A 135310-nucleotide genomic window follows, 5' to 3' on the forward strand; every position below is an offset into this window, starting at 1 on the left:
TCCAGGGCCACCTTCCTGGCAACCTTGGATCCTTTAAGCTTGGATACTGCTCCAGATCAGGGCTTCTCTGATGCAGAAGAGATTTTTTATTTTCAAAATCTTACTGTTGCAGGAAGCTGAAACAGAAACCCAAGCAAAAATATTGGGAAACTTCATTGGTTCTTTGCATTTGGTGGAGGGAGGGGATTTAGAAAGGGCTTTGGGGAAACTGAGGCCTGTGACTGTTAAATATGGATGGTGATGAAGAAAAGAGGCATTTGAGGAGCGTCAAGCAGAGGCAAAAGAGCTGAAACCCTCCTGAATGCTGATCAGCTTTCTGTCCCATCCATGGGATGGGTTTCTCTCTTTTCTTTTGCCACAATGAATGACAGTTTCAGTCAACTGGGAGCCAGCTAATTCTTAGTCCTTATTTGGACGTGTTTCTTGCTTTGAGCTTTGGAAAGAGGAAGATTGACTTGGCACAAAATCTCGTTCCACTGGATTGGATTCCTTTAGGGCTTGAGAGAGGACGAGGAGACACGAGAAATGAAGAAGGGTTGGCAGATAGTGCTGCAAACTAAGTAAACAGAGGACCTGCTTCTCACCCTAACGCTGGCAGGCTCTGTGTATATCGACCAAGCAGTGCCCTGGCCCCTGATTTGCTGCAACCAGTTTGGCCCTGTGCCACTGGGGAAAGGGGCAGATTTCCTCAAAACGAGTCTCACACAATGCTGCAGCCAGAAATGCTGCTCCAGAGAGCTAGTGGAGGCCCAGAGTCTGTCGGACCCCAACAAGTATGGCCAACGACCTCAGAATGCTCAGGCAGAAATGTCATTAACAAGCCTGAGGTCAAGTGTGGCCATCTACTAGGGACACAACCGATGGAAACTTACTATTTCATGAGGAGATAGATTTGAAGTACTGGATTAGTATAAAACTTTAATTGGACAATGATTTTCACATTCTTATTTTTATACAAGAATCTGAGCTTATTAATATGATAATGCAAAGACAGCCACCAGCAATCCAGCTGATATTGAGCATTTTGGTTTTGTTGATTTCAGTGACATGTCAAAATATAAATACTTAGGTATAATGCTTTATTTAAGCTGGTGCACTTCCTCTCTCTCCCCCCCTTAAATATAAACAGTATGTATTGCATTAAAGCAAAATAACATGGAGAGAACAAACACAAATGTATCAAGCAGATTAGGGAGAAGAGGCAAAGAAGAGGGCAGAGCGATCTTCCAAGGTCTATATGCTCGTCTCTGAAAGTAAAAAGGTCTCTCCTGCATAGTTGCTCACTGCAAGGAGGGTGTCCTGAGAGATGGTGATCACCCATTGTGGCTGACTGAGTGATGTTTCTTTCTGAGTAAGGAGAGACTGTAAGAAGAATATAAGGCAGATAGTGGCTCATTGAATGAGACAGCAAGCAGGAGTTTGGCTAACACATTTTTGTTCTGAGTCAAAAGTTTATACTTGGCTAATCTGAAAACTGGAGAAGTGAACAAGAAGAAATGACAGTGATCCCTTAGTGCTTAAAGAAAGAAAAGTGAAGCAAAATGGAGAGAAATTTGCAATCCTGAACGCTTATACATGTTTTGGTTTTGTCTGAAAACTACTTGGCATATGCTTGCAACAATTGCAAGCCTGTCGGAATGCTTGAAGGAAAAAAGAGGATTTGAGCATAGAGTGGCCACAGCTGATGAAAGAGGATGATTTATCAGAACAAACAAAGCTGATGCTTTGCTGGGAACTGGCAGAAAAAGCAACTCTCTAGAGCAGGGTTCCTCAACCTCAGCAACTTTAAAATGAGTGGACTTCAACTCCCAGAATTCCCCAGCTAGGAATTCTGGGAGTTGAAATCCACCCATTTTAAAGTTGCTGAGGTTGAGGAACCCTGCTCTAGAGGTAGGCAGTCAAATAAAGGAGCAAGTCTAGTGGACAAATGTAACCAGAAACTAAAGATATAGAAGGACAACTGAGAAATGGCATTCAGGCCCTCACAGAAAAAAACAAGCTGTAACCCTTCAGGTAAAGAATGGGGACAGGATGGTGGGTCCCTGAAGAGCAAAGGGGATGCATTTGCACCCTGCAAGAAGATATAGAAAAGAGTTGTGGTAATGGATGACTTGCTATGATGAGGATTAGGGTTAGTGTGTGCTGCCAGACCTATCAGCCCATGAACTGGATTACACAGGATAGAAGAATCAGGGATATGGCAAAACAAAGGCTAATCAAGTCAATTGTTAATTATGACTTCATTATCTATACCCTAATGCTCAGAATATGGGAAATAACCATGATACCCTTAAACATTAATACAAAAAAGCAAGAATAATTTAATATGTGTATATGGTAGGCTTCCTCCGTGATTAGAATATAGTAATGAAATGTCCAAAAGTAACAGAAGCAATAGAAAGGAAGGATGCTATATTAATAGTATCCATACCTGCTCAGAAATCCAAATGAATTAACTTGGCGAATCTGTAGATGGCATCTGGATTAAAATAAGTTAGGAACAGATAAAATCCATACTGCTGTTGATGTTTGCTATTGCCCAGCCAGTTAAGACGATGTGAATGCTGCTTTCCGAAAGCAAATTTCAGATCTTTCAAAATAGCATGAAATTGTAGTGTCTTCAGTTAGCTCAAATCTGTGGGAAATGGGAGATGAATACCGCCAGGCACGTCCTTCAGGAAATTCCTGCCATGTCTTGATGATAACCGTCTCTTTCTGAGAGGGGGGGAAGGCACGAGAGAACCAGCCCTCTTGAGTACCATGTCTCGTTCTAGGCACCATATTTTAAGAAGGATTCTGAGAAACTGGAGGAGCTAAACACCCAACAATCCCTCCTTAACTGGAATGAGGCTAGGCCTGGGAAGGAGACTAGTTTTGACAGATGGGTAGACTGGGGGGTTGAACCATCTGCCAACATTTCCTTGGGTTTTGCACAACGTTTTGTGCAAATGAGCTCATGGATCCGCTGATATTCTGGAATGGTGCTGAATCGGTTTTCAAATGCAGCCTGAACAGCAGCTGACAGGCATGGGAAGGGTTGCCCCACGAAGTAGCCAAAAGAGACCCGTTCTCCTTCTCTCCCATTTCACCATGCAGTATCCAGTTTCTGTTCCGGCAGAGGCACCAAAGCAGAATGGCCTGGGAGACAGTCCCTATGGCCTGAAGGGGAGGAACTTGCCTACACCAGCTTAGAGTGGCCAATAGATGCTGCACTGACCCCACCCTTTAGGGATCGCCGGACTTTACCACTGACCGAAGGATCAGGGAAACATGCCGAAACGTACCTTTGGCAAAACCTGCTTTGGGATAAGAGGGAAAACACAAGTTTACCACCTGTCAAAGGATGACAGCTAAGGATGACATGAAGTTGCCTCAAGAATAGGCTTGGGATCAGTTGACCAAGATAAGCAGCACAAAGAGTTTGCTGGGACTCCTTCTATGTACATAAGCATCTGGTGTCTCTCATTCCAGAGTGCAGGGAGATGTAATAATGGATTCCAACTGACAGAAGGGCAGATTCTGGTTAAATGTTAGAAGAAACTTTCTCATAGTAAGAGCTGGTTACCAGTGGAACCAATGGTACAGAGGGGTAGTAGGCTCTCCTTCACTGGTAGGGCACACACAAAGGCTGGTCTGGGAAGCTTGAATTTGGATTCTGTACTGGGCAAGGGAGTGAACCAAGTGGCCCCATGAGCCTCTTCCAAGGGTCTATCATTCCAATGCCATGTATTTATGTTATGTAGAGTCCAGGTTGCTCAAAATATCCATTCCATTAGGCCAGATTCATTACTCAGAAGTCCATGCATGGAATGCTCTGGAGATGATGGTCTTCAGCCGGGAGCCAGCAGGCACTGGGTGGGTGAGAACAGTCTGAGGTCCTGCTGCTCTCACCTAACCTCAAGATGGTTTGATCCAGTAGGTGAAGGCAGAATGAGGACAGTTAGGTGATAAGGAGATCAGTATCACTCAGTCTCCTCTATGTTCTGAATTCCCGTGGCAAGCTGGGTATAAACAGCATGAAAAGATTAGCTTTCTTTTCTTTCTTTCCTCTTTTCCAGGAATGTAGAAGGAAATTAAACTGGTCCACTGGAAGGAGTCTGGCAGAAACTGAATGTCCTCATCCAAGAGGATACGAGCCACCAAGCTGACGTGTTACAAAGTACCAACAATTCAGAAAGTAGTATTTTGATAAGTTCACCAAAGAGGAGGAAAAATACTGAAAAATATTATCACGTCAAAGAGGCACAAGCTAGATTTATAGAAGTACTTAATGTCCTCTAGATTGTTGAATTTAAAAGTCTGCAGTTCTCCCATTTGCCCATATGTGGGGATGTCTAAATGTTGAGGTGAACTGATTTGGTCCCCACTGCAACTTGGTACAGTAAACAAAATGTCAGCCCAGCATGACCTAACTAGGCCTAACGGATTAATATTTGTTCAGATAGTTATAAAACTTTTCCTAGAACAACGTCAGCTGTGAAAATATGAATTCTGAAGACAATCAGAACTGTGGTAAATTTTGAAAGGTAGTTGATGATTGGCTATTAGAACCATCACTCACAGCATGGTAACTCAGGGTACCTCCTCCCAGTTTAAATTCTGGAAGGAGGGGGAACTGGGGGGGATTTGGGAGGGTAGGTGGAAGGAAGGAGCCGGAGGTCTGACCCCAAGCAAAGCTATTTGCATTACCTCAGGTATATAAAAGAGGAAAACATAATCCAAATCAGAATAGGATTTGGGGTTAGCAGAAAAACTAGTAGATAAGTTTCATTATCTTCTTTCTTTTCTCCTGTCCTTTTTTGTTTTTATTTTATTGTTATATGGTCTGTAGACACAAACAAGGAAGGGAAAAAGGAAATACAAAAATCCATATGGAACTTAAATATTAAAGATACGGAAGCCCTATTTATAAGGCTATCATGTAGGAACACTATTACGTTATCAACATTAAATAAGCTCACTTCTTTTTAAAAGTTACTTTTATATAAATATTGAATATTTATTGATATTTAAATTCTCAATAATTAATCATACTTACGATATTAGGGTAGGAAGAACAACCATCAACAATTAAATGAGTTCACTTAGCAATGTAAACAAAAATTAAGTGAATAAATAAACATGGACAGTCCACATTTCTCAGCATTTCTGCAAACGGGATAGAATGCTTTTTCAGCTCTAGGAGAGCAGGGTCTTCAGACCAGGAGAGCAATGTCCTTGCAGATCCATTTGCCTCAACGCTCCCCTTAGTGCCCACCTGGCTTCTTTTTAATAAGATACTTTTCATTAAAAAAGAAAAGAATAAAGAGAAAGCTGACATTCTGCAAAGCAAGGGAGCAGACCGCAGCATCCTATTTATCTGCAGCCACTCCTTTAGGCTCCTAGAAGATTCTACTTGTTCACGGGGGAGTGGGCAGTTTTGTCTCCTGGTGTAGAGAGCCAGGAAGGTGACCTTCCAGAAATATGCAAGAACCCTTGCCTATGGACTGACGTGTTTTTAAGTCCTGAGAAACGAGATAATGAGCATGCTGGCTGGGGAATTCTGGGAGTTGGAGTCCATGCTTCTTAAAGTGGCCAAGGTTGAGAACCCCTGCCCTAGAGTAGAAGGGGGGGGGGAGGTCCAGCACCATCAGACTTGCAAGATTCTGTTATTGCAGCTAATTTCAGTAAAGATAGTTTTAACCTCCCTGTGGAGTTGATTTGTTCGTCTGGTCTACCTGGCGGGGCTGGCGACTAGTAAATAGTCCTGGCCCACCACAGCAGCCACAAGCAAATCTCCCATGACAAAATGATTCCCATTTTGTGAATGCACCACCAAATACTTTCAAATTCAGATGTGTTCCCAGCCAAGCGCCACAGAGTGTATCTGAAGGAAATACTTGCAGTGCTGTAATACCATTTGATTTGTGAAGAACTTGTTAGGATTTTCTGGATTCAGAAAAACTCAGGCTGTTTGCATGTCACCGCTGTGACATGGAGGGGCCTGAGCCAGAACTCAAGCTGTTACCACAGCTACCGCATGTACCTGATATGAATGAGGAAGAGAAATAAAAATGGCCACATTGAATGATATCCCCTGTCTTGGAGAAGAACTGCTCTGCTGGGAACCGGGAAGGAGTCCTCTTCAGACACAGCACCAGGAATGTCTGCAGGAGCGGGTTGGGGGGTGGACAAAGTCCACAAGATGGCAGCCATACTATTGTGATCACCACCTTGAGGATTTTGCCCGGAAGCCCCCTACTTGGAGGTCCCTCTTGATGTTCTCCAATCTTCCTTTGGTCTATATTTCTGCTAGCCCTCAAAACTACCTGAAAAGAGCAAAGAGTGATTTCCACTTTGGTCCTGGACTGAGAATACCCACGTTCAAGTCCTGTCTCTGCTGCAAAAGCTCCCTCTGAAAACTTGGCAGTGCTGTTGTGTAGACTTTTTGTGACTCTTTGAAAACTGAAGGAAAAGCAGATATTTAAGCAACTCTTTTTGCTTTAAAACAACAGGTTCATTTCAAAAGCAGCCTGTTGCCTCCGAGGACAAATAGCAAGAAGAACAAGTCCAGTTTCGAATAAAGGAGGTGAGAAGTCACCCAGGCCCTTTCTCTTAGCAGACCCTCAGGCCTGGGTCCAACAGTGGGGAGGGGACAGCTCTCAAGTCACAAGTTGGAAATGCAAAGCACAGCACACCTTCCACACCAGCAACTATTTATTCAATGTCACCTCCCCAACACACCGTAGAGTTTTCTCTCTAGCCCACCTTAATGTCTTGGAGGGAAGATAGAATAATATTCCTTTTGCAGATTGAACTTGTCCCTGTGCTCTGGAGGAACCTGAGACCCCAGCCCACCTGTTCCTTTCAAGTCCTCTCTAGAGTAACGTACGCTCCACCCTTATACCTTCATCTGCCAGCAGAAGTCCCTTCGGCCTGGAGGACAATCTTATTTGTTCATTGCTAGACCAGGACCTCAACACCACCAGGAAAGTCGCAAAATTTCTCTCAGCTGTCATTGCCCTATGCAATTTTCTTAATTTGTTGATTTTATTAATGCACAATTTTACTTTGTTCTTCTATGTTTCTTACATCATATCTAGGTCTTCTCTCCCATCATATCTTATTTGTCACTGACTAATATATGATTTTACTCAAACATGAGTCCCTACTCAAACTTATATACTCAAGTTTACACACTCAATACCATAATACTCAATGGGTAGAATTCTACAATTTTATTCTTCAAATATTTTTATTCATTAATTTAGTCATTTTGTTTTCAGCATTTAGGTTCTAATTTTAATATCCTGCTATCCATATGCAGTCCTGTTGATGTCTTAGAAATTTTTCAGATTTTAAGGCATTTTATTGTTTTAGATAAAGTCTATGCTTTCTTCCCTAGGTCACAGCTTCCCACACTTTGTTTTCTATTCTTTTATGATGTCGACTGTTTAATTTGCTGGTCAGTGATTGTAATAAAGATCATATGGCTGGTATGTGAGACACTACTATGCAAAGGAGCTCCTCCTGACCTTGGCCTTTCTGCCCAGCATTGCCCAGATCCAAGTTCAGAGCAAGAGCCACCCAGCTTATGGGTGCCAGTGGACTAAATGAAGTCCACTGAGTCAGAGCAGCTTGTAAGGGAGACTGCCTGGGACTGAAGGTATATTCCAGAGTAGCCTGGATGATTTTGCCACGTGGCCAGGTTGGCTGAGTACCAGGTAAGTAAGTGCAGAATATGTCTAGTATAACATTCTCTGCCTCACACAAGCAGTGCCCAGTATTTGTAAATCTGATTGCCGTTGTGATTTGAAAGACTACTCCAGAGTAACCTGAAGGACTACCTGGGATACTGACTCTTTGCTGTGCAGTCCTTAACTTTTGGTCTCTTGCCTCCATCCTCTAGAACCATAACCTGGGCTTGAGCTGGGCTGGCTTTGGACTTCAAATACTTTTCTATGGGTCTCCCTGGCTGCAAGAAACCCATTTTGGAATTTGATCTTGGAGTGTGTAACTCCCTCTCCTGGACATTCACTCCTCCTTTGGACCCTTCATCCTGGACATTCACTCTTCTCCCTCCCTTCTACTCACCTATTTGCCTCTAATCTTTCAGCCACCATACAGTGGGCACCTCTCCTCTCTTGCCCTCATGCCCTGGACAGAGACTGCGCTTTTCTAGAAGTTCTCTACTTCCCTCCTTCTGCCTCCATAATGGCTGCTAGGATTGGTTCCCATCATATGAAAATCTAAAACTTGGATTTACAAAATTCGGTTGTTGCATTTACGTACGTACTATGCTAAACTCAAACCAATAAAGCATATTATGGCTTAATATAATGGTTCACATAACCCACTGAAACAATGGTTGGGCTTCCCACATTTTGAACCAGATTATGACCCAGGGCCATTTTTGGCTAGTCTAAAATATTATGTGATCCAATCCCCAGTCTTTGTCCTTCTAGCCCAACCTTTTCTCAGACTCCCTCCCAACCCCTTCCCTTCCCCTGCTCTTGCAGGTATTTGAAAGTTGGAGGCAGGTTCACCAGATCAGTCAATAAACCTTTTCTCTTTAGCACTGGCATCAAAATCAAATTCATATGATCAAAAGTGTGGCCCCTCCCAAGGCACCTCTGCAGAGTGACCTCTATAACTGATGCATTTTAGGAAGAGGTCCCTTGACGATCCCAGCACTGCCTTACAAAATACACATGTCCTCCTTTGGCCATTCGTTCAGGCACTCACTCAAGCCCATTCCAGTCAGCCTGGCCTCGGACCTTTGGATAAGGCAGCCCACACAAGGCCAAGTGTGACTGTTTAGCAAACTGGGGGATGAGGGTGGAAGAGGACTTGACTACTGTTTGCAGAACCATACCCCTGCTGCCCCCCACCCCCCCAGTGATCCTTAGGCTTCAGCTCAGCCAGGTACAGAGAGGCAAGAATTAAATTTTAAAGAAAAAATAATGCTCATTTCTAGATGAAGACCATAGTTTGATGGCTCAATTCAACAGAGCATCTTGGGAACACTAACGTAAACAGTACCAAGAAAGATTTATTTAATCTTCTTTAGTGAACTGTAAAGTGCCTTGCTATGGCAAAAAATGTTGATCTGATGGGTAAACATTGTCAAATATAAATGCTGCACTCAAAAATAAGTGTTTAGTCCAGAATGTAGTATTTGATTACTAAACATTGCCAGTGGCATCAAGCTGTAGAGAAGACAGCCACTTTGATGTCCCGTCAATCTCTTACACTATCCAAATCTCTGCATGTTTTTTATTTATCAAATCTATAGGGCTACCCATCTCATTAAAGGTGACTCTTTTAAGTTGAAGGAGTTTTTAAAAAATTCTGATTAGTTACTGTGAGAAACAATTAGCCTGGCAACTAGCAAGCCTGAACAGCAGCTGACGTTTCTCAGAGATGCTTCTAAAGTGCTTCTGATACGGTTCAAGTATTAGATTTGGTACATGGTGTACATTTACCATATATAGAGTTTCATATTACATAGTTTCACGGGAGTGGAGAGAAAGTCCTGACATTTGTAACTCGTTGAAATTACTATTTTATGCTTGTGTCATTTACTCAGTGGGGAGCTTTGATTGCCTTCCCAGTTTGTATAGATATTCACCTATAGAAAGTTATATCTGATAATTTGACAATTGCTAGTTATCTTTTTTGCTTTGAAAGTTTTTATTTCTACCTTTCTAACAGAATAGTATTTGGCATGGGTAGCAGTAAAGGGGAAATTCTTCAAAATACACTTTGTGAAAAATGCACAATAACAATCGCACTCCAGAGAAATAATCAGCAGTAAAAACCAGGACAATGGTCTTCATAGCCAGGAATGATCCTAATCATTCACTGCATCTCTCTAACTTCACATCTATGGAACTAAGGATTTGTCCTCTCCAAGGGATTGGTTCAAATGTGAATTGGCCTACCAGTCTAGAAGAGCCAAGGTTGGGCTTGGAAGTTAAGCAGGACTGGACTTGGTGTTATCACTTGGAAGGAAAATCATCAGGGCCAGATTGCAGAGATGTGTCCCTGTAGTCATCACCAGTTGAGCTCGACTTTGTTTTACTAGATGAGATAAGTCTTGCTCGTTCTCTGGCTCATGGTATGGCCACCGGGTGTGCCTTTCCTTGTTACATATGTGGGTTCCAAATCAGAGCACATCACAGCCCGGTGTAATGGGATAAACACAGCCACCAACTGATAGATTTGGAATAGGCTGCTACTCTGGGATTTCACAATCTTTCCCCCATCAGTTCTATCAAGCAGTGAAGAGTTTTCCTTGGAAGCAACAAACATACAGTAGTCTTCCTAAGTCTTCTAAGGCGAGCTCCACAGATAACAATTTTTTCATCCCAATTCAGGTTTGTTGCTTGAAGCTGCAGATTTTGAACACAGAATACCTTTCAGGGACCAGTTTTATACAACAACCTAAACTAGGGCTAAAATGAAGCTGTGTTGTGCATGGTTAAGTGGGTTGTGATGACCCAGTGATTCTTTCCACGTATTGTGTGAACTAAACTGTCATATTAAGCCACAGTATCCTTGAATTCGTTGGGCGCAGCAAGTTATGTGAACCTGGAAATGGGGTTTGGTTGGTCTAGGGTGAGCTCGTTTTCAATACGGAAAGCAAGGACCATCCCACTTTTGACAGGATCAGGATAATATTTGCGTGGCATGTCATGCACTTTGGCTACTGTGTGTTTTGCTTTTCCACTTCCAGTTCTCTCCTGACATCTGAGACCTCCGTGGGCACCTGGACGGTCAGGCCATCCATCCATTTCTTCACACACACCTGGCAGCCAAGACGAGACCTGAAAGCAGATGCAAATATCTGAATTTTGGTGTCACTTTCCTAGCATGTAACAGCCTAACCTGTTGCCAGGGTTTACCCCCTGCAGCAGGGCAGAAGGCAGGGCCTTTGGCTTCCCTTATGAACTCAGCCTGTAAATGCAGCTCAAAATGTCGCTTGAGGTGAGGGACATCCCTCTGTTCCATCTTCAGAAGCCATGTGAGCTGAGGATTACAATCAAAATAAAAATCCAGAAGACTCTAAAAAGGAATGCACAGGCCAAAATGGTCCAGAAAATAGCTGGTTAAGCAAGCTTTTCTTTTCTCTAGACAACTATGCTTCCACTTGTGCAAGGTTGGGCAGGAGACCGTATGATACCTTCTAGACCTCTCTTCCTAGATGTCGCAAAGCTGACTGAGCTCTCCAACAGCCTGGGCAGCTGGTCCGGCATTGCTCCCCATTAAGGCTGTCTCTGGAATCGTGGAGATGAGCAACTTGCATTCTTGTTTTAATTTAAAAAATGGCCAGAGCGCAGAGTTGGAAGTGGCTGTATTTGTCATGAGCCACGAGTCTGGCTCTCACCCTGATTCTCACAATGTTGCTCCACAGGCCGCTCCAGATCAGCTGGAGCAGTCAGATGAGGAGGCGCGACCCCCAAGCCCCAGATCCAGACGCCCGCAGAGGCGAGCGGAGCAGCGTCAATAAGGAGACTCCGCGCAAGGCAAAGGGGGAGGCCTGAATCCTGGCAACCAGCTGCCAGCCCAGAGGTTTACGTAGCTTGCTTTGCCTTTGCTCTCTGTTGGAAAACAACTGTCTGAAAACCTAGCTCGTGTCCTGTGGGTTTCCTGAATTCCCGACTTCTGGACTGGCTGACTACCCAATGTGGCTTCGTGACTTTTGGCAACGTAACTAGACTACTCTTTCGCTTCTCGGTACTTTACTTTGCTAAGTCTTCGATTTACAACTTGTCTGCTGTTATCTGCTTCTGCTCCTTGGCAACTGCATCTGCTCCCATGACACAGAACAGAATTGCCCGCCCGTCCCCTTTCCAATGAACCCAGAATCACAGGGGAAGCAGGACCGGGGAAGGGGCGCCACGGATGCTCACGTGTCAGTCAGTCCGTAGGCCAAGTCTAGCATGTCCAGCTCATCGTCACTGATCTCATCCAGCTGTTGAAATGCAGCTTTCTCGAAGATAAGGTGGCAAGTGGAGCAGGCCAGTGTGCCCTCGCAGGCCCCTGTGGGAGAAAAGAGGCAACCGTCACCAGAAGCTATTCGGTGCTCATTTTGTGTGCTGGCTGCAGTCAGAAACAGAAGCATCTCCTCTCCACGCGCTGAATTTTAGAAAGCACTGAAGAAAGCAAGTGGTGCCAATACTGCAAGGAAATACAGGACACATCACAGGATCGGTTGGATGGAGCTACGTAACATATTCCAGTTATGAAAGTTAGAATAAATTCAGAAACAAACTAGGGTTTGGTTACTGCTCCTTCCAAGTTTTCCTGGCCACCTGGGTGTCCAAATGCTGAGGAATGTTTCTGCTTTGTCTTTTATGCTTCCTGCAGAAGGAGTAGACAGGTGAAGCAAACTTAAGTAAGCCCTTGAATGCTTAGATGTGGGCGTACGTCTTGCGGCGGAGGCACATTGAGAATATCGGAAGTATGTGGTGGGTGCACTCACAAAATGGCAGCCAGAGGAGACGACCTATTCACCAGATGGCTCCCTCGCCCTAGCAGGCTAATGAGAAGCACTCTTTTACCAGAAGAAGAAGGAGCTCCTAATATACAGTATTTCAACCACCCGAGTTGAAGATTTGTGGGACCTACAGGCGTTCCTGTAGATGAACATGAGGGCAGAGGCTGGGGCTCTCTTCGTTTCACAGCATGTTCGATTCCCGTTTATTTATTGATTCCGGCCTCTTTGCTGAGGTGCCTTATTGCCTAAGAAGGGCGCTTTTGCCATCTGCTTTTTGTAACCCCCTTAGAAGTGGGAGGATCTGTTTTGCTCATTTTTTTCCTTAGGAAAAGAAAACCCAAACAATTGTAGGAATCAGTTTGCTGCCATCTCCCGGTGAGTCTTTTTTGCTGTAATGTGATACATCTATTTATTTATTTATTTATTTGTTTGTTTATTTATTTGTTTATTTATTTATTTATTTATTTTTGCATCCTAGCAGGAAAAGAGAAAGATGCTCAGCACATCTTTAATCTTTATCTGTTAAGGAATTGATTGTAATTTCCTTGTTTAATTGTTGTGAGCTGCCCAGAGTCATTGAGAGTCAGGTGGCATATAAGTTTAATAAATAATAATAGTAAAAATCATCACCATCAGTCCCAAAACATCTGGAGCACCCCTTGAACACCATCGGCATTGACAAAATCGCCACCGATCAATTGCAAAAGGCGGCTTTACTTGGAACAGCTCACATCCTGCGATGATGCCTTTAACACCATCAGACAGCAACATCTGCCTCTCCCAGGTCCTTGGGAAGGACTCGATACGTGGATAAAAAGGCCAAACCCAGTCTAAACATCTGGCTGACTGTGTGACCCGCAATTTACTGAATTTGGTTTTACTTTGAGTAACACCAAAGAGCATAGACTTTCACAGGTATATCTAGGCTTAGGAAAAAAATGCAGAATGTTCAAACTGTGGGTGTTAAATGGATTTGTTTAAGCAATTTTGTGTGTTTCTAAATTTGATCCAGTACTCTTAGTTCACATTGCTGGGAAGTCCAAGAGAAAAGAGAAGAGGTATAGATCTCAGGATGTGGGTGTTTTTTTTTACAGAATGGTCTGGATAACAACGTTGCTGACTCCTAAAATAAAAGATTATTGGTAACCAATAAAGTCTGAAGAGAGAAAGACAATGTCTCACCACTGACCAAAGCCATCGATGTTAATATTGTGATTTATCACCACCTCCAGCAGACTTTCTCCTTCTTTGGCTGCGACTGAGTATTTCTCTCCATCCCGGTTAATAAAATGTAGCCTCACTTTGTCTGTAGAACTGCACAGGGAAAGAAGAAACACAGCACACGTTCGGAGGAAGCTCAGGTGCTTCCAAATGCCAGGTGACCACTGGTCAAACTTGACAGTCAAAGCAGTTGCATGTAAAAATGGCCATTCCCATTTGGTCAAAAGTTGAAAGCGTTCCTATATTTTCTGTTAGTTGGTTGGAACATAGCCACTTCCTAAAGATAGTGGGGCAGTAAGTTAGCCATGGACCCAGAGCCATTAAGGTATCTATAAGGTAGGAGTTGCGCAGCCACAAGGAAGAAGAGGTCTCCAGTTTTCCTCACCTCTGAGCAAAACATGGAACAAAATTCAAACTTGGGCCATCAGAAAGAATGGAATAGTTTCCCATGTCCCACACCCCACATCTATGACTTTTAGTCAGTTTGGGCCAAAGAATCCATCCTTTAAACTACTTATATATTGGACTTTGGGGTAGTCCACTAGGGAATTTGGCAGGTCAGATTTCTAGTGAATTACATTGCACAATATCAACCATGATGTATCAGGAGAACTGCAGGATGGTGACACGGTCTGCATGAGCAAATCCTGATTTTCTGACCGTTTCTTCAAATATCTCCATGGAGAGTTCAGCTGGGGTCCCTCAGAACTTGCTATTTGACCTCTGCTATTCTCAGCTCTTTATCCATCTCTATATTTCCAATGACCTGGATATTTCTGCTTGGAAACTTCAGGGTCATCAGATGTGACTCATCTCCCTTTTCTTCTGTCAGCAACAGCACTCTCTGGCTGATTCTTCCTGTTCACTGCTATCACTGTCATTCAACCTGCTGAATGAGCATAGACCCTTCGCTTTTGTATCGCTAGCTTTAGTTTCCTATTTTTTCCTTTACAGCGCTACGAAAATAACGTCCTTCCTCTCTGTCTCTTCAGCTGCCCCTTCTTCTGACCATTTCCGCAATAGTTGCATAAGGATTGCATCACAGAACTCGTCAGGAGTGATGTGGGGTTTTTCACTTGTTTTTGCTCCCAGCATATCCATAGGAGAATGAACCCCTGTTGGAACAGCCCAGTTAATTTCTGTTTTTCCCCAGGGGGTGGAGTGGGAGGAAATGTAACTTGTTTTCGAAAATGTACATGGTAGCCAGAGGGTTTGAATTTTCCTTCCTTTTCACAGCAAGAATGTTCAGCTGTTCATAGAAAAGTGAATCCTGATCAGAAGCTGATTCTTGTTGGCACACATTCTTGGAATGACTATGTAACCACACAACATTGCATGGACATCGGAACATTCCAGGAAGTGCTGGAAGAAGTTCCCTCTGGGGAGAGCTCTGCATCGCTGTCAATATAGGTTATATTTTGCCTGTGAAAAGGAAGAAAATACTAAATTTTCAGAAGTAATAAAACTTTCCCTATCTCCAACCATGCATCTTGCTGGGTATCTTTTTTTTTAAAAATCTGAATCTGTACCTGCTGGAACCTATACCTGGTCTGCAAATAAAAGGGGTCACATTTGCACATGTCCACATATCTTCTGTATCACGCCTTTCTGGTCATCAACCGTCAAATTTAAATTCCGTTACCAGTGCCCAGCTCTTCAAATCTGAGCTTTGGCTACTAGAACTTGTAAAGCTTCCCTGACCAAGTCAAGCCCTCCCACCACACCCCACAGCTGTCTGATCTGAAATCGTGACACGTTCCTACACCTGAATTCTCTCCTCCATCACCCGTCCAACATCATCATTGCCTGGACATTGCTTCCAACAACTTGCTTCCAACTTGGCTTTCTGAGGCCTCCATAAGTTTAGTTCAACTGAACTTCTGTCTGTAGCTCACTCCCATAAGGAGAGGAATGACATTTTGTGAACCATTTAATTCCCCTCTAAAGCCACCTCTCTTGCTTTCTCCAAACCCTCTGAAAACCCTGTGTCCTCCTGCAGTTTCTTATCAAGTGTGCACCATGTACCTTCCCTCTGCCTTGATTTCTCCCACTCCCTCAATAGTCTCATGCAGAGACATTGGGAGTAGAGAAACTAAGTGCATACACTGCACAGGTTATGGCCAATGGACACTACCAAGCCATGGGTTTGCTATATGTGAAGAACCTCCAAGTCAAGGAACCATTCTCCTCTCACAGTTTTGCAATTTCCTTATGTCCATGGAACACATCTCCTCCCAGCTCCCAAAATGGCAACAGTGTTCAGTGGCTGCCTGCTGGCTGGGATATAGTAATCGTTTAGGGTATAAAAGCAATTAGGGTATAAAAGCAATTTCATTGCAAATCATTAATAAAGAAGCTCAGAACGTTGTTATCATCAGTTCCATCCATACATACATTACAATGTAGGATGCTTTAATGGAGTGATTCTGGACTCTGGCATTGCCTCTGAAGTACAATGGTTTTTCTGTAATAACTCTCTTTATGGGACACGTCGATCCCTCTGTTTGCCAGGCAGTCCTGCTCCTTTGTGCTTAGGTCATCCCACTCCCTGACCTGTCCTCTTCGGGGACGGACTTCCTTGACCCTTGCCCGTTGTTTCAGCACAGCAGGGCTTTCTCTATCTTACATTTTTCAGCCCAAGCACTTAAAGAGAAGAGAGGAAGACCTGTTCAAGCCAGGGCATGTCATGGGAATAGCTCAGGTTCCCACTGTTTCTGCTGTACAGTTATCGAACGTTTTTTTCTTTATTTCCATATACACATATTTCCTCCTCTATATCTCATCCAAATGTGTTGGGCTACAACTCCCAGCAATCACATCTGGTGGAGCAATTGGCAGGATGGAGTATGTTTGGGAAGGTTGCTGCAAACAACAGCCACATGATTCTCATTCTAATGACATTATAGATGCTTCCAGAGTTTTTCTCAGTGGTCAAAGACAAATTCCCAATAATCTACTTCTTCAAGAACTCTCATATCTAGTCAGCAAAACATTCTGGATGACCACCGGATGGCAGCAAAGGATTGGAGTTTTCTATATCTCTTTGCTGCCATCTAGTGGTCATTAGATCCAGGCAGCCCAAATCTGGTAGTCCTGAATGTCCAAAATTGCCTTCCTTGCTCCAGGGAGTCCTGGGAGAAGCAGACGTGCTATGGAAATGGATTGTGGTGCCTTATAGCCTTGATTTATCATTTCTGGCAGGAAGAAAAGGACTTGGTATGGGAGGAAGCAACGTTGACTTAAGCAGGAGCTGAAACTGCCACATCACCTCTGCTTACGAGCAACGTCTTTGATGACTCAAATAATGACCTTTACAATTGATTAAAAATCGTCCTTGGAGTCAGGCTATATAAAATACTTGGACATATGGGGGATTATTACCCACGAGAAAAGGGAAGAGCCAAAGCTCACAGACGAAAGCTTATTCTTTACATGCAGAAGGTCCCAATCTGGGTCAGGCAAAGCCCTGTTGGGTTGCCACAGGTTGGAGGTCCGCATCCTGAGCTGAGAGGGCTACAATCTGCAGCTCCATCAAGTTCTCTTCGACCATCCTTCTGCAGAGGAGTGGACCACAGCCAAGCTGTGCAACAATCCTCTTCCAGATTTAATGCGCGCAGGATTGTAACAGACTCTCTTGTGAGAAGATGCCTGGGAATTAGCATAGAATGAAGAAGAATAAAAAATCATTGCAAGCCCTTGTAGAGCTTCCCCACCTCTTGCCCTTTGGAATGGTTAGACTGCAACTCCCAGAATGCCAAGCCAGCTGGGAGTTGGAATTCTGGGAGTTGTGGTCTCTTCACAGCTGCAGTCTAGGGGAGATTGGCCACAGCCTGCTGCACTTTGACTATAGTTTCCAACTGTGCCATTTGAGATCATTATGTGCTGACACCGAATTCATTTTTCTTCATTACAGTTTCGCCTGTCAAAAATGGTTCCAGCTGCTGTCCCAGCGTTCAAATTTCAGTCAGCACAATTTAATGTTTGCACATTTGAAAGTTCCTGTTTGGGCACTGCTGCATTTGAGAGACTTGGCCGCTGAGCAGGATCTAATTAAAAAAAAACAAAGGAATGGAAGCGACTATCTAGCGCCTGCAAATAATTTAGCTCTGAGAGATTAAAAAAACAGTATTTACACGGGGGCAAAAATAGTTCAGACCCAAGGACGGACCAGCTGAGCTCCGAGAGGAAACAGTTTCTCCAAGGAGGGGCCTAAACTAGAAACACCTTTGCTGCTGGTTTTGTTGGGGGGGCATGAGCAGATGGAAGAGGACCCCTTTAATCTGTTAACATTTGTAAACTTTAACCTAGTATCCCACTTACATTTTCTTTATTGTCAGAGGACTCTAAATTTGGGGTTCCAAACAGACACCCAAGGTCAAAAGTGGCCATCCAAAGGCTGAAAGCGGGTGGGGGTCCCCTCCCCATGTCCCCAACCTCTCATTTGAAATCTGACAGAAGGATAAAAGCCTGAAATATATGGACAGTAATAATATTACCTGTGTCTAATTAAACTGATTTAAATTAACAATGGTGAAGCTGTCGTGGCAGGCTGGCTTGCCACTCAGAGGCCATTGCACTCCCCCATTGCTAAGTGTATACATCTTCCTAAGCCATTATTTTTTAACCATGGTTTACTTAAAATAACCCACATTGGGCTGGCATCACACAACATGCTAAGCCAACCCAAGTAACCCATAATTATGACTTTATGCAACTGCAAATTAGGCCATCATGCAGTTTGTAAATTGTAGTTTATTCATTAAACCATGATTAAAACAATCCAACACTATTCCAGACTAGCAGCCACAGATGGAGAGTGTGGAAAGATCAAGTGTGGTCCAATTTGGGAAGGCAAATCGTTGCTCCCCAAAGTGGAAATGGAAGCCATGGTTTAAAAGATGTTGACATCAGCTGCTGTTCTGATGGCACTTTAGAAGGATTCCCTTCAAGGTTTGTTTTCAAGATAAATCGCATAGCCTTGGCATGGCCTCTGCGCTGCTTCCTCGGTTCCTCAGGAATTGCAGCCTTGGGAAAGCCCGCCCTGTGCAGCGAAAGGAGGCCCCTTCTCGGGTGCTCACCCAGAAGTCCTCGCATGTTCTGGAGTTACTTCGCTGCCCTTTCAGTCATAGCCTAGGTCTGGGTGGTTTGTGAACTGCCAAGCCAACATAGTTCTAACCCCCCATCAGGGCTTCTGTGCCCTCAGCAAGCGCTGAAGAAATCCCACAGGGGCTTTTCCAGGCTCTTGGTAAGCCCCATTTATCAGTTGCGCAGGTTTGTATCTCTTGAATTATATCCCACCTTTCTTCAGAAGGTCCAGGTGGTGCACGTGGCCCTCCCTCCTTCCCTCCTCCTATTTTTCCCCAGAACAACAACCCTCTGAGGTTAATTGGGCTGAGAGTGAGGGTCTGGCTCAAAGTCATCCCAGGAGCTTCTGTGGCTAAGGCTACACTTAAACCGGGTTCTCCCTGTTCCTAGTCCAACATTTTCATCACTGCACCACCTTTGTTCTCCATGATGTTGCCAGCAATGAACAAAGGACTTTGAACATCTGAGCCTGATGGAGCTGGAAATCTAGGTCTGGAGCAAGGAGATGCTGAAGAAGGAAGAAATCCCTCTGGGGATGCAACACACATAGTTGCTTGTACTTTAGATTGGGAAGAAGGTGCAGGTGTTGAGCAAAGCCAGCCAAGGGAGTATCACCATTTACTCCATGTTTCAAGGAATTAATCCTTATTTAGATGTAAATGCAATGTTCCTTTTCAGGTTAAAGAGGATATTTTTCTTAGGGTTTTTTTTTTCCTGTTTGCCCTGTGTAGCAATGAACATAAGGCAAATAACAGCTTTAATTTGACCATCTTTTTGATGGGGCACTACTTAAGCTAGGTTGTTCATGATGAGAAGCATCACTGAAGAAATCAATTAGGAAATTGGTCATAATTAATCCCTTAAGGCCCATTCATTTGAATGTGACTTTGGACAAAGTTCATCTCAATGCTACCTGTGAATTCTAGAAATCACTAGTGAAGAAAAGCCATTTATAAAGATATTAAATAAAAGAACATGATGCATCATGATACAGTCCAATGGGGTCCACATTCTGGCAGAGGTAATACATGACTTTCTTCAGGCCTTCCAATGGGCTCTGTATGAGCTGTAGTTTGTTAAATAGGGCGGGTAAGAGGATGGGAATACAGCGAGGCAAAGTCTTCCCCCCTCCTGCTCTTGATGTCCTTGTTTTAGGATTCTGCTACTACTTGTTACGTAACATGATGATCTCCAATCCTTACTTTGACGATTCTGTGGTTAATTTGGCCCAGAAGGTTAATGTGGCCCATTTCTCAGAGGTATCTCTTGGCTGGCTGCTACCGGCACCCCACCTTAAAAGGCCTTTGCTGTAGCACAGTTGGACGAAGCATCTCATCTCAGGTAAAGAGAGCTCTGTGATGAGCCCCCACAGATTTGTTTGGGTGGCCAGAGAAAGACTCTTTCCAAGTTTTAGTGGGCAGTTATCAATGAACTATGATTTACATGGTGTGATTTTTCTTCCAAAAATATTCCTTATGGCATTTTCATAGCTCTCGGCTTTATAGCATCCTTACAGGTTTTTAATTGCCTTAGTCAGGTCAGTGGAAGGCCAGTGGAATCAGGGGGTAGGAAAGTTTCTTGTAACTAAAGCAAGAAGCAGCTGTGGAGGGTAGGACCTTTCGCCAGAACGACCAGTACTGACGTTCATTTCGGGTCCTCCGGCAGAGTCTGGAGCACAGGGGGGCCGTCCGGTTTGCTGCAGCCTCAGGCCCCGCTGGGTTCAAGACACCCAACACTGAAGAAGTGCCTGAACATCTTCCCACCCACCCGTTTTGCAGAGCCTCCAGAAAGCGAAAATGAGTAAGACGTTCCTTACCCCTTCTCCGCAGGGACGTTGTGAAGCTTCTGGGTGTAACCGAAGCATCTCCCCGGCTGCAAGCTGCCCGGCGCCAACCCGGGATTACCCCTCCCCAGGGCTCCGTGTCCAGAGGCTCCAAGGCGAACTAGCTTGGCAATGCGCTGAGCCAGCATGTTGCAGAAGCCTTGGCTGTCCTGAGGCTTCAAGGTTTGCAAAGCAGGCACTGGCTGCTGAAGAAATATAAGGAGAGGGGGCTGAGGGTGGGAGGGAGCCCATCAGCCCAGCCCACCAGGGAGGGGAGGCTGCTGGGACTGGAGGAGAGGAGGGAAGCCACCTTCAGCCCCCTTGAGCATCACTGCTTTTGGGTTATTGGCTGCAGCATCTCTTCTCTTCTGTTGCCTCTCTCTGGGCATTAAAATCACAGCAACAGGCCTATTTCAGCCTAGAAGGGTCATACAGAAAGAGGGAATGTGCTTGGTCTAACAGAAGGGTTTTAGGAATTTTCTTTCTTACTCAGCCGGGTAGAGGGGTGCCAGTGAGCGTATGCAGAATGCATTCCGTTTACCACGGCCAATCAATAGTAAACGTACACGAGAAGGAACTTGCCTGTGGATACCGAGAAAGTCAAGAAAGTATTTCAGTATGGAAGGAATTATTGGAGTGCTGTTGTCGGGGGCACTAAGCAGCCACTGAAACTTGCCAGATGTAGTGTTCCAGCTGATGCATTAGGACTTGCCAGCAGCTCCGCACACACAATCGTTACTACTGCTTATTTGTGTAACTCCGTCCCTATAGATGCAGGGGTTGAGATGGGAAGCAAAGAAGGCTTCCTGCTTGGGGATCTTAGACCTGGTACTTTCTGCATTCCCACGCACGCAAGCAGCAAATGCAGGAAGGGTATCAAACATCTGGTGGGCTGCTTGGTCCACCTTGGTGGCCTTGCCTGGGACAGAAATCTGGACACGGAGATGCAGTGCTTCCCCAGCTGTGCTTTCTCCTCCGCTTCTGCAGTCCTTCCGAAGCATTTCTTGGAACGGTTGGTGTGGCGGAAGGACGAGGTCACTTTCACGGGTTCTTAAGTTCCCAACAAGGATGCCCAGAACCCAAGACAGAGAAGCAGCTTTGCCTGAAGGCCACATCAGTGCGCATTGCTCCTGTCCTTGAGTTGCCAGAAAAGTATGTCAGCATGACCTATGCTACTCCCATGGCTGAGCTTTCCTGGGCCTCAACAACAAGGCCAAGGGGGGCGGGGAGGGGGCAAAAAAGCCAAGATTTCAGCAGCAGCCATGTGATCAAAGCTCCACTCCGTTTTTGCGTGGGTTACAAGTGGTGCTGCCCTTACAGGCTTAATCGGGACAGTCTCCGGCCAGCAACTGGTGCATTCCCTGCTTTCTGGGTTCCCTGCCGCCCAGCACCACCTGCTGCCCAGAGGTACAACCACCAGTCTTGCTGCCTCAGGTGTGGTGGGCAGGCTGGTCTAAAGCAGTTACCCCAGCAGGAAGTGTCAGTCTGGCAGAGCTTAATCGCACATCACAGACCATCCCCTTGTTCATCCCGTGCCCCTCCAGTGCGCCTTTTACACCCCACTGAACAGTCAGCAGAACTTTTTCCCATAGGACTCTTGCTCTGTGGAGGAGTCCAGCTGAACTTCTGCCATGGGTCGAAGGCTGTAGGATGAAGCAGGAGAGAGCTTTGTCAAGTTGTGTTCCTGCTCTAGGTAGAAGACAGCTCCCTCCCCCTCCTTCTCCTCCTCCTCCTCCTCCTCCCACCAATTAATCAGTAGGAATGAAATTTATTTATTTATTTATTTATTTGTTTGTTTATTTATTTCCTAAGATTTATTACCTATTTCTTTCTTTATTACCTCCTGGGAGAATAATAGTCATATGTCAATTTAAAAAAAAAAACTCTGGTTGACAATTCTACTGCATGCAAGTCAGCTTTTGGCGTGTCTCACAGCCCAAGACCACATGGAGAGAGAAGCCAATGTCCAGGGACCAAATGGGGGGTGGGGGGCGGGCAGGGGGTGCCCACAGCAACTGAAATGGCTGCTAGGAGCTTAGGAGATTCCAACCTCTGACCAGGTCAGCCATGATATCATTGGTGAGGCTTCACTGATCGCACATATGGCCAGATTTTTTTCAGGAGAAGATGGGAAATAGATTGAGGTGAAGACAAACAACTTCAGCCGTTTTTGATTGGGAGGGGATGAAATGGATGCCACAACATGAGGACCTCTCCCTTAAGAATAGGCCGTGGGGCAGGATGAAGGTGAGCCCAGAAATCTGGTGGGCGAGTTACATCATCAGAGAAACATTAGTATTTTCTAGCAATAAAAGTTTTCCTTCTAGAAGACAGATTTTGCATCCTTCCTACGTGGAGGCTGGGGGGCAGCCAGAGCCACATCTACCTGCAAACCACTTTGGTGGCCCCTAGAGCCCTTTTAGAGCCCAATTCCCCCCCCCCAAAAGTGAAGTTTTTCCTCACCATGTTGCAAAGGAAGCATTTGAAAACTACTGGATACTGCAAAGCCTAAAATAACAGCAGTTCAGAAAAACGAAGGTGAGCGCAGGAGCCAAATTCCTTTCAAAGCCCAGGAAAACACCCCGGTCTGGTCAACAGGTGCTTCGTGGCTCACTCCACTTTGTGTCATCAACCTCTTCCTCTCAGATGTGTTCAGCACCATGTTTGCGTGCCCAAGGATGCTCCCCATCTTGCTGGTTCAGAAAGTGAACGGAGGACATGCTGGACGGGGGCTGGCGGGGACATTGGGAATTCTGAAATGACATCCCTGACACGCATTTACAAAAAGGCCCCCTTGGGAAGGTTGCCTAGTATAAAAGAGCCATCGCAGAGCACGTGGCCCATCGTTGATCTGAAGACAAGCTGGCAGGGTTGCTTCCTGCCCTCCCTCCAATCCAGGGTTCCTCAACCTCAGCAACTTTAAGATGGGTGGACTTCAACTCCCAGAATTCCCCAGCCAGCCACGCTAGCTGGGGAATTCTGGGAGTTGAAGTCCACCCATCTTAAAGTTGCTGAGGTTGGGGAACCCTGCTCTAATCCACTCATCACCTGAAGAGGACTCATGTGAGAAGGCAGATACTCACCTAAATTAATGCAGAAAAGAACATCTTTCCAATCAAAGCTATCGGACCATGAAGAAATCTGGACCAGTGTAATGGCTCCATTTGTTATCTTTCATATGTGAAACATGTAAACACCTAAACGCAAATGTTGCAGATGCCGAAACCAGTGGGGTTCACACAACCTGCTAAGGCATGAACCGTGGTTAACAAACCATGATGGCAGAGGACAAACAGGGCTAAAGGCTGCCTGAGGTGATGAAGCCAGCCAGCGATAGCCGATAATGTCCTTAGGAGAAGACAGAGAAAAATACAACCGCCCGTAAACATGACAAGAATTCCATCTGTCAGGCCCGCAGTGCAGCGACCTTATCATGCGATGCAAAGGTTAAGAGGGCATGCATTTTTTGTGCAAAGACAGCTTGGCAGCCTTGGCCCTGGGGCTTGTCAGTGCAATTTACGGCTCGGACTTCCCACTTCACATGCCTCCTCCTGCTGTGAGGGCGGGAGAAGCTGCTGCGTTTTCTTCTGGACACACCGAGGTCTTTGAGGCAATCCGGATTTCTTGGTTTGGAAGAGAGTGAGATTGGGGTGGGGGGCAGGTTCAAAGAGAGGAACGGTGGGTAATGTGCGTGCCCCCACGCACACATGCAATCTGTATCGCCCAGAAGATGCGGAATATGCCATTTTAGAAGGGGAAGTTAGACCCCGGAGGTCCCTGGTGATGTGGCTACATCGCTTTAGACTTTGAATGGCTGTTCTGCACTGCCTTTGATCTCTGCATTACTGTCAGAAATAAGATGCCACCCGTGTCTGAGAAGCACCAACTCCCCCTTGTGCTCCTCCGTGCCCGGCACCACCATCAACCCAACCTAGCCTGGGTTCGGGGACATGAAGCCCGGGATCTTCTTCCAGTTCAGCCTAACTCCCCGGGTTGCTCTTTCTTGAGTATCCCCCCATTAACAGCTTTTTCCCACCCTTGAAACAGGTAAACGAGAACTCGGGGCTGATTCGAGGTTCTGAATAAAGTCAGCCTTTAACTTCCTGGCCAGCTTTTCAAGGGTTTGGTTCCCCAGCTGCCCTGAGCAGAGGGATGAATTCCTTCCACATTGTGTGCAGGCCTGGACAATCGCGTCAGCCTATAGAAAGGGGTGTGTCGGGGAGCACTAAACTGCTCATCTCGTGGCAAGCCTTGAGCGGAGAGATACGGGAGACAAATGCGGCATGGAGCCTGCGCCAAGGACGCTGGCAGGCGAGCCGCGTCCTCTCTCCATCCTGGAATGTGGGGATAGCGGTAGCCGGTCAGGGATGACCGCCAGAAGGAGGGTGCCGTGTTAGGGTGTGTTCTTCAAGAGCTGTGGAGTAGGGGGAACGTATATCCTTACCCGCTCCCCCCATCGGTTTCCCACAGCCCTGGAAGAATTTCCCAGGACCCCTCATGCCATTGGAAGTGTTTGTGTTTCTAGGCTTCATGGCCATGTGGGGGGGGGGGGAGTGGGATCTCCTGAACAGGGAAGTGCCAGAACTGAAGCTCTTTAAGGATTCGGTCCAGGCAGGAAACACCCCCGTTTAAATTCCCTTTGGCAATGACATTTGGGGACTTGAAGCCCGGGATCTTCTTCCAGTTCAGCCTAACTCCCCGAGTTGCTCTTTTTGAGTATCCCCCCAGTTAACAGCTTTTTCCCACTCTTGAAATAGGTAAACGAGAACTCGGGGCTGATTCGAGGTTTTGAATAATTTTAAGTTATCCTGAGACAAGAGGTGGAGGCGATGTACTTGCTAATAACGTACATTGTCACAGGCGTGTATTTCCCAGAGGAAATCATCTGATCGTTGGTTTTCCTTTAGTCTATTTCCATCAATAAAAAAATAAATATTTCCAGGCCAGTTTGTGTGCATGGAAAACTAGCCCCCTCGCCCCGCTCGCCCCGGCTGCTAAGGCTGAAAAGCAAACCGGCCGGGCCTTCTGCCAGGCTGGGGATGCCGTGAGTAACAAGAGAGATGCTGAATGGAGGCCAGGAGGGTTGGGGAAGGACTCTCTTGTCACGTGCAGCCGCTGTTCATTTTCTTCATGCCAGTGAAATCCTTGGCCAACAGGCTTGAATTATGGAATGTCTTGCGTGGAGGTGGAGTTGAAGGCTGGTCGCTCAGTGTGATCAGGGAGTATACGCATGCATGAGAATAAAAGGAAAGCGTAGTGAATAATTGAACGCTGAGCGAGGAGTAGGGACCAGGATGGGTGATGTCGCCTCGGTTTTTTTTACTGTATTTACAGATCAGTGTATAAGGATGCTTGTGGTGATGCTAGAGGCATTGGGGACTTGAATGTACATATATTTTTGTATGCAAACGATACCGCCTCCCTGGCTGAGAACCAGAAACATTTGCAGTCACCATTAGGTAGACCGTACGATGCAGCGAAGAGAATGGAGCTGAAAATTAATGTTATCGAGACAAGATTGTTGTGTTTGACGGGGAAACTGGGATGACCATAGCATTAATACATGAATTTGTGAACCCTGGTTGAACTTTTACCCCAAATAATTACAGCAGCAGCGCTCAGCCACTTGCTGTGTGGGTAGACCGGGTGCTAGTAGCCCCATAGCCAAAATGGGAGTGAGGAAGCCAAGCCACGCTGAGAGCAAGCAGAGGAAATCAGTGGGACAGAAGCCGGTCCCAGAAGAAGGTCTCAGCGTGAGCAAGAAAACTGCTGTGTGTCACCGGGGCGGTGGGGGGGGGCAGATTTCAGGATTTTGCTCCAGCCCAGGCCTTTCCTATCTAAGATAGGATAGGAACTGCATCTAAAAAGAAGGCAATGAAAAAATGTCGGAGATTTAAGGGACACATCCAGGCAGTTTTCCCATCCCACTGCTTTTCTCCAACTTTGCAGTCTAGCAAGCAGACCTGGAATTCCTGGTGGCCTCCTATCCATGCCCTAGAGATCAGCCCAGATCTTAGCTTATCTGACCAGATAAGGCACAGAACCAGTGATGGCTTTGGAATGAGCTTACATCAGGAAAATCTATGTGATGAAGGAGAGCAGCGTTTTTCAAAAGATTCATGGGCACTTTTGACAGCAACATAAAATATGGGAAGATGCAGAGACAGGTATTGTATAGAAAATGTTGGGAATGGATTTGCATGGACTTTGTAAACATTCCCACTTAACTGGGACATTGCCTATAGCACAAGCAGTAAAGCAGGCCAAATCCGCCCCGTTAGTGGTATCTGCATTATAGAAATAGAGCCAGGAAGAGATGGGTTGGTGTGGTTTGGTTAGGATAAACAGCATTTTGTATTCCACATCTCCTTCAGTATCCAAGTTAATTTTGTCCAAGTTGGGGCAGTTCAGATTTGGACACTCTGGTCTTGTATTTGCATGTATATATTTAGCGGCTGTCAGGAAATAAAAGCATTTTTTTTTTTATCCCACCTTTATTATTTTTATAAATAACCCAAGGCAGCGAGCATACCTAATGCTCCTCCCTCCTCCTATTTCCCCCACCACAACCCTGTGAGGTGGGTTGGGCTGGCCCAAAGTCGCCCAGCCGCCTTTCATGTCTCAGGTGGGACTAGAGCTCACAGCCTGGACCTTCACCGCTAGACCAAACTGGCTAGTCTTTCACCTATTTGGGCCGGCTCATTCCGAGATCTTGAATTCACTTTTCTGCTGATGTTCTAAATGGGGGATATTTAAATGTATCTCTGTTTTTTAAGAAGAAACATAATACAAAATTACAATAAAAGTACAGAAGAAAAAAAGTTCATTATCTTACGGAGCATGAAAGCACTGAAAAAATAAAACTTTAGGAAAAGACAGGCTGGTAGCATAAATCTGGAGTTTTGCCTGAAGAACTTGTGCTCCCTATGAGGGGAAGGAGAGTTTCCAAAATGCATCTGATAGCAGTCCAACAGTGGTGCAATTCACCTACAAAGAATCTTGATTTTGTATGAAAAATGCCCACGTAAAAGGTAATTTTAGAGTGCCCTCTAGTGGCCCAAGGTTGGATATTCTTAAAGAACCATTTTAAAGTTTCCTGTTCCTGAAAAACTGATGTGCTGTGCCTACCACCTTCTTTTCTCAACATTAAACGTGCCTGTCTTTCCTTAGAGAATTTTTTCTAGCCTTTTTTCTACTTTCATTTCTGCTTCTAACTACTATTAGATCTTTTTCCCTAGTGCAATTATTAAATCAGTTATCTCGCATCCTATAACAAGGCATTTGATTTCTATTTAACTTTGCCTGTGTCTTTTTAAAATGCCATCGTTGTTGTAGCTCTGTTCTCTAGCCTGTAAGACCATTTTGAATGTTTCTTGTCTCCTGGCTATCCCACATTCATTTCTTTTGCAAATTTGTTATCTGCCTCTCCATTACACATATTGAAGAATAAAGGGCCCAGGGACCAAGTCCAGTTTGATGAAGAACCTCTAATGGAGCCCCTTTGAACAGGCTGAGCCCACTACAGGCAGGGCAAGCAATGCCCAGTCCTGAGCCTCCTATGGCCTGGAGGCCTTTGCTGAAAATCTCTGCAGGTTACCGGCCTTTTTGGAGGAGAGGAAATATAGAAAAAGTGAAGTGTGGGCTCAAAAAATGGAAAAGAAACCAAATTACTCCCAACACTGGGGAAAAAATATCCTCATGCAGGACAGAGGCCCACTGACTGCGCCCCTGGCACCTCTCCAAAAGCTTTGTGGCCCCCAGCAATTAAAACTTGCCCACTTCTAACCAAAGCTTTACAACCCCCCAATGAAAAACTAAAGTCACATAATGCACAGTTAGCACCTTCTTCCATTCACTACCTACGATGCAGCCATGGCAGAGATACAGAGGCCTCCTCAGGTGAGGGCATGGCCACTCGAAAGCCCATGGGAGCGCCGAGCCCCTCACTTGGGTGCCTAAAGTTGGGATCACACCAGCCCCACCCGAATGGTCAGGTCAGCTGCACATTTGCTGAACGCCCCCACCCTCCCGCTCGGGTGCCTGGAGAACAGGATGCGCCGGTGCAATTTGTCCCGCCTCCTCCTCCTCCTCCTCCTCCTCCTCTGCAAGCGAGCTTGTGTGAACAGCTGGAGAACCAGATGTTGGTGATAAATAATCAAGTGCTTCCATGCCTTGCTCTATGACAGGAAGTGTGGGGGGAGGACATATGGTTCAGTGGGATTACTTTAGTGCAATACTCTTTGAAGAAGCGTCCCTCTGCCAAGTTCCATTCTGAGTTCTGGCAACCCAAGGCTGTCCCATCCAGCAGAGACGCTGCTCTGCTCGTGCAGCTTCCGGGAGGACGCCACGGCCCTGCAGGAGAAGCTTCGCATCAGGGCCCCGCTCTAGGCACACGGGGCTCCCCACCTTCTTGAAAGATCCGTCCCGCATTACGTGCAAGAGCTGCGAAATCCAGCCCTGGAGGAGGCTGACTCGGAAGCAAACGCTGAGAAGAGAAGAGGCCAGAGGAACACAGAGGCGCCTCCCTTGGTCTAAACTTTATTGGCACTGATACAAAGAACAGAGGGTGGATTTAATAAAACACCTCTGGACAGCAGGTGTCCAAACAGCAAGGGTCCGGGGGGTCTCCGCTTCCCTACACAGGCTACCTTGCAGGCCCCCTCCCCTGAGAAGGCTGGTGTTTTGACATAATATGTAAAAAGAATGGTCAAAAATGAAGACATAATTTACAGCAAAAATTCCAAAACACAAATATAAAGCCAGACAAAAAAAAGAAAGAAAAAGATTAATCGGGTAAACTCCCTCCCCCATAAGGATAGTATTTATCCAGGTATAGCAGTAAACAAATGGGGGAGCGGAGAGGGAGAAAGAACCTCCGTGTTTTCTAACCCAATAATTAAAAAAAAAATCTAAAAATCTCATTGTAATACTGAATGCATCTTACATTAATTTCCTGCAAAATATCTCTTTACAACACAGTATACATTTTCTATGAAGAAGGGAGAACACATTTACCTTCCCCCTCAACACTTCTGAGATTAATATTTTCTAATCATGCATAGCTAGAAAAGAGCATGAAATCAATACCATTAGATGTCACTGGAATACATAATACTGGTTAAGATCGGGGAAGAGCTGAACCAACTACGCAGGAGGCGAACTCGCGGCCAGCGGGTGGGCTTGTCCTGTTCCGGAAGGACTGGACAGAGGCACCCCGGAGCCCGAGGGCCGGGACGATGCAAGAGCAACCTCGGAGGCACTTTCGCAGGGGAAAAGGCCGTGACTCCAAGCATGCCGCTGGCAAGCTTAGGCTGGAAGGAGATAGCCCAGGAGCAAAGTCAGCACCACGAGTTCGAATGGTGACTCGGAGGAGCTCTTTGGGGCGTGGAAACCAGAAAATGGTTTCTTTAGAAAATGGCATTGTGTATTTTCAGGGGAGGGGGAGGAGGAGGAGGAGGAAGAGGAAGGGGTGATTGGCCACCTCCTCTCGTCCGTCACTTTCCAAAGGCACTCCCAGTCGGAAGGAGGGGAGAGAGGCAGAGGCAGAGAGGAGCAGCGCATTCTGCCTGGGTCTTCGGAAAAGGCGGCTGCTCGCACTGGGACGCCTCTCGCTGCAAGCGGCCTGGCTCCCCGGGCCAGGGTAAAGGTCCGGCACTTGACGGGGTGCTTCGGAACAAGTGTGGGAACCCTCGGGAACCCTGCACGTCTTCTCACCACCCTAGTGGAGTTGACTTCTGCCCGCTCTGCAGCCAGCACTATCTGGTGCTGTTTCAGAATAACACTTCTGGGATAAATGCAAGCAGAAACTGGGGTGTGTGTGTGTGTGCGTGCGTGCGTGTGTGTGCCGGAGGAAGGCAGAGAAAGGCCACAAGTGTGGGGGAAGATTTGAAGGAGCCCAAGAGTGCTAAGACAAGGGTGCCCCGGGGCAGAAGAGTAGAATGGCTTTCCTTTGAATGAACGTGACGTTCGGGAGAGGAGGCAGAAGACACAGTCCTCAACCCAAGTCCGACCCTTCCTCCATTAATGGGAACAGTCCCAGGACAGGAACTCCACAGCAGAGTCGGCCTAAAAAGGGAGCTACTTTGAACGGTCGCTAGCAAACCGGCAAGCAGCTGAACCACCGAGAGACAGCTGAACGGTCCTACGAGCAAAACCGCCTCTTTTCTCCAGATCCAAAGAGCTTAAGGCACTCCGAGGGAAGCGGTCTGGAAACAAGGACACACCGCCCTCTTCTCACAAGAAAGCAGCAGAAACGGCACCTTTTGAAAACCAAATCTAAACTTCCTAACAGTAGAAATGGCTGGCAACATGGAGATTCACACACAAAACACATCTTTGTGGGAGGTTTTTTTGGTTCTGCATCACTGGGACTAAGAAAATGAGAAAACGTTTCCTCGGCTGTTACGCTACTGGAAGGGGGGGTGTAAGTGTCATTAAGGCACCATAAGGTATGTCTGTGTGCACGCGCCTGTGGGAGATGCGCCCTAAAAAGCTTAGTGGTGTAGTTCTGCAGCCGTGCCTCGCTGCTTAGGGCTGGCACAAAACCTCTCTGAAATGCCTGACTACGTTGGCAAACTGAGTGGCAACAGGTCTGTGGCCAAATTTTTTCCTTTTGGGGAAGACGACAATTCTGTGGCAAATCCGCTCATAACATGGGAAGAAGGGAAGCGTCCAGTTTTGTTCAACCTCTTAGTAAGGAGTACTTGGAAAAATTTAGGAAGACCAGAGGGACTTGCTTGGTCTGCTGAACATTTTGCTCTTTGGTGCGAAGAGGGGGGAAAGGCACATTTGCAGTCGCCTTTCGGTGCTCTCTCTCTCCACAGGGACTTCTTCCCAAGCAGAGCATCAAAACCAGCCTATCTTTAAAAGCAGAGGCCCCTGCCTAGTTAGGACTGAGCCAGGCCCTGGCTCTCCGGCCTTGGCAAGTGAGGTTAGAGGTGGGGAGAGGCCCTCGGTTAGACATTGGCCCCACCGTAAACTCTGTTCTGGTGGCGGCGGCGGCAGCAGCACTAATGCACTTATTCTAAGCAATAGAAAGCGTATGATACTTAAGCTTGTCACCCGCCCTAAACAGAGGCAGGCCACAGCCGTCAGAAAACTGCAATAATAAGGCACAACTGACTTTTGCTTTTTCTTCCTGTTTGGTCCTATTTTGGAGATCAGCACAGGAGGCTGACCTGTTCACGCTCCTGTAGCGGTTCCAGCATCGCACATTTGCACACAGAGGGAGGGAGGGGGGGAGGGGGGAGGTACAGCAGAGGCTGGAATGACTACATGGACTCAAATTCGTCAATGCGCTGCTTGGTGTTGCCCTGCCGGATCTGGCGGAGTGTCTTGTACTTGTCACGGCCCTGCCGCATGTTCTCTGCGTGGATCATGTCGTTGGCCGTCTTCTTGGTGTCATCCCGCGCATTGGCCAATTCGGATGTGAGCGCCTGCAGGGGCAGCAAGGGAGAAGGAGGAACGTCAGCCACCCGATGCGTGAGCGCCATCCGGGTGAAACAAGTCCAGGACCTTTCTAGCCTGGGGCTGGTTCCTGTTTTCCTTTCGGCGTAAGGCCTCGCCTCATTTATGCTTTCCCTGGATCCTACCACAGTGCAATGATCAAGAGTTGTTTCCTGCTGTCAGAAACACGGTTGGCTAAAAGGGGATTGGCAGCCTGGGCGTCTAAAGGGACATGGCATCTCCCCTCCCCTTTTGCTAGAATAGAGCGGCGGGGAAATTAATTCAGGCAACTGAAGCGCAACAGAGGCCCAGTTGATGCTACCCGAGCTCAAGCGGGCAGAGCACACTACCTTGACCGCCTCCCATCTGACGACCTCCGGTTTCCACCGCCCCAGACAGAAACGGACATGAGAGTTAAAGTCCGGCGTATCTCAGGGATCCCAGGCTGAAGGAGGCTGGAGGAGGAGCAGACATCCCCCAAGACTCCCTGCCTTCCCTCCAAGCAGCCGCCTGGATGGTTTCTTCCTCCTTCCCATAACATCAAGGACATTGTGTAAATGCACAAGTGTGAGAAGGCGTCCCTGTGAGTGAGAACCTCGACCCCATGACCTACGGGGGGCAGCTGCTCACAGAAAGTGGGGTGGGCAGCATGTTGCTGCTGCAGTCCCACTGCCTAGACTGGGCAGGGCAATTCTTAGGCGCCCAGGTCCTACCCCCATGCCGAGGCTATGTTGGTGAAATTCAGCAGCCAATAGTATGACAATATGCTTTTCCCCCTTCTCTTTTCACAAAAAAAAACAAAAAAACCACCCTAAAACAGCATTTGACTTTTTTTTACAAAAAGGCTGAAAATCCCAACCAGCCTCTTTTGATAACGGCGCACGCAATTGCCATGCTTCCTGGGGATCCAGAACCAGAATGCTACTTTCCTTCTTCTTTTTCTTTTTCTTTTTTTCAAAAAGACCCAACTGCAAAAAAGCGGCCTGCCCCTGCCCTATGTTCACGGGGTGGACCCAGGGGTCTCCGAAGACCTGCGGCCTCCCTCCCACCTCTCGTCTCATTGATGGCCCGCCTTGCCCCGGCCCTTCCTGGGCTTTCTCCCCGGTCCCCCGGCTTCCCTGGGCAGGGAGGCCGCTCACCTTCAAGTGCTTCTGAACCCGCTCGTTCTTCTCGGCCTCGGTGGTACGCTGCTCCTCGCTGCGGTCCTTGGCCGAGGCGTGTGCGCGCAGCTCCGCGCTGGCCTCCGCTGCATTCTCGTCCTGCTCGTCGTCGTGCTCGTTCTCCGACTGCATGGGCTCAGGCACGTGCGGGGTGCTGGTGACGGACTTCAGCTCCTCTTTGGTCCTCTCCAGGTCCTCCTGAACCAACTGGGCCTGGAAGGGAGAGGGCAGCTGAGGACGGGCCTCCAGAAGCCTGCTCGGGCTGAGAGGGCAGAGGCTGGGGGGCGGCCGCTGCATCGGCCAGGAGGGGACGGAAATGCGCTGGAAGCGCTTTGCCTCGATGACTTACAAGATCCAAGAGAAAAAGGTGCCCAAGAAGGAGTCGGGATGCAAAGCAAAAATGCATCGGCTTCCCGTTTCCATATACACTTCGGCCTCCCAGGAGCAATGCCGGAAAACTCTTTGCTTGGCCAGAAAGTTCCAGAACAAATTAAGCCACGCGCACGTGGAACTTTGCGCCCAAAAGATACCTCGGATTCCTTTAAAAAACAGCGGGAGTCAACGGGCAAAATGAAGCGGTGCTTCCATGAGTACCTTTGGAATTCTACCGCCGGCCAAAATATTAAGGGCTCCCAGCTGCCCGTTTGATACCTCTTGCTAAGGTTCCCTCGGAAAAGGCTTATGCATCTGTAACAACTTGGCCTCGGGTCAAATTGTTTTCATTATTTACATTCTAATCCACCAAGAGCCAAATTTCTCTGCCTGATTTCAGGTTATTACAAACTGTTAAAAAAAAAAAAAGGCTACGCGTAAAAATGACCAAGATCTGGTAACAGTACTGTTTAATCGAATTAAAAGGGAACACATTTTTCCTGGCAATTAGAGATAAAACCACACTGCCAGGTTAATGGGTTTGTCTGCCCAAGAGAAACGTTGTGTTTTTCACCGTCCCAAACTCCTAGGACTGGAAGGGTCACGGAGGCCCTTCAGTTTCCCCCTCCGCCAGAGCAGGAATCCAAATTCAAGCATCCAGATTGGGTCCCACCTTAACTTGAAGATGTTCACCAAGAGGGAGCCCACCGCCTCTCCGGCCACGCCTTCTACTGGCAAACTGCGTTAGGAAGGTTTTCCCCTAACATTTCATTGCAATCTTGCCCTTTGGATGATGATGGGGCTTTTTCTAGCGCTATTCTCCAGGGTCCAAACAGAGCCAAGACAGAATGTTTGTACAAACTGGATACGGCTACTCTCTTTTTGCTTTGAGAATGCAACTTTCTGACCGCTACAGCTAGTACTTCGTGTGGGCAAGCGGGCTAAGTTCACCGGGGCCTGTAGGCCTCCGTGGGCTTTTGTGAGGTGTCCAGAGTCTTTGTTTGTGCTCCTCGCCCCAGAAGGACAAGCAAGTTTTTCCAGTGAATGAGTCAAAGCAACGCATGACTAGGAGAGAGAGCAGAGTCTGGAGAACATGAAGTGACCCTTGCGTGCGCAAACCACCAGCAACTGCTTGGGTTGGCTGGACACCCCCTAGAAACAGGGTTTGGTTCTCCCATTTCTCTGAAACAAAAACGGACATTCTTTGAAAGTTATTTCAACTAATCAGCACCCCTCCCCCAAGAGACATTTGGGCAGGCAAGCCAGACAGAGTGCAGAGGAGAGGGAAGGATTGCTGGAAGGGCAACGCTATATAAATATGATCAATAAATAAAATAAACAAATATATGAACACTCACTTTTTGCTGCCACAGCAGAGCCTCGCTCTCTTTTCTTTGTTGAGCAACTTCCAGCTGCGAGATCCTGGTGGTCAGTTCCAACATCTCGGTGGTCTGCAAAGTGAACAGAGCATCACCAGTCAAAAGTCTGTAAGCTTAGAAAGAATGTAGGAAGAGTCTTGTTGCATCAGGCCCGAGGCCATCTACTCCAGCCTTTGGTGTCACCAGCGTGCATCTGAGAAGTCCCTTCCTTGGTTGCTTCTCGACCTTCAGTATTTTCAGGCCATGATTCAGGAACTAGTCAGAGCCCTCCATATTTGCAGCCATGGAGAGCCTGACCTTCCATGAATCTGTCCGCTCCCATTTTAATGTCATCCAGATTAGCCGCTAAACCACAGCTGCCGGCAACGAGCTGTGAAAAAAAGCATTTCCTGCATCTCCCTTCATTTCATTTCACTGGTCTTACTTCCAAAGCTCTTTTGCTACGTTTGCTCAGCTGCAGAGTTCTAACCTCAGAATAGACCTGCCTTATAAGTCTACGAGAAGGCCAAAGTCTTGAGGAGAAGAGGGAGGGAGGGAGAGAGGCCCTAGCATGGCGCTCCCCAAGTACACGGGGATGAGAACTGGCAGGGATTTGGGGAGTTCCCTTCCCCATGTATCTGGTGGGAAGCAGGCTGAAAAAGGCCGTTGTAGCTTAGGCACCCCTTGCAGAACAATGGTTCTGAGGAATCCCCCAGAAAAGAAAGATTTTGGAAAGGTTCAGAACCTGCACTGCTCTCTGAGGTTGGAGGTCTGCTTTGCATGTGGATGGAGACGACACCCAATTCTGCAAAAGGGAAAGCCACACTCCCTCCCAAGGCAGGAGCACATCTGTCTGCAAGAGCAGAGTGCCATGGACCACAGACATGGCTTGCTTTGGTTTCACCCTAGCGGTGTCCAGAAAAGGCCTCCCACCCTGAGGGCCGGAGAGGAAGGGGCCGGGCCTTACAGTCAGCTGCAGCCTTTGGTGGGAGGAGATGGAGTGGGAAGCCTGAGCTGGCCCGAGGGAAAAGGGGGCCTCCTGCCTTTCCCGTGACTCACAACAGAGGGGCTCTATCCTTTTGGTCTTTGTGTGCCCCACGCCCGGGAAGTGCACCTTCTCCTGGGCTGTGGCCATCTGTGGAAGGCACGACAGGGGCTGCCCTCCAAAAGCTGGGAGGGGGCCTGGATGAAAACGGCATTTAAGCTTAAATTCAATGAGACAAATTAATGGTAGTATCATTAACATATGATAAAATGTACAGGAGGAATCATTTTCCATTTGCCTGATGCTGAAAATTCTACTATGGTGGCAACTTTTCAAGAGGTTTTGGGGATACCTTCCAGCCTTTCAAGGACACGCACAACCCTGGAGCCCCCCACTGCACCATTCTGCTCTACTCCATCAGGCCACCCTCGTCCCTGTCCTCCAAAGCACAGCAGCACTTCGCCTTTGGCCACCTTGGACTGCAGAGTTGACCTTCCTGTTGTCCACCACCAAATGCAGGTTGCTCTGCTGGCAGAGGCTTTTCTGGCATTTGGGCAGCTCGGAAGCACCACCAGAGTCACACGGTTGCCCGAGACAGAAGCTAAGCTTTCCCCAGAGCAACCTACCAGCTGCTCCTGGTTCTTCTTCTGATCATGGGAGGCTTTCAGCAAGGCTTCCTTCGCCTCCTCGGCTTCCTGCCGCTCCCTGGCCAGCTTCTCCGCTTCTTCCTGAGCTCGCTTCCTTTCCTGCTCCAACTCCAGGGCCCTGCGAGTCTGCTCCTCCAGTTCTAGAGAAAGAGGCCAAGAGAGTCACGTCTTCTCCCTGCCTGGAACAGCTTTCCTTCCCCACAGGCTCCATCCTGAAGCAAACATTCTTCCTACCTTGCTGAGCTTTCTTAGTCTGCTCCTCAATTTGCCGGAGCTTCTCCATCAGCTCTTCTTTCTCACGTTCAATCTTCTCCTTCTCCTTCTCCGCCATCTCCCTCTTCTTCTTCTCGTTCTCCAGCAAAGCCCTGAGAGGGAAAGAAACACACAGCAGGCTAATTTCAGTGCTCCTTTCCAAAAAATGGGCTGCTCAGCCTCCCTAAATCTTCAGGGCTTTTGGTTTACAATTTCTACATAGACCCAGTCACAGAATCACAGTCAGAAGGGGCCTCAGAGGCCATCTAGTCCAACCACCTGCTCAGTACGGGATCCACTACATGCTTCTGACAGGTGAGCCTCCAGCTTCTGCTTGAACACCTCTAGTGACTTCTAAGCAAACTGAAAGGAAGAAAGGGAGAACTTGCTTCATCCAAATTTTTCAAGCCAACAGCCTAATCTGCATACCTCAAACTAAAATATGGGTTGGAAGACTGTGTATCTGTGAGTTCCCCCAAGAGATTTTTTTCCACATTTTTAAGAGCTGAGGGAGTTTTTAAGGATCCTGCTTGGAAGAGGCGGATCACTTCCCTTCTTTAATCCCACTGCCCCATCATCTCCCCTGGCAGGGCCAGGAGAACTCTTCGCTGGTGATGGTGGGGCACCAAGGAAGAGTCCTTGGCTGAGTCTATTTAAGCTATATCAGGAGATCCCAGGAGTCCCTAAACCTTCGCTTGGCATAATGCCACCGCCAGGGTATACTGTGGGAAGGAAAGCAGCCCATGCTGCCTTGACCACACGTGCCTCAGACTGCAAGAGAGGGGAGGAGGGAAGAATGACTTTATCTGTCACAATTTGCTTGACATCCCTGAGAGGCAAGAATATGCTTTTGTACAGAATTATTCCAGTATGAGATAGAGCGCAGGTTGCCTTTACACAGAGGTTTTATTCAAACATACCTTGAAGAAACTTTGAAAACCCCCCGCTTAAGAAACAGGAGTACTTGAACCCTCCACCACAGAAAAGCCCACTGGGACATTCCCCTCCACACTTCATTGCTATCATCATTTGGACCCTGCGTCCAAACAGTTAGCAACCACTCTCCTTGCAGCATCACTAAGACAAGGGCTGATTCCTAAACCCATGACACTTCAACAACTTCTCTACCTGCAACTTGGGGGTCTGAGTCTTCTAACCACATCCCAGTTGCAGAATGTGCCCGTGAGAAGAATCTGCATCCCAGCCCATGACTCAGCCCTGGCCAGAGAGGCCCACCCAGAGGGCAGTTAAGGACCACCTGTGCTCAGCCAACCCACCTCTCCATCTGCTTCTGATGCTTCTCCTCGCGGGCCTGGGCCTTCATCTGCTGCACCTCGATGGTGTCCGGCTTGCGCCTGCGCATGTAGAGCTCATGGTTCCCCATGCATAGAGCCAGGATGCGCTTGTTAATCCTTAGCCGGGGGGCATAGAAGACAAAATCCTTTGCAAAAGGGAAAGGACAGGTTAGCCTTGAACGAACCCTTCCTGGGCCCTCTTCTTCTCCAGAAGTAGCAACACAACTTGATTACATTGACAGTAATTTCCAGGAAATTAAGCATGTCTCCAAACAAATCTTTCCTCTTGCAGACATATACAGCAAAGCCTTGATTTAGTGGACCTCCATTTAGATTTACAGATGAAATCTGGATCCAGATATTCCTCCATATCACGGACAAAGTCCACATGCTTCTAGGGGTAACAGACCACCTTTGGGCATGTGTAAAATTGTGGTTTATTGTGAAAATGATGTGAATGTACACAAATGATGTAAAATCACATTACGCGACCATGCCCATGATGCAATCTACAAAATAATGGGCATGATCGCCTAATGTGATTTTACATCATTTGTGTACATTCGCATCATTTTCACAATTCCATACACATGCACATGATATAAATGTACACAAATGACCCCTCAATTTAACAGACATTCCACAGGGTCCCTTTCCTCCCATCCAAGGTCTGTAAACAATCTAAGTTTTACTGTACTAAATCCCTTCTAATAACCCATAAGACAGCCAAGCCAGCAAAGGGCGCGTGCAAGTCTTGAACCAACTGTCTTGCATGTGGGGTAGCTGGTTTCGGGTAGCTTGCGCTTAAACCTGAAACAGGCATTTGGGTCAGCAGCCCCACAAGGCCTGAAGGGAGGCCGGGGGGAACCAGGGCAGGAGGGGAGATGCTGGGCCAGGAGCTGCCAAGAGAGCAACACGCATCAGCCTTGCTGCACTTGCTCCTCGAAACCCGGGACCCCCACAAGGTGTGTTTCGCACAGAAGAACAACAGTGACCCGAAGGGTTCAGGAGAGCTTTTGGAACAAAACCAAACGCATTTTTCATTCCACGCATACCCCTAGCCAGCAACTTACTAAATCTGCTAGAAATGAACATCTGCAACAACACGAATAGACTTTATCTGTGCTCGGGCTGAAGGATGCTATACTTCTGAACTTCTGAGTGTCACACAGAAAACAAAGGTATCGTTAAAAAAAAAGTCCAATAAAGCAATTCATGATCAGATTCTGTCATGAGCAGTAACTGAGCTGAATTAGTCAGCAAGGAAGCCTCCAAGGACAAGCAGAATTTTATATCACTCCAAAAGGTATAATATGGCGACAAGAGAACCCCACTGGGCGTGCTGCTCTACAGAGCAGGTGCCTCCATGGCAAAATCCTAGCTTACAACTTGCTAGCTGTTCCTTCAGGCCAAGGGGAGATTCACAGCAAGCCTTTCCTGATAGAAAGCATTTTATTTATTTATCTGTTTGTTTATATATTTATTTATTGGCTGCCCAACTCCAGTGGACTCTTGGCAGCGTACAAAACTAGGGGAAACATAAAAACAGACAATAACGTTGAATCACGCAGGCAGCCCAGGCTAAAATAATCTAATAGAGGCAAAAACAGCAACACAAAGCAGGGGCCATTGAACAAATAACAAAGATCAGCCCCAGGCCTGGGACCCAAGCCAGGCTTTCAAGGCGCTCCGGAACCCCGGGCGAGAGGGCGCCCTCCTTACCTCTGGGGGGAGGCTGTTCCAGAGGGTGGGGGCCGCAACAGAGAAGGCAGGCTTCCTAGATCCCCCAGACGGCAAAGTTTAATGGAGGGGACCGGAGCGCACCCACTCTGCAGGAACGTCCTAGGTGGGCAGAAAGAATGCAGGGAGGGGGATCTTCACCTCCACAAGGCTCAGATTTGGAGAGTCTTTAGCAGCACTCTCACCATGATTGGAAGCGAACATCCAGTGCATCTTAAACAAAATTCACATGCTGCACTAAGCCACAACCCCCTTTCCTCACCTGTAACTTAGCATTCTGCAAGATGCCTTCAGCCCTCAGCAGAGTCCCAAAGTCTGCCCTCCAAACAACAGTGAATGGGGCCATGTGATGGAATGGAATTATGAAGGCCAGGTTCAGGGAGATAAGCGTGTTCTTAGTTCGCCAGAGGAGTATGGGAAGTTCAAGAGGATGAAGCTGGCACCTCCCTGAGGAATTCACGGTGTTGTGGCTGGCTGGCTTGGGAGCTGGGGTTCAGTCTGGGGAGATTTCTGTCTAGAGGTTGTAGCTAATAAACACAGTGGAACTGAATTTGCATCGTCTCTTGGAGTTCTTTGGGCTAGACCTGACAGGCCAGGACAAAATTAGGTATCTTCCTAACTTAATTTACTTTTACTTTATTTTACCTAAATTAAATATATTTAACGTGAGCTGTTTCTTTCCTCAGTCACACTAAAATGTATAATTTGATAACAGCTGCAATGCATTGGGAGACAACATCTGGACCGAAGCCATCTCTGCAATACTAGGGGAACCCAGCCATTTGGCTCGGTAGAACATAGTTTGGTGCTCAGTGTAATCTGTGAACCTACCATTGAGGCTTAGCCACCAAAGATGATTGAACAAACCATGGCTTAGGATAATGCGTAAAACCAGCCACTGTGGTTTGTCTCATCAGCAAGAGCCACAGGCAGAATGGCTCTGCCATCCAAAATTGAAAACCAACGGGGACAAAATCACCAGTGATGGGTTTTGACCAGGTCATGTTAGCCTTAAGGCACCAGGTCTTGGACCTGGAACAGCAATTCAAGCAACCAACCCTTCTCGAGACAGTATTACAATATTAGACCACCAAGATATAAACATCAGACAGAAGATCTTATCATTAGCTTGATTGGTTGTTTAAGAAGGGATATGCATGGCAATCCTTTGTCCTGGTGCACTTAGAGCCATCAAAGGTACGGCTGGCTTTCTCTTCTCCCTTGGTCAAGTTCCCACAACATTCAGACTCAATTCTATTAACGTGACTTCCTGTCCAGCCAGAACGATACCATCTCCTTACATCTTGTTAAATTCTCTTTTATTGCCTGCAGAACTTGCCAAGAATTAACCTTTATTATCTTTACTGTTATTTGGTTTTGTGCTTTATTGTTTTATTCCATTGGCTAGCTTTACTGATTTGCTGATGTAGTCTTGCTATTCTTGGTGCTTATTTCTGGTTGGTGACCATAATAAATTCAAATTCAGAGACAAAATCCCTTGCAAGGAACAGCTCCACTGGCACTGAAGGCCCCAAGGCTTGGGTCCCAAGACTTCAACTTTGTTTGATCTGGACTTTCCATTCCTTTTTTATTAAGCTCTGCATAAATTAATATAGCAATTAAATTGTAAAACCTAACTTACTGGGGCTTTCTTGTCAATGGGCTTGATGACAAACTTCTTATCATTGAAGGAAATGTTTCTGATCTCACTCCAGGGGAATCCAATTTTGGGTGTTAACCTGTGAAAGATGAGCAAGAAGCTGATTTATTGTTTCAAAAATTAAACCCCAGTGAACAGCTGCAGCAATGCAAACACTTGTCTTCATTCACACAGTATGTGTGTGTGTGTGTGTGTGTATTTCCCACCAACGAAAATATTTGGATTTGGAATAGCAGAAGTGGAAATTCCAAATTTACCAAACTACATAACTGAACAGATGTACAAAATGAATGGCATATCAGCACAAAAAGGATGCTCACTCAAGTTTCTGGAATCCAATTACAGGGATCCAGTACAAGCCATGAGTGATGTCAAAATGATTACCAGTGTATAATCTGCATCATTTGTGTGATGACATCATGTTGGGCGTGTTGTTTCTTATCCCCCCTACAGATGCCTACAAATCCAACCTTGAACCCCAAAAGAGCAGAGATCATGAGTGAGGGGAGAAACGCCCAGTTTAGAATGCCATGCAGGTCCCACCCTACACACTCTCCCACCTCTGATTTGGTGCAAATCCTGCAGCACTGCCAATCCGCTACACAAAGGCCAGGGAAGATGTCCTCATATTGTATTTACCTAAAACTGTGCTTTCTACTTTAGATTATGTGCTGCCTAACAAGACAAGGATCATCTGCACCAATCAGTTTCAGAAGGAATAATTTTCCTACTAATTAAAATCTATGTGGACAGGAAGTCTCCTGATATATGAAACGAAAATTGTCCAGAACAATTCTTGCAGTCTAATGAAGATGCAGACCATACAGAGACAATTTAACCAATGAGCTTAGTTCCATATAATATGAAGGGGAAAAGCTTATTTAACCTGAGGAAGTTTCTCACTCCTGTTTCGAGGGTTGAATGAGGATGAGAGCAAAATGGGTCACAAAACAGCTATGAGTCTGGGGAAGTAATTTACTTTCTGGGAAATAATTATGTTGGATGGCAAGTTGCATCCAGTGAAAATCCGTTAGTAGATTCATAGAATTGTGTGAGAACTACACAAACAACCAATGACAAACCAATGTTGGTACAGGAAGTCTCTCTAGGTAAGACAGGGCTAGACAGAGTCAACATAACAACCTATCAGTAACAATGCCAAAACCTCACAAGATAAAAAAGAGAAGAAGGCTGCTTGTGGATAATATTCCCAACAGTATGGAAGTATCTACTTGATCAAAGCAGGAAGTGGCTGTTAACACAGGTGGAGACTTGGTCAGATCCAATTGTGCCCTGCACTTACAAACACTCCCCCTCTCTAAATTTCTCTCTCTCTCAGACACACACACACACACACCACACACTCTATAGGAAGAGTAAAGAGAATAGCTTTGTTACCGGTCATTCTGTTCATAAATGTTGAGTCCAAGAGCGTCTACTCCCAACCAGAGTTCTGAACCCTTCTTATTCTTAATACTGAAGTAGTTCACACCATACATCTCCAGATCTTGTGCAATTTTCAGATATTCTAAGATGGCATCTTCTCTGAAAGTACCAAGAAGACAAAACAGATGTTAACTTTGAAGACTAAGTCCTTGCAGAGTATTCTCAACCTTTTTCGAAGTGGATGTCATGGCATCCAAGAGGGCCACAGCCCATTTGACTGGAGTATCTGTGATGGTTAGGACACAGGGTTGTCTGCTTTGGAGTAGCAACTGACTGGGTCAGCCATGTCGTGGAAACACAGACACTTCATCAATCTTCCCATCTGTCTTAAGAGTAGGTGGGGTGACCACAAGTTATGGTAAAAAAAAAAAAAGTCAAGATGGCGGTTGCAATGGTGTGTAACTGTTTTTATGTGCAGCGCCATCTTAGACTTTCTTTACCACACCTTGCAGACGCCCCTGCCAGTAGAATAGCTTACAAGGGGACTTGTAAAAGTCACAAAGAATGCTCTATTTTGAGCCACAGATGTACCTGAGCATCCCCCGATGTTCCTCATGCCACACCTGGATTCTTTCTTCCCACTGATCCTTGTTAAGCTTATGCTGTTCCAAAACTCTAGGAGGCAAAGAGAGGAAGACATATTAGGATGCGTGGATGGCTCTGCCAGAAACTAACGCTTGAGCCGTATGTATTTCAGACATGACCATCTTTTAAAAACTGTCTCGAAGGCCTCCACTCCGTGGAAGAGGGTGGCATGAATGTGGATTGCAGATGATGTTGGAATTGCTTGTGGACTGTGATGGAATGGAATTATGAAGGCCAGGCTCAGGGAGATAAGCATTTTCTTAGCTCGCTGCAGGAGCGTGGGAACTACAAGAGGATGAGACTGGCACCTCCCTGAGGAATTCACACCGTTGTGGCTGGCTGACTTGGGAGATGGGGTTTCAGTCTGGGAAGATTCTTGCTAGAGGTTGTAGCTAATAAACATAGCTGAACTGATTTTGCATTGTCTCTTGGAGTTCCTTGGGCTAGGCCTGACATGGACACAGGCTTGAACCTCTCTTTGGTGTGCTTTTAAATATCTCATCTTCCAGAGATGTGCACTTCCCTATGCTTTCTCCTCCTGACACTGTTCTCCAATTTTTCAGAATAGCTCTTTTCCAGCCCTTAAAGCAACACTGCAAACATGGCTATAAAAGCAGTCCATGCAGTTTCCTAGTTGGCAACCTTTACTCCTGCTGCGGTGATAGAGAAGCCACGTTTGTGACCAGAGCAAAAGAGAAGAACCTGTTTTTCGGAGATGTATTCCAAAGAGATTATTTGCCTATCCCATGTCTTGCATCATATCAGACTAAGTTCCACATTTGATCATTTCAAGATGGTTGAACATAGCTCAACCTACCATTCAACCCTTGTAGGGCGTGCTGATTTAGCAGCCATAAGGTCCCACCAGCAGAGTCCACAAACAATGCTGCTGACTCATATGGGGCTTGTAGTCCCTCTCATCTGGCAGGCACAAAATTGACAGGTGGGGAGGATGTTGCATAGGCCATGAGCGCTCACAGGTGTTACTCAAATCTCCCAGATATTTTTAATTTCAGTCATTTTCTTTTTCCATATTTCCACATCTATAACTCTGATTGTGAAGTGTAAGGGACAAATGGGGCAAACACAAGCAAGCACTGAGAACCCATACCTCACCAAACTCAGTATGGGAGTTAAGCTGACAGCCAGAATTTCTCAGGGCAGAAATGTCAGTTATGTCAATAACCATCAGTCTCTCGCTTCAAGGCTGAGAAATGCAGGCCAGAAATGTCCACAGGGAGGGTAGGAGAAAGAAGCACTAGAATTAAACTGAAATGGGCAATCAACCGCTTTAACGGCTTCTTAGTACACAATAAGGATTCTTATCTAGCCATCCCGTGCCAGGTATCTGAGAGCCTTGCGCTGGGAATGAGCCCAGAGCCCTGTCAAACCACGCTGCACTGAGCATGTGGGGAAATTCCGCCAAGATCTTGCCAATGAGTCTAACAATACCATTAAGGCCGCTGGGAGGGTTCCCTTCAGCTGGCAGTCCATACGCCCATCAGAAGTATGTGCCCGCAAGAGAGCTGGTAAGGAGAGGTTGAATACACACACCTTTGTCTCCATCACACCATCTCTGCTTCTATTTTCCTCATGAGGGCTAACTGCCCCACATAACACCCAGATTTCTGTCTACTACAGATCAGGCTGTGTGTGTGTGGTGGCCCTGCTTGAAACTCACACACACAGGACCCCTGGAGGCATGGCGCTCAATCTGGGTAGTGAGAATTAAAGGTGCATTTCTGTCTTGCATCCAATCACATTTGGAGCTATCATCGGCCCATCCAGCGTCCTGAAAGTTCTCACAATGGAGTTGTGTCTCATGTTTCAAAAAGGACAGGATCTGAGCCTTGCAACCAGGGAGGGCCCCCTTAAAGCAAGGAACCCATATAAGTTTGGAAGAATCGAACCTTCAACAATTCCTACATTAGGATGTGTAAGTCCTGTTACGCTAGGCTTTGCAACTGTGGGAGGACCACACGCTAGATATAGATGGGGCAAGAGTCCAAAGCAGGCCCAATTTGGAGGTGAGCTTTTCCGAATGGCTGCTTTAGACATCTATAAGGCTTAAGTCTCCCACTCTGTCTCTTAAAATCTTCCTCAAGTTCCCCAAACACAAAATCAGCTAATATTTTAGTTTCTGGCCACTGTGGGGGCTCTGAAAGCCAGACATGACCAGCTTTCGGTACCCTTGTCGCACCTGAAAAATTCTGATCTGCACCTTTCCTACTGAATTGTCAACTGGAACCTGACTAAATCCAATATATTTCACACTTCTCTGACCATTGCGGCAGGTGGTAGTTCAAATGCAATTCAGCTTGGGATCTAAATATCAATTTACTGAGGAAAAGAAACAAATGAAAGAACACACACCAAAGGGATTTGGGCTGGATTCACACATTGTGCTGAGCACAACTTGACTTGTGTCTTAACACCATATGGCAACTCATTTAATTGTGGTTTATTCAGCAAACCACAATTGAGCACAATGTATGAACCCAACCAACCTCAAAACAGATAGGGTGAGGCTTACCCACTGAGGAATAACATCAAGACTGTACAAAAGAAAAGTGGGATAAAAACTGAATAATAAAATCAATAGCTACGCATTTAAAGAATTTAAAAAAAGCTTTGCCAGATTTTATTATACCTTTGAGGAAGCAGTTTGTCAGTAGCTAGATAGCCAGGCTTATGAACCTCCTTATTAAAGTCCCCATATTTGGACTGGACAGCATAAGAAGCCAGGAGAACAGCAGTCTCTGGGGGACAGTAGATGTCATCATTCAAGATGGCCTCCTTCACTTGGAGGAAGAAGAGGCGCTGGGTAATATCTTGTATCAATTCCTCTGCAACATCCTCTGGGTAGAACTTGGCCCGAAATTTGAAAAGCAATGGGCTCTCTTTGCGCACGTCCTGAGCCGTCACCTGCAGCACATTGTTGCAAAATCAAGTTGAGAGAACACACCTAGAATCATCACAACTGAGAGCTCTTGGGACACCTGCTAAGCCAGAGGGCCCTCTAAATCTGTTGACCGCAACCCCAGCAATGAGACCCAGGTTGGCATGCCTGCCATAAATCCAAGGACAGAGTTTGTGAAGCAGTTTGCTCATCTATCCCACTGGGTTGACTAACCCAGTATTTCCAGCCCAGCCTTGCACAACGTTGTAGACTTCCAGAACTCTCCAGCTGGTATGGTCATGGCTAAGAATATTGGGTGCTGAATGCCATACATCTAAAGCAGTGTTTCTCAACCTTGGCAACTTGAAGATGTGTGGACTTCAACTCCCAGAATTCCCCAGCTAGCATGGCTGGCTGGGGAATTCTGGGAATTGAAGTCCACACAACTTCGAGCTGCCAAGGTTGAGAAACACTGATCTAGAGGGTGCTCAAATGGATAAGACAGTAGACAGTAAATGCCACTTGCAACCTAGTATTCTGCACTATGGAAGGAAAGGTAGGAAGCTGCTCCAGATTCAGAGATAGTTAAGGTGGGACTGCACCCTAATCAGAAGAAGAATGAAGGGAGAGTCATCTACCTCAAAGCTCAGAGACCCCTGAAGGACACAGACTGATGGGGACCCAACCCCACAAAGGCACACATGTTCCATCCCTGCTCAAGAAAGCAAACTCTCCCTTTTAGGAGGGACAGAAGTAGAAAACAAAATGAAAGACACCTCCTTACCTTTTTATTTAATTTCAACCATGTTGAGAAGCCCTTGGTGTCCTGGTACTGGAGTCCAAAGAACCAAACTTCTCGCAGGCCAATTGTTTTCACAACCTATTCAGGAAAACCAGACATAAACTCATGAGCAAGAGGAAGCAGCTGATGGGCTCACTGCATCCCAGAAGGAGAAGGGCCACACAAACTCTCAGATAAAACCCCATCAGGGTTCCCTACAGAACAGCTGACAAGGAGGCCCAGAATCAAAACCAGGGGTGGATTTTCACTGGAAGCGCAAGATGGGAGGAAGTGTTAACCCTTCCAACTGGTCCCAATTATACGCAAGGGTGCATGCCAGTAGCAACTGAGGACTCTCTTCTTTCAGGGATTTCTGCATGGAACAAGGCTCGGCCAAACCTGGGTTCAGCCAGAGCATGGTGGGGAACAGTCGCACTGGACGTGCTTGTAATTAGAGGCCCACATCATCTTTCCCCAAAGGTGCCAAGAGAGATGCTGTGACTCCTCCTCCTAGAGTCACCCAGGCAGGTTCCGTCCATGCTGAGGAGGCATTCTGGGAGCAGCAGCACCAACGCATGCGCAAAGAATGCTCCCACACAAAGTTTGGCCTTTAAAACTCATCACTTCCCAGACTAGCTGCTAAACTGCCAGCAAGAAGTTGTCATAATTGTGACTGTAAGGAAAGACATTTTCTAGGAATAAGAGAGAACAATCTGGAAAAAAATTGGTAGGGAAAAATAGAAGCATCTGCAAAACATTCAACAAAGAATGACTAATACTCAGGTAAAGTTGAAAAAAATATTAACAGCTGTTTCCATAACTATATAGATCTCATTTCTTCATTTAGACTCAAATGCTGAATTTTTAAAAGAATACATTTCCTTACAAGCTCTACATATTCTTCCTTTTTTAGATGCCTGATGCCATTTTGGAAATGGTTCTGTTTATTGCCTGAAATCATGTCATTCAGAATAAATCACAGAAGCAGAGTGCACGCTTGTGGTTCCTTCTGCCTACTGATGGTCCTGGTGGCCAAGAGTTCACCCTGTGTGGCCTTATGAAAGGGGAAGAACATTTGCCCCCCATTACTGGGTCCCATTAAGGTCACAGCAGCTGGGGAGGCTCTGCTGCAAAACCAACCAACTGACCCCCCAACCAGCTTCTCTACACCATACAACACAACAGGGCTTTGCGCAGTGTGACTGAGTCAGCACAGAAAGCCAAAGGCAGCCTTACAGGAGGCAGCCGAGAAGGGGGAAGGATGCATGGGTGGGGGCGGAGGTCAAAAATCAAGATGGCACAACCACGTAAAACAGGAGCATGCAATTGCAGCAGCTATCTTGAGGTTTTTTGACCCCCATTCAGTGCTGGGTTATACACTGTTGCTGAAGTTTTATGTTGAAGATCACATGAAGTTTTACTTAGTTCAAAATATATGAAGGAGTCATTAACATGAGAGCACATCACTCTCATCCTGGCACTCTCACGCTTTTCAAAGAGCAGGCATCACGGCACAACTCATGCAATGCCACAGGCGCCTGTAGGAGACAAATATTCTGTATTCCATGTGAGAATGCAGAGGTTGTTCAAGATTTGGGCTACCTTGTAAGATATGGGACATCTTTTAAAAAAAAATAAAACAGGACTTCAACAGGCACTACTTAATGAAACCATGGTTGCTGAAACTTGTTCTAGCACAAGGTGGTACCGTTGAGGTGTTTGACTACAACCCCAAAATCCATGACCACTGATGTCCTAGCTTATGGAACCTGGATTCCACGACATCTGGAGGATACAAGGTTGCCCAACCTGGGCCACTGCCTAAAGATCACAGGAAGTGATAGTGCTGCCCTACGCTGCACTGGTCAGACCACACTGGAACGCTGGGTCCAGTTCTGGTCACTACAATGCAAGAAGGATGCTGAGGAACTGGAAACAGTGCAGAGAAGAACAACAAAGTTAGTAAGGGGCTTGGAGGCTGAATCCTACAAAGAGCAGTTGAAAGAACTGGGTCTGTTTAGCCCAAAGAAGAGAAGGCGAAGGGGAGACATGATAGCGATCTTCTGATATATGCAGGGATGTCACAGGGAAGAGGTTTATTCTCCCTAGCACCTGCGGGTAAGGCAAGAACCACTGGGTGGGAGTTTTACAGTGAGAGATCCAAACTTGAACTAAGTTTTAGTTGTGGCTGCTCCATCACTGGAGGCTTTCAAGAAAAGGCTGGACAGCCGTTTGTTCAGACTGGGATGAGGATTCCTGCCCTGGGCCTCCTAGGTCCAGCGCTAGGGTCGTATGACAGGCTCAGCTACGGATTCCTTCCCAAGCACAATTCCAGCCTCGGATAAGTACAGGCCTTGGATTCTGAAGGAACATTTGTTCGTACATTCTGCTATGTAAATTACATATCATGCCTGCTGTCTAATGTGCAGTCAAGTCCTCAGTTTTACTAGAAGATTACAGGTGGCTCGATTCCCATGTTAAAAGCAGCACCAATGTAACACTCTTACTCAGTGCTGACCAAAATGATAGTGGCCTTTCCTAAGGTTTATATTTTTTTCATTGGTGCCAACGGACAAAGAATAGCGAAGGGGAAAGACAATACAGAATGCTCTATCATCAAGAAATGCCAAAAAAGTACTGTAACATAAGTCAACTCATACTTTAAAAGCTGATCAAGGCATACCTTAAAAGTAATCAAATAGTTGTCTTTAGAAATTAGGCAGAATAGTTATTCTTTATTCTTTATAGACAGGTTTTTACATTGTCATTTTTTTTAAAAAAAACAAAGCATAAATGCAAGGGATTAAATTTAGACACTGACAGTCCAGCAGCTTGGCACTGTCTAGATGCTTTCTGAGCGATGGACAAACGCTCCCATTCACCACCCAACCGCGATGCAGATTAGATGTGGCACTGGGAGGAGATGGTCCAGATGGTGCGGAAGGGGGTGGCTGACCATCTCTTCACACAAAGAAGGTATCTCTGCAAGGCGCTGAAAGGCAAACAGCTGCCAAACGCAATCCAGAGGCCAGATAAGGAGCAGCCAGCAGCCCCGGCATGGCTTTTTCTAAGCTCAGGAACTGGCATACCAAGGACAGCAGAGGAATTTAACCTCATCCTCAAGAATCGGTATTCTCAATTTTCTTCTAAGGAGTATCTGGGCCAGCTGATAAATACAGACTTCCTGTAAGTTTCCCCATGCAGGATTTCAATTTATTAATGTGCCACCTGTATTAATAAAATGGCTGCAATTCCTATGTTACGTTAAACCAGGATTCTCAGCCAAGAGTTCCTGAATCAAGGCTTGATTCACATCAGCAACTATGCTTTCTTAATCCAAGTTTAAGTTGTGTGAACTCAGGTTTTGCTCACAGGTAGCTGGTTGGGCAGCTCCCTTTAACCACTCACGGGGCAGAAGAGAAGAAATGCAGCCGTCGCTCCCCCAGGCCAGAGCCAGCCGGCTCTTGGAATCCAGATTCCCGGAGGCTGCTGCGAGGATTGAGGGTTGCTCTTTGTGGCAGGGAGCAACAACACCGAACCCTTCTTCACCATGACCAGAGATAAGAAACCGGGCAAAATAAACTGAATAAAAGAACAGTCAAACAATCCTCAAAACAAGACACTGCCGATATCAGGCCATGGACCTTTTGCTTAAAGACTGATATGGCACAGCCTAACTGCAAAAACCCCAAAACTCTGCATAGGTAATTTCAGGGTTTCTGGTTGCTAGGATGTATCTACATAAAATTCATCGGTTTGGCTGGGCAATTTTTTAATGAAGTAGCTCAGAACAGAGATCTAAATAAAATGTACGCAACAAAAATACGCTTTCAAGAGCCCATGTCTCCAGATCCCCGTGGCGCTTCGTTGTATTTGCCTCCAAGGCTGCTGGAGTGCGAGCGCCGAAGCTCTGGAGAAGCACCTTTGCCAGTAAAGCCTCTGCCTTTCTCTGGCAGGTGGGTCAGCTTATTCTGAAGCTTATGCCCTCTGTCTAATAGCCCCCTTGGCCTTCTCTACCACTATGGATAGCCCGCTGGCACAGCACAGGAACCCAGCCTACTCGTGATGGCAATCCCCCTTTTGGTTTCAATGTGTCCCATAAAGTTAAGGACAGCAGCAAAATTAATCCTGAGTCGGAAGGACAGAGACAGTTGCCAGATTTGGCTTTGATTCTAGGCAGTCCGGCCTCTAGCCTCAGGGCCACATTAAGGACACATCTGGGAGTCCAGAAGCTGGTCTGCACTTTCTCAGAGAGAGCTAAGTTAAGGCAGGGGCCCAGCTGCAGCAGCAGCAGCAGCAGCAGGCCTGAACTCCCGGCTTGGTCCGCATCGCTACCTTCCCTGGCAACGCTGAAGGGCTGCTCTGATCTTGAGACATCCCCACTGCCCCACTTCTGGCCCAGATTAACTCTTCCTCAGCTGAACCTCAGCAAAGCCATCAAGAGGACGTCCACGGGAAACAACCAGAGAAAACTCTGCTCGCCCAGCCCGTCAATTCACCTGCATCTTTTTAACATGCGGAATCAGCCTGGACAGCGCAGCGGAGGAGGAAGCAGCGATGGGCGCAGCACCTTTGACGCCTGCCAGATGGATCGCAGAGGCTGCTCTGGTCCTGATTTCTTGGCGGCAGTTAGAGCACCACTTGCTTGCATGTTCCCTCAAGATCGAGCTTGGCCCCCATCAAAATTTTCCCATTCCAACAAGGAAGGAAGGTTTGTTTTTCCTTGCATGATTTTGCTTCTGTGTAACAGTCAGATCAGCACGAAGGGACAGTTTGGCACTTAACCCACTTCTGTGGAGCTACTATGACAGCAAAATCAAGAGCTCAGAACGGAGCCTGCAAATGACCTGAGCTGGAAGAACAAGTGCACCAGGCCCCGGAGACCATTCACCAGCTTGGGCTCTCTGCCCTCTTCTGCAGAGAAGGACCTTGCCTCATTTTTCACACTCTTGAAACATCCAAGCTGCACTGCTGTAAGGCGCACAACATGGCGCTGCTGGGAAGAGAAGGAGGGAGTCCCAAGGGTGGAATGCAGATAACCTGTTTTGCCCTCACTGCTGGTGACGTCTTGTCTTGCAAATCAGGCAATGTATGTGCCTTGAATCACTTGGAACAGTGCTATGAGATTTAGGATCTCTTTCCTCCCCCCTCCCCATTTGCAAGGATGTCCATTTGGGCAGCAGAAAGAGGGCAGAGGTCCACAAAGACAAAAGCCATGTGATTCCCAATGAACTTTGGAGAAGCAGTTTCTAAAAAAATGGCCCTCTTCTGCTTTGGCCACATTCCTGACAACCTTTTAATATCCTATTAGATTAGAGTTCTTGGAACAACGCATACCACTGCCTCCTGGAAAAATATAGGTGTCCAGGAATCTTAAGAATTCATAGCTGGGAAGGGGGAAAAGAGAAGAGACCATACAGATTAGATTTCTGAAGGCACATGAAACATATTGCTTTTAGTCCCCTTTATCTGAATTGACTGGCAACTTCGTTTCGCACATCACCGAGATGTAAAGGGATAGCCTTTTTTCCCCTCTAGCGTGTTCATTTCACTGGCAACCCTGTAATGACTTAATGCCTTTTGAAGCAGCAGCAGCCCTTCTGCTCCAGCCATCACACATCAGCATGTTAAAAGCAACTGCAGGGTCCAATTCAATACTTGAAATACATTGTCAATATCACTATCACCTCAGATGCAAAGCAACTTGAGTGATAAAGAGGGGTGGGATGGGATTATTATTGCAAGGAAATTGGAGAGACACTGCATTTTGACTGCTAAAAAAGATGCCTCGCTTGCTGACTCTAACTTTAAAAGAGCCGTTTTGATGGTTAGCCTTGCATAATATTATTAAAACCCTTGACAAGCAGAGTTGCAGAGTTAAAAACCAGGCTATGGCAAGCGTTGGCCTTTGGAGGGAGGGAGGGAGGGGGAGGAGAAAAGTCAGCCAAGCTGTTTTTCTTCTTCTTTTACAACAGGGCTGGGCAAGCTGGAACATTCAGTCAGGGCAACAAAAATAAAGTATGGGACAATTACTTCAATTTCCCATTGTGGCCAGAGCTGAATGGGTTATTTCCTTTGCAAATCAACTTCCTCCTCTTGCAATTGTCCAGAGACAGTTGTTGAATTCCAGGGTGACATTAGAAAAAGAGCAGATTAGATGTTTTATCTAAGGCCTGGTAAATGCAGCTTCCAGGATCCCTGGCCCTTCCTCTGAAGACGTCAACCGCCATCCTGAGGCCCAACTCTCTTCGCCCGCCATGCTTCCACCAGGGCCTCTCTTGAGCCAAGTGACGCTGTGCCCAGACTCAGGCCAGGGTCTCTTCCAGAAGGCAACCTGGCTCTTGAAAAGAGGGAGCCCCAGGGAGGAGCAGCCAACTGTTCCTAGTTCAGATCTTTCCTTTGCAGGAAACTGTCTTACACCGGAAGTGCTCCACGTCTGGGCAACAGTCTATGCAAATCAGGATCATCCTGACCGACCCAGAAAGGCACGCCAGGTTAGGCACCGGATCAAAAGCAGCAAGAGCTCCTTGGCATCTGTGGTTCCAAGCAGGCATCCCATCAACTCCAGCATTATGGTCTCCATAGAAATTTCCAACATTACTCTCTCCACTAACAAATTTAGGTGGCCCTTTTCCAGTGAAGCAAAACAGGATCACTTACAGACACAACAGAGCTTGCAACGGCTCTTTGTTTCCAAGTTAAGGCTGACGCTTGGGCCAAATGGGAAGGTTTTTAAAAAGGTAGGTATGTTTTTGGAGTCAAGCAAGCTTTCTTTGGTAGCGATGTGTATTGTTGGGGGGGGGGCGGCGGCAGCACTTTGAGCAACTCCTTGTGCTGGTCTCTGAGGCTCTGAAAAAAAGACACGACCAGCTGGACTTCTCTTGCAAAATGTCAGGGGAGAGGGGGACTTGAAGCTGCCAGTGACCGTGCCCAGCTATGAAAGCCAACTCTTAAACCCCCCAGGTATTATGCTTTATTATTTTTCTTTATCAATTGCATTTGTACCTGCTTTTTCACTCAAAATAATACACACACCGCAACCAATAAATGACAGGCCAAACAATAAAGCTAATATTGAAAACAACTGGGATAAAAGCAACCGTCCGATTAAAGCCTGCTCCAGAGGGAGGAAGCAGGGCTAAAGAACACACATCCACTGGGTGTCCTGAGATGCCGACAGCAGAGGCAGCAGTTCTTCTCTGGGCTTTAAAGCTAAGCAGGGTTGGGCCTGGTTACTGTTGGATGGGAGACACCAGGAAATTCCAGGGCTGGTGGCTAGACTGGAAAAGTTGAAATAACTTCCCAGTAGAAGGCAATGACACACCACTTCTGCACTGTTGCCAAGGAAACCCCAGAACATTTTCCATAAAGTCACCAGAGATGAGCTCAACTTGACAAAAACTTTACCTTTTATACATATCGAGGTATTTCCTTTATGGAAATGACAGATACTTAGGAAGCCCAAAATGAAGAGGCACTCGGTCAAAAATGCGAGCGTGAACAGCATTCCGCTGAAAGAGGCGATTAAATACCACAAAGCAAACCTTTTGGGTCTGCAGAAGGAAGACAAGCTCTTTGCTCCTTTGACCGGTTCCTATTCAGGACGTGTCCTTCCATGGGAAAGGGGCAAGTTCCGACTTCAGGTGCGTGAAGACGGACTCTCTTGGAGGCCCCGAAGGGCAGATCGCGCAGAGCTGCAATGACCGATTCTTTGGGATCGCAAGACTCTTAACACATTAACCGGTTTGCTTATACTTACTACAGCTCCCTTCAAAGGGAATGAATGAACACAGCCACCAAGACTGAGTATTTCTGACTCAGGTGGCTTTAAATCCAGCAAATTTTATTCAACATGCATACTAAATGTTATTGCTATTATACTATTAAAAACATACTTTTGCAATTAAGGATGTACTTATTACGGCAGGAGCCAACTAATCTGTGCCCTTCCAGGGCCCCTCAAATTGCATTACGGGTATTCCTCAGGTTAGGACCACCTGTTCAGCAACTGTTCAAAGTCACAATGGCGCTGTACAAGGGGGACTCACAACCAGTCCTCAAAGTTCTGGCCGTCGCACCACCCCCATGGTCATGCGATCGCGATCTGGGCACTTGGCAACCGGGTCGCACTTACGATGGTTGCAGTGCCCCGCAGTCATGCGATCGCCATTTGCGACCTTCCCTGCCGGCTTTCCATAAGCAAAGTCAACGGGGAAGCCGGCAGGGAAGATCGCAAGTCGCTCCTGCCACTTTTTCTCCTGAAGAGCCCCTGGGCGGCATTGGGGATGTTATACTCCATAGCACCTACCCACGGCACCCACCCACCTGCCCATACTCTGTAGTGCCTGCTTGCCTGGGACGTGGTTTCAGTGCCTCTTCCCACATGGCAGTCCCATGAGGTCCATGCTTAATGACCCACGCGGTCCTCACCCACTACAGTCAGTCCTCAAAGTTGCGGACTTCACAGCATCCCCGGGGTCACGTAGTCACAATTCAGGTGCTTGGCAACTGGCTCACAGTTATTACAGTTGCAACATCCTGAGGTCACATGATCACCATTTGCAACCTTTTCTGCTGACTTCCCACAAGCAACATCAATGGCTTCCCGACAGGGAAGGTCACAAGTTGCTCCTGTAAATCGCTCTCACTCCCGCTGCTTTTTATCCTGCGGAGCCCTCAGGTGGCATGGGCATCTCATACTCCACAGCGTCCACCCACCCGCACTCCATAGCACCTGCCCATCCGTATTCTGTAATTGCCTGGGACGCAATTTCAGTGCCTCTTCCCATGTCATGATCACGTGAGGTCCTTGCTTAACAGCCCATGCGGTCCTCACTTAATGGCAGCAAGCAGGACTGCCAGGATTGCTATTGCTAAGCAATACAGTCATGTGGCATCACGCTTTATGACCACGTTGCTTAGCAATGGAAATTCCGGTCCCATTTGCCATCATACCCCAAGGACTACCTGTACTCATATCCCGCTATGAACCCAAGAATCAGGGTGGTGTAGTGAGGAAGGTGTTGGACTAGGAGTAGGGAGACCCAGGTTCAAATCCCTCCTTGGCCACAGAAACTCTCTAAGGTGACTTTGGGCCAGTTCTTCAGCCCAAGAGCCAGGATGGTGTCCTGGTGAAGGTGATGGATTGGAGCAGAGAGACCCAGGCTCTCCACCCTCAGCCATGGAAGCTACTTGGGGGACTTTGGGTCAGTCCCATTCTCTCAGCCCAGCCTACCTCACAGGATTGTTGCTATGGAGAAGACTAGGGGGATGGAGTGCTATGTATGCTGCCTCCAAACAAAAACCAGAAATCTAACCAACACTTTTAGTATTATTTAAAGATGCCTATCTTGCTTTTCTGCCTAATAAGGGGGCTGACTGAAAGTGAGACAGAACACAGATACAAGGAGGTTCTTCTAAGCTGGCTTTGTACAACGTCAACTAAAATGTCTTTGGGAAGTTGTCGATCTTCCAGCCATTCTCTTGATAAGTTGCATGACTCAAGCCCTCCCATTCCACTGGCTGACAGGTCTTATAGTCAGGGTGTTCCTCCTGACGTCTAGCCTGAACCTCCTTCCTGTAATTGTAATCCACTGGCTCTGATCCTACCCGGGGGGGGGGGGGGGGGGCAACAGAGAACAAGTTCACTCCTTCTTCTACATGACAATGCTTCCAATATTTGAAGTCTGCTATCATCTCTCCTCTCGGCCTTCTCTCCTGTAGGCTAAACATATCCCAAACCTTTAACCATAGGATTGGGTTTCCAGATCCTCCACCATTTTGGCAGCCCTCCTCTGAACTCCCTTCCCTGCAGTTTCAGCTCCTTGGTTTTGATCCTGCCCTCTGGGGTGGCAGAGAATAAATCTGCTCCCTCTTCTGCATGAGAATCCTTCAGATATTTAGAGATTGCTATCATATCTCTCCTTAGCTATCTCTTCTGTAGGTACGCATACTCAGATCCTCCTAACTGTCCCTCATAGGACTTTGTTTCCAGACTCATCATCTTAGCAGCCTTCCTTTGGATTCACTCAATTTGTCATTGTTCTTTTTGAACTGTGGTGCCCAGAACTGGACACAGGACTCCCACGGGGATCTGATCAGGGCAGACTTGAGGGGAACAACCCAAGCAAGGTGTTTTAAATGATGCAGTTCATTCTTGGCCAGTCATCTTACCTGATCAAAGAGCTGCTTCCCAGTTGTATTGGGCTGAATGGCAAATTCCAGCTCAGCGTCCATGGTGGTCACTCGCACACTAATCTGGAATTAGAAGGAAAAAACAATTAAAACTCCAGGACACCACACAAAACACAGAACAGCCTCAGCCAGAAGACAACCCCTTAACTATGAATGGGAGCATACCATCAAACGCCCACTGAAAATGTCGTTTAAGGGTGACGACGAGGTAATCTGGGGCTGGGGCTTACGACTGTTATTTTCTCCAGGAGGCAGGCTGGGAACTTTACACAGCTGGGCAAAGACAATATTTCCAAGATGTTTTTCACATCTTTCAAGAGGCAGGATTTTTGAAGACTGTTTTACCTGTGTAAGCCTTACATACTGATCAGGTGTGGTTTGGGGTTGAAAAAGAGGGGGAAATGATAGCACCATAGTTTGCCAGGAAGCATTGGCCACATTCACCCCACAGGTTACAGTAGAGGGTTTTGGAGTACTGGAGGGAACAGAATTCAGAAGAGTGAAACAGCCTGAAGGATAAAGTATGAGGCAGTCATATATGGAGAAAAATAATAACATGATGATCAAGCAGAGCAACACACCCCACTAAGTCCTTTCAGTCATGATTTCACCTTCCATATTTCCCAATCACCAAGCCAGACAAAGTGAGGATTATGGGAGGGACTTGAAGTCTGACTCATCTGTGAGGCAGCCCATTAACTAAGTGCCACCTAAGCTTTCCATGTGCAAATGTAGGGGCTTCTCTGGAGCTCCAAAACCCTACCCATCTCTTTTCTTTTTAACCTCTCTCCAAGGACAATGAAGTCACAGATTATTTCCAATGCAATTTCCATAGGACAGCCCACCCAGCCACCCAAAAGCTCTTTTTGTGTTTGTACAGAATTCTAACTGTGCAACTAAATATTTACAGCAATATAAGGATATGCATTGTAATCTGAAAGATCCCACAGAGTTTGATTCAAAAGTTAGGCTGTAATTGCATCAGGCACCAGAATTAACAAATCATATATTTTGGAAGTGACAGTTCTGCAGAAGGTCCTCCTTAGAAATGCTGTTTTCCTCTAGCATTATAACCCTAAATAGTCATGAAATCCAGCCTTCTTGCCCTTTTCAAAGGGAGGGCTGAACTTCCTCTGCCTGGTAGAAGTCCTAAAACAGATTTCTCCCCACCACCCCACCACTCTACTCCAAGGAAAAGGAACAGCAGAAAAGACACTCCAAGCAATTGCCACAAGAAGCCAGCCCCTTTGCAGTTAAATCTAGCCGTTTTTGAGCCTTCCCACCCCTCAGCCGTTTGGTGTGTAATATCCCAACACATCTGGAGGGTGCCAGGCTCGGAAAGATACCCTAAACTCTAAGCCAACTCCCGCGTCTTACTTCTCTGGTAATGCTATTTTGGAACGCGCACCCAAGATATGTTATCTTCCTGCAGTCTCCAACCTTTCTTTGGGCGAGTGGGAACACTGGGAACGTGTCGGAATTTGCTCTCCTGAACTACTTCTTCCCAACTCACTCAGATATTATTTGTCAGATTCCTGTCTCTCTTATCAATTGCTCCAGGTGGCATACATAGCTCTCCCTCCTCCAATTTTTCCCCACAACAGCCACCCTGAGAGGCCAACCTGCAGAGAGCGTGCCTGGCTCAAAGCTTCCTTGAGAGCATCTACAACCGAGGATGGGTTTGAACCCAAGTTTCCCCTGCCGCAGCTCTGCTCCTCTTCCTCTTCTTTCTGGGCAGAGGAGCAGCCTTCCAAACCAAACATGGGTTGGTTTCTACAAGTGTCTAGGAGACTCAGGCGTTCCTGGAAATAGGGCAGTGCTGAAGGCTGGGGTTTCCCTCTGCAGACTGCCAATTTTCCATTGCTATTTAAACATCGTGGCTTATGTATAGGTGTGCGTGCACAGGGATACGTGTGTGCCCGCAGATGTAAATAAAGCCGCTGCAAGGCAGAAGCTGGTAAGCACCAAGGAGCTGTGGCCCACCGGGAGCCCAGCTCCACTAGGGTGGTCTCTGGGTGAAAGCGCAGGACCTCTCCGCCGTTCCGGAGCCAAGAGCCACTTTTCCAGGGAGACCTGCAGGCTGGGCTTGCCTCGGATGAAGCAGAGAGAGTAACTGCCCCCTCGCAGGAGGAGCTGAGCCAAGGGGGTGGCCTGAGCCCCAACACTGAGACCAGAGCGTTGAGGGGGAGAGGGGAAGGGGGGTGCTGCCGTGCCTTCTTCACCAGCCCGGGCAATCAGCACAAAAGGTTGTCACTGGATTCTTGGCTCAGTTTGATCCGTCTGGTAAAGTTAAAGGCAGCCTCTGTTGGCATCTGCCTGCCTTCTCCAGACAGATGGGCCTTGTACTTCTATAAAGAAGCCAAAAGCAACCCCCTCCCTCTTGAAACCGTGAAACAGAAAAAGGGCTTCTGCAGCCAGCGGGAGGGGGGGGGGAGGAGAGAAGAGGAAAAACAGCCCAGAAATTTGCGAGCCACTCAGTCCTCCAAACCCCACGGCAGCCCAAAGCCCAGCAGCTGTTACTGGGCCTGATGCACACAGCAGCTCGGCCCGCAGAGACAACGCGGTTGCAGAAGCAGGAAAGAAATCCTCTGCTATCTAAGCATCAGAGGCGTCCAGCAGAAGTCATCACATCATGGGCACAAGTGGGCAGCCGTAGAAGTTGAAAGTATACATTATAAAATGCGCAAATGCCATGACTTACGTAAAATAAGTCAGCTGTGATCATGTAATTTGTGCTAGCTGCGTGATTACATTATTTTGAGCGTGACTTCGTTTCCCCCCACCCGTCCCCTGCAAAGACCCGTGTTAAGCATACTGCCCTTTAAAGAATTAAATAATTAACTCAAAGACGCTGTGGCTTGGCAAAAACCTATTTTCTTTAGGAGAAGAATTCAAAACACCTTTCAAGACCCATCAGGACTGAATGCTGGGCCAGAGACAGAGCAACAACACGGGAAGCCACTGGCTCAATTCTAGCCACTGCTACAAGCACAGTGAGCTTGTCTGGTGAACTATGATAAACCATGGTTTGTTTGTATTGTCAAAGGCTTTCACAGCCGGCATACGATGGCTGGTGTGGTCTTCCGGGCTGTGTGGCCGTGTTCTGGAAGTTTTGTTTCCTAATGTTTCACCAGCACCTGTGACCGGCATCTTCAGAGAGCAGGAGCACAGACAGGAGCAGTTCTCTCTGTGCCCAGGGTGATGTGACCCTTGTCCAGGGTAACGTGACTCTGTGCCCAGGGTGATGAGATTCACAAACACCAGCACAGTTTCAATAAAAAAGAGGAGAGTCTAAAAATCAACAAAACCTGGCTACCAATCCTGAAAAATACAGCCTGCAAAAGGTCAGCGAACTCAGCTCAACCACCAGGATGTGTGAACAGTTCACACAATGAACTTGCTAATCACCCCCAGCAGCCCCTCGTTAACAGTTCAGTAGAAGAAAAAACCCTGCCTAATCCCCAGGAAGATACACACAGATGCTGACACCAAAACAAGCAGCCACTCAGTAACTCAACCCCCACCCCCCACCCCCCCAATCCCCCCCTACCCCCCAGATCTCTATAAATACCCACAAAAGGGTCACATCACCCTGGGCACAGAGAGAAGTGCTCCTGTCTGTGCTCCTGCACTCTGAAGATGCCGGTCACAGGTGCTGGCGAAACGTTAGGAAACAAAACTTCCAGAACACGGCCACACAGCCCGGAAGACCCACACCAGCCATGGTTTGTTTAATTAGGCTCATTGAATAAACCACATTGGGCTGAATTCATGCAACATGCTAAGCTACAGCGTGTAGCTGTAGCTAACTAACTAACTAACTAACTCAACTCTCTTAGTTAAAACCCAACTGAGTTAGAGCTTAGACCCCAAAGGGGTCTAAGGCAAACCACCATGCCCTATTCCCTTGCATTTTGAGTCCACCTTACCGGTAGATGCTCTATAAACTGCACTTGGACAAAACTAGATGGAACCAGAACAACAACAGAAAATCAACAAATCTAAACTGAATCAAATTAATTATAGTTAGTATAGTCGTTCCCTATGCAGTTTAATAAGTCTCCCTTCTGTCAGGTTAAAAATCACAATTTGGTGGCAACTTCCAGAAGGACCAAAGGTTTCAGGACCCTAATTTGTACATATAGTCTAGATTATGGTTCTCAACCTTAGCAACTTCAAGATGTGTGGACTTCAACTCCCAGAATTCTGAAGATGCGTTCAGCTGTAGACATCTTGAAGTTGCTAATGCTGACAAACACTGGTCGAGGTCATACTTGGAAACCCAGGCCAGATCCAAGCTCCAGTTATTTCTTATAAGCCACAAAAGTTTCCAGAAATATATATGCTTCTTTTCAAAGGTTTTGTAAAACAGCCCCTTCTCCCAGAAAACCAGGGTGGGTGCTGAGAAAGCCACATCCTGTTACCTGTGCTGGGTGTCCTATGTGGTCACAGGACCACATTAACTAACTAACTCACGGCATTCAGCAACACAGTCTGTGTTACTCTTATAGGACAGATTGCAACATGGCCAGAAGTTATTAACCTGTTGGCTTTTTAAACCCACAATTTATCTCTCATTTTCTTCAGGTAGAAAAGCATCTTGTTCAAGCAGGTGCACTACAGAAGAAGACCCCTAAGGAAGAGAAGCCCAAGTGAGGTCTTTTATTTGGCAGTGCAGGGGAAGAGTGTTAGACTGAAGGAAGACAACTGTGCAGGAGTTTGTCCCCCATTAAAAGCAGTCCAAACTGCTTCTAGTTCAGAGCATATGTTAACACTGACCCACCAACTCACCCTCGAAGGCCTAGCAAGAATACAGGCTCAGTTCTCACACGTTTTGCCTACCATGTTCCCTGACCCTGGTTTATGGCTTAAGATTCTCAGACCCTCAGCCAATCATGAATACAATACACCATGGCTAATTAATACTGGCTTATTGCAGTCTAAGAGGCACTACTAGATCTTCCATGAAAGAGACACAACCTTTGCCCCCCCTCCGCCCAACGTATCATGAAGCCAACAGAGTTTTTAAGAAGCCTGTCAACTTTCAGGGTACACTCATCACCAACTTTAAATGTACACTGTACGAAAGGAGACCTGGATGCCTTCTAGATGCGCAGATTTCAACTCCCAGAATCCCCAGCACTGGCCAGGCAGGTTGATGAATTCTGGAAACTGCAATCCACATACCTGGCGGGCACCCAGGCTGGGGGAGACGGGCCTATGACAACAGCTACAAGAAAAATCAGAACATTCATTCCCGGTTCTTGTAGGTAAGCGGGCACTGTTGCACTCCTGTTTTCTGCAATTGCAAACATTTTCTAGGACAACGTATTCCATGCTTCCTGTTGGCAAGGGAAGCACTGCTGAGGGGCTACTCCTTCACAGCAGCCTCGAGGGGCAGAATGCTTCTGCTTTATGTGGGAGACAGCAGTAGAAAGCAAAGGGCTACTTCTTCATACACAGACATGCACACTTACGGAAGGCACCTTTCACTCACTGCACACCCATCCCAAGAGCTCCTTACGTGGGACCTATTTGGAGTGTGCAAATTGCATCGGTGCCTGGCACCAGTGTCTCTTAAGCCTATTTTTAAAGGGGCCTTAAAAATGTCTTCCAAACAATACAAATGCAACTGTTGTGTCTAAGCAAATTTCAGGTCACAAATGGCAGAAACAAAAGTACATTAAGTTTACTTCAGATTATGCCCCCCGCCCCTCTACCGCTCTGCAGGTAACGCCATATAGCTTCAGTCCAGCTTTCCCTTTACAGGGCTCTTCAGAACCCCAATAATGTAATGTTGTGGTGCACGTGGCGCCTTCATGGTTTGTACTAGTGCCGATGAGGGTCGTATGAGTGCCATCATCGATCTGAGATTAACTTTCACGATCAAGTCCAAAAGCCACACCCAAGGGAGCACTTCCTGCGAAGGGAACCTTGGAGAATGCGTGGACGTAAGTTCAGAAAGAAGGGAAGGCTTGATTTAGCAGCTGCTGTGGGTGGGATGTGTCTGGATGGAATGAAGAAGCACCAGTCCTGATGAGCAGTTTGTTCAATGGAATCAAAAAGACTTCCTGCAACATACAGTTTGTGAAATCTCTGTCATGCCCTGGAATGACTGACGCACTCCTGCTAAGACAGACTGAAAACCACAGCGGCCTACCCCTGGCAAGCCAGAACCTCCATGAGTGGGGTCAGTGTGCCTCAAAACACCAAATATTCAGACAAAAAGATTGTTCCTGAGTTCCCCAGAAGTATTTTGCTAGCTACTTTGGAGGCAGAATTCTGGCTAGACCAGGTCATAATCTCCCCCTTGCCCCATTGATCAAGTAGGACAACAGAGAGAAGGCCACTGCCACTCAAGTGTGCGCCTCCCAACTCCAGCTTTCAGCCAGAACACATATTTAGATATGCTCCAGCCTAGCCATCCCAAACCGGGATCCCTCCAGAAGAGTGCAGGGGGGCACCTCAGCGTTCTGTCCCTCCCAACCCCATGATTCCGTAATCGAGCCACGAAGTCTGGAAGTGCTTGTGGGGACAGACCATCTGCCTCCCCACGCTTCAGAATTCGCCCCACTGCGGAGGGCAGGGGAGCTTCCTCCTACCAGCTTCCCCGGAAGAGCAGGAATCTCCCATTCCAAGGTGTGTCACTAGGGATGTGGCTGCATTTCCAGTTTATTTTTTAAATTTATTTAAATGTATTTAAATGTATTGGCCGCCTATCTCCAGCGGACTCTTGCAACTGTTCTCCTTCTCCATCGCTGCTCTTGGCTCTTTGCGTGTGGGAGAAAGATCCCAACCCCAGCAATATGCAAATGCTTGCAATTGCTGAAGGGATTACGTTTAATTAAAGCAGACCTTCACTGAAAGAGGCCTTTTCATATCCTTAAGCTAACCAGAAGCCAAAGGCACTCCCCGACTTCATGGCCCTGCTCCCGGGGGGCCAAAAACGTGCTTCACCTTCCACCCGGAATGAATCCTGAGATTTCCAGCCCAGGCTGTTTTCTCCTAGCAGCTGCATAAAAAAGAGCTGATCGTACAGGAAGGGAGCTAGACTTCCGCCCGCAAGTTCCTCAGTATTTAAGACTGCTCCCTCCTTCTCTCTCCGCATAGTCAAGGAGTAACCAACCAGCAGGACTTTGCCACTGAGACAATGGGGCTGAAATGATTAATCACAGGTAGGTCCTACGGCTATCTGCAGTCCAGCAGGCAGAAAACTAGGATAGAAATTATATATCTCAAAGAGATGGTCCCCACTCTGGAGCCACACGCTAACTAGGATTAGCAAAACACCACTGCTATGTCCATGAAAGAGTGCAAAGAAAAAGGGGGCATCTCCCGGGCACCCTGAAGCATAAAAGTGCTCACATATATTTTAGTCTTGCCTAAAATGGCTAAACCTGGCCCCTAAATCTCTCTTTAATGCCTGAAACAAGAACATGCGGCTTCGATTAATATACCAGCCTCTTTGCAATAACAAATTGCAAATGACTCTGTGGTCCACTTAGCCTGTGATGCAAATCCGGAACCCAAACATGGTTTGTTCCAAGAGAACAAACCAGCCAGAGAACAACACCCAACATAAAATGAAACCATGGTTGCGGGCTCAGCAGATCATCGTTTTTGAGCCACACCTCTAGATAAGGCATTTACTGAAGTGTGAAGGCAGCCTAAATCAAATCCACAGCAGTTCTGGATTAAGACACGGAAGGAGTCAAGCTTTTCCCAAACTCCCTTCACCGGGCTGACTCCATTTCGGAAAGAGGGAAAACTTCTCACAGAGCAATTATGTAGCTGAATTTCAGAAGCCATCAAGCTTCCTGCCCTTTCTTTCCAGAGCTTCTTCCAAGATTTGCTTCTGACTAGGAGAAGTGCTTCAAGGAACCTATGGCAAGCCGTAGCATTCATGCTGGGGGAGAAAAGCCTCCATACCATAATGGCCAATTGATTGTCCTGTGGAGCAGGAAGGTTTCCTGTTGAAATCTCCCCGAGAGAGAGATCCACCCACTGTTCTGTTTGGGAGGTTGCAGGAGAAATTCTTCCCAGAGGGGCAACTCTGGCGCCCCCGCCCAAGGAGCTGCCCAGTGCCTCCACCAATGCACAAGGGCAGGGCAGGGCAGGGCCAGAATCTCAGAAGGCAGGACGCCCCTCCACTGTGCCAGCTGGCCAAGGAGCAGCTGCTACCACCAAGGTCAGGAGTTCAAAACCTACAGCCTGCAGGGACCCCTTTTAAGGCCATAAGCACCCTAGAGAAGGTAGGACCAAACTTTTGGGGCTTCTGGGGGCAGGCCGGGGCTTTGAAGAGCCAGAGCAGTAGCCTTAAGCTCTGCAGAACTTTAAGGCACCCATTGCCGCCATTAAGAGCTCCCAAATCCTGCCCGGCCCCAATCACCTTTGGAGTGCCATCTGAGCTCAGGCCTTGCAAGATTTGGGGGCAGAAACATCCAAGTGAGCCTGTTGCACCTGTCAGCGCCTCCCCAAGATGGTCACCTGGAAAGTTCTGCCTTCATCTCAAATAGGCTTTGGGGGACCAATGACCTGTTGTCACCTGGGTTGCAGAATCCCCTGCCTTAGAAAATATATGCGGTCTCACCCACTCCACTTTTCTTACGATAAAACACGCTTTGGCAAGTGTAACGAACCTGGCGCCATCCTCTTCATTGTTGTCTTTATTAGCTGCGCTTGCTAACTTGCAAAACACCTGATTGCTTTCATTTTTCTTGACAGTTCTTCTCTAGACATGACAGGAACCGTGTAGCAAAAGGGGGAGTACGCTCACTTCTTTAGGTACAGTTTGAGGTCTTACCCTTCAGGAGTTAGAGATCTGTTCCAAGTTAGCAGAGGGCACAGTTAAAATACAGGTACAAAAGCCGTCAGAAAGGGCTGCCCTGCCGTGAACAGACCTGCCCCAGCAAAAGAGCACCAGAAGTAGGGCTGGTAGCATTCCCAAAACCTCTTCCTATTTGTTCCCAATAGCCTGTTCCACTGAAGTCTGCCTTCTGGTAGAGCCAAACGGTTAAGAGACAGGGCAGGTCTGCCCACTGCTCCGGAAGCCACAAGCATCCTGTTCAAAGATGCCTTCCCCAAAGCAGCAGAGGGAAATACTCAGTAAGCTGTTGCTTATTTTTAGCACTTCATTCATGAAGAAAGCGCTCTGCACCCGAGGCCTACATTCACTGTCCATCTTCCAGACATCCATCTGGTTAGAGCAGGGTCTCCATGTGGCATTCAGCACCCTCATCTCCTTCAAGACCCTTTCCACGCTCTCAGTTGCGCTGCCCTGCAAACAGGCTTCCTGGCAGGCTCCTTCAGGTGTGGGGAGGGGGCATCGGATGCCAGTCCCCAGTTCAGTTAAGCGCCGGCAGGGAGAGGCTTCCAAAGCGATGCTTAAGATGGCAGGTTAAGTTGCAACACAGCATTACTACAAACCGGAGAAAATCCCCTGATCTGCTGAGGGAATTTACTTTTAGGCACCACAACATTGTCATTGCTGCTCTCCTTTTGCTTTGCAAAATCAGAGGGCACTTCTTTTCTTCTTAATAATTTTTATTAAAGATTTTTACAAGAATAAAAGATAAACATGGAAAAATATATGAAACACAGTTAGGAAAAAGAAAAGAAAAAATGTAAAAAGCAGTGTAGAGAATGGAAAAAGAAAAAGACTTTTAAAGAAGCAACTTCTGATCTTCTTTACAGCAATTACAAACAAACTTATTGTCTCTCCTCCCTCTTTAAGGTTACATTACATAATTCCCTTCTTCCCACATTCAACCCTTTCAAAACAGCAAATCCAAACATCACCAACTCATTTTTTCCTATATTCAGCAAAAACCCCATAAAAGGTTTCCAATCTTTCGTAAAGTACTTGCTATTTTATCCCCGATCGAACAAATCTGCAAATTCCACCATCTTCACAATCCACTCCGCCGTTATGAGTATTTCAGTGTTTTTCCATCTTTGTGCATATAATAATCTCACTGCAGTTACTATATTGAAGCCAATCTTCCGTAAGTCTTCTCTCATTGGCTGTCCATGTCCCAATAAAAAAAAATCTGGTTTCATCTGACCAGAGCCCACTTCTGATGGCAGCTCTCACTGGAAGTGAGCCCGTGGCAATCCAGCAGGATCCACTCCTCTAATGCAGTGTTTCTCAACCTTGGCAACTTTAAGACGGGTGGACTTCAACTCCCAGAATTCCCCAGCCAGCCATGCTGGCTGGGGAATTCTGGGAGTTGAAGTCCACCCGTCTTAAAGTTGCCAAGGTTGAGAAACACTGCTCTAATGTTGGTCAGCCTCAGAGGACTGAAGGACCCACTCAGGGACACTCCATCCTTCACATCATGAAAGCCTGTGGTTCCAGCTCTGCTATTTCTGCCCCTTCCTTGCTTGCAATGAAAAGCTTCCAGCCCCCACCCCACCCCTTGTTTTCCTGAAACTGCTTCGGGAGATAATGCTGCTGCTCACAGATGCTTTGGGCTGGAGATTAAGAGACAAAGAGAGACACAGAGGACCTCTTGAGAAAGCCAACAGTCACATTTTGCTAACACATTTCCTAGAGTCACAGCAAGCTGAGGATTGGGCAATCATTGTTTATTGAATTCAGTTGTAATTGATGGAGCCTGCACAAGACACTAGGCCTTGAACTATGGCTTAGAAATCACCGTGCTACGATATGGCTTCACTCCTGTATAGTGAATCAGCTGAATAAACCATAAGCTATGATTTATAAACATTGGCTAGATACACGTATCATGCTAGGCTACAAACCACATTATAGCTTAATATGATATGTAAATGAGTCCCCTATTGTGGGGAGATGGGCGAGGACAAATCCAATAAAGAAAGAAACAAAGAAACAAAGAGAGCACCAGGTCTTTGAAATGACAGGGTCCTCTGATCGCACCCCCAATGACATCACTGAACTGCCAGAAAATGAAAACTTGCAGGAATCAAACACATTACACACAAGCTGTTGCATGGACAACTGCATTAAAGCCATTATAGGCAGAAGGATTACTTTTCCAAACAAAAGCCCTCTCTACAAGATCTCCACTGCTTCAGCGCACCTTGAGGAGTTGCAAGTTACTCCCTTGGGAGCCCTGTGTAGCAGATCTGGGTTGGGCAGGAGGGAGAGGGAGAGGGAGAGATCTCCTCTCATTTAAGACAGTGTTTCTCAACCTTGCCAGCTTGAAGATGTGTGGACTTCAACTCCCAGAATTCCCCAGCCAATTCTAGGAGTTGAAGTCCACACATCTTCAAGTTGCCACGGTTGAGAAACATTGATTTAAGAGGTCAGTGTGAGTAGACTGGCCCAAAGTCTCCCAGGGAGCTTCTATGGGCGAGGGGAACTAGAACCTGAGTCTCTCTGCTACTAGTTCAGCACCTGAACCACCTCCTACAGCCAAAGAGGTGACCAGAGCCCAGGATTTCACCATGGCTAAGTTCTTCCTTCCACTTGGCCCCATTTCCAGTGAAAGGCTGCATCGGAGGGTAGGCCAATTTGGGCCGCAGAAGTGTTGAGTGCAAGACTTCCTCTTCTCCGAAATAACACCACCGCCGAAACACAAGGGCGGCTCCAGCTTGCAAAATGTCCACGACGCCCTTCCAAGGTCCCCTCCCCTTTGCCACCATCAGCAGGCAGAGTCAGAGCCGATTGTATTAAAAGGACCTGGAGAAGAGGCTTCCCCGAGATGACCATTTCTGGCCAAAGATATATTTGGAGCAGACCTCATCGTCTGGGCAGGCCCAGTGACCCAACCATCAGTTTTCTGAGCAATCTGACTTCTCGGCAGTTACTCAGCCAACACGATGAACAGCCTCAGTATCAGATGTGCCCCACCCAGACTCTGGTCTTTGCTGGGTGGTATTTTTAAGACTGTCCCAAGAGTCTTTACATGATTGTGCCTGTCCTCTTAAAAACTTCCTTGTTTGACCAAATTGCTTTTTAAAGCTGCTTAAACGCATGGAAAGAAGGAAACAAGCCTTGTTCAGTTACGACACAGTTCATCTCGCCAAAGGATATTAGTTTGCCCTTGGATATCAAGATAATTCCTGAATGATGAAAAATCTTCAGCAGCACAGGCATATCTCGCAAACTACCTGTCTGCATGAAGGAGCAAGAAGGAGTGTGAGAATATCACAAGTCTCACAGGGTCTTGTCAGAAAAGATGCAGGGCAAACCTATCCAGAAGCACCTTCTAGAATTAACCATTCTTACCTACCTGAACGCACTGCAGAACAATCTCCTTGTGACTTTGCCAGCCTCCGTGCCAACAGAATAGACAAACCAGATCAGAAATCAGTTTGGTTCTCTTACTGCTAAGGCCGTGCTAAGCAGCCTGCCTCAAGCTGCTGAAGAATACGTATAAAATCAGAGCAAGCCTCCCAATTTACTCAAGAAAAAAACCAAATCAAGCCTACCCATTTCTGCAAGCAGGTCAGCACTCCATTCGTCATGCGTACATTAATGGCTTTTGCTTGGCAGACATTTCTGTGGGCAATGGACAGAAGCGAGAGGTAATAACCCAGCCTGTTATTATAGGCTAGGCAATAGGGCTTGGGTCCCCAGTGTGGTATCTCTGGACATCTGCCGTGGCACCAGCCAGGCTCCCTGAGCTACCTGCCTTAGCAAAAAAAAAAGTCCCACACCCCCTCTCATTTACTGTAAAAGAATGTTTTGGAAAACCGACGTGCTGCAAAGCAAATCACCAGCCTCCAGCAATACAGTATTGAAACCCACAGAAGCAATCTTAGAAAATCAAAATGGTGGCAGCTGTTCTGTGGAGATAAAGTTCATCTGCCAGAAAAAGAAAAGGTCAAAGGTAAACTGGGGTTGGTAATTTATGATGGACCCCATCCACCATGGAAACCATTTGGCAAGGGTGCTCTCAAATTCCAGATGTGCTCCTCAGTGCAAAAAGTTTGGAGATCCCTGGACTGGGGAAATCTATCACGTCCACTGGCCATCAACCACCTGCCCGTGCACGACAAGGTGATTTTATTTCCCACAAGAACCATAAATGGTCAGTCAAGTACTGGGCTTCAGCAAAGGGCTGATCTTCAGCAACGGCAAGTCTCCATGTTTTAATAGCCATGAAGACATTAAAGCAGAGATGGAGAATGCGCCATCTCTCTTTTAATGATTCATGGCTTATTCTGCAGGGAAACATAGATGGAACCTGCGCATCCCTTTCTTTCCCATCATGATTTTTCAAGTATTTGATACGGCAGAAGACCTTTCCTGGAGAGCCAGACTGGTGTAGTGGTTAAGGCACCAGGCTAGCAACCAGGAGATTGTGAGTTCTAGGCCCACCTTAGGCACAAAGCCACAACAGAGGAAAGAAATTCCCTGATGTGCTCAGCAATTATGACCGAGCGCGGTAAACAGAAAAAAAGGCCTCTCCCCCTCCCCCATCACTCCAGATGGGGGATACTATGACCGGCTGGCACTATAATTAAAATATTCTTTGACTAAAGCTTGCAGCTGTATGGTGTACCAATTCTTAGTACCTTGCAACTTGAAAAAATGCCATTGTCACTTGAGAAGCAGCTGCCTAAAGCCACTCTTAAGACCACTGCAAGCCACTAAAAGCTTACATTATTTCAGCCTGTACTTATAAACCACCCACCAGGTGAAGTCTCTAAACATCAGAAAGACAATAAAAATGAACAAGCCAATACTTGAAAGCCTTTAAGCTAAATCCACCAAAATGTCACAGAGATAAAAATGAAAGGCTTAAAAAAAAATTAAAAAAGCCTTCAAGAACAAAAGACCTACGGCTGGGGTCCAAAGGAATATAATTGTTGTTTTCAGGCAACTTTCTCAGAAGAGCCCAGAATTAAGATCCTGTGGAGAAGGCTACCAGAAGATGACACACAGAAAAGAAGTTCTGCAGATGACCTTCCCTGTGAACAAATAAGGAGATAGTGTTCTACTACAACTATGAAAACTTCTAAAGGCAGATCAAGATCATCACCTTAAATCTGACTTGCAAGTGAGATGGAAGCTCATGCAGGGGAATCAAAATTTGTATGGTAAGTGCAAATCCTTTAAGCCTGATCAAACACACTGCCATGTGTTCTCCATGCTATAGTAAGATCATATAGTATCATATAGTAAGATGGTAAAAAGTGCTTTGTCCCATGAGGCCACTTTAGTCTGTGGTCACAATGATGGATCTAGGTGGTTATTGATGATGAAGATGATGATGGAGGAGGAGGAGGAGGAGGAGGAGGAGGAGGAGGAAAATCCAATTGATATGCCTCCGTTCTACCTATCAGGCACTGAGTAGAATTCCACTTAGTTAAACTTAAAGATGAATCCCGTTCATCCAGAACTACTACAGTGATTCTGTTTTGCCTGGACTTATCTAAAGGGTTCTAGCCACTCTATATAACTCCCTGGGGGATGGAAAGCATAATAAAGTGGTAACAACTGCATCAAGGGGGTGTTTGGGTTTTCCTCATTTAGCAAGACCACAAGATGGAACAAACCAATTCTCACGTGTCATGCAACTACATGCCAGCTAGTTTCCCAAAAAGAAAGCCAAATTATGATTTTTGGTCATAAGAGAATCCTTGCAGTCTCACCACTCTCTTAATAAATTTCAAGAAGGGCAAGCCTGCTTCATGGCAGGAAATGTACTAAGAGAGCGGTGAGGCTGATGATTCTAAATTGCTCTGGGGATGGAGAAGTTGGAGGTATGTGGAGTCCATCGTGAGCTCCAGTTATTAAGAGCCTTCCCCAGCTGGCAGTTCCCATTCCGCCTGAAACGTCCCACGGATGGAGAAGAAATAATTCACCTTGAAAATGACAAGTGCTTCTTTTTAAAGCTGGCGCCTCTATTCTACCCCAAAGTGGTCTCACTGAGCTGGGGTCTTCCTCCCTTAAGCCTCAGCTGGCCAGGAGTTATGGGAGCCCGTTGCCAGAACCATCTGGGAGGCCACAAATCAGGGAAGACTGTTCGCCTACTGCACCTCCCTACACTAAACCCACCAAATCCGTCTTTTAGAGTGTGCCATAAAAGTCTAGTAATAAAGGAAAGAGTAAGCCAGGGTGTGGAGCTCATATCCCCTTCAGTAAAAGCTACACTGCAGTTCTTCACTTTGGCTTCACTTTATAACAACAGCTCAAACATAAAACAAACCACAGTAGGGTTAGTAGCACATGTGAATCTCACTACTAATCAGACAGGCAGCCCTTGGCTATGTTCAAATTTCAGGTAAGCCTCAGTTTATTACATAAAACATAAATCTGAATTCACACATTGTGATCAGCCATAAACCATGTTTGCAGACCACAGTGGTAGGGTTCAGACAACATGCTAGGTCAAAGACGTGCAAACCACATTATACAAACCAAACTATTATTTGACCCCACCTGCCTGTCATGACAGTATGTCAGGCAGCATACACCGTCTAACCTCCAGTCTTCTGCATGCGTTTTCAGACCTGACCAGGCGCTGGGCTGATCACATTTTCCACAATCCAAAACAGTTACACGATTGTCAACTGAAATACAGTTATCATATCTGTTCCTGAACAATACGGTGGATGACTAAATCAAAATGACTTTTGACAACCGTTTTTGGAATTTCCCAACCCATGTAGAAAATGACTGCCTTCAACACTCACTTCCTCAACATGATTTTAAATTAACTTCCTCTCCCCCCAGTGGTGCCATCACACGTAGCCAGATCTGATTGGCAAGGATCACCTCTCCACCAAATCCACTCTGGAGGAAACTGGCAAGAACTTTTGCACAAAGTTTCCTCTCCAAGTCCAAATTCCTGGAATGAGCCACACAATCACAGCTTCTTCCAAAGGGCTGTTGGCCCAATGCCGGCATCCCCAAGGGCTACCTGATGTGGGCTACAAACACTCCAGATGACCACTAGGGAGCCACAAGAGAGCCAGTTTGGTCTGGTGGTCCAGAATCCAGGAGAGGGTGAGTCCTCGTCCCGCCTGAGGCACAAAAGTCCCCGCTGGGTGACTTTTGGCCAGCCCAACCCACCTCACAGGGTTGTTGTGGTGGGGAAAACAGGAGGAGGAAGGAGTATTGGTATGCTCACCACCTCGAGTTATTTATAAAAATAATAAAGGCAGGATTTTAGAAAATCTAAAAAAAAGAATCATGATTTTCCATATTTCATTGCTGCCATCTAGTGATCAGTGGGTTTTGGCTACACAGATAACATGGCTGTGATTTGTGTCCTCGCCTCCCTAAATATTTTCTTACTGCCTCCTGTGTCAATGTCATCTTTTCTGTCACTGTTTTAGTTCATATGTGAACTAATGGTCCAGTACATGGGGAAACCTAAAATAATGAAATAAGAAATCTTGAGACATTTCAGCTGATCCGTTTTGCTGCAAAGCACTGGTCCAGATGACAGTTCCAAAATCACGAAGCATATTTTGAATGGGATCCAGAGCAGAGATCTGCCCCCTCCTACAGGTCCTGGGTATAATTTAAAAATGGGAAATTCTCTTCAGAAATATAAGCTTCCTTTAGCTGCAAGCCCAGGAACAAATTCCACATAATGGTTTGGTTGCAGATTGGCCTAACACTAGACGTTTTATCAGAGGGTTGGCAAGATTTATTAGCTCACTTTGTTTTCAAGCTCACAGTAAAAGAAGCTTAAGAAAGGTTTTCCCCTCCTTCACTTGATTATAGGAATAAAAACAAACCTGGTGAACCTCAGCTCAGTTCTCTACCTGCAGATAAACAGGAACAGACCCTTACTTTTAGAATTCGCTCCTCTCTCAGATGTGGCCACCCCATTCTGAAGAGTTTGTCTTGCACACTTAATATGGACAGGAAATGATCGTCATCAGACTAGTGATGTAAAAGAAAAGGCAGTCCTTAATAAGCCTTGCAGTTTTTTTATTGGACCCCTGGAGTAAGGTTGCCAGGTGGCAGTACCGAGCTGGCTTTCTGCATCCCTTTGCTGCCATCTAGTGGGCATCTGGGTTTTTGTAAATAATAAAGCACATGTTTATTCCCAGAAGTCCTCAGCTCAAACCAGCAGGCTTTCCTCTTGAATACCTTTTGGCCTCAGGACTAAATTCAGCCAGCTTGGACTCTGGAGACAGAGAAGCCAAGCCTGCGCTTGGCCTCCTGCTGTGGGGCGAGGAGGGCAGCCGGTGTGGTGTCTGAGAGCCACCCCTGCCTCCCCCCTCCCTCCCTCCCTCCCACTTTTCCTTTCTTCATTAGGCACCTCCCCCAACTTGCCCCCAAATTAACTGGCCAGAGAGGCAGGCTGACCTGCGCCTTCAGTGTGGCCAGAAGCTGGGCTGGGCCGGGCCAGTTCCCCATTTCCTGTGGCTCCCTTGCCTTCACCACACCCAGAGCGATGGGCGGCCCCGGTTTTGCTCTCCCGCCCTCCTGCCTCTCTGCCCTACAGAGTCTGTTCTCCAGAGATGGGCGAGGTTTCTCAAAAAAGGGCAGAAGGAGAACGCAAGCTGTGGGCCCCCCAGAAGGAACCCGATATGGGAAACACCACTGACAGATGATGATTAGAGAGGCAAGGAACTCCAGCCAAGAAACCGAGCTGCCATCGTCCAGTGGGGTCATCTGCTGCTGATCTGGGGACTTCTGACGTGTGTGTCCAGCCTGCAAGGGTGTTGGGGCTCTCCAGGACATGGAAATCCAGGCAGGAAGAGGAAGACTCACTCTCCCGTTGATTAGGTGGAGAAAATGGCCAGCAAGTTAAGGACAACCAGATGAAACTGTCTGGTGAATCTGCACAGCTCACAGGTCAAACACAACATCAATGAATCAAAATTTAAACAAGTTTAAGGAGCATCATTTTAGGGAGCAAATAACTTCACTGATCTCAGGGGACTTTTTAGGAGTATGTAAATTTGGCCATCCCTTAAGTGGAATTTGGGGAAAGAGTTGCCTTTTCTCCTCCAGATATTGAGGACTGGTTTTTGCATGCAACCATATCTGGGTTCAGATTGTGCCAGACCATTATTAAATACAGTTTGTTAAATAAGCCACAAATGGAAGCATTCACACAACCAGTTAAACCAGTTTATAAATCACAATATTTTTTTTATTTTTCTACCAACATATTAGTTCTCCCAGTTCTGTATCATGTGTAAATAGCACAAACATTCATAAATAAAAGCGTTGAAGATACTATTTCATATAATTTACATTTAAATTAAAATTTAATTTGATTAATGTGATTACTCTGTAGTTGCATAGTTAATCATGTTCTCTTTCTGTCACATTAAAACTGATTTAGTAGTGACTGGAGATTTCTGGGGCCACATGTAATCCTGAGGCTTCCAGGCACACATTGCCGGATTGCTAGAGTGTGTGAATGCAGCTGGTCGCTGAAACGCAGGAGCAGCAGAAGCCATGGCTTTGTCACTCTCTCTCTCTCTCGCTAGAAAGGCTGCAGTGCCTTCCTGCAGTTTGTAACAGAAGGCTCTCTTTCCATCTTGTACACAAAGTTTTTGTTTTTGCTGTTTTCCCAATTAAAAACAGCCTGTAAAAACTACAGTTTGCACGTTCAACACACAAATTGCAGTTTTTAAAGTAACTATGTCAGCCCTACAATAAAACAGTCCCCTGAGAAGGCCTCAACGCAAATTAGTGCTATTAACACCCAGGACACAGCCACCAAGCGGCACCTTTGCTCAGTTTTGCAAGCTGCAAAAAATTATCCATTAAGCACAGAGGAGGGGGGAGAATACCCTCGTGCTATCATCACTGAGGCACATTTTTCACCCCTCCTGCTAGGTCTAGCCTTTCCTGGAGATGAACAGCTGAACCTTCAAAGCGCGCCTGGAGGAACCAAACTTGACAACTGTGTCTGCCCAACGCAGCACTTTTATCGCTCATGCTCATCTTCAGGATCGTTTGCCTGATACCAATAGGAGGCAGAAACTGAGGGAGACGTAGCCATCCGCCTACGTTTTGACAGCCTGTCAAGAACTGGGTGCAAGCAGCTCTCCCCACTGTTGCCAAAGACAGCCGGAGGGGAGGGGGCGATGCAGGGTCCCATAACACAACAACCACGGGGAACAGCAGAATCCACAGGCCCCAGGAAGCCCAAAGGGCAGCCGCCCCTTCGGTCTGCCGGACGGGGCTTTGCGGCAGACTGGCACGCGGCTGCTTCCCCACAGGGAGACCAGGGGAGACGACGCGCAGGGGGAGACACCCTCTGGCCTCCAGCGGTCCTGGGCCCAGCAGGACCAGCCATGCGGCTCAAGCACATTAAGAAGAGCTGGAGCAGGAGGCGGCGGAGGCCTTTTTCCCTTTGTCCTTGCAGAGGTGCAAGCACGCACAGGTCTAAGGCCTCCAAATGGCCTGCTAGTAACGCCTCCTTGAGCCCTGCAGGGAGGGCTCTACCAGTCATTCAACGAAACAGCCATGCGCTTTCAGCATGAGGAAGGCACCGGAAACCAGAGTTGCTCGCTCTGCTAAGAAGTCATTGTGAAACGAGAGGATTCAGAAATGGGAGAAGAGGAACTTCCTGTTATTAGAACCTGTCACCGAAGAACAAACAAGTTCAGTCCTTCCGACTCTCATCCTGCCTTAACCTGGCTGGTGGGTTGGTTTTAATGTTCTGGTCTTTCTAACGCTACATTTTAGCTTTCTGCTATTTTCATTCTATTGTTGTTTTTATGGTGTGAGCCACTTGTTCCAAGGCATTCTGCAAATCACAAAACAGAAACGAAAAGGGACTTATCAATGTGCCTTTGTTTGGCCCACCCTGCCATTCTGGGAAGAAACTGAGGTGGCATCCCCGAACACGAAGGTTGTGGGGGGGTTGCCAGGACTGCCCACCCTTCCTCACTGCAAAATGCAGAAAGTGCAAGCAGAACACATCCGCCTTTCATTCTTCATGCCCCATCCCAAAAGACGGGTTCTCACCCGCCCAGAATTGGGCAGCAGAACTTCCTCTGGGCAAAGGCAGCACCCCACCCTCGAACGGGCAGCCAGGGGCTCCGCTCCAACAGGACGCCCGGGGTGCACGATTCCAGCTAAGCTCGGTGAAGACAATTACCCGTATCTAATCATTTCCCCCTCTTAGCAAACCGGTGACCACTCCTGGAGGTCCTTGAGAGCTTGGCGGCCCAGCGGTACCCCAGTACTGCAGGCTCCTAGATAGCCCGACAACTTCGTTTGACAACGAGCACCTTTTAAAGGGGAGCAAACCAGAGTTTTTAAAGAAAAACGCGGCAATGGTTAATCGTGTATTTATTGAATATACGGCCATCCAGAAATTCACCCTCGTTTACCCCGACAGTGGTGGCTCTTTCAGGGCAATTATGGGAAAGGCCGCTTTCCGGGGCTGCTGCTGCTGCTGCTGCTGCGTCTCCCCCCCACCCCCCACCCCCCGCGCTGGCGCTACAGATGCTGGGAGAGCCGAGCGCGCCTGCGGCAGAGGCCGGCCGCCCTGCCGGGCTCACCGCGCCCGCCCTGCAGCGCAGCGCAGCGCCGCGCTGGGAACCTCTCCGCGCTCCGCCCCGAAGTTTCGCCGCTCCAGCCCGCGGGGTTGTGATTCAGCCCGACTACAGCGGCTTTATTGTGCAGATCCAGGCAGAGCTCGCAGCTGAATGGGCCGGGCCCGCGCCGGCCAAATAAGGCGCTCTTTGAGCCGAATTAAGCCAAGGAAGGGTCCAGAAGGCGACGTCGTCATCCGGAGGAAGCCTTGAGTCACCGCTTCCTCCCAGGCCCGGGCGCGCGGCCAAGGGACGGCTCAGCGCGCCCCGCAGGAGCAGCCGCGCAGCCCCAAGCGCCGTCGGACGGGGGGCTCGGGCGTGCCGGCCTGGCCCTGGCCCAGCAGCGGGCTGCCCCTCCAGCCGGGCACCGAGGCGGCGGCTCTGCAGAGGACTTCCTCTGGCGGAGCTGCTTCGTTTCCTGGCCCGGGACAGGGAGGGGGCGAAGAAGCGCCGCTTCGGCTTCGGCTTCGCGAGCGCTCCGGGGGCGGGGAGGGCTTGCGGGGAATCCACCACGACGCCACTCCGCGGCAGAGTCGGGGGAAACCCTCCACCGGCGGCACCGGCGGCACCGGCGGGCCTTGCAGGACTCCGGGACTGCCCCTGCGGATTCGACCGCCCCACTCAGTTCTCAGAGCCCCAAAGTTTCAACGCCCCAGTGGTCAGAAGGCAGCCAAATCCATCGCTGTGATTTATTCCAGGCTGGCACAAACACTTTGCTACCCCCTCAACAGACACACATCGCAAGGCACGGGCCCTCTCACGACCCAATTTTAATTAAGGGTCAATCACGCAAGTTCTAAATCTGGTGCCCCCCCAGCCATCCCAGATGCAAACAAGTTACTTGTGCCACACAGCTGAGAACGCAGAAAAACCAATTAATTGAACCTAACCCTAACCCACCTCCGGGGCAGGGGCATTCCTAGAGTAATTGGGAATCCCAAAATTGATTGAGAAGCTGCCTACTAAAAATAACTGTACCAAATGCCTTCATATAAATATGAGGAGGCCACCCTAGGATTTTTTTTTTTAATTTAATGAGCTTATGCCAAAATAACTCTGAATTATAAGACACAAACAGAGCAAATGCTTTGAGTTTTAAGGGGCCAGCTAAAGCTAACCATTTTCCTAGAAAAGTGACCAGATCTTCCCCAGGACAGCAAGCACACACTGTACCAGCCCCAACCGAACAAGGTTGCCCACACTCAAAATGGCAGCCACAACCACACAACTGAACCACACCCCCTTTTTACATGCATTGCAGCTGCAGTCTTGACTTGTTTGACCCCCCTGCAAGAGAACCCCCCTCGTGGCACATTAGCCTGGTCCATGCAAGGAATCGTGAGGACAACCCTGTGAACAACTACAGTGCTGCGGTGTGTGGTGGGCCAGGCTTCAGGGCAAAGGCTGTGCTTCAACTGAAAAAAGGGAAGAGTTTGAAAGCTGATCAGATAGGACTGTTCAGGCAGTTTGCTACGCTCAGCAGTTTGGAAACAGGAGCTGGAGGGTCCACCCAGCTCAGCTGGGAGTTCCCAAGCGCTGCACTCATGGAAAGAGATGCTGCCATCCCCCCCACCCCACCCCGCCCCGCCAGCTCAAGTTATTGAATGCTTAGAATTTTGCTGCTTTTCAACATCACTCTCCAACTTTCTAGTTAATACCATCTGGTGCCAGGTAGAAAAATTCCCTGCATCTTCTCTGCCAGTTCTCATTCCACCAGATAAAGCATTTGTTTTTGAAATGCCTTCCAAAGCAGGAGATGATGCTGGTGCAATCCACACGGGGGGGGGGGGGCGTTCTTGCACCGGCTTCGTGAGCAGGTGGCCCAGCACTGGGTGTGCGCACCTTGCCTATCATGACTCCGTGGCTTCTCCCACTTCCGTCAATCCCATGGGCAGACCTTGCAGGGCCCTTTTTCAGAGCTAAGGGGACGCCCTGGCCTTGAGAAATGCTGGGAATTTTTCCTTCCGGAAAAACTTGGAGGAACCACCACTCGGTTTCTCTCCTCAGGTGGTGACTAGCATCAACCTCAGGTGGTGACTAGCATCGGGGGAACTCCATAACACAAGGGACTCAAACAGATTTCACTAGCATTAACAAGGCCAGTAAGGCCAAAGTTTCCTTATTTTAACGTAATTCTAATTGTCTCGTCTTTTATTTGCCTGCTTTTGTATCTCCACGGATTTTTAAGTTATTAGGTACTCTACAAGCATAACCTGAGCGCACAAATAACAAGGCTGCCGTCGAGGCACGCCCATCACGGCCCACCACCGTGCCCGGCACCTTCAGCACCACTTCGGAGAAAGGCCTTTGCACAAGGACACCCACCCTATTTTTCCAGCCGGCAAGAGAGGGACCTAGTGCGACTGTGGTGCACGTCCTCGGGCTTGGCTGCATTCTCCCACAATCCCTTCAATTCCCTGGCAGGGCAGCAGCTCTTCTGGCTTTCTCATCTCCCTCCCCAACTCTCTGGAAGCCATAAGAGCAACTAGACCAAGGCAGCTGGCCAGCGGAGAAGATAAGAGGCCTCTAATCCAGTATTTATTAACAGGCTGTAAAGAAAGAGAGTTGCACCAAGATATTTAGGAGGTATTAGATCGGCAATGTTTAATAGATTGGTTAATACTTTTTACGGTGTTCTGCTCAGATCGCTTACTCCTTCAAAGAGCAAGCACTTCTTTAAAGAGGGGTGGGCAACTTGACTCTTTCCTGTTCTCTTTAGTGGCCTGTTCCCTGAAAACCACAGTCCTGGTTTCCTCTGCCATGTTCTCATCCACATGCAGACATCCCCCTTTTACAGCCATGGGTGTTGTTTCTTGTTTTTTTGTTCCTTATTCTTTCGGTAAAATTTTCTTTTAACACTTCTAGCCACCCCCAAGTCATGAATTTGAGATGGGCAGCCATGTCAAATGAGATGATAAACAATCAGGGCTTCTAAAAACAGCAACAATAGCTCTCAACTTATTCCAGTTTCATTCAGATGCCAACTTAAGTTAACTGATGAATATTTACGTTCTGGGGCTTATCCAAAGCTTTGATTCTAGCAGCCCCATTCAATGGGACGAATCAAGGACCAGCAGGGACTAAACCTGCACCCACAGCCATCACCAGCCATCCTGGCAGGGACACTTCTGAGCTTGTCCCTCGGTTGCGAGTCAACTGATGAGGAACAGGGAAGGCCCACGAGGGCAGACTCCTTCAAAGAAACAGACAAGGCCGGGGTATCTAATACACTGAAACTAAGGGTCATTACTCAGCCCTTGGGGAACCTGCTAGAGGGCTGAACTCTGTAGAACAGAAAGAGGAAAAGAACCTAAATCTGATTTAAATATAAGTATATTAAGCATGATGACTTCTCATTTATTTAGCAATTTCCCCTTCTCGTTGTGAAAATTGCATGACTGCAGCAATTCCTGGAGGGACCTGCGGAGCTATGAACCTGTTTGGGGGAGGGGAGGGGAGGGGAAGGGAGGCTGTGGCTTGCGTAATGGTGGGAACAATCACTGAGAGGGTACAAGGATCCCAGATGCTTTCAGAGACCCCCACCCACATCTGACCTGTGCCAGGTATCCCAAGAGTAGCCACATGAAGGAGCAAACACACACAGCTGGACATCTTTTCAATACCAAGAAGCTCCTGGCGTTAAAGTAAAAGAGGAAACGAGCTTGCTGTGCTGTGGGCAATCTCTGGCAAGGGAAGGATACTGGCGAAGCAGCCGCACTAGAACTCAGAGCTGGAAGTCGCTCGTTCAAACAACGTCCAGGGCAAGCAAGGAAGTTCCAGCTGTTTCCATTAAAAACCCTAACCAGAGAAAGTTCTCACTCGCACATGTAAAGCGTTTGAAATAAAAAATGAACAGGGAAAAGAGGAAGAAGGTGGTAAGTGACATGCATTAAGGTTCTCCAAAGCTGAACTTCCCATCATTAATTACTACTCTCTCGGTAATCACAGTAACCCAATAGAATGCTTAGTAGATCATTAGTGGAAAAGCATAAAAAAGACCAGGTCTGAAATAAAAATGTAATAAAAGGATATAAATAAAAGGAACATTTTGCTTCTGGCAGTGGCTAGCAAAATGCTTCCAAGACATGAAGTACAAAAATATGAAAGGCAACCGACAGAACAGTTCATATATTCCTTTTTGCCATAATTGCCCAGTTTTTTCCCTTACAAGGGAAGATCAGTTGTTCCCAACCAGCTATATAACCACAACTCATTCAGTTCAGTTCATTTTGTCATTGACTGTATCATTTTAAAAGGCAAAATGCAGCAATTCCTAAGCATTTCTAACATTTTAAGGGTATATAACATCCCTCCATAAGTCTTAAAAACAAGCCATCCTGAATTTTTTTCACTTTTTTGAACAGAAGGCTGACCCCAAAGAGCGCTGCCTCCGATAGCACTTTGCCCCTGAATTCTGCTGGCAAATGAGGTGCCTTTGGCTGGTCTGTGCCTGCTTTCAAGGTGAATTCCACTCTGAACGGAGCCCAGAAAACAAGCGGCACAAACCTATAGCATCTGCGTGGGCATGGCACGATTGTGATTCCGTTCACGGCCAGCAGCTTTCCTGCATGCTTTTCATGTATAAATGTACTGCAGCAGCCCAACTGCAATTCAACAAAGGCATGGATAGCCATTGCCAAGTTTTGCAAATGTGCTCCTTAGCACCACCATCATCTGAAAATTGCCATGGGGCACTGCTAGGAAGCCCACAAAGGGTCCCCGTTCAAGAAATACTTCCAAGCTGTGAACTTGCTCTTCTCAACACAGACTGAATTCCAGTTCTGAGCCAAATTTCCTAACAGAAATTTGAATTCCTGACTGCTCTGGCTTTAATTTCAGCTTGTTCACCCTCATCCCACATACTACTGAACTGAAGCAACATCTGAGGTCAATTTGCTTGCAGTTAATGACAAGAAGCCATAAAATGATCATTATTGGAATACTGATGAAAACTCACAGCAAAGTTCCAGCTGACTTCCCCAGGCACTGCAGGCAAATATTAAGCAGCAGAGGAAAAAGGAGGAGCCCCACAGGGCACCGTAGGCTCATGGCTACGCTGTCAAGCAAGGAAACCAGAGCCAATTCAGTACAGCGCGCCAACTCATCAGCATATGATAATCGGGGGCACCAAAAGCTGCCAAGGGTCCATTCAAGTCAGAGATCCATGTTCCAGTCTTAGGACCATGACCATCTAAGGTGACCAAAGGAGACTCAGCCCCATATCCTGACCAAAAACAGGGTTGAAACGAATCAGATAAGTCTAGATACATCTCGGACATATTTCTCAAGAAGTCATCACAATCTTGATCTCCCATCAATCTTCTTGATCAAGAATGGAATATTTGAGGCTGGTCAATAATTCCAGGAGTCTTGCAATTCCAGCAGTCAAACGTGATGTAAAGGACCCTTTATTTCACTGGACCAATGGATTTTTTAAAAATAATGGTCTTATAACTGCCTCTTTTAAGCAATAAGGAATACAACCTACTTCCAAAAGTTAAAAAAAAAAAATTCTCCTAACCCCAAAAGAGTCCTAAGGCAACAAGTTCTAAAACTCAACTAAACATTCCTAAAAAATCTAAAGTTAGTGAGTCACAAAGTTGACAGAACCCTTCTGTCTCCTAAGCCTAGAAAGACATACCAAGATCCTTTTATTTCAGTGGGTTTTGCACCCCTGTGTTAGTATAGCCCTGGTATGTTTTTAAAAGTGTCCAATGTACAGATGTAAATCGAGCACAAGTATCCTCAATGCATCTGGAGAACACCTGGCAGGGGAGGTTTCTCTAAACGGCCTTCAGGGACAGATGTGTTAGCTCTGGGTCAGCCCATTCACAAAGGGAATTTGAAAGCGCAAAACTGCCATGGTCCCTGAAGCTGCACAGTACAGGAACACCACACCTCTTCTCGGTTTGGAAGACAACTCTGGGAATCATGATGAATTCCTGCCAACAAAAATAGTAGGCCTATTTTGAGGTCAGGAAAAGGACTTTTTCAAAGACTTAATTCTGGATGTTGTTGTTCCCAATCTTTGAAGAGCATCAGGTTGTGGGAAAGACAGTTTACCAGTCAACCACCAAAGCCCTGGTTAGAAGACAATACGAGACAAAATGAAGGTATTGTATCACAAGACTGCTCCTCCCTTGGATGTCATCTGAGCATTACAGAAAGCAAACAATCAGACATCTTTAATGCAAACCAGCTGCATACAGTATAACCTGCAAGACTTGTAATTTTTACTGTAGTACATGTGGAAAGTTATTAAACACACAGGGAGTGATCAAAGTGCTGGCATAATAAATATAATTTTAATTACATTTTCTATTAAATCAGATTTACTTTTGACCACATCTTTGTTTCGACCCTGCCCACTTTTTAGATTATGTCGAGCCAACAGATTTGGGCTGCAAAAATCCAGACAACCACGAGAGGAGAGCAAAGTGACCCCGGAGCCTTAGCAGCTGCCAGCTGCTCATTCCTGTTGCTCGCGGGCCAGAGATGGCAGCAGCAGGAATGTGGTCCCGCATATTATTTAAAAGAAGTTGCACATTCCTGCTGTAATCTAGGAGAAGATAAGGACCATGAGTCACTGACTCCTTCAGTTTTTCAGAATTCTTGCTAACACTACCGTGAGGCAGGCAAAAGGTTTGGATGGCCCTCAGATCTATAAAACTTTTCCCAAGGGGTAATTTTAATGTGACAAAAAGAGATGATCAAATGAATGATCATATGAGCAAATTAATTCAAACATAAACAAAAATCACATTCTGGTTTCCTCCTCGCCCTGCTCCTTCTTTTCTGGAGCAGGGCCCCTTTGTGCCACTAGCAGCCAAGTACAGATTCCTGCCTGGGAAAAGGGGTACATCTCGGATCAACAGGATGATGCTTCCACACTTGAACAAGAGTGCTACCCAGGTTCACTTAAGACATACCTTTCCCTTACGAAGGCAGTGTGCATCCTTAGTTTATCATTTACAGTAATTGCATACACTAAGACAGTGTTCCTCAACCTTGGCAACTTTAGGATGTGTGGACTTCAACTCCCAGAATTCCCCAGCCAGAATTATGGGAACTGAAGTCCACACATCTTAAAGTCGCTAAGGTTGAGGAACATTGCACTAATAGAACCCAGAAATTCTAGCTTTATTTAGCTTTTTGTTTTTTAAATGAAATCAGATCAGACAAAGCAATATCCACTCACAGTCACTGCAAGTAAAGGCAACTGGCCCAGGGGCCAAGATGCATCTGAGGAAATCAGCCCCCAGGATTTCATCTGGCAACCACTGCATGTTTACTCTGGGCATAAGAGGTGCCCAGAAGGCAGGCCTCCAGATGACCTCTGGCCAAAGGACTCCGGCTAGGAATTTGGTTCAGAAGGCTGAAGACGGGGTAGCTGTGTGGATCTGCTCCCAAATCCAGCTCCAAGCGGTGAAATCACCACTACTTTGGTTCCACATGCACATTGTGTCTGAAAACCCTGAACGCTGATCGGCAACACTGCCCTGATCATTGTGGCCCCAGGCCAGGCAGAGGAAGGAGCTGCAGAAGGGCGTGCCTCTGAAGGGGAACAGGAAGAGGGGGGGCTTGTTACGACACCCGCCTTCTCAAGAGAAGAGGTCTGCAAATCCCACGGTGGCCCTGATGCAAGTCTTGCATGTCGAAAACACGCCCTCCTGCCTGAGAACAAAGCAGCCTTTGGGTGGGTGTCTGTCTGCCTGTCTGTCTTTCTAAAAATGGCAGTGCTTTTTAAAAAAAACTTAAACTGGAGAAAGGAAAGCTGTAGATCAATCTCATTTCAAAGGTTATGCCACTCCAGTATCAAATACCCATCCCTTTAAAGAACCTATTGTACAATTCAAGGAATGAGGAGTTAGAGAATCAAACTGATCTTTTGCCAGCAATGGGGGTGGGGGGAAATCAACTCACAATACCCTTAGTATTTTAAGCAAGATATGCACTGCATTCGCCCCACCCCCACGCACACGACTTTCAAAAGCAGTCTTATTCTCCTCTGTTGTGAGCTGATCAAACTATGCTACTGTTTTGCTTCTTAAGGTTTTCCAACTAGAAAGTAAGCCGAAAATGGAGAGCCTCAAGCCAAGATTGTCCCAGCTACTTCCTTTCTTTTCTCTTAAAGAGACCTCTTAAAATCTTCCTGTTTTTTCCCCAAAAGGAAGTCAAGTGCAGACTTGACACACTCAACATTTCACACCCCTGACCCTCCTGAGCCAAGGAAACTCTCCCAGTCAAGCCCAGACAAGGTTCTGCAGCAACTCAGAACTCAAGTATGAGTTACAAGAAACTGGCTCTCAGCACAGTGAAGAGCTGCACTGACTTCAGTTTAAGAACTCTTCTTTTACAACCAGTAGTCAGAAAGATACATCTTATTACAGCTTATATCAGCTACATATCTTTCAGTAACCACAGGGAAAACATTTTGGAAGGCACAAGGAAGAACACAAGACATGGAGGCTCACCGAAGTGGCTGGCCTTGGTCCAGCCAAAGCCAGCAAAACCAGGCCAGCCACAAATGCGATTAGCCAAACTGGGGAGCTCCAATACCCCCCAAAAGACAAAGTGCCCCATGCCATAGGCACAAGCCTCCAGCCTCCTCAGGCACTGAACCACAGGCTACTTCCCGTGTGGCATGCCTAACCATAGCTGTGAGCTGTCTTGCTCCTGCTTGGCATCAACAGGCACCCCTGCAGGGCTACGTCTCTCTGCATCATCTGACTTATTTTTAACCTAAAGAATATTAGAAAACAAAACAAGTTAATGGGCCAACCTCTGAGGGCAGCGGTCCCTTTGGCATTCTTAAAAAAAAAACATGGCTTTATTTGGAAGGGTGCCCACCAATCACATGCAAAGGCACAGATAGGGCGGGGTGATTGAGAGCATCCCAGAAGGGAGAGGGTGGCACAGAGCACTTGCCACCTGGTAAAGGAGGGCTGTGTAACCCGCTGTGCCCATGCAGCAGCCACTTTTATCAGCAGTCAAAGTGGCCTCTGGCAGCCAGCTTTTGAGTATGCCAGGGACACTTCTCGAAAGTGCAAAGCTTGCCAGGCCACAAGTCACCTTACCCTGGAACCGGAATCCCAGCCCCTGGGCAGCCTCCCCAACCTCTGGCCTTCCACAGGTGTCCAACTACAATTCTTAACAGCCCCAGGCACCAGGGGTCCCAGTGCTAACATCTGGACAAAACCTCCAGCGCTTGAAGTGCTTGAAGTGCTTCTGCTTCAGACTCCAAGACTGCAGGGGGTCCATGATGCTGGACTGCAATTCCCTCCAGACCAAGCGCTGCCACTAACGGCAGCAGGCACAGCTTTCCCTTCTCTGCCAAAGGGAGGACCATCCCTGCCTTGCTCGGCTTTTTGGATTTCCAGAGACAAGTAACAAGTAACCATCTGAGTAACCAGATGCTGGCTTTGCATCTCTTCCAGCAAAGCATTCTTGTGCATGAGAGGATGGGAGAGCACACAGGCCTGGCAGGAGGAAGGCTCCATCTTCCATCCCTGGGCTCTCCAGATCGAGGGGGTTCAGGCAGCCGCTGCTGGGAAAGGCATCCGGCTGGAGTCCTGAAGTGCTTGGGCCATGCGCAGAGAGCCACATCAGCCTTTCCCACCCCAGGCAGGCATCATGGGAGAAAGCTGTGCTACATGCACGGCCTTGAGCTGCTGAATGGAAGTCAGGAGGTAAACCCAACAAATGGAATAAATACACCCAAAGCCCGTGGCCAGGCTGGCTGGACGTTATGGGAGTCGGGTCTAAGACAGGGGAAGGCTGGAGAGGGTTACTCTGCCTAGACAATGGAAGACCCAACAAGGCAAGATGGAGCTTTTAGTCCTAAGAAGGCGCAGCCTCAAACAGCCCTTCCGGGCTAAGGCACCAAGCCCCGGCCTCGGGCTGCTGGCCGCCAAGAGCCAGCAACTGCAACAGCGGGACGCCCCCCGAGAGCAGCAGGCGCCGGATTGGCCATTCGCACCCGAAAGGAACCAGGGTCCTTCCACTGCACGAGGCAGCCATAGGGCGGGGGCGGGGGCGGGGGCGGGGGGGCGCTGGAGCGGGCCTGCAGAGGCGGCTCCTATGGCCGCCTTTCCCACGCGGACGCCGCTCGGCCGCACGGCGGAAGAGTGGCCAGCCGGGGGAAACTCCCCTCGCTGGGAACCTCACCCAGAGCTGCTGCCGCTCCTGCCGCCGCCGCCGCCCTGGCCTGAAGAGGGGGGAAGCCGCGGCGGCGCCAGGCTGGACGCTGGAAGGCAGCGAGGCTGCCCTGCGCCAGGGGGCCCCTCTTTCCCCGCCTGGGGTCTGCCCCACCTCGCCTCGGGCATTCTGCTCAGGAACCTGCCGGCTTCCCCCTGCCGGCCGCAGCACAGCCGAAGATGCTGAGCAGGGGGAGGCCGGCGGGGAGCAGCGTCCTGGAGAGGCTCGGCCGCCCCGCCCGAAAGCCGGGGGCCCTTCTCCAGCTCGGCGGGAGCGAGGCCTGCCTTCCCGCCGGCGGAGCACAGCATCCGTCTCGCCTGCGGCCGGGCGCTGCGCGCCCGGGCGGCCCGGCGGTTGCGACTCGCGCCCTAAGCAAGCGCCGCTGCTCCCCGCAAGCCACCCGCGGCGGCCACGGCTGCGCGGCCGCCAAGCAAGCGGCCCCCACAGTCCGGCCACGCGGCCGCCGGGGATTTCGCCCGCCCGAAGATGCTGAGATTGAAGGCGGGCCGCGGCGAACCGGCCGCGCTCCCACGCCGGAGACTCCGGCCGAGTCCACGGCGCCTCCCTGGGCTCCTCCTCGCCCGACGGCAGCCCGGAGCTCCGGCTCCCAAGGCCACCCCTGAGGTCAGCCGGACGGCCCCCTGCTGCCGAAGTTTCCGGGAGTTTCCGCGGCGCCGAGCCGCTCTCCTCGGGCGGGGCCGGCCCGGCTCGCCCCAAACCGAGGCCCAAAGGCTCGCCGCCTCCCGAGCGGATGCCAGCCGGGCCCGGGCGGGCGTGGGCGGAAGCGGCGAGCGCGTGTGCGGGGGGCCTGGCGGGGACTGAGGGACGCCGGCCAGGCGCGCTGACTTCGGCTCTTTCCCGCGAACAACGCCCCCATTCACGAGCAGGGCGGCGGCGGGAGGGGGCGCTCCCGCTCGGGAGACCGCGGCCGGGCAGCACCCAGCCCGGGCGCCGGAGCCAGACCTCCAGCCTCCCGCTGCCCCTGCGGGAGCGAAGCCCGCGCAACGGCGACGCTCGGCCAACAGCAGAGGGGGGACGCCCCCAACCCTCGCAGCTCGCGGGCGCCCGAGGCGGCCCTCTTCCCCGGCCCCGCGGGAGACGCCCTTCCGTCCCCGCGCGCGCGGAGGGGGGCGATGCGACGCCGCCGAAGGGCAGGCGGGCGCCTCCCAACCCCCGGGCCGCGGCCTCCCCCCCCGTACCGTTTTCGGCATCTTGCCGGCGGGCTGGGCGTCCGGGACTCGCGGGCAGCTCGGGGCTGGGAGCTTTTCCTAGGCGGCAGCAGTGACTCGTCGGCAGGCTAAGAGCCTCCGCCAAGCGCGCCGCCTTTATTCGGGGCAGGCGCTCTGGAGCCCCCGCCCCGACGCTCCTGCCGCTCGCCCGCCCGCCCTTCCCGGGCAGGGCCTCGCAGCCTCGCGCCCTCCCCGCCTCGGGGCTTCCCCGGCTCGGCGCCCCCCGCCCCGCGCCCCGTCTGGGGAGGGCTGACTGGGCAGAGGCCGCCGAGCTTGGCTCGGGCCGGGCCGACCGGCTCTGCCCCTCGCGCTCCGCTCGGCGCGGCGGGCGGGAGGCGGCCTCGGGGCCCCGGGCCGGGCGAGCTGCGAAGGGGCTCCGCGGCATCCCCGGGAGGGGAAGCGCTCTTCCGGACTCGCGAAGGGCGGCCGGGCGGGGAGCGCTCGGGGAGCATCTCGCCGGGCGGCCAACAGGATGCTGCGCCGCCGCCTCTGCCCGGCCGGTTCCCGCTCGGCGACTGGGCTCGGGCGCCGCTGCTGCCGACGGCCGCGCTCCGCTTTGCCCTTCGCTTTCTTCTCCAGGCGGCGGACGGGCCCGCTGCTTCCTCTCTTTCTTACGCGGAGGATGAACCCTGATCGTCTGGAAAGCCGCCAACGCCGGTCGCGGGCAATGCGGCATCGACCGAAGTCGCCTGAAAGCGCGCGCAGGGTCTTGAGCGCCGGGCGCCGGGCCGGCCGGGCCTTCTTCCCAGCCGCCACCCTCGGCGGCGCCCTCGTCACAGCTGAAGTCCCCGGGATCTGGCCACCAAACACGGGGACCCCGTACAGGAGGAGCTGTAAACCAGCCGTGCTCCCCTAAAACTATGAATTTACCATTTTTGTATCATGTCGGTTCTGCTTTGGTCATAGATACAGTATTGAGTAAACTCAGAAAATGGGTCCCCGAAATGCTGTGCTCGTGTCCTGCAACTCAGGGACCCCGGTGCCGGGCAGCAGACCCCAGAAGCTTGCTTGCTGATCGCGTAATGGACCCTGCCTCTACGCTCCACTTTCTGTTTATATGCCATGCTCAGAGTGGCTTCCAACAGTAAATTATTAGAATCATTAACAAAACCTGGAGGAAAGGACCATGCGCTTCCATCTGCCCGGGATATTGGGGCCAAGGGACCCTCCTTGGAGATCCCTTCCATGGCCTGGCTGCGTGTGAGTTGGGGGAGGGCTCGGGAGGCCTGGTGTCGCCGCGCGTGAGCACAGGGAGGCCGGGGCATGGATGAAGGGTGCGGCGGGTGCAGCGCAGGAAGGCTGGTGGGATTTACCAGAGCGACCTTCCCTGCCGGCTTCCCCGTTGACTTAGCTTGTGGGAAGCCGGCTGGGAAGGCTGCAACCGGCCGCGGGGCTGGTGTGACGGCCAGAGCCTTGAGGGCACTCACGAGCCCCCTCGTTCGGTGCCGTCCCAACTTTGAACAGTCTCTGGACAAGCTGACAGTGAGCGAGGACCATCTGCAGAGGTAAAGGCCTTCTAAATGAGGCTTTATTGCACAGTCTCCTGGCCTTGTTTAATGCATTTTGCCAGCAGTAGGAAGAAGAGGCATTTTCCATTTGTTACTTCCATTTTCCCAACGCTTTATCCATCTTTTTTTTTTTACTGCAAAACAACCTATAAAAGACAAAAGCAACAGCTTTTGATTGACGATATTAGAGAATCCATCTTACCAGTGAATTGTAATTTCACTGTAGGTAACTACTGTAGTAGGTACCAGTATGATATCCTAAGACTAAATGCCCAGGAAGCAGCAGGATATGGGAAGGCAAATATAACTTAGTTTTTAAAACAATTACATCTTTTCTCTGTCCTCAACAGGACCCGTGGTTTAAAGCATCACAGATACAATAAAATCTAAGCCCAAAGCAAACTGCAGCAGAATTCTGTTAGTGAAAGATTTTTATAAAATGATGTGCTGTTGGTATATGACACCAGAGAAATTATCTAACGTGTATAAAGGTACTTCCAGTCAGTGTTAAAAATGTAGAAAACATGAAGGGTCATTTTACCATGCATGGTGGACTTGTAAAAAAGCAAAAAAAAAAAAAATTGGATACAAAAACATAAATTGATACAAAGAATTTTAAAGACTAATATTCAGATGAAACCAGAATTTTTCTTACTGGGATTTATGAATTGCCAATTAGAAAAGACTTACGGAAGACTGGTTTCGCATATGATAACTGCAGCGAGATTATTATATACACAAAGATGGAAAAACACTGAAATACCCACAATGGATTGTGAAGGTGGTGGAATTCTCAGAAATGGCAAAACCGAACCCTTTGATCAGGGATAACACAACAAGTACTTTATTAAAGACTGGAAACCTCTTATGGACTTTTTGCTGAAAATGGAAAAAAATGAATTGGCGATTTATGGATTTGCTGATTAAAAAAGGTTGAATATGGGAAAAAGGGAATTATGATGTAATTTTAATGAGGGAGGAGAGAGAATAAGTTTGTAACTGCTGTAAAAGATCAGAAGTCGCTTCTTTGTATATTTTTATTTTTTTTATTTGTATCTCTTTTAACACTTTTTGAATCTTTTTTCTTGTTCTTTAATCTTACTCTATTATTTCATGTTTTCTTTTGTGAAAATCTTTAATAAAAAATTATAAATAAAAAAAAGGGAATTCTGTTGGTGAAAGGAAATAAGGGAGTCAGAACTGTTCCCCATTGCTTTCAGGAGCTCCCTGGTCAAATATTCATCTGAACACAATTTGTCTCTTAAAAGTCTGGTTTTCGAGCATTATTCCTCCTGTGCAACAGATGAACGGGGAATTGGGACCATCTGGTTCAGCTCCGCAGGTTGATTCCATGTCTTCAGAGGAAAACCGGACTGAAAGGAAGCAGATCTGGAGGAGTGAATTCCACAATTGGGGCCCCACCGCAGATTTTTAAAAATGGTAGAAAAAATGCAGATTTCTTTCCGTCAAGCTCTAATATGCACCCATCCTGACTATGAGCTTTGACATCAACTTGCTTTTCCTCCTTTTGAAGCCCTCCAAGTTGTGGGTGTCTCCGTATTTTGAACTCCGCATTTATTTATTTATTTGTCTAATTTATATAGCCGCCCATTTGTTGTGCTAGAACAGTTGATTTCTGCTCTCTACCTTCTATCCAATTAACCAGTTGCTAATCCATAAGGGGCTTCCTCAGTGGGGGACTCCTCAGGAGCTTCTGGTTCTATACAGCCTGCACCCTCTGTCAATAAGACTTATAGGTCAAAAATTAGCTGGATTTCTAGTATCTCCCTTTTTATGTATTGGGATTACTAGACTATTATTCCAGCCTGCAGGTAATCAACCAGTGGCGTTGATGCAGGTAAACACAGAGGCGAGTATGGGGGCCCACCAATCGGGAAATGCCTTAAAGATTTTTGGAGGTAACATGTCCTCTCCCGGGGCTTTACCAGCTGTCTGCTGTGCAATTATTCTTTTAACTTCTGCCACGGTTACAGAGGGCCCAAACACATATATAAAAAAATGGTTGATCTTAATGGGGCTACCTATATCTTGACTTGTTTGGGGATTATTGTGTTGTTCTATGAGGAAAAAATATCTACAGCCATACTATAACAACACTCAGCAGTTGCCTGATGAAGAGTTCTGGTGAATTTGAAAGCTTGCACTTTCTGCTGCCATTATAAATGTTCTTTCTTGTAGTGATGCTACACTAGCAGTTGCTGCTCTGCCCCATAATAGCTAAAAATTGGAAGAGGTAGCAAAGCTTCCCTACTTTGTCCCATTATCTTTAGCTTCCAGATGTTCAACAAAAGCATTCCTGGAGCTCAGCTCTGCTGAACTCCTTCTGCCCCGCATCTCGTCCTGAGAGTTCAAGCCCATCCAGGGGGTCTTGCAGGCTCGGTCCAGCAGAGTTATCTGCAAAGCGCATCCAGGGCTACAGAGAGAAGATGGAGACCCTTTGCTAAAGGCGGGGTCCCAACCTGGCCTTTTAAAAGACACAAGAGGGAGAGAATGGACAGATGGATGGACAAATGGACAGACGGATGGACGGATGGCAGGCAGGCAGGCAATAAAAGATTATCTATAACACAAAGTTCCGAGAAAGATTGCTTCCAGATTCAGCCCGGTCTCTGGATCAGCTTGTAATTCAACAGGCCAAGTAAAAATAAAAATGGGGTTTGTCTTGCAGTGGTCAGTGTTGGGGGATTCAACATAGCCACAATTCACTATGATCTACAGACTTGTGAGATCCTTGGTTCTTTCCATCCAAAATCTGGCTCAATTCATTTTGTCAAAGTCTATTTTCAGAAAGTTAAAAATAACCTGGGAGTTGCCAGTTGCTGCCAGCCACAACAGAATTTTTGAAAACCTAACATGCCAGACTCAGTTCCCAAATTGTAGAACGTTACAAGTTTTTCATAAAGATGCTCATTTTTTTCTTTTAAGCCAAGATGAAGTGTGTTGGTGGTACAATGGTGAAAGTGATGGACTGGTGCAAGCAGTCCCAGGTTCGACCATGCAGCTCACTGACCTGGACCAGACACCATCTTGCATTCCTACCAATCTCATGGGGATTTTGCTATGAAGATAACAATGGGAGTGGATGTTCCCCATGCTTGCACTCTTGAGTTCCCAGAGGAAAGGCAAAAATATAAATGTAGTTCACTCATTCATTATGCACATGAGATTCCAAATCTGTGAGGGCTTCAGCTCCAATCACTTTCTGGGCAGCCCGTTGAGGTGGGTTGGGATTGAGAACTCAGCTTCAGGCCAGCTGGAATCTCTAGGAGGTGCACTCCCAACCGAACTGGGTTGAGGGACGCTACAGAAGTCACTGACCCCCTGGTTACCTCTCAGCTTGACTACTGCAATGTGCTATACTTGGGGTTGCCCTTGAAGACTACCCAGAAGCTTCAACTGGTCCAGAATGCAGCCACACAGACAGCATGGGCATGTCTCAGTATGCCCATGTAACACCTCTGCTTTGCAAACTGCACTGGTTGCCAGTTTGTTTCCAGGTGCGATTCAAGGTGCAGGTTGCTACCTATAAAGCCCCACACGGCATAGGGCCTAGCTAGTTGAGACACTGCTTGTCTCCTGTAACATCTGCCTGGCTGATCTGATCTGGCAGGGTTGGCGTGCTCCAGGTTCTTTTGATTAAACAATGTCATCTGTTGGGACCCTGGAAGTGTGCCTTCTCTGCCACAGTGCCTGCCATCTGGAATGAGGGTGCCCCGGGATCCGGATGGCCCCCATTCGGCCAAAACACCCTACTGGGGTTTTGAAGGGGCTTGAAGACCTGGCTGTTTGCCCAGGCCTTCAGCGAGACTGATTGAAGCCCCCTTTTCTTCTTTTTCCTTATCCCCATCTGGGTTTGTTATCTCTGCCATCTTTGCTCTTTTTTGTTTTATGTTATTTTCTTGTTTTAAATGTTTTTAACAATTTGTAAACTGCCCAGAATCGTTGGGAGTTGGGTGGCATATAATTTTAATATATTGTTGTTGTTGAAGCTTGGGAAGAGGGCTCTGCAAGACAATGTCCAGGGACTGCAGAGTGTGAGGAATGCCTGCACCAGCCTAAAGTGGCCAGTAGTTGCTAGGCTGATCTCTCTCTCTCTCTCTCTCTCTCTCACACACACACACACACACACACACACCACACACACAAGGCCTGACTTTCAAACTTTGCAATATTACAAAGCCTCCAGATGATAAAGGAATTTGGGAGACCTGACCCCATGAATAAAATAAAATAACTAAATAGTAACGGAAAAACCGAAAAAATAAAACGGCTGCAATTGGCGGATGGTTTTGACAGATGGGCTGGCCTGCGATTTAGCCAGCTCTCAAAACTGGCTTCCCACTCTGCCCGTGCAGTTCTGTTTTGCCGACTTTACGTGGAACCTCGCAGAACTCCCTCTGAGCCTCCCTCTCCGCCTTGCCCGCACAAGCCCGTGGCAGGCCTGCCCAGGCAAAGCGGGAAGCAAACGTTCACTACGCTCCCACTTTGCCTGAGCAAGCCCGATCAGCTTCAAAAAATCTCGTGAGTCCTCTTGAAGTTGGTTTGTCCTGCTGGAGCCCAACGTGCAGCTGGGCACTCGTGCCACGGAGGGGGCTTAACTAGAGTTACGATAGCATGATAGCTGGATAGAACTGTTGGTAAAGCATGCCGGACAGTAGCTATGCAGAACCTGTGTGGGAAGAAAGAGAAAAAGGCTACTTTAACACCGGCATTGCTAACCTGAGGCTGCCTTAGGAACAGGCAACGGTCACAGCAGAAAAAAGAGGTTGCTGGGGCTGTTGGTGCTGGAGTGAGAGGGAGGTGAGAAAAGCCTTTTGCAGAACAGAAGGAAGAAAAGCAGGGGATCCCCAGAATCAGAACACGTCACTGACTGCCCTCTCCTTAGCATCTGAAGGGGGGGGGATAATTTCCCTGCCACAGTTGGGGGCTGCAAAACAAGTCACCTGTCCCGTAATTAACCTGCATTTTTCAATTAACACCCAGAAGAGAAGCTGCTAAGACAAGCTAGCTTTTCCTATTTACTCTTACAAGTTGCAAGATAACAAACCTTTTGCTCTGACCCCAATCAGATAGTTATTTCCCTCTTTTGTTGTAGCAGGCGCCCAGTGCTAGCTAGACGCTTAATCCTCATTAATATCTAACCTTCCTTTGCTGATGCCTAAACTTTCCTGAGCAGCTCTGGGGGTGGAGGGGGAAAGGGAGGTGGCAGGGCTATAAAACTTGCCCAGCAAAGGCAAGCCCTCGTGCATCGAATTCTGGAGACCGTCCTTGCCGTGTTGGGCTCACCTGGCAGATTGAGCGCAGGCCCCCTGGCAATGTGAGTATATTCGGGGACAATTTCCCAGTGAACTTTCTTCAAAGTTCGTTACCATCCTGGCATCTCCCTTAGCGCTCTCATTCTTTGGTATCCATCCTGCAAATCCTAAATTAAGTGTGGACACACAAATTAGTGGCAAGACCACCTGCAGATAACTGGAGGGGAGTGGGGGGAGCCACCCAGCAAGGTAGTGGTAGTGCTGCAATTTTCATTCAGGAAATGTCTCCATGAGTATCTCAGAGCTGTCTCAGATTCCTGTCCTCGCCTTGGTTTTGATCTTAGGAATCCATAGTGCTTCTTTACAGTTGCTGGAATTTTTAATTTTTCTGAACTGCTTATTACTGTGACAACAATTACATATTTTTAAAAAATCAGATAGGAGAAAGGATCTGCCGGGTCAGGTGCCCAAGGGGGACTCCAGGGTTGATTCTAGTGAGAAAGAAGAAGTAGATTTAAAGGACCTAGATGGAATGGAGGATGGAGCCAAAACAAATCTGATTAATAGCTGAAGTAAGTGAGGGACAGGACATGATAGTGAAGCTGACAGCCAAGCACGTGAACAGGAAGTCTTTTAGATAAAACTGAGTCATTGCTACTAAAAAGACAACGGAAATGGAGCTCCTCTGCAGAATGATTTCCCCGCCTTTGCTACTGGGCACCCATCAGTCACCCAGTGTGGGCTGCAGGTCCATAATGACAAAATCTCAAGATTTTTCCTTGGCGAGGTGCCTGTGGGGCCCCTGCCCACCAGCTCTGGTCTCCCTTGACCCATGAGCTCCTGAAATTGGTTGTGATCTGCAGTTGGTGAGAGCAAAGCAAAGGAAAACCTGTTGAGTTTCGAGCAGGCTGGAACCGGCTGGCAGCTTGAACAGAAGCTGAGGGGGCAGAGCGCAGAATGCCAGGTCAGAAGAAATCGTGGCATCACTCTCTTCCGCTTTGGTGGCACCATCCGGCCTCACCATCCACACTGTGAAGGACACTGACCAACTGAAGCATCTGAGACGTAGGCTGAAGACAGGTGCTTGCATGGTGTGGTCAAAAAAGTCAAGATGGTGGCCATGCCGGTGAGATCAAAACTCCGTCTATTTTTTGTGCAAGTCGCATCAGCAGCTTTGATCGCACCATTGCAGCCACCATCCTGATTTTTTTTACCCCATCCTGTGGACACTCCTGGCTGAAAATCAGATCGCATATAGCAGGGGGGCCTGCAGGGGGGCCAGGATGGCAGGCACAACCACCCGGTGGAAAACCTGCCACTTTTTTAGGTGCACGTGACGGGCTCCGGAAAGCACCTCCCGGGGTATGGCTCAGCAGGTGCTCTGCCATGCTAAGCCCGCCCCCTCCTGGTCACATGACCCAAGGTGGGGCTGCTTTAAGGGGTTGGAAAGCGCTCCAGAAGTCCTCCTCTCCAGGTTCCCCCCCCCCCGCTTCCCACTAACTCTGACCCCATGGCAAATGACCTGCAGCCCAGGAGAGTCCTGGAGGGCTCAAAAGGTCAAGATGATGGCCACGGGGCTTCAGCCACGTGGTCGTGGCTGCCACCTTGCCACCTCCCCCCCCATACCTGAGGACACCCCTGCTAAACGCTGGGTTGCTTGGCCAGAAACCCCTTGCTTCCCTGGACAAGACGATTCATTCAGGATTGCAGCCTGGAGACGGATTTTACTTGTGCTCGTTTGGCCGCTGGGCTCGAAAGGTCTCCACCTTGTACCGGCAGGCGCTTAAGGGTGGTGTCTGTGTGTATCTTTAGGGTTCCCCTTTTTATTCTTATTCACCTGCGGTTACAGTAGGTCAACAGAGCGGAGAGCAGAAAATTGAGGCCAGCATCTTTTGTCTGTTGACTCTCCCTGGTTCCAGCACTCTGTTTATTTTCTCAAGATTAGACCACAGTCAGTAGTCAAGGACCGTGTCCTGCCTTGTGGTAGATAAAAACCAAAACACTTTGATATTTGCCAGGAGTTTAGAAAGAGGTTCTAACCAGTGGCTGCGGCTGGCAAACATTGGGAAGGTCGTGCTGGAGATTGGATTTCAGCCAGAAGCCTGTTAGAAGGTGTGCCTCTGAGTACAAGTAGAGTGCTGAGAGAATGCTGAATAATTAAGTTGCAGAACATCCCACTGAAAAAAAGGGAAATGCTCATAATAGCATCTTGGATGCAGAATATCAGCGCAGGCCAGCAATCAATGAATGCTGTCTACATTCATGGTGGCCACAGTGAAAGGCAGAATGATTAAGGACTGCATGAAGGCAGAAAAAGCCTCACCTGGGCAAAGTTTCCTTTCCTTTAAAACAGGGAAAATCACAGACCAGGGGCCTGGGAAGCCCCCTCACCCCATCTGCCCTACTGGTGAAAACAGCTCGTACCTGCAAAGAGAAGATGCCACGCAGGTGATCCGATGGCATAACATGCCATTCCCTAGGAAGCTCTTGTGATGGAACGGATCTACGAGGAGAGAGATGCGGGAGACCAAGGTTATCCAGAAGGAGGGTGTGTATTCCGGGGGGGGGGGGAGGCAGAAGGCAACACAGTCCGCAGGGGGAGCGTGAGAAGAGTAAGAGGGCCAGGATAGCCACTCCCTAGACTCTCCCAGGGTACATCCACCAGTGGCTGTAGTGTAGATTTAGTCTGGCCAGATTCTGCCTATAAGGTGTAAGCAAATAAAGGAACTGGACTGGACTGGACTGGACTGGACTGGACTGGACTGTTTCACCCTTGTTCTTGGGCTGGGCCTGACGCTCTTGCAACCCAGTGATGCAGGAGGGGTCTCTGTGTTGCAGTGCAAAATTGGACAGTGTGGGTTTGGTCCCTGAAACATGGTCTCCCAAGTCTCTGTGTGCAAGGGCGACTCCTCTGCACTACAAAGGGGTGTAGGTGATAGTTTAGTGAGTGCAAAGATGTGCCTGTCAAATAAGGCCAGCTTGTATTACACATAGGGCTACGGCCATTCATTCAGTGACTGCTCAGTTATGATGGCACTGAATGATTGGTACTTATGACCGGTCCTTGGAGTTCTGGCCATTGCAGCATCCCCCCAGTCACGTGACCACCATTTGCAACCTTCACTGCTGACTTCCCACAAGCAAAATCAATGGGGAAGCCGGAAGTCGTGATCACATGAGGTCCTTGATTAACAACCTGCATGGTCCTTGAGTTACAATGGCAACCAGGACTGCCGGAATTGCTGTTGTTAAGTGACACAGTCCCGTGATGTCAGACTTCATGACTGCATTGCTTAGTGATGGAAATTCCAATCCTAATCGCTGTCATAACCTGAGGACTATCTGTACGTAATTGCGCACAGGGCAGCACGAGGGATGCCTTATGTGTTCCCCATCTGACGAAGACAGATGACCCATCTCACCTCAGCCTTCAGACTTGGTCTGTGGCTGTGATTGGGGCAGCCATGATGCATCTAAAAAGAGTTGGAGCTTTGATTGTGCAGCCACATCTGTCATCTTGACTTGTTTTACTCACCCTGCAGTTGTTCCTGGTTATGATGGTAGAACGCCCCCCCCCACCTGAAACTGGCCAGGCACAAGAAACGCGGGCCTCCTGCTCCTCATGGACACCAAACATGTCCAAATCTTGTTTTCTCTGCTGTAACTGATTTGCATCTTTTGCATTCTTGCCTTTTTTTTAGCTTTAAGATGTATGAGGCCTTGAATGTTCAGCCTGAACAGAAAGCAGGAAATAAATCAAGTTTTTTTCCCCTCATCTATTTTACTATGCATATGTTATAATTCTTTCCATTTGTCGTTCCTTTATTATTGTTTTATTGTAAGCCCTTTTGGGATTGTAAGCCCTTTTGGGATATTTTATGGGAAATGGTATATAAATGTTTTAATAAATCCAGAAATACGGCTGGTTCTTGCATATCTGCTACTGGACAGCTGTTTCCTTTCTATAAAATTTGAAGGACCCCAACAGGATGCAAGGTGTAAACTTCCCCCTGAAGGCTACAACTATAAATGGCCTCAAGGATATGCCCCAAGGCAGTTTGGCAATAAAGTTCAAGATGTCAACATGAGCATCTTTATTTCTACCCCTACAATAAATGAACAGGAAGATGGAGCTTATCAATAATCGATGTAGAGTCAGGCCAGGTGAGTGCTTGGACTGGAGGCCACATTTACATTGTGGCCAAGAACACAGCAGGATGTGACTATGTAGCCACCAAGAGTTGAGCTTGATTCAAGAAAGACTTTAGCGCCATGGCAGGTGGCAGCACCTAGCCGACCTTGGCTGAGTCCAACAAGTTGAACAGGGTCAAACCTTCTTAGTGAGGAAATCACCAAGGAATCCCAAGGCAGTAGGCTAGAGTACAACGTCACTCCCTAAAAACAAACAAAGAAGAAACAAACCACTTCCAAATTCTTGGCAAGAAAACACATTGCCTGAATCCAGAAGCTGAGCAAACGTTGATAGTCCTTTCCTTAATTTTTACGTCCCGCCAACCAGCAAGTGAGGTAATAACTTGTTTCTGCATGGTATGGCACCATTTCCAACTTGCAACTGGAAGACTTCATATCAGCCCTGAACCCTCCTTCCTAGTTGGGTGGAAGATCCTCGTATATAGGAAAAAAGGCTAGTGCATCTTTCCATACCTACTGACCCAGAACATGTTTTTATGGACATGCCTTCCGTCGTCTATGTCTGCAGTGGAGAGGCCCTGAGAAGGGCCACTGATCGACTCTTATCGGGTGTAAAAGGCTGCAGCAATGTAAGGCAGAAGAAGATGAATTCTAAGCTTAGAAGTTCTTGCTGCAAACCAGAGTTCTGCTCTGAACATGATCTGAACATGTTACCCCTCTTTCTTCCTCTCTCCGCCCCCCGCCCCCCCAGCCTCAAGTCTTGCTTCTGGCAAGGGAAGCAAATGAAAATAATATTGGCCTACCCTGGAAGGCTATTGTACAGGTAACACTGGCTCTACATTTGAGGTGTTTGGGACAGTTAAAAGGACACTGCAAAAATGACATTGATGAAACTGAGTAAAGTGGTACTGAGCGTGGAAGTAAAGCAAAGCTTGTTTTTTTGAGTTTGGCCCTTTGTTGTGGAATAAAAGAAGCTGCACTTGGCTACGGGTGTGAGTGTTAACATTGCTGGGGGAGGTTGCACTGCAATTGTGTTCCCCTTTCCTTGTATGTGCACAAAGGGAACCATCTCTCCCCCCCCCTCCATTGCATGCATCCCCCACCACGCACACACACAGATACACACAGTCTTGTCCTGCAATCCTTACACAATTTCCTGCGGAAAGAATTGCCTTGAAAAGCCAGAGGAGTTGCTGGAACAGTGCCGTGCAAAGGCGGCGGTGGCGGCAGCAGCAGCCACAGCATCCCTGCCCGTTCATCTCTGAACCCGTGCTTCCCCTGGCAGCCTTTATCCGTCCTAGAAGCCTAGAGCTGGAAGGGCCCCTTGAGGGTCTCAAGGACACTGACAGTCAAAGAGATTTGATGCCCCTCCCCAAAGACATATTTCTAAGTAGTTCTCGCATCCCTTATAGACCGGCTAGATATTTAAATCAAATCACTGTTTCTAAACTAAGGAGGGTTTAGAACCCTAACCCTAACCCTAACCCTAACCCTAATCCTTAGCAGGGTTCAATGCACTTCCATCAGCGGTTTTAGAGGGGAGATACAAGGGGCTCCCATCTGAATCTGGACTATGGCCACGTGGTGAAGGAGCCTTACTGTACTGTCCATTTTATATTGACACTCACCCTCAGCTGCTAATTCCACACCGAATTAAATATCCTGGTCACCCTGACCAACTCTATTTAAACATTTTACTCTCAGATTCAGATGACTCTGTTTCCTTAAATGTGGCCAGATTCTGCCATGTAAGAAGTAAGATGCACAGTAGTTTGACTGACAAATCTGCTGACTTAACTAGCTAATCAATATCAATTTTATGGATCCAAGGTTTTTTATGGACTGGTCATTGACTGCAATAAAGATCCTATCCTATCCTATCCTATCCTACCCCAGCCTACCCTAGCCTAGCCTAGCCTAGCCTAGCCTAGCCTAGCGATGGTAATTGGGACCAGGAACTCTATCGCTAAGTGACACAGTTATAAGGTGTCCCCGGTTGCCACTGTTTGGTGAATCCTGTGCAGTCATTAGGCACGACGTCATGCGATCACCATTTGCAACCTCTGGCTGGCTTCTCCGTTGACCTTGCTTGTGGGAAGCCGGCAGAGAAGGTTGCAATTGGAGTTCATGTGACCACGAGACACTGCAACTTCATAATTGCGAGCTGCTTACCAAGTGCCCAAATTGCAATCACGGGACTGTGGGGACATTATGACGGCTGCAACTATGAGGACCCCTTGTTCACTGAACAAGTGAATGTTAACTAAGGACTACCTCCTGTTCTGTTCTGTTCTAATGTCAGGCCCAGCCCAAGAACAACGGGAAAACAGTCCGGTCCAGTTCCTTTATTAGCTTACACCTTATAGACAGAATCTGGCCAACTAAATCTCTACTATGCAACTAGGGGACCTACCCTGGGAGAGTCTAGGGAGTGGCTATCCTGAACCTCTTTCGCCTCCCACGCTCCCCCTGCGGACTGTGTTGCCTCTTGCCTTCTTCCCCCTCCTGGAATGCGACCCCTCCTTCCCAATAGCCTTGGTCTCCCACATCCCTCTCCTCCTCGTAGATACGTTCCATCACATCTATTCATCAGAATGGCAGTTCAGGTTGTAGGCGGCCTTTCTCTCCTAGTTAGAGAGGACACCCCCCCCCCCAGGCAGTGGCACTAACAAGCAGCTCCACCAAGGCAGGAGGTGGGACCAGGGTGGGACAGCCTAGAGGCTTCCAGAGAGGAGGGTTGAGACTTCTCACCTTACAGGTTCAGCTCTGATGCCACACTTTGTGTAGAGGGTGTACCCTCTAAGGCATCTGGATGACTGGCTTAGCTCTTTTGCAGAGTGTGTGATCCATTGTCCCACCATTGTCATCATCCTCATCACTCTGAAATAAAATAAGATGGCAGTGGCTGCTGACTCTAAGGCAGGGCTGGATTCAGTCCAGCAGCTCAAGCAGACCACACTGCCCTTCAGCCATGACTCCCTTGGCTTCCTGCATGGAAGTAAAAGCTTTGCGAGGCTCATTCCTTCCCCCAGCAGGGAAATGGGCCTCAGACAGATTGGCTGGAGTTCTCCATGGCTGAGGGTCTTGCAGTGCACAAGGGGCTAATGCCCCCACCTGACCCTTTCCTTGCCAGGGGCAAGATGTGGTGCAAGCCAAGCCAAGCTAAACACTTGCCATCAGCTCCTGCCACTCAGCATTCCCCTGCAATGGGGCCTTGGCAGCATGGGCCTTATCTGCTGGTGGCCACTATATGGCTCAGACACCCTTCTTATTTCCCCTCTATGGACAAGAAGTCAAAGTAGACACATGACTTTAGAGTAGAGCTTTCTGGTGGACAGTCTTCTAGGCTGGAGGCTCTGCACCTCTCCTCTAGAAATGAAAGGAAGGAAAGGTTGCTAAAAGCCAGAAAACAAAACCATGAATTGATGCCTAGTGGCCTTCAGGACTAATGACAACATGGCAGTAAAATTGGGGGGGGGGGAGAAAATGAAAAAGACATATGAGAGCCAAACGCCTCATCGATAGTTGGGGAAGCTCCACAAAAGTGAACAAAAATGAATATATTGGCTCACTCTTGGGAGGCAAAGAAGAGAGATGCACCAGTCCTTTCTGCCCCACAGAAGTCCTCCAGCCTCCCATCTACTGGGGAACCAGAAAAGACTAGGCTTCCGAATGGGCTGTCTTTGCCCTCCAGGTCAAGGCAGTTCTTGCTGCAGTCAGACGAGACCAGGCCGGTGACCTGGAGCACCACAAGAGCCATCCAGCCCAGCCCTGGAGTTTCTTCTCCACCCAGGAACCTCAGAGGCTGAAGGGCTCAGCTGGCCTCGACTAGCAGAAGGGCCTTTGGCTGCCAGAGGAGCATTTAGGCCATGGTCTGAGCGTGGACATTATGCACTGGCCAGACAGAAAGTGAGCTGTTCACTGGCTACTTTCAGACCTTTTGTGAAAGAGCTCCAGGAAGGTGCCAAGTTCTGCTCAACCACCATTAGAAGGTTGGAGGCTTAGTTTACTTGAGGGGATAACTTCAACTGTGCTAGATCATTTTCCTCAACTGCCCTTCACTATATTGCTTCTGTTAAGGTGCATTACCGTATGTGGTATATTTACTGAGTTATCTCCTTGAGTATAAAACAACAAGGTAAACAAGAGTGTTGATGTTGGTCCTGATCTGCTCCTTTCTAGGTGTCCAGGAGTTGATCTGAAGCAGTGGAGGAGGATCTCTATAGGACCCCAACCTCCAGGAGCAAGATCTGAAAAGCACCTCGCAAGTTGTCTTGCAGGGGGTGCTTTCTTGCCACAGCTCTGGTCTGTGCTGGGCCTCCTCCTCCTCCTCCTCCTCCTCCTCCTCCTCCTCCTCCTCCTCCTCTTGGAAAGAGCTCATCCATCTGTCCATCCATCCCTCCATCCCTCCAAAGGTCTGAGCACCAGGATCTAGGTCGGTGCAACACCAATTCAGAGCCCCAGTCCTTTGGCACTGCAATGCACAGTGGGGGAAACTTTGGGGGTGGGGTTGCCCAAGTTTTTGGTCTTCACACTGCTTGTTCCCTAATGCTGGACTCTCACATTGTGCTCAGGGACTCTTGTAATCACATACTGCCTCTACAGGCATGTTCATGCAGAGGGAACCGTCTTACCTTCTGTGAAAGCAGCTGAAAGCGAGGAAGAAAACCTTATGACGGGGCTGTTTGATAGTCAGCAATAGAGCAGAGATTAGAATTAGGGTTAGGGTTAGAATTAGAATTATAGAATTATTAGAATTAGAATAATGTTAGGCTTACCAACTAGGGCTCTCTGTGAAAGAGAAACACATCCGAAGCGGCTGGCCCTTGGCAGATTCTGGGATGCGTGTGAGTTTCCCAGTGCTGCCTGCAGCGTGGAGATTCCAGGAGGTCTCCCACCCAAGAAGTGACCCATCCCATCCTTATTTAGCTTCCAAGTCCAGACGAGAGAAGCCAAGCGCTGCCCCCTGTTAAAAATGCTTTCCTCTTCTGTTTTTCAGAATGTAAATGTCATATTCCAAGCTTGCTTTATTTTCAAATTAACAATGCGGTCCAAAGCATTTAAAAACTAGGGACTAATCACCACTTCCATAATGGACTCAGTGAAGTTCATTTTTTTCAGAAACATGCACCATAGGAAAACTTTTTAAACTAGCTAGAAGAAACCCGAAAGAGCTGAAAATAAAGTAACATTCAAATGGTAGAACCATAATAATTTGAGGTTTTAAACTGAATCCTTTACTGTTCAGTTTCTAGAGTGCACTTACTAGTGTTTAAAGGAAGCAATAATTCTGATGCTGCACAAGGACTTTAAGGTGCAGGGGCGGGGTGGGGGGCAAAAAGTCAAGTTGGGGGTTTCATGCAATTGCACCCCTTTTTTCCTCTTAACCTGGTACAGATCACAGACACAAAGACCGAATTTGTTTTTTCCCACCATTTTGTATTTTGTTATACGAAATTAAAGTCCTGTTCCTTCCTTCTAATCTTAACGCTCTCCTGTGTTCGTTCCTATTTTCCTACCGCCACTTCACCGACTGTCTCTATCTTACTGAAGCTCTCCGTTTGCTGTCTCTGGGCCCCACCGCTACGTTGGCAGCCCGTGTCCGGGCTCCGACCGCCTTCCTTTCCTCCCAGCCTTCCGTCCCGCGGCGCCGCAGGCTCGGTCGCTGCCCTGCCGGGGGGCTCCCCGCTCTCCCGCGCCCCGTCCCCTTGCCGCGGCCGGCTCGCGAGCGCCGCGCCCGGCTCCGCTCTGCAGCTCTTCCGCGGCCCTTCCGCCGGCCCCGCGCCTCCGAGTCCCGCCGCCCGGGGGGGCCGCTGCGGTGCTGCCCTCGGGCTGGGCTCCCCTTCCTCTGCTCTCTCCCGGGCTTGACCCCTTTCTCGCCACGCCCAGCCAGCGCTTGGTCCCTGGTCCCTGGTCCCCGGGGGGGGACAGACTCCCCAGCTAGGGAGCGGTTCGCCCTCGGTCCCCGGCAGCGCCAGATCTCGGCCTCCCGGGCGGGCAAGGGAAACGCTCCCCGCAAGCGCCGCGCATCAACGGGCCAGCGCTGCAGACGCCGCTCGCGGCGGCCGGTTGACTTTTGGGGCCAGCCACGGCGGGTGCGCCATTGAGGTGTAAACCGCGTGTTGTTGATGTGGTTAGAATTTATACCCCACCTTTTCTTGAAAAGCTTAAGTGGAGTAAACCGAGGGCCCCCTTAATTTGATCCCTACAACAGCCCTGCCAGGCGGCTTGGCCCGGAGGACTGGCTCCCGTCACTGCCGAAACTAGGGGTCCGTGGGGGGCTGGACCTGCCCAGCTCCTCCCCACAAGCCAAGGGGGAGGACAGGACTGCTCTGAAGACAGCCCCCCCCAGCATAGGAAGGGAGTGATGTGAGGAGGGGGAAAGTCCCAGAATTGTGTCAGCAGCCCCTCCATCAGCCTGCCTGGTACCAGAGGAGCTCACCAGGGCCAGGCCCAGTGGTTACTTAGATGGGAGACCACCAGGAGATCAGAGGATTACAGGCCAGAGGGAAATAGTGCCCTCTCAGCAGTGACAAGGCATTTTGGCATTGCAGCCGCAGAAACCACGTGGTCCCGTCCATGAGGTCACCAGGCATCAGATTTGACTCAAAGGTTTTTCCTCCTTTCACAACAGCAACAGCTTTTGAGTATAAAAGAAGCCAATATCCCTGTCTTGCTGGCCTAGAGCCCCTATTTAAGGTCAGTAAAGTCAATTAAGTTTGTTCTTCAAGCTCTGCTAAGTCCCTGGCCTCCTTCTCCCCACCTCTCCCCTTCTTCTGCTCTCTTGTGGTGTTCTAGCGCAAAGGCTGCAGCTATCACCGAGTGCGTGAAGGTCGGGGATGGAGGAAGGCCCAAGGACAGCCGCGCAGATGAGCAAGTCACGACTAAGGGCCGGCCGTGCACGCTGAGCGTCGCTCTCTGGAGGAGGCTGACGGTCCAACACCAAGAGAGCAAATCCCCCTTATTTCAGCAATAGCCGCCATGCACGAAAGAGAGAGGAAGGTGTGCGAGAGCAGGCAGGGCTGAATTCTGCTGGTGTAAAAAGCAAGTTTCCCTCTTCCCGCATCCCCGTCCCTTTCCGCCTTCAGTGGTGCCGCTCTGTAGTATTTTAATCAGAGGAAACAGATATTCCAAGGAAACGGGGTGGCGGGCAGGGAGGCCACATCACAGCCCCCGCCTGTCAGTGTAAACACTGGATGATTTCCTGTTATTGTAGCCTAAAATGTGCGGTGACATCATCTCGGGGCCTCCTCCTCCTCCTCCTCCCCAGCCCGCCCCTGGAGTTCAGCTGGGGAATTTTCAGCCTTATATGGCCGTGGAGCAAAACCCGGCTGCGGCTGCAGCAGAAAAAGGGGGGCCGCCACATCCCTGCTTTCTGCTCCTGGCGGCACTGGGACTCCCCAACCGGGAAGAGCCGCGCTCACTTCTCGCAAAGGAGCCAAATCCCTGCCGTGGAGGATCGCAGAGGAGCACCGGCCAGGCGGAAGGAGGGACCGAAGGGCGTCCCCAGCACCCTCCGGATCAGCCGCCGCCCTCGCATTCCAGGGGTGGGAAAGGGGGGCGTTTAATCTGCAGCAGCAGCTGAATTCACAGCTTTCCGTTTTTTAAAAAAACAGACACAAACTAACTGTACCTGTTGGGTGATCTGGAGTCATTAGAGATGCCAGCTTCAGGGAAGGGCACTCCTCTTTTTTGATCCACCTCTGGACCGATACAGAGTGCCCCCTCCTTGCAAGCTGCCCACCCAGGGAGACCTTCCTCCGCTCACAGGTCACATGAAGCTCACGCTGGAGCCCTCCTCCCGCAACACCCCCGTTTTCCTTGGACTGCTGCTATGGGCAGGGGAGACCCCGCGGCCTGCCTGCCTGCCTGCGCCACTGCAGACCAGGGGATCCACAGTCTGCGTACGATCCGCTTTGCTGCTCAGAGAAGTGCCAGCTGCCCGGGGAATTGTCTTTTGGCATTGCAAAACAGGCGCGAAGGTATTGCAGCGGGCTTTCTGGCCAGATGGGTTTGCGAAGTTGCTGTGGGCAAAGATCTTTGGAGGCCAGGGTGTCCGCAGGAAGGGCGCAGACAAAGACGTCAGGATGGCAGCCATAACCATGTAATCGAATCCTGCCCCTTTTCATGTGCATCGGTGTAAAAAGGGTGGGAGTTTGATTGCGGGGTTATTGCCGCCATCTTGACTTCTTTGACCCCCTTCCTGTGGACACCCTTGCTTGGTGAGGTTGAAAAGGAAGAGTGCGCCCACTGTCTGCTTCCCCCAATCTACCAGTGGCCAGAAAAGGGTGATTTCCTAAAGGCGAAGACTGGCAAGAGCTGTTCAGGACTGAGGGAGAGTGATTCTGCGGGTGGCTGCCCACCGCAGGGCTCTCGGTCTCCACAGAGGCCTGGCTGCTTCCCCCATGGCTCCGGGGCGAGAACCTGGGGCACAGGTTTTGAAGCTGGCACATCTTGCACACTCGTGGGTGTCATGGGCCAGCCAAGCTGACCTCGTGGAAAGCACCTCCAGCACGGGGTCTCGCGCACAGATGAAGTCCCAGGAGAAAGACTGTCCTTCGGGGCACGAAGCACGTGGTCTGCCTTGGGGGATCCCTGGCTGCATTCACGGGACATGCCCACCTGAGTTTAACTGAACCCAGGTTTTGCACCGCACACCACACAGTGAACCACAAACTCATCACGAGGACTGGAAGCTCGTGGCAAGAATGGTTTATTGTCGGGGGGCCATGTGAGTGCGGCTGAGGCGTCCTCCTCCCCTGCTCCAGGGGTCCCTCGCTCCTTTCTTTTTACCCGACTCAGCCAGTCTTCTCCCGGTGGCACCGAAGGACCCTACACCCCAACCTGTGCCCCTGGGCATGCCCCTCCATGGGGAGGGGCCGGGCTCAAAAACGTCAAGGTGGCAGCTGTGGAGGGACAGGGCTTCAGTTGGGTGATTGCGGTTGCCATCTTGACTTTTTTGACACCCCCCCCCCACGGACACCCCTGCTTGTACTTCACCAGTCAGAGCAAACCCCAATGGGCCTGGGCTCCTGAGCAGCACTGAGAACACCCGCAAAAAGAACTCAAAACGCGAGTTGTTTGGCCTGAAAGGCCTTTCAAAGGCGTGAACGCAAACCCAAAGGGGAAAAGGCTCATGATGCACAGTGAAGGTTCTAGATTTAGCAGAGGTTTTTACAGGATAGGTTACTATGGTCTGTGATAAATTTCATACGTTCAACATTAAATAAAGAATAGCTTGGTGGGTTTTTTTGTTTTGCTTTGCTTTGCTTTGCAAATGAGGCTCACATACTTACATTCGCATGGCATGGATTCATCAAGTTATCCGAGTTCCCATTTTGCCACAAGTGCTTACCTGCCCACCCTTATTTTAAATTAAAATTAACCTTTGCTAGAACTTGTCCTCTGGCTTTTGGGGAAGACGTCAGGTTTCCACGCTGGCAACCAGGATACAGAGAGCCTCCGGGGTGCCGCCTCTTTGGGGTCAGCTGCGTTTCCTTGGGGCTTTTTCGGTCCGGAGGAAGCAGGACAAGCTACAGATCAGCTGCGGTGACGGGGCCTCGAGCATTCGGGGACCCAGCAGCTGGCGAAGGCTCTCCCGTATTCAAATATGGAATTTCAAGAGGCTCTGCTAGAGTCTCCTGCTGACCTTGGCTCAGCCGCCCCTCCTCAGCACTTGGATGGGAGACCCCAGAACGTCCCAGGGCTGTTGGTGAGGGAGGAAGACCTCTCCTGTTACAGCCCTGCGAGAGGATGGGTCTTCCGATGAGGGGAGGGGGAGCAGGAGCATCAGGAGGCCGCGGTTCTGCAGCCGGAGGTGCCGGCCTCCCGAGACCTGGAAGCTCCCGGGCCTGCCTGCACCTGCTGACGGCCCCGCAGGCGCCTCGGCCTGGGCGGCTGCTTGCAGGAGCACTCGGTCACGGCTAGGGAGACTCCGGCAGGTTCTCCACCTAGCTGGGAGCAGACGGGGGGCCTCGTGAGGTTTGGCTTCCCTGCCTGAGCCCCTCCCGGAGGGGGTTCGCCTGTTTGTTGGACGACGGGAATGAGGCAGGAGACAGTGGTTGGGTGCTGGACCCAGAGTTTAACCCTCCCTTGGGCACAGAAGCCAGGGTGACCTTGGGCCAGAGGAATCAGCGTCAGGCTCTGCCACAGTCCACCCCCTCGCTGCGTCAGGCATTGATAGCTGTCTTCTGTGAACTGGGCAAGGGCATCCAGAAAGAAAGGGACCCTGCGGCCATGAGGGACAAACGCTGGGGACCCCCCTGCACCCATCAGCAGGAATAGGAAAGGATCCATGCGCCCCTCCCAACAGAGCTTGGGAGCTAAACGAAGGCTTAGCTGAGAAGCTGTTGCTGCGCACTGAAGCCACCTTCCACACGCCATTGCTAAGGTCGCATCCCAAGCGCCATGCTCTGACCTGTGAGGGAGCACCGGGTGCCAGCCGGGAGGTGCAGCCCTTGGTGGATCTCCCGGCCAGGAAGAACAAACACCCCAGCGCGCTCCCTTCAGTGGGGTAGGTGGGGCTGAGATGGACGCCACTTTGACCGATGGCTGGAGTGGCAGGCCGAGCCCTATGCTAGAGCTCCGTCGGGTAAGAGTGGGACTTTCCTCCTCCTCTGCAACCAGGAGGCACCCTGCGGATCACCTGCAGCTCCGCTTCTGCCAGGCGGGTGGTGGAGGCTGGCAGTGGGGTGCTGCGCGAGATCCCCACGGAAAGTGACCAGCCGGTCAGCTGGGGCTTCTTCCCTCCATGTGCCCGCCCAGGCCGAAAGCAGCCGTCCGGCAGGCCCCGCTCCCTGCGGCGCAACCCCACGGTCACCACGGCACGCAGCTGGCAGCGTGCAGGGCTCGCTGTGGCAGAGAGCGGGACACGATTTTCGCCCCGGAGCAGGAAACTGCCAAGGGAGGCCGCTCGGCTGAACATCTTCGCAAAACAGGTAATAACCACGTTTGGCTGCCTCTGATTACGGGGGCCTCTAGGCTGTGGTTGGCATAACCTACACATTTCTGAACGACACCATTAAGGTACGGAGCAAAGGAAGTGGAGGCAAGGAAGCATTTACAGACTTCTCGTGTCATTGCAACTCAGTAGGAAAAATGAGACTCTTAACAACAGATCACCCTTTCCTTGTGACCCCGATATCCTTTAGGTCAGTGTTCCTCAACCTTGGCGGCTTGAAGATGTGTGGACTTCAACTCCCAGAATTCCCCAGCCAGCTTGGCTGGCTGGGGAATTCTGGGAGTTGAAGTCCACACATCTTCAAGCTGCCAAGGTTGAGGAACACTGCTTTAGGTGGTCAGAGAGCTCCCTCTGCTGGCAAGAAGCGGTCACTTTCCAAAATGCTGGCTAGAAAGAGAATAAATTTACAAGCTGTTTCCCAGGATGGCAAATCAGTGTCAGTTTCAGTTTCTCATATTTGTGGTTTTCAAGTTGTCTTGATGCATCCGTTTTTAAATTCCTAATCTCTGTTTTAACCATTTCTGTCCTAGTTTGGGATTTTAAAACAAAAACAAGTTATTCCCTTGAATGTACATATTTCACATTACACCGAGGTGCTTTAATTAAGAAATAACACTAAATTATTAAAACTGCGCTGTTTAAAAGTTAGCAGTGTAGACCTATAACACAAAAGCACTCTTTAAACAAAGCGGTATTTCAATATTTCTGAAATGAATCAGAATTTTAGGAAAATGCTTTACGAGATGATGACTTTGCTTCTTTAAAAAATAGGTATTGCTGCGTTATTACAGCGCTGAAACATATTTTCATGGACGCAGAAATTTGCTAGTGTTTTCAAATGAATAAATGGAAAAGCATTTTAATGCTGACTGAAACATCAGTTAAAATTAATGAAGTTATAAAAAGTTACATGGCTTAGATTTTCAGCAAAAAGAAGCAAAACCCTAGAGGATTACAAATGGATGACAAGGTTGACGTTTCCCCATCAAACGCGAGTAAATAATGCAAGCAGTTAAGCAGCTAAACAGAAGCAGACTGTAACATTCACAGAATTATTCTTCAGACTGACGTGAAAGATGCTACTTGTTGTAGTCTTAGACCCCCGCTGAGAGCATCTCCCGGAGCCCTGAAATGGCACTTCCGGATCCCTTTATGACCAGATTAGGCTGAGCTTACGCAGGACCCATTATTAAATCCTACCGAAGTGATGGGGCTTAAGCCACGTCACCTGGCTTCAGAGGGTGGCCTGAAGTTGCTGACAGGAGTGCAAGAAGTCCACAGAAGTTTATGATGGAATTAAAAATCTCCATTTCAGGATGGCACAAGCTTCTCTTGGGGTCTCATTTACTTCCTGCTGCCCATTCCAGGGTTAGCAAGCTACCTGGGGCAGGCACAGCATTCACACGACGTGTTAAACCAGGCTAGCGAAGATACAGCCGAAGCATCTACACAGCCCCCTAAGCTTGCTTAGCGTCAGCTTGTGTGCCTGTACAGCTTAGCCCTTGAGTGAGCCCCCCCCGCCCCTTTGGGACAGCGTGTGGTCTGGCCTGTTGAGTGAGTAGAGAGCAGGACCATTCAGTAGCTCGGCTGTGTGGGTGGCAGCGAAGCTCCTCAATCGGGAGAGACCAGGATTGCCAATGGCCTCATCAAGAGCAGCTTGAGGTCTCCCGCAGTTCCTGCAGGATGGCTTTTACGGATCACGGCCTTTTAGGGAACATGGCCTTGGAGAAAAGCATCTCAGATGCAAGCAGTAATTGTTGGGAGGAGAAAAAAGTGGTACTTCAGTCCACAGGCGCTAACAAAACTAACACCTCCGCCCCCCAAAGTCTTGTTTAGAGAGACTATTTCAGGCAAGGTAATAAAATTTTTTAAAACCAACCACTCTTTCATTGCATGAGTTTAAGGCCCTGCGAAAGGAATACAGCTAAGCTGGGCTGGGGGGCAGAGAAAATAAAATAAGCAGGAAGGGGGATGTGAGAAGAAAGGCGAGGCCTAGAACCGCTTTAGAAGTCATTAGACTTAAAGCTGCCAAATGTGAAACTGGCATTCTTGCACTGAAGGGCCTGTTGGTGTGTCTGGCGATAGAAGACTTGCTCAGTGTTTAGCGGGCGAGAAACGGCTTTGCATGAGCACCGTGCAGAGAAAGGCAGCCTCCGTGGGGCTGGGGGAAGGGGCGGTGGACAACTGTCCAGAGGCAGAAAGCCCTGGCCCCAGCTACGTCCGCCGCCCTCCTTGTGACTGGGATTAATGTTTGGGACTAACATTTCAGGGTCCACAGGCAGAGTTCTGCAGAGGTGAGTTCTCCTGTTCTCTGTGGGGACATTGTTCAGGATGGCTGTTCAGGATGGCTGAGAGAGGGAGCAGCACTGTCCTTGAGCCTTGACTTGCTCTGGGAGGGAGGCGGTCAACTCTGGATGGCACAAAGGGGTGACATTACTAGTTATATAATTAATTCTGCCTGTCTTTGCATGGCCAGGGGTAGGCAGAGGAGCTCTAGAGTTCTCTGAATCTTGCACAGGATTGGAGGGAATGTGGCTACTCTTTTGGAAAAGCATCTTGGTTCTCTGCAGGGACACATGGAATAGTGGAGCAGCCTCGCTCTTCTAGATTCCACCCTAACTGAGAAGGAAAGGGACTTCCGGCACCGCAAAGTGGTTCAAGGGGATCAAGAATACTGGAAGTAGTCCCATTCTGGGAAACACCAAAGGGCTTACCAGGAACTAGTCACCGTGAAAGGGTAAACCATGTGATATCTTGTTGGTGAGGTCACAGGACTCATTTCAGATCCAGCCCACAAAACTGCTGACTTTATAGGCCACTTGACGGAATTCGTCTTCGCCGCCGTTACGGTGCAGCAAAGTCCTTTCTGTTTGTCTCAGAACAGAAACATGCCAGAGGGCTTCCAGAGCAGGAGGACGTCACAGACAGATGAAGTGCTGTTCAGCAGAAGAAGTACCGCGGGAAGGTCCGATTTAATTCAAGCTTCAGGCACTCTGGATTAGACCTCTCAGGTTGTTAGGGTTGGTGTTACTTTCTCACTTCTCTTCCTCTTCTCCTTAATTACAGCAGAAATATAATAATTCTTGAACTTTATAAAAAAGATGGGGATCGGGATGATGATGGTCAGCAAGCCACAAAGCGCTGTGCAAGATCCAATAAACTGGCTAAACGTACCAAAGGGCACTAAGTCTCCATAGCCTATGGTGGTCAAGGTGACCACTGCCCACCAAAAGGATGAGAAGATGCCATGAAACAGTGATTCTGGGTGATCCTGCATCAACTCCGCAAAGAACAAGAGAGTGCCAAAGAAAAGGATTTCAAAAATAAAAACCCACATCAGGATGGCAACCTCCTTCAAGATGGACTTGAACATGTAGGGGAAGACTCTCAGCATCAGGGGGGTCTCCACGAGCTTGAAGACCTTTAAGAGTTTGACGATATACACCACGCGGAACAAGTTCAGCCAACACGGTAGAGCTCCAGGCTTGCGCCGGGGGCCGCTGAAGAAGAGATCGAGGCAAACTGGGAGAAGGGCAAGGAAATCCACCACATTCAGGGGCTTTCGAAAGAATTTCCTTTTGTCTGGGCAGGACGCGAGTCGTATGGCAAACTCACACATGAAGCAGACAACGAAGAAAAGCTCCAGATGGAGGAGAGAAGGTACCTGGGGACACGCCGACGCCTCTGAAACGTGGTGCAAGTGGGGGTGGGTGATGTTGTACTGGCTTCCTTTGACACAAAGGATGACGATGACAGCAACATTGAACAGCAGGGAAGTGGCTGTGAGGCCCTGCAAGGAAGGAGAGGGAAACCCGGCGTTAGCTGCTGGGCGCATCAGCCGCGGTCCCAAGCCCAGGGCCCAGAGCCCATCTCCCCAACTTGGCTGTCAGTCACCCAGAGCAACAACAGAGCCACGGTCACCAGCCAAGGGCCGCCCTCTCACCTTTACACCTGCCTACCACTCTACGTTCAGGGGCCCCTACGCATATTTCTCCCCACTCTTCTTTTGTGATTAGGTTCCTTCCGATTACAGTCCCAACAAGCCTTTGAATCTTCCAGGATCAGTGGCTTCATGGATACATTTCTGCAGTTTTCTTGGCAGTGATACAGATGTGGTTTGCCACTGCCTTTTTCAGGAAGCCGTCTCTACTTCCCTATCCAGCCGCCAACCCCAAAATGACCAGATGTTTCCCTCCCATCTACCCACTGAACAGACCCAACCCTGCTTAGCTTCCCAGAGCAGGGAACGGTGAAGCCCCCAGCCCATAACCATCTCTACATTTGTCCACTTCGGATTTTTTTCATTTTTCAGTCCCGTCCTGTTCAGTTTCTTGCATCTGAACTTGAGAATTTGGAAAGAACAGTTGATGCCAACACATTTTTCTGCATTAAGCACGTGTCTCAAAATGAACGTGTTTCTGTCTGCAGTTTGCTCAAATGTAGAAAGTTGGACACTTTCTCCAGCGTAATGCATTTTTCTTAAATGGTCTTCATGGGCATACGCAGTTTTGTACTGACTTTCACTATTATATATGGCATTTTCAGGTTCCCAGAAGGTTGAAGACGGAAGCCTAGCTACAGAGGTGCTTAAAAGTTTCTGGACCCTTTGGAATGTTCAATATTTCTGCATAAATATGACCTAAAATGTGATCTGCTCTCCACACAAGTCCTAAAAGAACCCAATTAAATAAATGAGTCCAAAACATTATATTTGCTCATTTATTTATTCAGGGAAATGATCCAAAGCTACACATTTGTACGTGGCAAGGGTATGTGTGCCTCTGGGATGACCATTCACTGGAAGGGGAAATGAGAGTCCGGTGTTTCAGTCGATGGGGTGATAATCAGGTGTGAGTGTGGGAGGTCCTACCTTATTTATAGAACAGAATTCTGGGTATTCACTATCAAAGTCTGATTTTCACAACACAGGTATGTGGAAGGGTGTCATGGCTCAAAGAAAGGACATTTCTGAAGACATCCGGAAAACGGTTGTTGATGCTCACCAGGCTGAACAAGGTTACAAAACGATTTCCAAAGAGTTTGGACTCCGCCGGTCCACTTCGGGCAGATGGCGTACAAATGGAGGCAATTCACCACCACTGTTCCCCTCCCCGGGAGTGGCCGACCCATTAAGATCACACCAAAAGCAAGGCGTGTAATACTCTGGGAGCTCTCAAAGAACCCCAGGGTAACATCTAAGGAACTTATCAGGAACTGATGAGACCATCATCAGGAAAACATTGAATAACAGTGGTGTGCGTGGCAGGGTTGCAAGGAGAAGGCCACTGCTCTCCAGAAAGAACATTGCTGCTCATCTGCAGTCTGCAAAAGACCATGTGGATAAGCCAGAAGGCTGTTAGAAGAAACTTCTGTGGACGGATGAGACCAAAATAGAACGTTTTGGCTTGAACAAAAACCATGACGTTTGGCGAAAGGCAAACACTTGTTGTTGTTGTTTAGTCGTTAAGTCGTGTCCGACTCTTCGTGACCCCATGAACCATATTGCGCCAGGCCTTCCTGTCCTAAGGCAAACACTGCCTCCCAGCATAAGGACCTTATCCCATCTGTGGAACACGGGGGTGGCAGCATCATGGTTTGGGCCCGCTTTGCTGCCTCTGGACCAGGGCGGCTTGCCGTTGCTGATGGAACGATGAATCCTGAGTTGTACCAGCAAATTCTACAGAACAACGTCAGGGTAGCTGTCCATGAACTGAAGCTCCAGAGAAAGCGGTCCATGCAGCAAGACGGCGACCCAAAACGCACAAGCCGTGCGAGCAAAGAACGGTTAAGGCAGAAGAACATGTTTTGGAATGGCCAAGTCAAAGTCCTGACCTTAATCCTATAGAAATGTTGTGGAAAGACCTGAAGCGGGCAGTTCACGCAAGGAAGCTCACCAACATCCCTGAGTCGAAGCTGTTCTCCAAGGAGGAAAGCGCCAACATTCCTCCAAGCCGACGTGAAGGACTGATCCACAGTTATCGGAAACATTTAGCTGCAGTTGTCGCTGCCCAAGGGGGACACACCAGTTACTGAAAGCAGAGGTTCCCGTACTTTTGCCCCACAGAGATACATCGCTTTGGACCATTTTCCTCCATAAACAAATGATCAAGTACAATGTTTTTGACTCATTTCTTCAACTGGGTTCTCTTTATCCAGTTTTAGGACCGGTGTGCAGAACAGGTCACGGTTTAGGCCATATTTACGCAGAAATACTGAAAATTCAAAAGGGTTCACAAGCTTTTAAGTGACACTGTACGTTTCCATTTGTGTGTTTGCTTGAACGGTATCGTAGTCCTAAATTGCACTCATATGCCAATGAAACAAAATCCTCTCTTTCTGTCTCTCCCCCCCCCAATTATGTTCTTTCTGATTTTATTGGAAGTTGGACTCAGGTTTTTTTAGAATTACGGGGCGAGGAGGTCCAATTTACGTTTGCGAGGACAAAGTGACCGGTGTATTTTGGCTGTAGATTTCAGTGAACGGGGGGAGCAGAGAGAAGATAGAGCTCACGCCTACAAGCCAATGCACGCCCCAAAATACTTCTTGCTGTTTGGAACACGGGTAACCTAATTCCCTCTATTTTCCATTTCAAACATGTAGCACTGGGAAGGACTGAAAATAACATCCCCGTGCTCCCCAAATTCACTGTGCCTTGGGGACTCCCTTTCCAGCAATGTGCATGGGGAAAGGGACAAAAGCAGTTGGGGGGCTGGTCTCCGGCAGGTCAGCTGGGGCCAAGTGCAGCTTTACAGGGGAGAGAAACAGCTGTTGCATCTGCTGATGCTTCGGGCCAGATGCTCGGGACTCGCCCCAGCTGTCAACCGGCCAAAGTTCCTGAACATTTTGTGCCCAAGTTGTTTAAAATAAGAACCAGAATGTTAAAAACCGGTGCCTGAGACTTTTCCCTCCTTCCTCTTCCTCACCCCTCTGCCTTCAGCATCAGGCCTTTTAAACCAAGCCCAGGACCACCGCCTGCCGGTCCTCGTCTTTGGCCTTGGTGCTGTCCCTTGCTCTGTCCCTTGCTCTTGGGGAGCAGGCCCCCCTTTTCAGCCTGGGGGCTGCAGGGACGGGCCAGGCGCGCTGGGAGCTCGCTACGGGGCGGGGCGGGGGGGATCAGCACCGGCACAGGGAGACCGGCTGCCTAGCTCCAGCTGCCGCGGAGGGGCAAAGGGGGAGCCCGGGGCGCTGGCAGAGGGGCGTCCTTGCGAGAGCAGCCACGCCGGATCTTTGGGGAGGAGAACTGGGCGGAGGGCAGCACTTGGAGCCTGGGGGACCCTGAAGGTGGGATCTGCTCCGGGGCTTCGCCTTCTCGCCCCGCCAGCCCCTGGGCCGCCCCTGCCCCGCGGCGCCCGCTCTCGTACCAGCGCCCATCGCGAGGAGTAGGGCTTCTCCAGGAGGGTCCACGCCGCGCGCTTCCACCGCGCCCACGGGCCGCCCGCCGTCCGCCTTGCCCGCTGCTCCGGCTCCGGCTCCGGCTCCGGCTCCAGGAGGCCGCGCCGGTCGTCCTGCTCGCCGGGGCCGCCCAGGTCGCGCGCCTCGGCCGGGCCCTCGGCCCCGCAGAGCTTGCTCCAGCAGCAGGCGGGCAGCCGCGCCTCCGACAGCCCCCAGAAGTCCAGCTCGGCCTGCAGGGCGCGCCGGCACCCCGCGGCGGGGCAGGGCAGGTGCCCGCTCCGGCAGAGGTGCAGCACGTGCCCGAAGAGGCGGCCGCTCCGGTCGAAGAAGAACTCCCCGGCCGCGGCGTCGTAGTCGAGCCTGGCCGCCGCCTGCGGCTCGGCGAGGGCGCCCAGCTTGGTGCCCGGGAAGGCGCCCAGGGTGCCGCGGCAGGTCTGGTAGCGCAGCCCGCCCACGTTCAGCGTGATTCTGCCCGCGGGCGCCTCCATGCCGCGGCCGCCCGCGCTCCGGAGCCGCGGCAAGAGGGCCACGGGGACCGCCGCCCGCCAGTCGCGCGCCCGGGCCAGGCCGGGGGGGACGCCGCGCGCGGCCCGGCAGCTCCCGACGGGCCCCTGCGCCGCGGTCCTCGGCCGCCCACGAAGGGCGAGAGCCGCCGGAGCGCCCGGACGGAGCCGGCGGTGCGGGGAGAGCGCTCGGGCAGCCCGGTCCGGGCGCGCAGGCAGGCGGGCAGGAGACCGCGGCGGCCAATCCCGGGAGAGCGCGCGCCCCCGCCCCGCGCCCCCGTGGAAGCCGGGGACCGACTCACGCCTCCCTGCCGGGACCCGACGACCCTCGTCCGATGCTTTCCCTGCAGAAATGAGCAAACTGGGAAACCTCCTCCCGTCCCGTCCCCTCCCGACCCCTTCCACGCCGCGTCTCTCTCTCTCTCTCACACACACGCACACGCACGCACACACGCACAGCCGTCCTCTGGGACAGGAGCCATTCCGACCAGCAGGATTACTGTTCTTTTACTTTGAATGATTGTATAGTTGTAAACTGTTCTGAGACTTTATAGAAGCATTTTGAAGAAGTCACTAATAAATAATAAACTCAGCAGCGTCAGCTGTTTCTCAGAGGGACCAAAGACCCAGAGCGGTCGAAGGCTGCGGCGGCCCTTTTCTTTCTCCGGCATGTTCAAAAGGCAGCTGGGCGCCCCCGTCTCTGGGATTGCTGCGCCAAGCAGGGGGCGGACTAGAGAGCCTGGAGGAGCCCTTCCAATTCTGTACGTTTAGTAAACCGGCCGAGACGCATCTCTTTCCGTCTTGCCCCTCCTGACATCAGTGACTGAAATGCATTTTAGCAGCCTCTGTGAATTTCTAGCAGGGATGCAATGAAGACCTCTATTGCGATCTACTGCGATAGGAGGGGGATCCTCCGGGGTGGGGGTGGGCTGCTCTGCCTCTGGCAGGGTGGGTGGATATCCATACTGGTACTTTAGCCACAGCACCAAACTGGCTGGCTGGAATTGCTTTTAGGGGATGTAAACACAACCATGCAATCAAAGGGGTGCAGACAGGCCACACCTTGGATAACCGAGAGTGGGGAGAAATGGCTCACACGTGTAGGGGGAACGTTTGTGGGGGATCGTCTTCCCGCTCTCTGGGCAGAGAAATTGGGCCTTTGTGGCGGCCGTGGCCCTGGGGAATCTCTCGGGGGACTTCATGATCTCGCCTTGGAGTTGGGTTGAAGTTTTAGCTGTCTACCTTTCTAGACCAGTGACAAAGAAGAGTGTGCCATTTATACTGATGGTTGTGATAACTGTAGCATGTTTCATTCATTAGAATCACTATTGATGATTGTTACATTGTCATTTTCTAAAGATGCTTACAGTTGTGGAGTTTGGGTTATATCATTAATCGTGTTACTACATTTGCTTTGGAAAGAGGATTGCTCACACCTAAATAAAACAGAGTTGGTTCCTCTTCATGTGCTTTTCTTTAATTAAAGAAACAAAGAAGAACCTCAGCTCCGCTTATTGCCAAAGCAGCGGGAAGGGACAGAATATGCTGTTCAGGAGAAGATCTTATGCAATCGCACACCCAGAAGATCCCTCTGGTGCCCCAGTTTCATAGGCTGTTTTTGTTTTTTGGCCTCCACAAGCTTGGACTTGAGCCACAGCACATCCTGTTTTTCTCCCCTCTCCTTGTGCCTCCTTTTGGAGGCTACTTTTTCAAACCATCCTGCAAAGCTGCTCTGCAAGATTAAAGGTAAGACTATAGAAGCTACTGAAAAGACTGTGGGTTGGTGGAGCCTGGGCAGGGCTGGAGAAGAACCAGAAGTTTCAAAGCGGGATTTTTTAATGTGGGTGAGGAGCGACCTAAAACAGATTCACAGGGGTTCAAGAGCCCTAATCAAATCATGAACCAGGGTCTGATGTCTTAATTTGGATGGCATTGTAAAAGACTTGAGCTGTGACTAGCATTTCCGTTTGGGCAGAAACTGGCTGAAGAGGTTTAACATTTACTTACAAACAGGAACTTTTTACTCCCAGGTATGGAATCTGTGAGCCTGAATACTGGCTTTGTTCTTAGTGCTGCTTAAACAATTCACAAAACAGTATTATTATATGTCAAATTAAGACAAGCTATTACAGTACAGCTTTTGCTTGGGTGCTTCTAAGATTAGGATCCATAATACAATAATTCTGTTGATGAGATGTGGATGGGTTCGGCATGCAAGTGTTTGTTTTCTGCATCTCTCCATATTTATTGTCCTTCTGTCACTGATACGTGAGTCGATTCCTTTGGCAATATGGCAGCGTCTTTCAGATAATGCAGTTTAGAGGAATAAGTTTTCTGTCCTGCCATGATAACTTGTTTAACACAAAACATTACAGAAGCCCAAGAAAGCATTTATAATATTGGCACATAGCTATAGAATTTGTAGTCATACATTTGTTTTCCTTATTTTTATACTTTGTAATACATCATTCAATTATGTATGGAAATGTTTGTTTAAAATTCAGGAAATGTTATGCATTTGGTTAAATATTTTTTTAAAATCCTCATTTTTCAAATCATTGTTTCCTGGGCAGGCAGCTCAAAGAGGCACCTGAGTTTCATGTTCAACCTGGGTCTTTTTGAGGGAGTTACAGGGTCAGTTACCTTGGGCTCCATAGCTGAAGAAGACCCATCCAAAGGATGGTCAGGTATTTGAAATAATCAGATGAGTTAACATTTTTTTCATCTAAGGTGGTAAAATGAATTAGTTAAAATCTAACTAATATTTATTTTAATATTTTACCTTTCCAATTTACTTCTGGGCCATTGATTTCAGTGGTCAAGAAACAACAGGGAACAATACATTGATGTAGGATGAAATGCAAAGAAAGTGTTTGGGGGGTGTTTCTGACCCTTTGACTCCCCAAGTCAAAGAGACTGGGCAACTTCTTTCTTCTAAATGTCTGGAGACAGAATGTCATGTTGTGGCCATTAAAATGTTGGGGAGACCTAGTTGTACGTCCCACCTTAGCTAGGAAATGTACTGGGTGGAAGTAATACGTTGAATCATAAATCTAAGGAAATGAGCTGTATTGTGCCATAAACACACTGTTGAATTAATACAGTTACTAGATTTGTGAGGTAACAGACCTGCTTCAATGTTGCATGAATTGAACAGCTACTGAATGGCTGTTTTCTTGCTGCCATCCTGGGTCCGTCCCCCCCCCCCCCCCCCAGCCACAGGTCAGAAAAGAAGCAGAGCAGTGAGGAGAAAGGGGCTGCAGAAGGAGCCCCACCAACTCGTTCCTCACCCTTTCCTCCCCATCTAGCTACCCAGCCCAAGGAATGGGTAGGAAGGACCCCCAGCCCCCTCCTCCCAGGCTACTGGAAAACAGCTGAGCAGTGAGTCAGAAGGGGTAGAAGGTCTCAAGGGCGAGAGTTCAAGGGAGCCTGGCACGTCCAGCATATTTCATCCCCAGGCCAGAAGTCTTCCACCACTTTTCTTCTGAAATATTATCAGCCATATCAAAATGGTTGAATTCTTAATAATAGTAACAATAATGATTATAATACTTCCATGATTCCTAGTTAGAACTGATAATACCCAGTCTAAAGCCTGTGATAGTCCCCAGATGAATACTGTGGATCACAATGATGATGATGGATCTTTTCCTGCTTCTTGGCAGCCAGTTACAAGAGATGAAACCACTGGAAGAAAAGGTCGTCTTGAACATTGGGGGCCTCCGATATGAGACCTATGCCAGCACCCTCCAGGCTTTCCCTGGAACCAAGCTATGCCACCTGACGGAGCCCCAGGCAGCCACCACCTTTGACTACGACCCAGACACCAAGGAGTTCTTCTTTGACAGAAGTCCCTGCCTCTTTGAGGAGGTGCTCAACTACTACAGGACCAAAGAGCTTCACTGCCCTGACTTGACCTGCAAGTCGGTCCTGGACGAGGAACTGGCCTTCTGGGGGCTCAGCAATACCCCCCTGTCACCCTGCTGCTGGCAGAAATTGACCATCACTGAGGGACAAAGGGAAGAGTACGGTATCTGGGAGGAAGATCAAGATGTTGCTGGGCTCCTGGACCAGGCAGAGAGGAACCAGCGCACGTGGAGGGGCCGATGGCAGACCAGAATCTGGACTGTGTTTGAAAAGCCGTTCTCCAGTTTAAGCGCAAAGGTCTACAAGGGGGTTTGGGGAGGGCAACATTTGCTCCTTGTGGAAGGGTGCAGTCTTGTCTTTTGGTTTTCTTAGCCTCCCAGGGCTGAGACTGAGGCAGGACTAAGGGAATCCACCCTTTTCTTAGCACAAAGAGGCTGGGTTATTCTTTCAGAGCTGTGCTGAGCCCTTGGCCTGTAACGGTATGTGAGAAAGACCTTGAGAGATGGGGTGAAGAGATGCTGCCTAGGGAGCAGTCAGATAAGAGGGCACAGCCCGCAGCTGCATAACAGACGGAGAAACTCAGAGAGGAATCTCCCCAACTTCTCAGGCTGTAAAGGAGAGGCAGGAGAATCATACTTTCAGACTTGCAAGAGTCTGTTAATGTAGCCTAACAATAAAGTAGAAGTAGCTCATCTGGTCATGTTTCCTGTCTGGTCTCCCTGGGAAGGCCGACATGGCCTGCCTGCAGTGTGAGTCCCATGGCAGCCGGAAGGCACCCATTTTGTGTGGCTGAGTCTCTGGGCCCTTGAAGACCTGCAGGACACGCTCAGGTTCATCTGAAGGGCAATTTATTCATATAGACACCCATTTCTCTCATTTTTTAAAAATATACATAATAAGAAAGTTCCATTCAGGATTGTCGTGATGGTGAGCATAGTACACCAAGTATAAATCTTGCTGCTTGTTATGAGTCCAATAGTAGTAATACTAAGCAATTTGATTAGCTCACCGTGGGGTGAAAGTCAACCTATTTAGGATGCAGTACTGAAACACTCTTCAACCAACCACCTCGAGGTCCTTTCTATTTCAGACAAAGCTGGCCACAGATGTTCTTTTGCAATTCTCCCCCAAACTTGTGAGCAGAGAAATTGGGTGGACATTTTTTCTGAATTTCTCTAGGGGAAGGAGAAATTCTCCAGGGAGTGCCTGGGAGGAGCTCCCTCCCAAGGTCATTCGTGGAAATCAATGGAAATGGGGGAGGCCGGATGCTAGAGCTACGACTGCACACCAAGAGGCCGGATATTCAGACACACCCCTGGGCCACCTGGTCACTAGATATGTACAGGAGCACCACATTCTGACCCGGAGGATTTCTCTGAAATTCTCTTTTCTTTGGAATAATTTTTTTTCTAAAGCAGACTGAGATTGGATAAGAACTCATTTTAAAAAATGAGGGGATATTTCCCCCATGGTTCTCGTTTCAGAGAGTTTCCTCCCTATGTCCTGAATTAAGACAGGTGAATTGTGTGCTAAAAGTCAAGCGTCTTTAACTCAGATCATTTGCACAGCTGGCATTCTGCACAGGGTATTTGCACAGCCATCACAGAGTAGTGAAGGAGCAAAATGGGGTCCTGTCATGATACTCAGGAATGATTAGACTGATCCAACTCTCTCTCTCCCCCACAGGGCCTGGCTGTAGTGTCTCTGCTCTTCAATATAGGGATATGCATCCTTTTTATTGCCAAAGCTTACGAACAAACTTCTCTTCTTTACATCACAGAAAACAAAAGCAATTTTACTGCCTTTCATGCTGAAGTTGACTCTTTTTACATACATTTGCCTTATCTCCTTTACTTGGAACTTTTCTGCGTCCTCTGGTTCGTGCTTGAATTTTTTCTGCGACTCATATCCTGCCCAAATAAGAAGAAATTCTTCCAAAGCCCACTGAACGTGGCCGATTTCCTTTCCCTCTTCCCCATTTTCATTGAAGTAAACAATCAGCATTTTTTACCCTGGTTGGACTTTTTCCGTGCCCTGTATTTCTTCAAACTCTTGAAGGTTCTCAAGCTGGTGGAGACCCCTGTGATGCTGAGAGTGCTCTCCTATACTTTCAGGGCCATCATCAGAGAGATCTTCCTCCTCCTCCTGATTTTTGTCTTTGAAATCCTTTTCTTTGGTTCTCTCTGTTATTTTGGAGACTTAGTTGAAGATAATCCAGAAACATATTTTAGTGACATTGGTTCATCTTTCTGGTGGGCAGTGATCACCTTGACTACTGTAGGTTATGGAGATGTTTTTCCCGTCTCTACAGTTAGTAAACTGATTGGAGCCTGCACAGCATTATGTGGTGTACTAACCATTATCACCCCAATTCCCTTCTTTTTTATCAAATTCAAGGGTTATTATGATGCTGCCATGATCAAAGAGAAGAGAAAGAGTAAAAAGAAACAAGTACTCACCTTGCCATCATGATGAATGGGCAGGATGCTTCCAATGTTTCATCAGAAAAGGACAACAGCCTTCCTACGTCTGCTCATTCCATATTGCACTTTATGTCTTCTCCTGCAACGTGTGTCTTTCTATCTGAATGGTTAATGTTTTTATAGAGCCACTCTCCATCTGCCTACATTCCCGGAAGTTCACCGCAGTGTACACGACCATCCTCATGAAAGTCTTATCTTTAAAACATTTCAAAGTGACTTTGTAAGGTTTCTTGCTTTCAGCATAGCTGGCAGGTAGCAGTCTCACTCCCACTATGGGCACTCATAGCCCAGCTTACCGATTTGGAGCCTATCAAAAGTGTTCAATCACGGCTCCTTCCTCTCTAGCAAGCGTGCCTATGGGCTGAGGACGAATGGAAAGTGAAGTCATGCGGCAGACACCCGTATAGGGAAGGCTGACATGGGTTTAGCCGCAACCGACAGAGTACTCTCCAGGCGATAGGGCATATATTATGTGTCTGTGAGTTTGTGTTCGAGACAAAGGTTTTAAGCATTGCATTATTGGTTCTTTTGGATTCCTCCTAATGCACCAATAAATTCACCTAGGCTTTTCATACACCTCTTCTACAGCTTGCTTTAGGTTTGTCTTTGCTTGTTTTTTGCAAATTAGAGGACCATCAATAATGTTTGAAGAATGTTGTATCTTCTTTCGAAGCAAGAAAATCTTATCAATATTATACATTACACTTACATTAATCGGCATTCTTGAACATCTTTTTAAAAAACTCTGGGAACCTCTGGGAATCTCTTTGGAGCACTTCGTGGCAGAGAATTCCCATTTCAGCAGGTTACCAAAAATTGCCCATGCAGTTGCCGGGGGCGGTATAACAGGGTGTCTGCAGGGAGGTGAAAAAAGTCAAGACGGTGTCCACAGCCATGAGACCATCACGACATGTAAAAAAGGATGAGGCTTTAATGACATGGTTGTGGTTGCTATGCTGACTTTTTTGACACACACACACACACCCCACCAGTGTGGACAAACCTGTAGTGTACTAAAATACAAATACTAGAATTATACTATAGCAACGGAAACCTTTCTAGATAGCTTGCAAACATACTGATAAAGTCCAATTAAGCAATCCTTTGAGACAATTTTTTAATGAAGAAATTGGGATAATTATTCAGCGACCTTCACAATGGATAGCCTGCTGATCATTTATTGTCCTTAAGCCATATTAACAGTTCCTACTGTTTCATTCCACATTTTCTATGTAATTTTCAGTTTTTAGTTTTTGTAATTTGTCTCTTTAGTAAAAAAAAGCATATGAAGAGGAGCTACTGTATCTGTATTTTACTTATGTATCTCAGCACATGACTCGCCCTGTTCCCAGTGCCACGACCACCACAAAGACCCAGTTTCTCTGCCCAGAGAGGTGGAAGGCTTTCCCCCACAAAGGCCTACCTGCATGACCCATTCCGCCCCACTGTCTGTTATTCAAGGCACGGCCTGTCTGTGCCTCTTTGGGTGCAGTGTTGTTATTTGAGTTCCCTAAAAGCAGTTCCAGCCAGCCAGTTTGGTGTCGTGGCTGAAGAGCATTGTTTTAGTACATGGTTTTGTACCTTGTGTGTGCGTTTCACATAATGTATAACATCCATTTAATAGTGCATTTTATCTTACATTATGTTTAAAACTTTAACTTGCTTTTTGCCCTTTAAAGAGCACAGCATTCCCCCACCCCATTTTCCTTTGGTTTTCTTTTGCCCTGAGGCAGCAGCCGATTAGATACCTGACTTCTTTGAATAAACAAACCATAAATTAGCTTAGGACCAGGCAGAGAAGGTGCCAAGAGAGAGACCCTGGATTTCAAAGAGGAACAAAGAGACAAGAAAGGACCGACATGGGGTGTTTCCTTGGTAACAAGAAGAAGAAAGATGAACTCATTCTCACCTCCTTAGGACCTACCTTTACTCCCCCCCAGACCATCCCAAAAATCCCTTGTATGGGCAGGAGAGGATGCACGATCTGATTTGAATTTTTTTACACCTGTACCTTTCTATAAAACCTCTGATGTTTGCTTTGCAAGGTGTGGTTTCTTTCAACATTCCTTGCCACGATGTTGATTGATCCAACCAGATGCGTATTGATCAATAAATATCTGTAAATTGTTACAGAAGTCTCGTCTCAAGTTTTTGTTTGGCTCTCTGAAACTTGGGTAACATAGAGTGCCTTACATTGCTAAGACGCCAGACTAGAAACTGGGAGGCCGTGAGTTCTGGTCCTGCCTTAGGCATGAAGCCAGCTGGGTGACCTTGGTCCAGTCCCTCTCTGCCAGCCCTAGGAAGGAGGCAAGGGCAAACTACATGCAAACCTCTGCGGGACCGGTCCAGGCAGTTGCCAGGAGTCAAGATTGACTGGAAAGCAGCAAAAGAAAAAAGGCATTTGGTTTAATAGATAGGAAGGTGAAACAGAGGGATTTGCGTTAGTTCCACAAAGTCACCTTAACTCTTGAGAGATGCGTTAAAAGGGCAGATGTCTCATGGGGCAGGCAGCCTTTCTGCAGCGAGGCTTTTGAAGTTTGGTTCAGCCACTGGGGGCTGCTGAGGATGATCTGCAACAGCAACAGAGGAGGCAAGGCCAAGATTTTGGGTCTGTCAGGAGGCCTTGGGAGATTTTATCTGGGAAAAAGTGGCCTTTCACTCTCTCTCAAATGACATCTTTTAAATCACATTTAAGGTGATCTACAATTTGGAGGTCAATGTTTTAAAATGTTGGTCTCTTAAGTTCACTACGTGCTGGGAATCAAGCGTTCTCCATCTGAGAACTGTAACATGTGAAGCTGGGATGGGGAACCTGAGATACCTCAAACTCTGCAGCCGAACTTTCCAGCATCCTCCACTATTTTAATCATCAGCAGCAACTGTGATGCAACAACAGCTGGCGAAAAAGCCACAATTTCCCAACCTCACACAAAGATGATTCACTACTACAAGCAGGAAAGGAGGCTGTACAGAATGACATTTTTGCTTTCCGGGTGTATTTTATTCTTCTATTTAACTTTGCGAATGCCTGCTGTTAATGTCTGCTGCACAAATCTCAGGGCCAGATCTAGCAGGATGAGAACTATGTGAAGCATATTTACTATGCGTACACATGTATGTCTTTTACATGAATGGTAGCCTCAGAATCATGGGGAAAAGGAGAGAGAATCGAATTCTAACTGCTCTTGCCACAATGTTCCCCAAAATTGCTTTTCTGACCTTGCTGTTTTGGGGGCATCAAAGTGCTTTTGAAGAACACCACACAAAAAATAAATAAAATAATAAAGATTTGTTGCAGCATAAGAAGAAACTGTTGGGAAAATCAATCAATATTGGATGACTTCTGGAGGTTATCAGTGTCTCCCTGGATACCAGTATTTTTTGTATTACAGAGTATTCTGCTGATGTCTACATGGCCACACCACCCTCTTCTCCAAAGTAAAAAGAGTTTGGGGGTGGAGGGGTGAGTAGGAGAGCCTTATGTATGTTTTCTGTTCCAGATAGAGAGGGCAAGGGGGGGGGGGGAAGGACAGGGGAACGGACAAACAAAAGAAGAGGAAACACAAGATGCAAACATATCTAAGATCCATAATGCGAAGAAGAGCAGCTCTAAACAGGACAACTAAAAGAGAGAAAGAAAATTCAAAAACGAAGTTGGTATGTTAGAGAAGTGAGCTAAAAAACACAGCCAAAGTGACAGGCAAATGCAAAGGGAAGCACTTGGGGGGAAAAATCCAGTGGGTTAAGCATTGACCGAGCATTTATGAAGAAGATCTTGGGATCTCTGGGGCAGCTCAGGGGTTCATGGCCTCCATGGCAACCTTAGATCTGTTCCAGGTCATTGATGGCCTGGCCTATACCGGAGACCGTATGTTAGATCTGGTTTTTGTCTTGGGGCAGTTGAGATGTGATCTGGCAGTGGAGGACATTAACGTCAGTCTGTTGGTGTGGACAGATCACTCTCTGGTTGCCTTTTGGCTCACAGGTGTCGCCCCTCCCTGCAGGTGTGTTTGACGGCCTGCTGCAGGCAAGTGATGGACCCAGTGGGGTTCCAGAGACAGCTTGGGGTTTTCCCTGAGGGTCTGGTGGGCGGTTCAGCTCAGGCCCTAGTTGCTGCCTGGAATGGGCCTTTGGCTGCAGCCTCGGATATTATCACTCCTATGCGACCTCTCCCTGTACACCGATCCCGGGGTGCCCCCTAGTTTAGGTAAATGGGAGATGAAGCACTAGAAGAGATGCCTGGAGCACCGTTGGAGGAAGACGTGAAGAACCCATATTTCCTTGTGGCAATAAGGGCAGCAAAACATCAATATTTCTCTGTCCTTATTGCATCCAGCAGCTCTGTTTAGGGTAGCCTAGCCCTTGTTGGGTAGGGAGGGCCCTCCAGAACATCTGCTCGACTGTTGTGAGGATTTTTCAGGCTATCTGATGGATAAAGTCACTCAGATTCACCCTGCCTTGGACTCTGACTGAGCAGAGCAGGCTGAGGTGCTTGGGGCAAGGTCTGGGAGCGTGATCTGGGATGTGAGTTCGAGCTGGTGACTCGTAAGGAAGTGGGCAGGGTTCTCTGTGCTGTCAGCTCAGCCATCCAGGGTCATAAAAGCAGCAAGGAGGTGACCCCCAGGCTGTGGTGTCGGCCTCTCTGGAGCAGGGGGTGGTAGCTCCTGCCTTCAAAGCGGTGGTGGTGTGCCCCTTTCTCAAGAGGCCATTCGTGGACCCAACAGTCTTCAACAACTACCGATCGGTCTCCAACCTTCCCTTTTGGGGGAAGGTTGTGGAGAAGGTAAGTGGTCTGCAGCTGATGAGAACCATGGAGGAAATGGATTATCTAGACCCATTTCGGTTGGGTTTCAGGCCGGGATGTAGTGCTGAGACAGCCTTGGTGGTGCTTGTTGATGACCTGTGGTGGAGCTGGGATGGCAGAGGTTTAGCCATCCTTGTACTCCTTAATCTCTTGGTGGCTTTCAGTAGTCAACCACAGTATCTGTAAGAACCGTGGTACTCAGTTCCCAACGAAAACAAGTCTCATTGAAACCAATGCAGGTTCAAAGGAAAGTTCATTTACTGGAAAGTAGTAACAGCTCTAGAGCATAGCTGGAACTGAGTCCCATGTGTGCCAAAACTTAGTTTTACCTCACTCCACTTCACCCCCCCCCTTCAGTCTTGGAATCTCTCTTGTGCATGTCGAAGATGTTCTCAGGTTCTCATGTTGGGACGGCCTTGGGCATTCCTGAGAGCCAGATAACAGCCCCTCATTCCCATTCTTCCCCGCTTCCTCCCTCTCTCTGTAACGGCAGAAGTGAAGCAAGCAAACTGGCGGCACAAGTGACTGATTGCGAGGGTTCTGACAGTATCCTTCTGAGCCAGCTCCATTTTACGGGGGTTCCCTTCCTTTCACTGTGGCCAGTTCCAGTCGTTGTTTGGGGGAGAGAAATAGTTCCCCCGGCCCCTCCCTTGTGGGGTGCTGCTGGGTTCTACTCTCTCTCCCCTCCTTTGCAACATCTACATGGAACCGCTGGGTGAGGTCACTATGCTGATGATACCCAATTATATCTTCTGTCTCTCGGCCAGCAAGTGAGGCTGTTGGGCTTCTGTCCCAGTGCCTGGAGGCTGTGCAGCTCTGGATGGGGAGGAACATCTCCAGCTCAATCCTATCAATACCAAGTGGCTGTGGGTGTTTGGACCACCCAGATCTGGGGATATGCCATCTTCGACCTTGGATGGGGTTCCACTTTCCCATTCAAGGGTGGTGCGCAATCTGGGGCCTTCCTGGACTCACAGCTCCTGCCTGAACAGCAGGTGTCAGCTGTGGCCAGGAAGACCTCTGCTCCATTTTCACCCTTTCCTAGATGGGGGGAGGCTCCACTCATGCCCTGGTCACCTCATAGCCTGACTACTGCAATGTGCCCCTTAAAGAGCACTTGAAAGCTTCAACACGCTTGCCATCTTTTATCTTTATTTTTTACGTTTGATTGTGATTTCTTTGATTGTTGTGAGCCACCCAGAGTTGTTGAGAGTAGAGTGCCATAAAAGTTTAATAAATTATTATTACTATAATTATTGCTGCTAATATCTTACAGGTAGTCCTTGACTTATGACCATTCGTTCAGCAACTGTTGGAAGTTATGACGGCACTGAACAAAGGGACTTATGACCTGTGCCCGAAGTTATGGCCATTGCAGCACCCCCACAGTCACATGATCAAAATTTGGGTGCTTGGCAGCCCGTCGGCACTTACGACCACAGGGGCACTTCAATTTCCCCCACCCACCTATCTCCCCCCATCTCTGCCCTTTTGGGTGCCCTGCACTCCGTCACATATCCTTGCTGTCCCACACCACTGCTGCCACTGCCCTCCACTGCCCGCAACTAACCTCTGCTGTCTTCTTCCTCCTGCTGCTGCCCCGGGATCCAGGTGCTAGGTGAGGGTACAGCCCTGGGACGCACACGGTGAGCATGGCAGGGCATCAGAATCTCATCTGCCAAAGGGAGCTTGCCAGGCCTGGCCGGGGAGGAGGCAGCGGGACAGTGAGCTGCAGGGCTCTGTTGCTGGGCAAGGCGGCTCCCCAGGTGAAGGTGGGGGCTGTGTGGGAGGCACTGTTTGGGGGGGTGGCAAAACTGGAGGAAGCGGTGGGACACAGGCTTCCCGGAGGCACAGCACGCACCCTGCAACTCGTGTTGGAAGCGCTCTTGGTGAGGCTTTGCAGGAGGCGCTTCCTGGGCGAGGCTTTGCGTGCGCTCCTGGGCTGGGCTGGAGCTGGGCCTTGCACTGCGCCGCAGCTCAGGGGCTGCTTTCTGCTTCTTCTCTGTTTTTTTTTTGCAGGGCGAAGCCCGGCCTGGCCCAGCCCAGCCCAGCCCAGCAGCCAGGGGTCGGGCACGCCTCGTCAGCAGCGGGAGCAAGAAGCCAGTGAAGGTCAGCTGGGGCCTTGGAGTGCAGGGTGGCGAGGGCGACTGCAGCTGGGACTGGGCTGGGGCAGCTGTGGCTTCCCGGGATGTGGCAAGCAGCCCCAGAGCTGCGTAGTTCTAGGGCTGCTTGCTGCCCCACAAGGCAGGGTGCAGGGCAGCCAAAAGAGCAGAGATGGGGGGAGATAGCTAGGTGGAGGAGTTGGAGGCAGTCCCTTACCGTACTGAGGTTCAAGGCAGGGTGCAATCAAGCCTGGAGAGACTTGGCTTGGGGTGGGTCCTCAGCTAATGACCAGTGGAATTTGCTTAGTGACAGCAATGGGCAGTATCAGGATTGTTGTCACTAAGCGATGCAGTCACATGGCATCTCGCTTTACAACCTCATCACTTAGCAACAGAAATTTTGATCCCAATTGTGGTCGTAAGTTGAGGACTACCTGTATTCTATCTTGACACAAAATAATGGTTGAAAGTGATAGGAAGGCAAACTCCCTTCGAGAGTGAAATCGATGACCCATGGAGGTGGGCTCCCACTCATCAGATGTGTTCAAGAGGAGGTTGAATGGCCCATTTTGGGGGATGCTTTAGTTTGGGTTTGTGCCTGGAGCAGGGTTGCGTTCCATGACTGAAAGGGGCCCTTCGAACTGGAGGATCCTGCGATTCTGTGATTCTGAGGTGGAGCAAAACCTGCCTTTATGGCACACCAAATTCCTCTGAGAGTTACAGTATTTGTGTAATGATGTCATTATACAAATCCTGCTAAGTACATTGTGTGCATTATTTTGTTATTTGCATCATAATATCCTTACCTACATTGTGTCAACTGATATAACTCACATAATTTGCACCAAATCTTCATTGCACAAGTGACCTAAGTTACTGGAATGACATTTAGCAGCCATTTGTGAATAACAGACGCCCCCCCTCCAATTAGTCTGTTAAACAAAGCGGGGGGGGGCAATATCTGCAATGTGAGGGAACATTGTGGAGGAGGGAGAGGCCCATTCATGGTACAAACCCCTGGAACAGGCTCAGGATTGTGAAACAGCCCCTTTTGTTCATCTCACAGCAGAGGAAAAAAACCTCAAATGGCGAACCTGAAGTTTGGCCAGAAACCATTTCTTTTTCTCTGTTGGGTTGTGGGTTTTTTTGAGGGGGGTGTCTTTGTTGCATAAAAGCCCCATTCGAACTGAGCCAACAACTCAACAACTGACCTATAAAACTGGGACCCCAGAGGGATCCTCCCTGGATCCTTCCCTCCCTGCTTTGCCCCATCTGTAGACCATGGGAACAGCAGTCTGTGTGTGTGTGTGTGTGTGTGTGTGTGTGTGTATGCGATTGTGTAACATCTTCTTCTGAACAGCATATTCTGTCCCTTCCTGTTGTCCTGGGAGTCAGCAGTGTTCACGTCCCTGGAAGAACTGATCCTTAAATGTGCTGCAAGGAAAGAATGGAAACAAACAAAGAAGCTGAGCTTCTTCCCAGGATCCTTCCTTTCTGCCCAGAATGGGACAGCTGAAGCAACGGTCCCCCTTCCCACCGGTGGCAAGCAGCTGTCTGGAGTGCCTCCTGATAAAGGAGATCCATGGCTGTGCCCTCGCGGGGGGAAAGGGGCACAAGTACAATGCTTGGATGGGTGCTTCTTTGCAGCTGGATCGAGGTCTGCAGTCCTTGCTCTCGGTGTCCCTGCCAGCCTCTCGCGGGTGGAATGGCTAGACCAGCTGCGCAGCTTCTCTGCAGGGGCTGGACACCTCTTTTCTGCAGCTCCCAAGCTCCCCACCCCACCCCACCTCTGCAGATTGCCAAATTAAAATTCACCAGTAAATCAATGGCCTAAAAAAAAAAGAAAGGCTTTCTTAAATTTCTGGTGGGCTTACCATAGCTATTTCATTAAAGAAATCAGCAAGACCAAACAACACTGCCCACACCCCCTCGATTCCTCGATTCTTCCGGGCAGTGGCGACTCTACTCCCAGGAGTCAGGAGAGGGTCTGCTCTGGCACAGGAACCCCGGCTTCCCTCCAGGAAGAAGGGAGGGATCCAGCTCAGCTCGTGGAGCCCAGGGAAAAGCCGTCTGCCAGGGTGAGCATCCCGGCTGCCCTCCGCGGCCCCTCCCCAGCACCTCTGGGCCAGAAATCATTGTGATGGGACCTCTATTTTTTCTGCCAGTTCTACTTCAATTTCATGGAAGAGGGTTTGCTTCAGGAGTGTCCCTCCCTCAAAGAAGAGCTGGATTTCAGTATAATTGTCATCAAGGGGGGGTGGTGCTCTTGCACTTAATGTAATGATGAAGTGGGTGAGAATCTGAGCAACAGCCACCACAGTTATGGAAAGAGCGTTTGGATCAACGTGGGGGGCGAAAAGAAGGTCCGATGCTGTAAAGAACAATATTGTATAGATACCTGGAATGTAAGATCTATGAACCAAGGCAAGCTGGATGTGGTCAAACATGAGATGACAAGATTGAACGTCGACATCTTGGGAATCAGAGAATTGAAATGGACGGGAATGGGTGAATCTAATTCAGGTGACCATTATATCTACTACTGTGGGCAAGAAGCCCTTAGAAGAAATGGAGTTGCACTCATAGTCAATAAGAGAGTGGGAAAGGCAGTAATGGGGTACAACCTCAAAAATGACAGAATGATCTCAGTGCGTATCCAAGGCAAACCATTCAACATCACAGTAATCCAAGTCTATGCCCCAACCACTGATGCTGAAGAAGCTGAAGTTGACCGGTTCTATGAAGACCTACAACACCTTCTAGAACTAGGACCAAAAAAAGATGTCCTTTTCATCACAGGGGACTGGAATGCTAAAGTAGGAAGTCAAGGAGTAATCGGAATAACAGGCAAGTTTGGCCTTGGAGTACAAAATGAAGCAGGGCAAAGGCTAATAGAGTTCTGTCAAGAGAACAAGCTAGTCATAGCAAACACTCTTTTCCAACAACACAAGA

General features: G+C 48.5%; 4 protein-coding genes across 4 annotated transcripts; 1 reads left to right on the forward strand and 3 right to left on the reverse strand.

Annotated features, from left to right (window-relative positions):
• Positions 1-9719: 9719 nt before the first annotated feature.
• LOC103068267 (adrenodoxin-like) lies at positions 9720-20758 on the reverse strand. The gene is made up of 4 exons (XM_025171604.2): positions 20604-20758; positions 13671-13795; positions 11895-12024; positions 9720-10808 (listed from the first exon to the last, which is right to left on the reverse strand). Exons 1-4 carry the CDS (start codon positions 20756-20758, stop codon positions 10688-10690), a joined length of 531 nt encoding a protein of 176 aa, XP_025027372.2. The 3' UTR covers positions 9720-10687.
• An 8375-nt stretch (positions 20759-29133) lies between these two features.
• MSN (moesin) lies at positions 29134-89439 on the reverse strand. The gene is made up of 13 exons (XM_088129250.1): positions 89282-89439; positions 57408-57491; positions 47238-47333; positions 46205-46479; positions 43501-43584; positions 42922-43068; positions 41506-41602; positions 38106-38269; positions 36811-36941; positions 36556-36716; positions 34945-35037; positions 33194-33427; positions 29134-32044 (listed from the first exon to the last, which is right to left on the reverse strand). Exons 1-13 carry the CDS (start codon positions 89291-89293, stop codon positions 31880-31882), a joined length of 1743 nt encoding a protein of 580 aa, XP_087985376.1. The 5' UTR covers positions 89294-89439; the 3' UTR covers positions 29134-31879.
• A 22891-nt stretch (positions 89440-112330) lies between these two features.
• LOC148213973 (voltage-gated potassium channel KCNC1-like) lies at positions 112331-119935 on the reverse strand. The gene is made up of 2 exons (XM_088129231.1): positions 118569-119935; positions 112331-114997 (listed from the first exon to the last, which is right to left on the reverse strand). The coding sequence occupies exons 1-2, from the start codon at positions 119085-119087 to the stop codon at positions 114215-114217; spliced, it is 1302 nt and encodes a 433-aa protein (XP_087985357.1). The 5' UTR covers positions 119088-119935; the 3' UTR covers positions 112331-114214.
• A 233-nt stretch (positions 119936-120168) lies between these two features.
• On the forward strand, positions 120169-127564 carry LOC103058743 (voltage-gated potassium channel KCNC1-like). Its single transcript, XM_007444689.3, has 3 exons — positions 120169-120848; positions 122768-123266; positions 124656-127564. Exons 2-3 carry the CDS (start codon positions 122781-122783, stop codon positions 125439-125441), a joined length of 1272 nt encoding a protein of 423 aa, XP_007444751.1. The 5' UTR covers positions 120169-120848; positions 122768-122780; the 3' UTR covers positions 125442-127564.
• Positions 127565-135310: the final 7746 nt, after the last annotated feature.

Source organism: Python bivittatus, unplaced genomic scaffold (genome assembly GCF_059951505.1).
Source record: "Python bivittatus isolate LINGU-HERP-01145 unplaced genomic scaffold, Pbiv_v1 ctg000790_np1212, whole genome shotgun sequence".
NCBI lineage: Eukaryota > Metazoa > Chordata > Lepidosauria > Squamata > Pythonidae > Python > Python bivittatus.

What these genes read in the sequence shown, in the direction of transcription:
- LOC103068267 (XM_025171604.2), bottom strand. Translation starts at nt 20,758, where the DNA reads ATGCTGGCTCAGCGCATTGCCAAGCTAGTTCGCCTTGGAGCCTCTGGA. An exon ending in AACGTCCCTGCGGAGAAGGG is followed by an intron (nt 13,796 to 20,603) that starts GTAAGGAACGTC and finishes TTCCCTGTGCAG; the next exon opens with TTCTACAGACAAAGTGAGGC. An exon ending in TATTAACATCGATGGCTTTG is followed by an intron (nt 12,025 to 13,670) that starts GTCAGTGGTGAG and finishes TTTCTCCCACAG; the next exon opens with GGGCCTGCGAGGGCACACTG.
- MSN (XM_088129250.1), bottom strand. An exon ending in GGTTGAAATTAAATAAAAAG is followed by an intron (nt 46,480 to 47,237) that starts GTAAGGAGGTGT and finishes AATGTGCTGCAG; the next exon opens with GTGACGGCTCAGGACGTGCG. An exon ending in GACTAAGAAAGCTCAGCAAG is followed by an intron (nt 36,717 to 36,810) that starts GTAGGAAGAATG and finishes CTCTTTCTCTAG; the next exon opens with AACTGGAGGAGCAGACTCGC.
- LOC148213973 (XM_088129231.1), bottom strand. Translation starts at nt 119,087, where the DNA reads ATGGAGGCGCCCGCGGGCAGAATCACGCTGAACGTGGGCGGGCTGCGC. An exon ending in ACTCCTCGCGATGGGCGCTG is followed by an intron (nt 114,998 to 118,568) that starts GTACGAGAGCGG and finishes CCTTCCTTGCAG; the next exon opens with GGCCTCACAGCCACTTCCCT.
- LOC103058743 (XM_007444689.3), top strand. Translation starts at nt 122,781, where the DNA reads ATGAAACCACTGGAAGAAAAGGTCGTCTTGAACATTGGGGGCCTCCGA. An exon ending in TCTCCAGTTTAAGCGCAAAG is followed by an intron (nt 123,267 to 124,655) that starts GTCTACAAGGGG and finishes TCTCCCCCACAG; the next exon opens with GGCCTGGCTGTAGTGTCTCT.